We start from the raw sequence: 129,916 nt of genomic DNA, 5'->3' as shown, positions 1-129,916 counted from the left end.
ATATAAAGTCATGACAAGTATAAATACATAGTTGTTTGGTAGAAAATTAAGGAACAATTTGTTAGAAATAGCCTAAATGTTACTCTTAATTAAAATTATAGCAGAATAATTTCAATATTAAAAAAATATAAGCTCTTTCGTGCTATTATTTTTTTAATTATTATATAATTAGGCTTAATTTTCAATATATTGGATCTAAATGGGTCACATGAAGTGGAAGTTAACCGAGACCCTAAAGTATCTTATTTATTTCAGATACTTCACTGCATATTCTTACAAAAATACCTTATCCTATTTTAAAACCACTTTTTTTGTTTGAAGTAGCACTATTGACCAAGATTACATGATATATTAACAGTACAAAACGCAAATGACACTATCTGTCAAGATTACATAATATAAGATAAATCTTAAAGGAGCAAGCATCTCTGCAGTTCCTGAGGCTGGCAGGCTCAAACTCAATGTCGACGCTGCGTGGGAGGAGCGGACAGGACGCGGGGCGATGGGCTGTGTGGTGAGAGACCACCGGGGCGAGGTCGTAGGTGCTTCGGCTACGTTGATCGAAGGAGTAGACTCGGCGTTGACAGCGGAATGCAGAGCCATTCACGCCGGGCTCCAATTTCTCCAGACCAAGGGATGGAGTGTCTCGTCGATGGAGTCCGATTGTCTACGGGCAACTCAACTTGTCAACAGAAAATCCCTTAACAGGGTCCAAGGGCCGATCATCGCAGATATCGGAGCTTTGATGGAGTCGCAGGTGCTGTCGAAGAGATGCCAGTGGGTTCCCAGATCGTGCAACGAGGTGGCTAACTGCTTGGCCAAAGCTCGTCTTGATTTTCTGGTTTCAGATTTTTCTTCCTGTATTTGCCCCGCGTGGCTGAGAACTGCTGTTCAAAGGGATGTTAGTGCCCTGTTTTCTAGTTAATGAAATCTTTGCTTTCCCTAAAAAAAAAAAAGCATCTCTACAGTTTAGAGAGTTCGAACCCAAAACCTATTCGTTGAGTTATGTGTGAGATTACCACTAGATCAAACTAGTTACTACATGTCTTTTTTGTTTTTACAGGTTTATTAGACTTGTCTTTTACTTCTTACATTTTGTTTAAATTTTAATTTTTTTTTTCAGTTTTATGTATGGACAAAATTATCTGAAATCAAACTAATGAAATATTTATGAAATGTTTAAAATTTTAGATTTTCAGGGAATCACCATCTTATGATAAGTTATTTTTGAAATTTTCCCAATATTGTCCATTTACCTCTCGATTTGAAGGGGTATTTATAAATTTTTTTGCTCTTGGAGTGAGTGTGTGTAGGACCCACGTATGTTGGGGCTCATTTGGTGCTAGAATCGGTCTTGCGCCCCGGAATATCCTTGGCAGCGCCAATATGAGCCCTCGGAATGGTCTTTAATTGAGTTTGTGGGACGGTCTTGAATTGAGCTTGCAAAGCGATCTTGAATTTGGCTCACAGGACTGTCTTGAATTAAGCCTGCGGAGCGGTCTCAAATTGAGCCTGGGGAAGGACTTGAATTGCGCCCGTAGGGTGGTATTGAATTGGGCCACCAGAGTGGACATCTGCGTAAAATAAAGGGAAATTTGCGTTAATGTCACAAATTCGTCGGGTTTTTGCATTTATGTCACAAAGTTGTCAAAATTGCATTTGTGTCACGTATTTACATTCGTGTCATATGTGCAAATTTCAAATTATTTTCTCTCATCATTTAATCTTTTTATTAGTTACTCCATGTCTTCTGAATTTTTACAATACCTCATTAAAAATCACTTCATCTTTCGCTAAAACTTTCTAAAATTTTTGCGTGCGACTTATTTGCAATTGGATTGCCAATTTGTGACATAAGATGCAAATACCACTAAAATAAAAGAGTCTCCATCTTATCATGCATGCATAGCTTCTTTTTTTTCTTTTTTCCGTAAATTAAATTGTTGGGATTTTACTTTATTTTCTCTTTGAAACGAAAAAAAAAGACGTATTTCAGATATTGAAGAGTAAAAAATGTCACTCTTTTAAAACAACAACCTCAGTGACAAGAACATCGTGTGATCGTCAAAAAAAACATTTTACTCTTTTTTTTTCCCTAAATCTTTTCATTATATACTATTTGTCAGCGTTTTCATGTCGTAAAAATTTGTATTCTGAAAGATCTCAAGGGGTTTATATATGTGAAACCTGGTTATGGGTGATAGTCCATAACCAATTATTGTCAGATTGTCTGTTAAGAACCGTAGATGCATACTAATTTACTCGAGTATAAACTTTGAGAAATACTAAAATATCTTTATAAGAAAACGCACGTAAAATAAATTTCAAAAAATAACAATCACCTAATTTTAAACTACTTTAATATCTTAGTGTCAACAAAGCATATAAATAAAATTAATCCTCCCTGAATCGTTAATCCTACATTTCCAGGTAATAGTAAAACTAACTAATTATAATTATTAAAGTGAACCAAAAACACTAGTAACAAAGGAAGAAAAAAAAAGGCCTAATAAAGCAATCCGGGAGTGAAAGGTATGTCAGTGAAAGGCAACCAAGAGTTAGCATCAGTGAAATTCTGAAGCGTGAAAGACAAAGCCTCTGACAAAGTCATCTCCTTTTGAACGCCAGTCCACGGAACCCTAGAGGCGGTAGCGGAGCCGGGACCGGTATTCTGAAACTCGCCGTAGTAGAGCTTGCCACGGGCCTCGTTGCCGTGCATGTTTTGCCAGCCTCGGGGTTCAATGGCGGCCCCGATATTGGACTCCATGTACACGGTCCTCGCGTACGGCCTCCACGGCCGGCCGAGAAATCCGCCGGAGTTTATGCCCTCTCTCTCGGAGTCGACGGTGCAGTTGTGGAAGACGAAGCCGCTGTTCTCGTCGGCGAGGTCTCGGTTTTGGGCGGCCACGGTGAAGGACCGGCCTTTGCGGCCGAGGATGAACGAGTTCTGGAACACTGCCGAGGCGTCGCCGAAGATGAAGTCCACGGTGCCCGTGACGTGGCAGTCGCGGTAGAACTGGGTTCTGGAGTGGGCGTAGAGCGTGTCTTGGTACCCCTCGAAGCTGCACCGGAAAAAGGCCGACCGGTCCGCTTGGTTCAGCACCGCCACCGCTTGGTTTCCCGGCGGCCCCGCCGTGTTTCGGAACGCCACGTCGATTGCTATGAAGTTGTCTCCTTCTACGGCTGTACGTACCATGAAAAAATTCGTGGAAAAAGTTAATTTCTATGCATGTCTTCACTGGAGGCTATGCTATGATATAGTTATAAAATAGTTGAATGTAGTAAAATAATTCATAGGTGTAACGATCGAAATAAGTAAAAGTTTGTTGTACGTACCAAAAGTTGCGGAGTGGAAAGTAGACCAACCAGTGGCATTACTGTGATTTCCGGTGATGATTGTGGAGTGAATTCCATCTCCAAGAAGCAGTATGCTTTGCTTGTGAGCGGAGATGCTGATACACTCGTCATAAACCCCAGCTTTGGAGTAAATTACGAAATAGCCATCTTGAGGCCTAAGTCTTTCCGGCGCGAACTTGACGGCTTCTTCGATGGTCGTGAAGTCTCCGGTGCCGTCTTTGCTAACAATCACGCAGTCGCTCACCGCAATTCCGTTCCCTTTCAACCCTGGAAGCATTAATATTCCTGGGTTGGACCCACACATTGACGAGCTACAATCCCGCGACTTCTTTAGACCCTACACATATGCATGGCAATAAACTAAATATGAGGGACTAGCAGGTTACTTGAACTTTTAACATTATTATTTAGGCAACAGTTTCAAATTGAATTTGGCGTGAAAACATTAATTTTTGTTAATTTCTATTATATTTTAGAAATTTGTATATCGGTAATTCGTTTATCTTATTCTGTTAATTGATGACTACTTATCAAAATTTAAGTTTGTACGCCAGCTGGTCAAAAAATTGGACGAAAAAAGCGAGTACCTTAATAATATCAGTCAGCGAATGGGGCCTCTCTGGACCGTCTTCGTTGCCATGTCTGTTGTTGGAACTCGCTGTGGACGGCGGCGGTGGTGCCTGTGATTGTGCCGGGGGTGTCGGTGGCGGTGGTGAAGAAGGCCGTGCCTGTGATTGTGGCGGTTGACGATGATGCCTGTGCTGATGGTGGTGGTGGTGGTGGTGGTGGTGGTGGTGGCCGGAGCTCATCATCTGCTGATCATCAATGTCCGGGGATAGGGCTTGCGTCACCAACCCTAGAGTCACGCCGTATATCTTTCCCGCGCGTGACACCGCCGCAATCTCCGGAGACCCCTCGTCCACGAGGCCGTCCTGGCACGTCCGGTGGTTGGCCGTGACAGCGCTCAGGCGAGTCCGAACGCGGTGGACGAGACTCGTTGCACTGCTCTTCATCTTCGACAGCTCTTCGGCCACGGAGGTCAGCATGTCCGCGTTCTGCTCGAAGAGGCGGCGGCAGTCCTCGAGGGCAGCGCCGGGGCCGGGGAGCCGCCTTTGGACGAGCTTCGTGATTCGGAGCGCGGTTTGGATTGAGTGCAGCTCATCATTACTCTCGCCGGAGACCATGGAACGGCACAGCTTCCGGTGGGGACTGAACTCGCATCTCGCCGGAGACGCGGCGCTGATCGTGGCTGCCCCACAGAAGAATAACAGAATGCTGATGATGATTGACGTGATCAGTACTCGCATATTCATCGCACTACGATTATGCACTTAATTACGTTTTCACAGCTCATCTATGATGATTTCTTCGATTATGTTTTTTAGGTTTTCCACGCTTCAGACTTGAACTAGTATTTATAAAGATTTGTTCGCTAATAGGAATCCTAGCTATTTCGACTTCGACTAGGAATTACCTGAGCGTCTTTTTTAAGTAACAGTAAATTACGCGCTTATGCATGTATACAACAAACGTTAAAACGTGCGAAAAATGGAGCTATAAAATCCGACTACAAATGCAATTCGGCCCGGCCCAATATATTGACCGCCTTAGATACAATTAAAAATGACAAAGTTATTTTCTATTTTCTTGTTTTTGAAACTAAAAAAAATGAGAAAGTTATTTTAAAAGTGCTAACCTTCCAAAATAATTTATTTTTATTCTAAACTTTCAAAAAAAAAAAATTAAATGAAATTGAACTCTAAACAGTTTAAAAAAAAAAAAAAAAGTAAAATAAAGTCCAAAATGGTAAACAACTTTTTTTTTAAAAAATTATGCAAAACATTAAAATGTCCGTTTACAATTTGAAAAAAAAAAAATTGCGATAAAACTATAGACACACTATTCACATGTTCGGTTTCTAAAATCACTACCATATTAATTTGCACATTCAAATTTAAGTATTTTATTTATGTATTAAAAATATTAGGCCTTTAAAAAATGACTTTAAAATTTGAATATTGAGAAAAGGAACAAAAGGAATAAAGAAGGATTCACAATTTCATTCTTGAAAGTTTTATAAGGTGTGTTGTCATAAATACGCATGATATTTAATTTAATTTCATATATAAATTTATATAATTTTGATTATGCTTTTGATTTTTCAGACTCCTATTCAACCCCAGTTTCCGTTGAATGTGGCTATTATGTACTAATATTCATGAAAGAGATTGTTTTAGCCCAATCCTGCTTAGATGTCATCAATACTGGTGTAATTGTCTATACTATTGTTCCAAGGTTCCAAGCATATGGGATGCAATATCATATTAATCTTTATTGTTATATATATTGCAATTTTATGGAAGAAAAGTGTATACATTTCCTGAAATTAATGAAGTGCGAAAAGAGTGAAAAAAATCAGTGTTAGAGAGTTTAAAGCTTTGAATTCTTATAGTTTATGAATAGATCATTTAATAATTAGCCTTTTTAAGGTTTATGTTCGATCATTGTTTTTTTAGCATATGAATCAGAATAGTGGTTTGCTATATTGATTATGTAGAAGTTATGTCGTAAAGCATAATACTTTCTGAGTAATATATATTTGTTCCATTTGCAATGTGAGTTCATGTATGTCAATTTACACTCATCACCAATATCCAAATATTGATGTATTATTTTAATTTTCTAAATTAGATTGAATTAAAATTTGAAATAAAAATGGTTTGGTTTACTATAGTTGTTGCGAGACGTCATAACAACTATTTGACGACCATAAATAACGGTCATAAAATCTATCAATTATAAAAGCTCTTTTATGTATATAAAATACTTGGTTTTACGACTCACTTTAAGAGTCATAATATCTCATAGTCATAAAAAAAGCATTTTACAACTGTTAAAATGTAGATTTTATGACTGTTATCCAAAGTCGTAAAATCTGACAGTCGTAAAAAAAAATTTTATGGTTATCAAATATAAGATTATACGACTCTTGAGCGACAGATTTTATGACTCTTAAAAACTTTTAATGATTGTGACTTCTATGACTGCATAGTAACAGTCGTATTATGTCTTTTACGAATGTTATGAACAGTCATTAATGAAATTTTTAGTAGTAAATTTCACTTTATACTATCATAGTTTGTCAAATTTGATGCCATTAAGTAACAACGTGAAAGTTTGGCTATTGAGATGGAACAAACTGAAAACTTTGTCCATTCTAGTCTTGTTTACGGAGCTAAAAATTCAGCTTGGCATTGTGCTATTCATAATATATATATATATATATATATATATATATATATATATATATATTATTTATATATTTTTAATAACAAAATATATTTTAAGACTATAAAATTTATAATTTCTTATTTCGTGAATAGTGCTGGAACAAACCAAAAGGAAGGTTACAAAAATGTTCATTCCTTTAAGGACTAAAATTTTGTCTTAATTAGAAATGAAATTTTCATTCCGTCCAATACCCCAGATCATGTTTATCCACTATTTAAAACAAACTTGAAAATTTGTTATTTTTTAAGAAGAAAAAAAACTCCATTCAAAATTTTATACATCAAAGAAACTTTTCAATAACAATCTTGCAAAGTAGGCATTTTTCGCTCATTCCGATCCGAACTCTTTCTTTTCTTTAATTCTAATAAATTCCCATGAAAATGACAAAAATGCTAGCATTAAACTCAATTATCAAAAGTAAACAATCACAAGAGAGAGAGCCAAATTTTACTCGGATTCCCCACCTAATTTCAAGTTTATCAATTATCTAATTAGGATCATACGGAAAGTGGAAATATCAAACCCTCCATTAACGACATTGATTCAAAATCATTCCCTGATAATACTAAGACCATCATACTCAGACCATCAAAATCAAAGCTTCCATCTTTAAATCCCCAAAGAGCGCCAAACTCGACGTTGTTATTTACCAAATCGTAGAAAATCTTTAATTTTCAACGTACGCGCCAATGTTTGATTTGTTCGCTAATAGGAATCCTAGCTAGTTCGACTTCGACTAGGAATTACCTGAGCGTCTTTTTTAAGTAACAGTAAATTACGCGCTTATGCATGTATACAACAAACGTTAAAACGTGCGAAAAATGGAGCTATAAAATCCGACTACAAATGCAATTCAGCCCGGCCCAATATATTGACCGCCTTAGATACAATTAAAAATTACAATTTGAAAAAAAATATTTTTGCGATAAAACTATAGACACACTATTCACATGTTTGGTTTCTAAAATCACTACCATATTAATTTGCACATTCAAATTTAAGTATTTTATTTATGTATTAAAAATATAGAACTAAAACATATTAGGCCTTTAAAAAATGGCTTTCAAAGTTGAATTGTTAAGAAAAGGAACAAAAGGAATAAAGACGGATTCACAATTTCATTCTTGGAAGTTTTGTAATGTATGTTGTCATAGATACGCATGATATTTATGAATATAAATTTATATATTTTTTATTATGCTTATGATTTTTCAGACTCCTATCCAACTCCAGGCAGCGACACGTGGCGGCCTTAATATATATATATATATATATATATATATATATATATATATATATATTTCGGCCTTTGTTATTTTATTTTTTTTCTCTCTCGTCAATATATTTTGTATAATTTTTTTATGTATATTATTTTTTTCTCTCTCTTTCATCAATATATTTTGTATAATTTTTTTAAGTATATTATATTCATAATTACTAATACTATATTATACTATATCAATAACATACATTATTTTGAGCATATGTTATTATATATATATATATATATATATATATATATATTTGGAAAAATTATGCGCTATTAATATTACACATAGATTTCATATGTTATTGTTTGATATATCGTACTATTTTGCAATTTTACATAACAATATATATTATTAATGTAAATATAAGAAACTTTTCTTACTTTCTATTTCTCTATATCTTTTTTTTTTTAATTTCTTTTATCAAAATTCAACTTCAACTTTAGTTACCTAAATTTTTTTTGTCCATAATACTTAGAATTATGACAGATAAGAAAATATGCAATATTTTGAAAAACTTTGAATCACAAAAGAGTTTTTTTTTTCTATCTTTTGTTAGTTTTTAAAAATCATTGACAACGATTTTGCTAAATTTAATTTAATAAAATTAAAATTATTCAATTTACTCTATTTTCTTTATTTTTATTTTCCGCTTTTTATTTAAAAACAATAATAATTTTGTTGGCTCACGCGTTGCGCGTTGTTGAAACTAACCTTCCCAAATAATTTTTTTTATTCAAAACTTTCGGAAAAAAATTTAAACTCTAAACAGTAAAATAAAGTCCAAAATAGTAAGCAAATTTTAAAAAATAAATTATGTAGAACATTAAAATGATTGACACACTATTCTCACGTTCAGTTTCTAAAAACACTACCATATGTAATTTGCACATTCAAATTTATGTATTAAAAATATAAAATTAAAAAATATTAGGCCTTTAGAAAATGATTGACAAAACTAAGGTATTTATAACTAAAATTAAACACATTAAAATTTAGAGATTTATTAGTATCTAGCATGTATTAAGAGGGAGATTAAAATAGTAACCAAACTATCAATTTATTTTAAAAGATAACCAACATTGATTAAAGTCCCAAAAATATTCTTCTCTACCACACCCAAACACCACACTCAAATATCCAAACACCACACCACAATCTTCCTCTCCGATCCACCGGATCTTCGTCGAGACTCGCCGTCGCCGGCGACGAAGAAAGAGCTTCGGACTCGATCCCCACCGCCTCATGTTCCTTCCGGAGAAGCTCGCACCAGTGATTCCGAGGTTGATTCTGACGTGGTTGTCACTCGGGTCGCCGAATTCCGGGTTAAATCACGTGTCGAACTCGAAGGCGGCGGAGGCGATTTTAGATTTTAGGGTTTTTCATTCGACAGTTAAAAATTTAATCCGATTAACTGTCTGTCACAGTTAATCTGATTAACTGTGATGAACTTCTTCCGAAAACGATTTCGAACATCCGCGAGTCTTGCGGTTACGCCGATCCGGCCGTTTGATGGTCGCAAGTTCAATTCTGCATATTAACTGTGGTAGTTGATCGGATTAACTGTGATAGTTAACCGGATTAACTGTGAAGGTTAATTCGATTAACTGTGATGATCCTCCCCCGGAAACGATCTCGAACATCAGCGAGTCATGCGGCTGCACAGATCCGACCGTTTAAAGGTAGGGTTGAGATTTTGTCGTTTGAAACTTTGATGAAAACTCGAATTCCGAGGCCGGAGATGGCGTAGATGAAAGTTAATAAGATTTATTGATGTTCTTGTTACAGTTAATAAGATTTGCTGTTGTTTTTGTTACGGGTAATAAGATTTACTATTTTTCTTATTACCGTTAATATTATTTACTCTGACAGTTAATAATAACAACTCTTAAGGTGTTATTGGAATATTGGAATGTTATTATAACAAATTGGCTACTTTTCGAAATATGTTAATATAGTTGGGTTATAATTTTAAAATAGGAGGACTGTTTGAGCTAGATACTTAAACCGCCCTAAAATGTAAGTATTTTTATTTATTTATTTATTTATCTATTAAAAATATAAAACTAAAAAAATATTAGACCTTTAAAAAATAGTTGACGAAGTAAGCATACCGATTCTACTGCTCTCTCTGCTTGAAGAACTCAAAAAACCAGATCCAGATCTACCTAAAAAAACAAGGTTTTCTAGATCTAGATCTAAATCTTCCCCTGGGGCCAGATCCGACGGAGGCTTCGGTCACCAATTGGGTGTCGGCTTCGGGGGAGGAGGTACGACGGATTATGACCGGTAAAAGGAGTCGATTGAAGAGAATGGTGTTGGAGGCGTTGTGTTGTAGTGTGACGTGGCTCCTCGTGGCCATCATCCTCCCATCGTATCGGTGTTGACTCTCGTGTGCCGGACTCTGGTTCCGATTTTAGATTTTCTCTTTAGTTTTAGTTTTAGTTTGTGTGTGAAACTTTTAATTTATTATTGTGATTTGCTTGATTTGGTTTATTATGGAGGATTAGCCGTTGTCCACTTTTCCGTTATAGATTTCATGTTACAGTTTTCTCTATGCAGGCAGAAGAATCATCTTCTTCTTGGTCATCGGATCAAGGTTGATTGGATTTCTCCATCATCCGTTATGGATATTTTGAAAGAGACATGTGTCTACTCCATTTCTCTTGTGCTCGTTGTTCTTCCTTTTGTTGAAAGTATACACAAAGTTGCGCGATTATCTGAACCTAGTGTTAGATTCACTTCGACTTAGGTATGTTGTGCTCCTTGTACTAAGATGTAATTTTCCTGTATTTCTGGGTATATTTTTACCCATTTCTAAATGGAAATCCGTTTATATTAAAAAAAAAAAAGTTGACAAAACTACGATTTTTTATAACTAAATTAAACAACCCAAATTGCAAGACACAAAGTGACGACTTACCTCTCCATATGCTTGAGACGGTTCTGTATATACCTCTTATAATAGGTTTGTAAAACGACAATAATTATCAATTTCAAAGATGTATATTTCAAATACTTTTGCATTGACATAAAATTTGAACAATTTCACCTTAATGGTTTCGTGACCTAGAAACTATTAACAAATTCGACCAAACTCTGTGCGAACTTGTGTGTCACTTGACAAGCCTTAAGAATAAAATCTAACAAAGAAAATTTATAACTGAAGCTTCGACTAAATGTCAATTCACTTTGACTCAACATTCGAAATACCTCTTTTTTCTATATATATATATATATATATATATATATATATATATATATATATATATATATATATGGGCATCCAATCACCGTTGATTCGCGCACGAATACCGGTTTTCGGGCATCAACTCGGAGCTCGCTCACGACGCTCGGATTTGGGAGAAATACTCAAGTTTCAATTTTTCATTTCATCAAAAATCTATCTTTTACAAAACAAGTCACCAAGATTTATAGTGCATCTTGAGACCTTTTACATACCAAAAACCGATGAATGTAATTAGGAATAAATACAATTCAACACACATTAATACCTCGAAAATTAAAAATAAAAACCGAAGAGTTACAAAATCGGGCAGAAACTAAACCGTCCATTTTGAAAGCCTAAACGTCAGAATTCGGCTTAAATCTCGAGACCCCACTTTGTGGGTCTTGTTTACTAGGTCGATTCCACTCAGAAAACACTACTCTTTTGTCCGTTTCGGTGATCTCAACATTCTTGAAACTGTAGCCCAATTTGCCCTGCACATATATATATATATATATATATATATATATATATATATTCTATTATCCCTAAATTTAGAAGCCTTGTTTTGGCGTTTGACCTCGTTTTGACTTTATGTTTTGATATTAAATGTACGCTACTAAAATATATCTCGACAAAAAAAATATAGCTTATATTTCCTATGTACACTTTTTATCGATTAGTTTGACTTAGATGGTCGTGAGTAACTATTAGAGTCCGAATCGGATTTTTATAAGGCATACCTAATATGACCAACGCCAGATCTAAACACAAATTGTAAGAAATCACTACTACAAATATGAGAATACGCGATTAAATAAATGATAACCCATATGATTTTGACAGTCATAAAAAATTATTAAGTTAAATTTTATAATCTGTCGTTGTTTTTATGTGACTTTTAATATACAACCGTCATAATATGTCTCACTTAAAGTTTTAATGACTAGTATTAGTTTAACAGTCGTTAAAGTTCTCAACTAATAAAAATAAGACAGTCGTGATAAATATTTTTACGACCATGACCATAAAGAGAGTCATTAAAAACTTACAATTCACGAGTCCACGAATACAACAGTTGTAGAAACTTTAATATATATATATATATATATATATATATATATATATATATATATATATACACATATAAATATTTCGAAATTCCCTGGTTCGAGCTCTCAAAACAAAGATGCCTCAAACGCAAGAAAACCAGTGATCGTGCTCGTTGACGTAGACTGGGAGAATGGAAGAAGAAAACACGAAGCTTTACTCTGGTTCGGTCACTACACTATCAATGGATTACAACTTACAATTGAGTTTTAAATTTTCAGAAGAGAAAACTCTAGAATTACCCCCAAAATCACGATTATGAGACCAACGTGACTCTCTCTAATTCTCTATTTCTCTCTCTAACTCATGTTGGAATTGATCTAGGGTTTAAGAAAAAGTTTAACGCTTCGTTAAGCGGCGGAATTTTAAAAATTTTCTTTTTCAAGTAAAACAGTTTTTACTAACCTAGACAAAGAGCAAGCACATGTAACTAAAACTAATATGAGCATAATAAATTTACTACCCTCTTTAGAAGCTTGAACGTTGATGAGCCTTCGGAAGGTTGAAAACGTTCGTCTCCCTCGCAGCACGTCTCTCTTTCTTTCCTTGGCAACTCGAGCAACCACGAAAGTTTCTATCACTAAATCACTCGAAATAAATGGAATTAGTGTGTGGGCACTTTTAAACACTACGACTTGAGAACGAGTCTTGAAGTCGCAGAGCTAAACTCTAGGTCAAATGAGGACCTAGGTGCCAAAACAAGAAAACGAAATTGACTAGAGAGATAGAGGAGAGGGGCGGCCACAAGGTCCAGAGAGAGAGGCTCTCAATCTCTAACTTATGTGGAATGAGAAAACAATGAGAATGAGGGCCCTATTTATAGGAGAAGGGTTAGCCTTAGAAATGGGAGTTTCCTCTTTTTTCCAAGCATTCATGAGCAATCTCTTATTGCCCTTTTTCTCCATATGCGCCCAACATCTCATTCCCTTAAGGGATTTGTTTCCTAATTTGTTCCTTCTCTAGGTTGGCCGAAATTTCCCTTTCCATGTAGGGGAAATTTGTTTCCTCTTTTTCTTTTGGCAAGTATCTTGATACATTTATGCACAAAATATTCTCTCTCTCTTTGGGTGGTGGGCGCCTATAATACTCTAGAAAGGCCTTCTAGAAGCTTTTCCATTTGTTCATGACAACATGAAAAAGGCCCATTAAGAATTTTCAATAAAATTCTTATGCAATGAAATTAATCCACAAGGCCCAATAAGACTAATATTGGCCGAGTGAAACATGTCATTAAATGACCTTGTCAAAAAATTTATTGACATTCATTTCATCCTTTGTCTCAAAAGACAAAAAATACCCTTTCGACAATTTTCGTTCTTGTTTTGACTTAGCTTCCAGTTTAACTATTCCTACTCGATGTGATTCGTGACAGTGACCTCATGGATCCAAATGAACAAAGCTTGAGCTAAAATACTTGGACTCAAAAGTTCACAAACCTTTTCTAAGTTTAGCTTAATGTTAACTGACTCCAATAAAGAGTTGACACTGAAAATCTCTCGGTTCAAATGAATTTATTTTCTACTCAAGAATTCAACCTAATTCTAATGAGTGGATCCACAGAATATTATCAGTGTTTACCCTACATGAATATCATCAGCTAGTAGGGATTTACAAAATTACCATTTTACCCTTCTAGCTGTTATTTCCTCAACTCCTTTGTCGCTTGTGAATAAGTTAGAAACAATGTATTGACGAGGAGCTAACAAGTCACATTGTTTCGTCCAAAAGAGTCAAGACTCAATTTGGACACTGGCCAGTTCATTTATTCACACTCCAAGGAACAAAGCATGAGGTGATATATATTGCATTTCAGCAATCTTGTACATGAATTCCATATCTATGAGAACTTCACAAAGTTACTCATGACATTCTCACAACTTAGTACTTCACCAATAGGCCTTGTTCGGAATCACATAGTAAGTCCGAACTCTGACTTTCTCAAATGAGAATACTAAAGTGTGAAATGACATGTTTCATATCAGGATTAAGGTAAGCACGATGCAATTCATACGTAGTGACTTCGAGACATAAGAGGTTAAATGATTTGTTCTTATCTTGTCTCTAGAAGTGCACTGGTCAATTCAGTACCTTTGGAAGATACCTAGAAGAACTATAGAGTCTCCAACTCTCAATTCCTCATAACCAGACATCATAGATTCTTCTAACAATCATACTGAGGTCAACAGTCCTTTGACCCTTAGATTGCGAATATATCGTTTTAAGCAAACTACGAAGAGTTTGTTCATGCAAATCTACATTTGTCTCTTCGTAAGTTGTTTAGTTTGTTTATGGACTAAAGACTAATGTTTTATCATAAAGCTTCAAACATACACGGGAGAATGAATGAACGTTTCAACTTTTTATTAATGAATAAGCAATTTCAAGCAAGAGTCTTCATGAGACTTTATTACATCAAATGTACGATATAAAGATTACAACTCTTCTTGTGGGCACCATTGACAACAAACTCCCACTTGACTCAAAGAAGATGTGTGTAGTCCTTCATGCCTAATCCCTCTCGATGTTGGTCGAAGACCTTGTTCGCTAGGACCTTTGTGAATGGATCTGCTAGGTTGTCCACCGTTGAGATCTTCTTCACTTCCACGTCTCCGCGCTGCACGATCTCTCGAATCAAATGGTATTTCCTCTCAATATGCTTAGAGCGCTTATGGCTTCGAGGTTCCTTTGAGTTAGCGACAACCCCACTATTATCACGATAAAGGGTCATGGGCTCGTCGACGTTTGGAACAACTTCCAAATACTTAAGGAATTTTCTAAGCCATACAGCATCTTTGGATGCTTCACAAGCAGCCACATATTCTGCTTCCATTGTGGAGTCAGCAATGCAAGATTGCTTAATACTTCTCCACACAACAGCTCCACCATTAAGGATGAACACAGATCCCGAAGTGGATTTCCTAGAATCCTTATCCGCTTGAAAATCGGAGTCGGTATATCCCGTCATAGTTAGGTCAGTACCTGAGTATGTAAGCATCAAGTTCCTAGTTCTTCGAAGATACTTAAGAACATGCTTAACAGCAATCCAGTGCTCGAATCCAGGGTTGGATTGGAAACGGCTAACTACGCTAACGGCGAAACAGATGTCAGGTCTAGTGCAAAGCATACCATACATGAGGCTTCCTACGGCAAAGGCGTAAGGAATTTTCCTCATGTCTTCAATCTCTTGTGCAGTCTTGGGAGACTAGTCCTTAGAGAGTGAAACTTCATGCCTAAAGGGTGTTTGGCCCTTCTTGGATCTTGCATCGAGAAGCGATCCATTACCTTATTAATATAAGATGCTTGAGAGAGCGACAGTGTCCGGTTTTTCCTATCTCGGAAGATTTGGATCCCCAGAATGTACGCGGCTTCTCCTAGATCCTTCATATCGAATTGCTTTGCCAGCCAGACCTTAACCTCAGATAACTTACCCACGTCATTACCAATGAGTAGTATATCATCGACATATAGTACCAGAAACACAACTTTGCCTTCGTGTATTAACTTGTAAACACAAGGCTCATCTATTGACTGTTCAAAGCCGAAGCTCTTTACAGTTTCATCGAATCTAATATTCCATGACCTAGATGCTTGCTTTAATCCATAAATGGACTTAAGCAACTCACAAACCTTGGTCTCTTGACCTTCTTCCACGAAACCGTCTGGTTGAGCCATGTAAATGCGCTCGTCAAGATTGCCATTCAGGAAGGCTGTCTTGACATCCATTTGCCAGATCTCATAGTCGAGAGCTGCAGCTATGTATATGAGTATGCGGATGGATTTAAGCATCGCGACTGGCGATAAGGTTTCTTCATAGTCAATCCCTTCTTGTTGGGTATAACCCTTCGCCACAAGTCGTGCTTTGAACGTCTCGACGTTCCCATCAGGACCCCTTTTCTTCTTGTATATCCACTTACACCCTACGGGTTTAATCCCTTCAGGAAGGTCTACAAGTTTCCAGACTTTGTTGACATACATCGAGTGCATCTCAACTTTCATGGCATCAAGCCAAAGGTTTGATTCAGAACAAGCCATCGCTTGGCTATAGGAAACAGGATCATCCATGTCAGAGACGGCTACGAGAGAGTTTCCATAGGACATGTACCTGTCAGGCTTTTGAGTAGCCCTCCCACTACGTCGAAGTATTACTTGACGTGATTCTGAAGAGTTAGGTTGTGTTTCAGTTGGGATAAGAACAGTTCTTACAGATGAGGTAGAAGCTTCCTCACCCAACTTTTCTTCAAGCACAATTTTGCTTCTAGGTTTTGCATCTTTCATAAAGTCCTCCTCAAGGAAAAGAGCATTCGTGCTAACGAAAGTCTTATCGTCCTCGGGACTATAGAAGATGAAACTCTTGCTTTCCTTTGGATATCCCACAAACAAGCACAATTCTGACCTACTAGCCAACTTGCTAGTCTTTTGCCTTAGCACATGTGTAGGGCAACCCCAAATTCGGATGTGACCCAGATTTACTTTACGGTCAGTCCATCGTTCATAAGGAGTACCAAGAACCGTTTTGGACGGAACTTGGTTCAGAATATAAGCGGCTGTTTCGAGGGCATATCCCCAAAAGGAAATAGAGAGTGATGAGTAACTCATCATTGATCTAACCATCTCCATAAGAGTTCGGTTCCTTCTCTTTGACACTCCATTTTGTTGAGGTGTGCCAGGTGCGGTAAGCTGAGAAACGATACCTACTTCTTTAAGAAAGTCATCGAACTCTCCAGACATATACTCGCCACCTCGATCGGATCGAAGTGTTTTGATCACTTTGCCAGTTTACTTTTCCACTAAAGCCCTGAAGACCTTAAATACGTTAAAGGTCTCGGATTTGTGTTTGAGCAAATAGACAAAACCATATCGCGAGTAATCATCGGTGAAGGTAACGAAGTATTCATATCCCCCACGTGCCTGTTGGCTGAGCGGACCACATACATCAGAATGTATTAGTTCCAGCAACTCAGTGGCTCTTCGACCCTTATCGGAGAAAGGTCACTTAGTCATTTTTCCTTCTATGCAGGATTCACAAGTAGGTAGTGAACCTATTGCAGAGGCTTGGAGTGGACCGTCCCTCACAAGTCTCTTAATCCTATCTAGACTTATGTGACCAAGTCTTAAGTGTCATAGGTGTGTTGATTTTATTAGATCGGAGGATTCAGAAAGTTTGATCCTCTTGGGCTCCCTAATTAGATCATTATCTATTTCGGTGTCTAAAAGAGAAGGTTGAGTGGGATAGATGTAGAAAAGAGCATTCTTCATACATGCATCAGTGACAAAAGAATTATCAAGAAACGAAATACGAATTCCATTCTTAATGAACTTTAAACAATAATCTTGCTCAAGAAGACGAGCAACGGATATTAAGTTCTTCCCAAAAGTAGGAACAAAATAAACATTATTCAAGTTTAAAGTGCGGTCTTCAAAAGACAACGTCACGGATCCCACAGCCTTCGCAGACACCAGGCTCCCATCACCCCATTTGAAACAGAACTCACCTTCCTCTAAGCTTTTGGTTTTCTTGAAACCATTCAAGGAACAGCAAATATGGTTAGTAGCAGCGGAGTCAAGAATCCACGTTGATACATTATCAGTTACTAAGCATGCTTCGGTAACTAGTACAATACTATGTTCCTTTGCTTTGAGACAGTTCTTTTTATCGGCCTTGTAAGGTCTCTTTTCAGTTCCAGAGGCGGAGGCTTTTTGCTCAGTAGCATGTGCCTCCCTTTGATTACTCTTTCTCTTAGTGAGACCTATAGCAGTATGAAGCTCCTTTATAAGCTTGGTAACAGTGTACTCTAGCTTGTTTATGGAGTAGTTCATCTTGGAGGTATCAAGAGATGCGGGGAGAGTTTCTAAGATTATATCTATGACATTCTTCCCGTTAATCTCAGATCATAGGATTTCCATTTTATTTAGAAAACTAATGATCAGTATCATAAAGTCTTCAACAGGAGTCCTAGCCTTCATGCGACAGTTCATAAACTGTCGGACTGCTTGTAGCCTTGTTTGACGCCTTTGCCCTTCCAACATCTCAGGGAGATTGTAGGGCATGTTGGCAGCAGTCTCGATGTCACGATGTTATTGTTGCAACACATTGTTCATTGATGCTAAGCACCTCACAATCTCATCGGATCGGAGCCAGGCCGCCAAGGCGTCTTTGTCCTCTTGAGTCGAATCATCATTCGTTTGAGGAAGACACGGGGTGGTGAGTACCCATTTGTGCTTGGTAAGGATTATGTCGAGGTTATGTTTCGAATCTACGCAGTTTTTGTTTTCGAGTTTGTTCGAGGAAAGGATGAACGAGAGAAGGTTGCGAGACATATTGCCTATATAAGTTTAAACAAGTTTATGATTAGTCTTTGGTTTAGGATTAAAGTTTCTTTAAGACTTGATAAAATCCAAAGGTATTATAAACTAAACGATAATTTACTCCTTCGAGGGAAGGCCGCAAAAAATCTCTATTTATAAGTAAATGACACATCATTAATGCTTAGCCAAGATGTCAATACACCAATTTTGACCAGCCACCTTTTAAATTGGTTTGATCACTCACATCCTTTTGCAGGGCCTCGAGGGAGGATTACTAGGGATTGAGTCTAAGTGTGTAACCAACCACTTAGTCCAAAAGATTGACTTTGAAAAACAATCCACCGAGGGGAGGTCTTGTCTCATTGTCTCACTTTCGGATTTAGCTCATTGAGCAATGATCAGTGCAAAGCGCTCTTGAGTACTCTCATTTAAGAGAGGGCCACGAGGGTGACTCTTAGTCTAGCGACAATTGCACTTTTCATTAGTGTTTGGGATCGTGGGTTACAAACAACAAGTATAACCCTCCCACTTAGTTTTTGGAGTTGGTACATCGACTCTTATAAGTTCGGAAACGGTTTTCCTAGTTATAGAGCGATAGAGCGGACAACTAGAAAAGAATCATATATCTTCATGTTCAGAGCAGTGTTAGTGCATAAAGGCACAAGGGACATACTCGGATCTTTTCCTATTTTCTATTTCGGGAAAGTGCATGAGGGAAGTGTGAACTTCAACTCACTCGAACACTTGAAAGTTTGAGATTACACATCTTTTTATTTTTCGGCTTGTCTACAAGGAGACCTCCCACTCAAATTTTCAAGAGCATATAGATTTTGAACATATGTGATATAGATATAGTTTTGAAAACATTTTGAAAACTTATTTGATTTGGATGACAAAATATTTTCAAGTTTGAAAACGAAAACGGTTTTTCAAGATTCAAACTAGTTTTGTAAAAAATTCAGCTTCAATTAAACTTTCAAAAATCAAAACATTTTAATCTTACACATCATGTTTATAATCTTATGAAAAACAATTTTGCTCAAGAAAATTTTCTCATTAGAGTTCTATAACTCATGGTAGTGGGGCTGAAAATCCGGAATTCTAAAAAACTGGACTTTCGGAACAGCCGCGCACCTCGGAGTAAAATCGCCATAACTGGAGGCTCCGATGTCCTTTTGACCTGAAACCAGTGGCATTGGACAGAGGACAGACAGAGCTTTAATGTGATTCAAGAATCATTAAATTTAAAACTCGGAGCAGAGAGTTATGCCACTTTTACTGCAGGTTTTACTCCATCTCGAAGAAAAAGAAATAATTAAAGCTTGGTCCTTTTTAGGTGCGAAAAAGAATCGAGTGTAACGGAACGTTTTAGGAGGTTGTTAAAGCTTTTATTTGTGTTTTATTAGCAAGGTAATAACATGGTATAAAAGAAATAACAACATGCATAAAACGATTCAAGTAAATAAAAGAAACTAGTAAGACAAGAAAACTAGTCACAAAATTTACTCGAAATTTCTCAAACCTTTAAAACACGTTTTTCAATATAAATAATTAAAAACTTTTAGAACTGATTCTAATGTGTTTTAATATCATCCCAAACTCATAGAAAATCAATATGATTTTTAATTTAAAGGCATGAGCAATAAATTAAAAAAAAAATCTAAGAAAACAATTCTAACTTGTCACAAAATTAGTAAACTTTCGAAAACGATTTTCAAGCTCATATTTTTAAATACATGTACATGCATATCTTTGACCATAGCTCTGATACCATTTGTTGGAATTGATCTAGGGTTTAAGAAAAAGTTTAACGCTTCGTTAAGCGGCGGAATTTTAAAAATTTTCTTTTTCAAGTAAAACAATTTTTACTAACCTAGACAAAGAGCAAGCACATGTAAATAAAACTAATATGAGCATAATAAACTTACTACCCTCTTTAGAAGCTTGAACGTTGATGAGCCTTCGGAAGGTTGAAAACGTTCGTCTCCCTCGCAGCACGTCTCTCTTTCTTTCCTCGACAACTCGAGCAACCACGAAAGTTTCTATCACTGAATCACTCGAAATAAAAGGAATTAGTGTGTAGGCACTTTTAAACACTACGACTTGAGAACGAGTCTTGAAGTCGCAGAGCTAAACTCTAGGTCAAATGAGGACCTAGGTGCCAAAACAAGAAAACGAAATTGACTAGAGAGAGAGAGGAGAGGGGCGGCCACAAGGTCCAAAGAGAGAGGTTCTCTATCTCTAACTTATGTGGAATGAGAAAACAACGAGAATGAGGGCCCTATTTATAGGAGAAGGGTTAGCCTTAGAAATAGGAGTTTCCTCTTTTTTCCAAGCATTCATGAGCAATCTCTTATTGCCCTTTTTCTCCATATGCGCCCAACATCTCATTCCCTTAAGGGATTTGTTTCCTAATTTGTTCCTTCTCTAGGTTGGCCGAAATTTCCCTTTCCATGTAGGGGAAATTTGTTTCCTCTTTTTCTTTTGGCAAGTATCTTGATACATTCATGCACAAAATATTCTCTCTCTCTTTGGGTGGTGGGCGCCTATAATACTCTAGAAAGGCCTTCCAGAAGCTTTTTCATTTGTTCATGACAACATGAAAAAGGCCCATTAAGAATTTTCAATAAAATTCTTATGAAATGAAATTAATCCACAAGGCCTAATAAGACTAATATTGGCCGAGTGAAACATGTCATTAAATGACCTTGTCAAAAAATTTATTGACATTCATTTCATCCTATGTCTCAAAAGACAAAAAATACCCTTTCGACAATTTTCGTTCTTGTTTTGACTTAGCTTCCAGTTTAACTATTCCTACTCGATGTGATTCGTGACAGTGACCTCATGGATCCAAATGAACAAAGCTTGAGCTAAAATACTTGGACTCAAAAGTTCACAAACATTTTCTAAGTTTAGCTTTATGTCAACTGACTCCACTAAAGAGTTGACACTGAAAATCTCTCGGTTCAAATGAATTTATTTTCTACTCAAGAATTCAACCTAATTCTAATGAGTGGATCCACAGAATATTATCAGTGTTTACCCTTCATGAATATCATCAGCTAGTCGGGATTTACAAAATTACCATTTTACCCTTCTAGCTGTTATTTCCTCAACTCCTTTGTCGCTTGTGAATAAGTTAGAAACAATGTATTGACGAGGAGCTAACAAGTCACATTGTTTCATCCAAAAGAGTCAAGACTCAATTTGGACACTGGCCAGTTCATTTATTCACACTCCAAGGAACAAAGCATGAGGTGATATATATTGCATTTCAGCAATCTTGTACATGAATTCCATATCTATGAGAACTTCACAAAGTTACTCATGACATTCTCACAACTTAGTACTTCACCAATAGGCCTTGTTCGGAATCACAAAGTAAGTCCGAACTCTGACTTTCTCAAATGAGAATACTAAGGTGTGAAATGACATGTCTCATATCAAGATTAAGGTAAGCACGATGCAATTCATACGTAGTGACTTCGAGACATAAGAGGTTAAATGATTTGTTCTTATCTTGTCTCTAGAAGTGCACTGGTCAATTCAGTACCTTTGGAAGATACCTAGAAGAACTATAGAGTCTCCAACTCTCAATGCCTCATAACCAGACATCATAGATTCTTCTAACAATCATACTGAGGTCAACAGTCCTTTGACCCTTAGATTGCGAATATATCGTTTTAAGCAAACTACGAAGAGTTTGTTCATGCAAATCTACATTTCTCTCTTCGTAAGTTGTTTAGTTTGTTTATGGACTAAAGACTAATGTTTTATCATAAAGCTTCAAACAGACACGGAAGAATGAATGAACGTTTCAACTTTTTATTAATGAATAAGCAATTTCAAGCAAGAGTCTTCATGAGACTTTATTACATCAAATGTACGATATAAAGATTACAACTCTTCTTGTGGGCACCATTGTCAACAACTCAGAGCTTGTGGAATGTGATACAAGTGATCTCTCATCCCAATGCATTGTATTTAAAGCCATTAGACGATATCTTATATAACACGCTACGACAAAAACTGAAAACAATTTCATTTGATACCCTAGCTTCAACGTGATTGATGTTGAGTTCAAATGCAACAATTCTCCACCTTGAACACTGCATCCTCATATCATCTAGTAAAGATCAGATCCATCCCTCTAAGGTTCTACTTCCCTGAACCCCTTGACGTGCAGCAACTTCAAACAATGCTCGAACTTGACTCCGGGCAATGCTTTAATTAGCATGTCTACATGATTCTCTTATGTTGATGCCTTGACACCTTCACCTTCCCTGAGTTGACCACGTCCCCTATGAATTGAAGCTTTACGTCAATGTGATTTGACCACTCATAGAAGACTTGGTGCTTAGCGAAATGTAGAGCACTTTGGCTGTCACTGTGAATGGTGACTTGGTCTTGATCAAACCCCAACTCGCTGACCAATCCCTTGATCCACAGAGCTTCCTTCACTGCTTCCGTGAGTGCTATACTCAGCCTCTGTTGTTGATAATGCCACCATTGACTACAAGTCTGCTTTTTAGCTCACTACTCCACCACACACCTTGAACACATATCCGGTGATGGATTTTATGGTATCAATACTACTAGCATAGTCTGATTCCACAAAGCCTTCAACTTGCACATTGTCAGTTTTACACATGCCATATATAATACCATAGTCAAGAGATCCTTTCAAATATATAAGCATCCATTTTACACATTATAATGTTCTTTGCCAGGATTGGCCATGAATCTTGACACCAAACTGATTGCATAGGCTAAGTCTGATCTTGAGCAAATCATGGAGAACATTAGACTTCCCACTACACTTGCTTATGGCACATTGGACATGTAATTTGTTTCCTTCAAGGCCATAGGCTGCTGAGATGTAGAGAGCTTGAAATGTTGTGGAATAGGAGTGGCAACAGACTTTGAAGATGACATTTCATATTTCTCAAATACTTTAGACAAGTAGCTTTTTAGAAAAAGACACAGTTTCTTGTCACTTATATTTATGATGATCTCCATTCCTAAGATCCTTCTTGCAAGGCCAAGATCTTTCATCTGAAATCTCTTCCTTAATTGTTCTTTGAACCTGTTAACTTCACACTTATCTTTGCACACTATTAGCATATCATCAACATATAAAAGCATATAGATCATAGTGGTTTTATTTAAGCACTTAAAATACACACACCAATCATATTCACTCATATTGAAATTGTGATTAATCATGAATTTATCAAACTTGAGTTACCACAGCCTAGGAGATTGCTTAAGCCCATATAGAGAGATTTAAACTTTTGTTTGATGTCTCATACTTCAAAACCATTTGGTTGTTGCATGTAGATGATCTCATCAAGCTCCCCATACAGAAAGGCTGTTTTAGCATCTATCTGTTCCAATTCAAGATCAAGATTAGCTACTAAAGATAAAATGGTTCGAATAGACTTGTGTTTGACTATAGTAGAATAGATCTCATTGTATTCTATGCCTTCAGTCTGTGAGACCCGTTAACAACTAGTCTTGCTTTGAATATGGGAGCTTCAATTCCTGGAATCCCTTCCTTGACTTTGAAGATCCACCTTGAGCCTATGATATTCTGATTTTGAGGCTAGTCAACAATAGACCATGTCTCATTTTCCTTCAGGGACTTCAATTCTTCTATCATATCAGCTTTCCAGGATTCCTTGCGCTTGCTCATAATAGCTTCTCTGTAGTGTCTTGGCTCTTCTTCGAGAAGTTCATATGCAGTCATGAAAGCATAAGCAGTGAGGTCATATCCAAATCTCCGAGTAGGCCTTGATATCCTTCTTTCTCTATCTCTGAAAAGGTTTTAGTCAGAGACATCTTGAGTCTCATCTTCTGGTTCTTCAATTAGATCTTGTATCTCAGGTACAAGTTGATCATTGGCTTCATGTTCCTCTTGCACTCAAGGTTGTACATCTTCATGAGTGTGTGGCTACTAAAATTAGACTATTTAAATTGCAAGACACAAAGTGACGACTTACCTCGCCATATGATCGAGACAGCTTAATTAGTATGTACCTCTTATAATAAGTGGGTAAAACGACAATAATTATGGATTTCAAAGATAGAAATTTCAAAAATACTTTTTAAATGACTTAAAATTCGAACAATTTCAACTTGATGGTTTCTTGACCCAGAAACTATTAACGAAGTCTACCAAACTCTGTTAACTTGTGTGTCACATGACAAGCCTTAAGAATAAAATCTAACAAAGAAAACTTATAACTGAAGCTTCGACTAAGTGTCAATTCACTTTGACTCAACATTTGGAAAACCTCTTTTTTCTGAAAAAATATATTCTACTGTCCATAAATTTAGAAGTCTTGTTTTGGCTTTTGACCTCGTTTTGACTTTAAATTTTGATATTAAATGTACGCTACTAAAATATATCTCAACATTATTTTCATACTGACACGAAAATATAGCTTATATTCCCTACACTATTTATCGATTAGTTGGACTTAGATGGTCGTGAGTAACTATTATAGTCCGAATCGGATTTCTATTAGGCGGACCTAATATGACCAACGCCAGATCTAAAAACAAATTGTAAGAAATCACTACTACAAATATGAGATTAATACGCGACTAAATAAACGATAACACGTATGATTTTGATAGTCATAAAAAATTATCATGACTGCTAATTTTTTTTAATAACTGTCATAGTTTATATATGAGTTTTAATATCTAACAGTCATAATTTGTCTCATTTAAATTTTTAATGACTACTTTTAGTTTAGGAGTCGAGAAAGTTCTCAACTAATAAAAATAAGACGCGTCGTGCTAAATGATTTTCCCTTCTTCAGCTTCCTTGGTCGTTGAGTCTCCGACCATGGACAAACTCCTCGAGAGTAATATATTTTTTGTCTCGGGCGGTGAGTTCAGTCATTGTCCTTGGCTTTTTTTTTATCATGGAGTCGAGGAAGCCTCCAAGTTGATTCATAGCTTCTTCTTTTTTTTTCCTAAATCTTTTCATTATACAATTCGTCAGAGTTTTCATGTCGTAAAAATTTGTACGAAAGCAAGTTTTTAAAGATCTTAGGGGTTTATATATGTGAAACCTTATCATGGTGATAGTCCATAACTAATTAGGTTAGATAGTCTGTTAAGAACCATAGATGCATACTAAATTACTCGAGTATAAACTTTGAGAAGTACTAAAATATCTCTATAAGAAAACGCACGTAAAATAAACGTCAGAAAATAACAATCACCTAATTTCGAATATCTTAATCTGAATAAAGCATATAAATAAAATGTAGGGTAATTTAGCAAAATAGCCAACTTAAACGTTGAGAATTGCTAAATAGCCAAGGTTTGGTAAATAGTAGGTAAATAGCTATTTTTATATATTTACAAACGTAAATATCAAGTAAATAGCCACTGCCATATTAAGCCACGTCATCATATATGGCTATTTACTTAATATTTACCAAACCTTGGCTATTTAGCAATATCAAACGTTTAAGTTGGCTATTTTTCTAATTTTTTGTAAAATGAACAATTATTTAGCAAAATAGCCAAATCAAACGTTTAAAATTGCTAAATAACCAAGGTTTTGTAAATAATAAGTAAATAGCCAGATATCATTTAAGACACTTCTAAATTTACCAAAACGCCCTGACTTTCCCGCCCATAACACACGGTTGACTTTAAAAAGAAAAACAATAAAATAGGTAACGTGATTCCGAGAATCGAGGAAGTAATAACTGCATTTAAAACCGAATACTCCCCACCGATTTTTACTCTGCCATAAAAAAAAATTGCTCCCAAAATTATTTTCATAAATCAGCTCCTCTCTCCGACGAACTGCAATTATTTTGGCGACTTCCGACGAACTGCAACTATTTTTCAGACCAGCTCCTCTCTCCGGCTGTAACAGGTATGCATGTGTGATTTTTTTTCAATTGGAACTCTTATTTACTAATGTTCAACCTCGATTTACATATTAAAAATTTTCAAAAATTTTTTTTTTGGAATCGATTTTGAAATTAGATGGTATTGAACATTCCTCTCCCTATGTGTAATGAATCCGTAGATTATTGGTCATCAATCCTAAAAATTTACACAAAACCCTTTTCATCACAATGAAATTTGGGGGATCCGACTATTGTGATTTAAATACAAAATCATGTGTTATTCAGTGATTATTATGTTTATTGTAAATCCTTTTGAATGTTTAAATGTTGTTGGAACGAGTTTGATGTATAAATCTTGATGTGTTATATCTATATCTTGATGCGCAGTAAAATGAAATCATGTATTAGTGTGTTAGTTTTCCCGATATACCATTGTGAATGCGTTTAGAAAATTGGGTGTTTCGATGTTAGAAGAAAAAATTGGAGTCGGACATATTTTGCAGTAAATCTGAGTAAATATTGGATAGTCTAAGTTATTTGGACCAAATACTCTTTTACACATATTTACTACTGAGTTTGGATGTTAGAAGAAAATAATAGTAGTCGACATATTTTGCAGTAAATCTGAGTAAATATTGGATAGTCTAAGTTTTTTGGATCAAATATTTTTTTACACATATTTACTGCTGAGTTTAGATGTTAGAATAAAATAATAGTAGTCGACATATTTTGCAGTAAATCTGAGTAAATATCACACAGTCTAAGTTTTTTGACCGTTTCTTTATTTACACATATTTACATCTCAAGAAGAACGGCAAACCAGTTGCAGTGAAGCTTGCCATCAACAGGCACGGATCCACGTAGGGGCCAGTGGGGGCAGTGGCCCCCACTGGAATTTTGGAAAAAAAAAAATTTGTACTTATATAATTATATTTAACAAAAAAAAGTCGGAGTCAGTTATAAATCGGATTTAACCCACACCCAATATAAAAAAACTAACTCTGGCTGCTCATCCCGTGGTCATCCGAGAGTTTTTTTTTCTTTGTTTTGCTGCATACTTCAGTTCACGAATTCCAAGAGGTAATTATTAGGTTTTATTTATTGCTGATATCAGTGATATGTACTCTGTTATAGGGATATAGGGATATGCAGCTTTTTTTTTTTTTGTACTTGATATAGGGATATGCAGCTTTTTTTTTTTTTTTTTTTTTTTTTTTTGAAAAAAGGATTGCTTCGTTCAGTCCCCTTACCTGCAGGACTGCTTTGCTTACCTGTATATGGCCAAATGTCAAAAGCAATTTACAGTACACCATGTTTTTATATTAAAAATATATAAGCACTTTATTTATTATTATTTTGATTATGCAATTCATATGAGTCTATGGTCAATCGTATATATATATAGCTCTCCCTTTATATTTTTTTTTTGCTCTTCTCTTTTGCTTTCTTATGAATTCTTATGTTTTTCCTCCATATTTTATTTTGGGGCTGTCAGCCAAAAATATGGCTTAGCCAGCTTTTATAGAAGAAGCTACTTTCTCTGTTTATTTCTTGAAATCTTTTTTTATTCCTCCCTTTCAGATCAGCTTGATTAATTTATGATGAACAAGCCCCTTGTTTGACGGTCTTTATTATGTAAAAAATATTTTCACTGTTGTTAGATGAAGATTTTGGTCTTATCGTATACAAATTACAAAGTTCTTTGAATTTTTTTTTCTTCTTTAATTTTTTAGTTAAAATATTTTATTGATTTTCTTTCTTTTTGTTAAATAGGTATGGATAAATATTTAAAAAGAGGATTAGACTCTCCGTTTCAAACAGGAAAAAATTATGATATTACAAAATCAAGCAAAGAAGAATTTAATCCAAACACTCTTGAGACCGATCCTGGAAAGAGAATACCAATATCAGATTATCATCCAAATCTACAAGACGACGTTCGAAGAGCTTATATGTTGAAAGGTCCTTGTCAGCCGAAGCTTGTTAAGTTTCCTCCTACAAAGTTTGGTGACAGAGAAAGACGCTTTAATCATGCTTGGTATCAACAATATGCTAACTGGTTGGAGTATAGTGTGGCCAAAGATGCAGCTTATTGTCTTTGTTGTTATTTATTCAAACAAAATAACGGGGATCAAGGAGGTGGAGATTATTTTGTTGGCGACGGATTCAGAAACTGGAAAAAAAAGGAGAGATTGGATATACATGTAGGAGGCCATGACAGTGCTCACAATCAGGCGTGGACTAAGCTTGAAGCTCTACGAAAACAGAAGCAACATATTGAACATGCTTTCATCAAGCAAACTAATCAAATGCAAAGTACTTATGCATCACGGTTGACTGCCACAATTGATTGCGTTCGATTTCTTCTACGACAAGGTCTTGCTTTTTGTGGTGATGATGAAACAGAAAACTCAAAGAATCAAGGTAATTTTCTTGAACTTTTGAAGTTTTTGGCGAATCATAATAGTGATATTGATAAAGTTGTCCTTAAGAATGCTCCGAAGAATGATAAAATGACTGCACCAAGTATTCAGAAGGAAATTGTTAATGCGATTGCCGTGGAAACTCTTAATGCCATCTTGAGAGATATAGGTGGTGGATTTTTTTCCATTCTAGTTGATGAATCTCGCGATGTCTCAATGAAAGAGCAAATGGCTGTTGTTTTACGCTATGTCGATAAAAGTGGTTCTATAATTGAACGCTTCATTGGTCTTGAACATGTTGCTACTACAACAGCTATATCTCTAAAAGAGGCAATCGACGGATTATTTTCTAGACATGGATTGAGCATTTCTAGATTGCGGGGCCAAGGATACGATGGAGCTAGTAATATGCAGGGAGAGTTCAATGGCTTAAAAGCACTTATTTTGAAAGAAAATCCGTGTGCTTTTTACATTCATTGTTTTGCTCACCAACTCCAACTTGCTCTTGTAGCGGTAGCAAAAAAACATATTGAAGTTGCAAGTCTTTTCCTTTCTATTGCTAGTATTGTCAACATTGCTAGCGCTTCGTCTAAACGGTGCGACGTTCTTCATCAATTGCATGCAATCAAGATTTTTGAGGCTATCGATAATGGTGAGATTTGTAGCGGAAAAGGATTAAATCAGGAGACCATGTTGAAACGTACTTCGGATACACGTTGGAGCTCACATTATGATTCTTTAATCAGCTTGATCATCATGTTCTCATCCACGATTGATCTTCTTGAGATTATTGTTGACGAGGGGTCAAGCTCAGAGCAGAAATTTGAAGCAAATAATTTATTAAGTATCATGCAATCCTTTGATTTTGTATTTACGCTACACTTGATGAAGGCAATATTAGGGATTACAGATGAATTGTCAAAAGCTTTGCAGAGGAGGGACCAAGATATTGTAAATGCTATGACTTTGGCAAGAATTTGTAAGCAAAGGTTGCAATCGATGCGAGACAAAGGGTGGAAAGATTTCTCTGATGAAGTTTTTTCTTTTTGTGAAAAGAATAACGTGGGAATGCCTAACATGGATGATGTTTACATACCCCGAGGAAGGTCAAGGCGTAAGGGTCAAAGCGTAACGAATTTGTTTCACTTTCGTGTCGAGCTGTTTTATTCTATTATTGATATGCAACTTTTGGAGTTAAATGATCGTTTCACTGAGGCGAACACGGAGCTTCTTTTGTGTGTAGCATGTTTGTGTCCTACCAACTCTTTTTCTGCTTATGACAAGCAAAAGTTGATCCGTCTTGCCGAGTTTTATCCTGAAGACTTTTCTATTGCGAATCGTTTAAAGCTCGATAACCAACTCGAAACTTATATTTTCGACATGCGTTCAAATGCGGAGTTTGCTAACCTTAGAGGGCTTGGGGATCTTGCAAAAAAGATGGTCGAGACAAAGAAAGATCAGGTATATCCACTAATATATTTACTCATCACACTGGCATTGGTACTTCCAGTTGCTACCGCTTCGGTCGAAAGAGTATTTTCAAGCATGAATATTGTGAAGAATCGTCTACGCAACCGAATGGGAGATCAACTGATGAATGATAATTTAATTGTGTACATCGAAAAAGATATTTTTGATAGGATTGACAATGAGACAATTATACGACGATTTCAAGACATGAAAAGTCGACGTATACAATTGTAGTTTTTGATATTTAATTATTTAATGAAGTTTTTTTTATTGCATTCTTCTTGTTATGTTTATCAACCCATTATAATTTTTTTTTGTGCCCCCGCTCGATTAAAGTTCTAGATCCGTCACTGGCCATCAATGAGAGATCAAAACGCGTTATAAAGAAACCAACAATGCTACATTCACCATATGTAACGAAGAAGAAAGTAACAAAGCAGGTTGATGAGAATCCAAGCAGCCAGCCTAGTTTCTCACTCAACATCGACGATGTCTAAACCGTTTATCTTGCTTTTTAATTCACCACCAGGATTTCAAAATTTATTCTATTACTTAATGATGTGTATTTTGAGATTTATGTACTTTGCTAACTCTTTTGGTAATTTGGATTCTTCGTTAATCCAAAGAAACATATATATGAGTAAACTTTGTCATTAAGAAGACCTATATATTTTGATGTTATTGGTTAAACTGAAACATGACATATGTAAATCTGGGTAAATAACTTATCGACGCAAATGTAAATGAACACTCAACCAACATTATTTACATTAGTTTACTGATCCCTACAGAAATCAAGAATGCAATATAAATCTGGACGAAAAATATAAGAAAGAATATATAAAAAGAAACAAAAAAATTACAACTGCCACGTCCATTTAGTTCCTAAAATAAAGGGATCATTAATAGATTAAATCATGTTCACACTTATATCAGGAAATACAATTCCAAAAATTTCGGGAATAAATTTCATCCGAAAATTCAAATTAGTAATTCAAAATTCAAACGCTCATGGGCAATTTTCGGAAATAAAAAAACCTATTATTGGGCCACATCATCGGAATGGCTATTTACTTAGTATTTACAAAACCTTGACTATTTAGCAATTTTAAAAGTTTGAGTCGGCTATTTTGCTAAATTACCCTAAAATGAATCATCCCTGAATCATTAATCCTACATTTCCAGGTAATAGTAAAACTAACTAATTATAATTAGTGAAGTGAACCAAAAACACTAGAAACAAAGGAAGAAAAAAAAAGGCCTAATAAAGCAATCCGGGAGTGAAAGGTATGTCAGTGAAAGGCAACCAAGAGTTAGCATCAGTGAAATTCTGAAGCGTGAAAGACAAAGCCTCTGACAAAGTCATCTCCTTTTGAACGCCAGTCCACGGAACCCTAGAGGCGGTAGCGGAGCCGGGACCGGTATTCTGAAACTCGCCGTAGTAGAGCTTGCCACGGGCCTCGTTGCCGTGCATGTTTTGCCAGCCTCGGGGTTCAATGGCGGCCCCGATATTGGACTCCATGTACACGGTCCTCGCGTACGGCCTCCACGGCCGGCCGAGAAATCCGCCGGAGTTTATGCCCTCTCTCTCGGAGTCGACGGTGCAGTTGTGGAAGACGAAGCCGCTGTTCTCGTCGGCGAGGTCTCGGTTTTGGGCGGCCACGGTAAAGGACCGGCCTTTGCGGCCGAGGATGAACGAGTTCTGGAACACTGCCGAGGCGTCGCCGAAGATGAAGTCCACGGTGCCCGTGACGTGGCAGTCGCGGTAGAACTGGGTTCTGGAGTGGGCGTAGAGCGTGTCTTGGTACCCCTCGAAGCTGCACCGGAAAAAGGCCGACCGGTCCGCTTGGTTCAGCACTGCCACCGCTTGGTTTCCCGGCGGCCCCGCCGTGTTTCGGAACGCCACGTCGATTGCTATGAAGTTGTCTCCTTCTACGGCTGTACGTACCATGAAAAAATTCGTGGAAAAAGTTAATTTCTATGCATGTCTTCACTGGAGGCTATGCTATGATATAGTTATAAAATAGTTGAATGTAGTAAAATAATTCATAGGTGTAACGATCGAAATAAGTAAAAGTTTGTTGTACGTACCAAAAGTTGCGGAGTGGAAAGTAGACCAACCAGTGGCATTACTGTGATTTCCGGTGATGATTGTGGAGTGAATTCCATCTCCAAGAAGCAGTATGCTTTGCTTGTGAGCGGAGATGCTGATACACTCGTCATAAACCCCAGCTTTGGAGTAAATTACGAAATAGCCATCTTGAGGCCTAAGTCTTTCCGGCGCGAACTTGACGGCTTCTTCGATGGTCGTGAAGTCTCCGGTGCCGTCTTTGCTAACAATCACGCAGTCGCTCACCGCAATTCCGTTCCCTTTCAACCCTGGAAGCATTAATATTCCTGGGTTGGACCCACACATTGACGAGCTACAATCCCGCGACTTCTTTAGACCCTACACATATGCATGGCAATAAACTAAATATGAGGGACTAGCAGGTTACTTGAACTTTTAACATTATTATTTAGGCAACAGTTTCAAATTGAATTTGGCGTGAAAACATTAATTTTTGTTAATTTCTATTATATTTTAGAAATTTGTATATCGGTAATTCGTTTATCTTATTCTGTTAATTGATGACTACTTATCAAAATTTAAGTTTGTACGCCAGCTGGTCAAAAAATTGGACGAAAAAAGCGAGTACCTTAATAATATCAGTCAGCGAATGGGGCCTCTCTGGACCGTCTTCGTTGCCATGTCTGTTGTTGGAACTCGCTGTGGACGGCGGCGGTGGTGCCTGTGATTGTGCCGGGGGTGTCGGTGGCGGTGGTGAAGAAGGCCGTGCCTGTGATTGTGGCGGTTGACGATGATGCCTGTGCTGATGGTGGTGGTGGTGGTGGTGGTGGTGGTGGTGGCCGGAGCTCATCATCTGCTGATCATCAATGTCCGGGGATAGGGCTTGCGTCACCAACCCTAGAGTCACGCCGTATATCTTTCCCGCGCGTGACACCGCCGCAATCTCCGGAGACCCCTCGTCCACGAGGCCGTCCTGGCACGTCCGGTGGTTGGCCGTGACAGCGCTCAGGCGAGTCCGAACGCGGTGGACGAGACTCGTTGCACTGCTCTTCATCTTCGACAGCTCTTCGGCCACGGAGGTCAGCATGTCCGCGTTCTGCTCGAAGAGGCGGCGGCAGTCCTCGAGGGCAGCGCCGGGGCCGGGGAGCCGCCTTTGGACGAGCTTCGTGATTCGGAGCGCGGTTTGGATTGAGTGCAGCTCATCATTACTCTCGCCGGAGACCATGGAACGGCACAGCTTCCGGTGGGGACTGAACTCGCATCTCGCCGGAGACGCGGCGCTGATCGTGGCTGCCCCACAGAAGAATAACAGAATGCTGATGATGATTGACGTGATCAGTACTCGCATATTCATCGCACTACGATTATGCACTTAATTACGTTTTCACAGCTCATCTATGATGATTTCTTCGATTATGTTTTTTAGGTTTTCCACGCTTCAGACTTGAACTAGTATTTATACAGATTTGTTCGCTAATAGGAATACTAGCTAGTTCGACTTCGACTAGGAATTACCTGAGCGTCTTTTTTAGGTAACAGTAAATTACGCGCTTATGCATGTATCCAACAAACGTTAAAACGTGCGAAAAATGAAGCTTATAATCCGACTACGAATGCAATTCGGCCCGGCCCAATATATTGACGGCCTTAGATACAATTAACAATGAGAAAGTTATTTTCTATTTTCTTGTTTTTTAAACTAAGAAAAATGAGAAAGTTATTTTAAAAATGCTAACCTTCCAAAATAAATTTTTTTATTCTTAACTTAAAAAAAAAAAAATGAAAATAAACTCTAAACAGTAAAAAAAAAAAAAGTAAAAACGTAAAATAAAGTCCAAAATAGTAAACAAATTTTTTAAAAAAATTATGTAAAACATTAAAATGTCCGTTTACAATTTGAAAAAAAATATTTTTGCGATAAAACTATAGACACACTATTCACATGTTTGGTTTCTAAAATCACTACCATATTAATTTGCACATTCAAATTTAAGTATTTTATTTATGTATTAAAAATATAGAACTAAAACAAATTAGGCCTTTAAAAAATGGCTTTCAAAGTTGAATTGTTAAGAAAAGGAACAAAAAGAATAAAGACGGATTCACAATTTCATTCTTGGAAGTTTTGTAATGTATGCTGTCATAGATACGCATGATATTTATGAATATAAATTTATATATTTTTTATTATGCTTATGATTTTTCAGACTCCTATCCAACTCCAGGCAGCGACACGTGGCGGCCTTAATATATATATATATATATATATATATATATATATATATATTTTCGGCCTTTGTTATTTTATTTTTTTTTCTCTCTCGTCAATATATTTTGTATAATTTTTTTATGTATATTATTTTTTCTCTCTCTCTCATCAATATATTTTGTATAATTTTTTTAAGTATATTATATTCATAATTACTAATACTATATTATACTATATCAATAACATACATTATTTTGAGTATATGTTATTATATATATATATATATATTTGGAAAAATTATGCGCTATTAATATTACACATAGATTTCATATGTTATTGTTTGATATATCATATTTATACAGATTTGTTCGCTAATAGGAATACTAGCTAGTTCGACTTCGACTAGGAATTACCTGAGCGTCTTTTTTAAGTAACAGTAAATTACGCGCTTATGCATGTATACAACAAACGTTAAAACGTGCGAAAAATGGAGCTATAAAATCCGACTACAAATGCAATTCGGCCCGGCCCAATATATTGACCGCCTTAGATACAATTAAAAATGACAAAGTTATTTTCTATTTTCTTGTTTTTGAAACTAAAAAAAATGAGAAAGTTATTTTAAAAGTGCTAACCTTCCAAAATAATTTATTTTTATTTTAAACTTTCAAAAAAAAAATTAAACATGAAATTGAACTCTAAACACTAAAAAAAAAAAAAGAGTAAAATAAAGCCCAAAATAGTAAACAAATTTTAAAAAAAATTATGTAAAACATTAAAATGACCATTTACAATTTGAAAAAAAAATATTTTGCAGTAAAACTATAGACACACTATTCTCATGTTCGGTTTCTGAAAACACTATAATTTGCACATTCAAATTTAAGTATATTAAAAATATAGAATTAAAAATATTAGGCCTTTAAAAAATGACTTTAAAATTTGAATTGTTGAGAAAAGGAACAAAAGGAATAAAGAAGGATTCACAATTTCATTCTTGAAAGTTTTGTAGGGTATAAATTTATATAATTTTGAGTATGCTTTTGATTTTTCGGACTCCTATTCAACCCCAGTTTCCTTTGAATGTAGCTATTATGTACTAATGTTCATGAAAGAGATTGTTAAAGCCCAATCCTGCTTAGATGTCATCAATACTGGTGTAATTGTCTATATTATTGTTCCAAGGTTCGAAGCATATGGGATGCAATATCATATTAATGTTTATTATTGAATATATTGCAATTTTATGGAAGAAAAGTGTATACACTTCCTGAAATTAATGAAGTGCGAAAAGAGTGAAAAAAAATCATTGTTAGAGAGTTTACAACTTTGAATTCTTATACTTTATGAATAGATCATTTAATAGCTAGCTCATGTTTTCGCGATAAAACTATAGACACTATTATCTTGTTTTCAGTTTTTAAAAACAATACCATATGTAATTTGCACATTCAAATTTAAGTATTTATTTATGAATTAAAAATATAGAACTAAAAAATATTAGGCCTATAAAAAAAATGCGCTCTAACAAAGTAGCCACACTGAAACGTTGTAATTTTGATTTGGCCATATGCTCGAGACGGTTCTGTATATACCTCTTATAATAGGTTTGTAAAACGAAAATAATTATCAATTTCAAAGATGTATATTTCAAATACTTTTGCATTGACTTAAAATTTGAACAATTTCACCTTAATGGTTTCGTGACCTAGAAACTATTAACAAATTCGACCAAACTCTGTGCTAACTTGTGTGTCACTTGACAAGCCTTAAGAATAAAATCTAACAAAGAAAATTTATAACTGAAGCTTCGACTAAATGTCAATTCACTTTGACTCAACATTCGAAAAACCTCTTTTTTTCTATATATATATATATATATATAGCCCTAAATTTAGAAGCCTTGTTTTGGCGTTTGACCTAGTTTTGACTTTATGTTTTGATATTAAATGTACGCTACTAAAATATATCTCGACATTATTTTCATATTGACACAAAAAATATAGCTTATATTTCCTATGTACACTTTTTATCGATTAGTTTGACTTAGATGGTCGTGAGTAACTATTAGAGTCCGAATCGGATTTTTATAAGGCATACCTAATATGACCAACGCCAGATCTAAACGCAAATTGTAAGAAATCACTACTACAAATATAAGAATACGCGACTAAATAAATGATAACGCATATGATTTTGACAGTCATAAAAAATTATCAAGTTAAATTCTTTAATCTGTCGTTGTTTTTATGTGACTTTTAATATATAACCGTCATAATATGTCTCACTTAAAGTTTTAATGACTAGTATTAGTTTAACAATCGTTAAAGTTCTCAACTAATAAAAATAAGACAGTCGTGATAAATATTTTTACGACCACGACCATAAAGAGAGTCATTAAAAACTGACAATTCACAACTCCACGAATACAACAGTTGTAGAAACTTTAATATATATATATATATATATATATATATATATATATATTGCGAAATTCCCTGGTTCGAGCTCTCAAAACAGAGATGCCTCAAACACAAGAAAACCAGTGATCGTGCTCGTCGACGTAGACTGAGAGAATGGAAGAAGAAAACACGAAGCTTTACTCTGGTTCGGTCACTACACTATCAATGGATTACAACTTACAATTGAGTTTTAAATTTTCAGAAGAGAAAACTCTAGAATTACCCCCAAAATCACCATTATGAGATCAACGTGACTCTCTCTAATTCTCTATTTCTCTCTCTAGCTCAGACCTAGTGGAATGTGATACAAGTGATCTCTCAACCCAATGCATTGTATTTAAAGCCATTAGACGATATCTTATATAACATGCTACGATAAAAACTGAAAACGATTTCATTTGATACCCTAGCTTCCACGTGATTGATGTTGAGTTCAAATGCAACAATTCTCCACCTTGAACACTGCATCCTCATATCATCTAGTAAAGATCAGATCCATCCCTATAAGGTTCTACTTCCCTGAACTCCTTGACGTGCAGTAACTTCAAACAATGCTCGAACTTGACTCCGGACAATGCTTTAATTAGCATGTCTACATGATTCTCTTATGTTGATGCCTTGACACCTTCACCTTCCCTGAGTTGACCACGTCCCTTATGAATTGAAGTTTTACGTCAATGTGATTTGACCACTCATGGAAGACTTGGTGCTTAGCCAAATGTAGAGCACTTTGGCTGTCACTGTGAATGGTGACTTGGTCTTGATAAAACCCCAACTCCCTGACCAATCCCTTGATCCACAGAGCTTCCTTCACTGCTTCTGTGAGTGCTATACTCAGCCTCTGTTGTTGATAATGCCACCATTGACTGCAAGTCTGCTTTTTAGCTCACTACTCCACCACACACCTTGAACACATATCCGGTGATGGATTTTATGGTATCAATACTACTAGCATAGTCTGAGTCCACAAAGCCTTCAACCTGCACATTGTCAGTTTTACACATGCCATATATAATACCATAGTCAGGAGATCCTTTCAAATATCTAAGGATCCATTTTACACGTTCTAATGTTCTAGCATAGGCTAAGTCTGATCTTGAGCGAATCATGGAGAACATTAGACTTCCCACTACACTTGCATATGGCACATTGGACATGTAATTTGTATCCTTCAAGGCAATAGGCTGCTGAGATGTAGAGAGCTTGAAATGTTGTGGAATAGGAGTGGCAACAGACTTTGAAGATGACATTTCATATTTCTCAAATACTTTAGACAAGTAGCTTTTCTGAAAAAGACACAGTTTCTTGTCACTTATATTTATGATGATCTCCATTCTTAAGATCATTCTTGCAAGGCCAAGATCTTTCATCTGAAATCTCTTCCTTAATTGTTCTTTGAACCTGTTAACTTCACACTTATCTTTGCACACTATTAGCACATCATCAACATATAAAAGCATATAGATCATAATGGTTTTATTTAAGCACTTAAAATACACACACCAGTCATATTCACTCATATTGAAATTGTGATTAATCATGAATTTATCAAACTTGAGTTACCACAGCCTAGGAGATTGCTTAAGCCCATATAGAGAGATTTAAACTTTTGTTTGATGTCTCCTACTTCAAAACCATTTGGTTGTTGCATGTAGATGATCTCATCAAGCTCCCCATACAGAAAGGCTGTTTTAACATCTATATGTTCCAATTCAAGATCAAGATTAGCTACTAAAGATAAAATGGTTCTAATAGACTTGTGTTTGACTATAGGAGAATAGATCTCATTGTATTCTATGCCTTCAGTCTGTGAGACCCGTTAGCAACTAGTCTTGCTTTGAATATGGGAGCTTCAATTCCTGGAATCCCTTCCTTGACTTTGAAGATCCACCTTGAGCCTATGATATTCTGATTTTGAGGCTACTCAACAATAGACCATGTCTCATTTTCCTTCAGGGACTTCAATTCTTCTATCATATCAGCTTTCCAGGATTCCTTGCGCTTGCTCATAACAACTTCTCTATAGTGTCTTGGCTCTTCTTCGAGAAGTTCATATGCAGTCATGAACGCATAAGCAATGATGTCATATCCAAATCTCCGAGTAGGCCTTGATATCCTTCTTTCTCTATCTCTGAAAAGGTTTTAGTCAGAGACATCTTGAGTCTCATCTTCTGGTTCTTCAATTAGATCTTGTATCTCAGGCAGCGACGGACCCACTAAGGGGCCAGGGTGGGCCAGTGACCCCCCTGAAAAAAAAAAAAAAATTAATGTACTACTTAATTTTTATGGGCTGTGGCCTGTGGGCCAATGATAGTTGGGATTAATTTTATGGGCTTGGTCAGAATTGGGCTTATTATGGACTGGGTATTATTTGGCTGATTGGCAATTTGTGAAGAAGCGGTAAACACCTTTCTGGTCGCTGGTTGTTGGCGAACTGGGTATTATTATGGTCGCTGGTTGTTTGCTTGTGCTACACACCTTTCTGCTTTTGAAAGAAACTGAGGCAACTTCTCAACATCGAGGTCAGAGGTAAATACAAAACATTCGAGTATCGATTTGCATATTTTTTATTTTATTTTCATTACCTTATTGAAAGCTTTTTTGTGTGAATTCAGGGAAGTTTTGTGAAGAATTTTCGACTTTTGTCCGGCTGTTGTGCGCTGGTTCAGGAACAGCGTGAATTGGAGATCCGAAACTTCAGAGGTTCGTTTTTTTCTTTCCCTCAATATGATCTTTGAATTATGACTGTTTTTGTTTTTGTCTTTTTTGTGGCCACTGTAGGTTTTTAGTTTAAAAAAAATTCATCTAGTCTCTTGAACATATTATCTTTGAGTAGGGCACAAGTCACAAGTGTTCATAGTTGAATTATAGATTTTATTCTCTTATCAGCTCATTTATAAAGTTATTTATACAGATTATATTATACTTTGTAAAATAGGCATGTTGAAGTTTTTGAAGCGATCATTAGAGTCACCAATTCCTTCAGGGAAAAATGATGATGAAGCTAAATTGAGGAAAGATGAATTTGATCCAACAAACCTCGAGGCGGATCCCGGAAAAAAGAATTCCTATTTCGGATTACCATCCTAATATTCGAGACGATGTGCGGAGAGCATACATACTAAAAGGTCCTTGCCAACCAAGTCTTGTTTGTTTTCCATTCAAAAATTATGGAGAGAAGCGACGCCGTTTCAATCGCGCATGGTATCTTCAATATTCTAATTGGTTGGAATATAGCGAGACAAAAGATGCCGCTTATTGCCTTTGTTGCTATTTATTCAAATCAAACATGGGTGATCAAGGGGGCGGGGATTGTTTTGTTGGTGAAGGGTTTACAAATTGGAAAAAAAAAGAGAAACTTGACGTTCATGTTGGAGGCCACAATAGTACTCATAACCAAGCTTGGAGTAAGTTCGAGGCACTAAGAAATCAAAAACAACATATCGAGCATGCTTTGATGAAGCAAACTGATCAAACTCTAAGAGCACATAAAGTGCAATTGAATGCATCGATTAATTGTGCTCGGTTTCTATTACGGCAAGGGATTGCCTTTCGTGGTGATGATGAAACGGAAAACTCAAGTAATCAAGGTAATTTTTTCGAGCTTTTAAAGTTTCTAGCTAAGCATAATGATGAAATAGATTCTGTTGCTTTGAAGAATGCTCCTAAAAATCACAAGTTGACGGCTCCAAGCATTCAAAAGGAAATTGTAAAGGCCATTGCCGATGAAACAATTATGATCATCAAGAAAGATATGAGTGATTCATACTTTTCTCTTTTAGTTGACGAATCTCATGATATTTCGATGAAAGAGAAAATGGCTAACGTGTTGCGTTACATGGATAAAAATGGTTGTGTAGTCGAGCGCTTTGTGGGTATTGAACATGTTACTAGTACAAAAGCTCTTTCACTTAAGAGGCAATTGATCACTTCTTTTCTAGACATGGTTTGAGCATTTCAAGATTACGTGGACAAGGTTATGATGGAGCTAGTAATATGCGAGGAGAGTTTAATGGTTTGAAATCACTTATTTTGAAGGACAATCCGTATGCTTTTTATGTTCACTGTTTTGCTCACCAACTTCAACTTGCTCTCATAGCGGTGGCTAGAAAACATATTCAAGTTGCAAGCCTATTCCTTACTATTGCTAGTGTCATCAATGTTGTTGGAGCTTCCGCTAAACGTTGTGATATGCTTCATCAACTACAAGCAACCAAGATAGTCGAGGCTCTTGACAATGGAGAGATTCTTAGTGGACGAGGCTTGAATCAAGAAACTATGGTTAAACGTTCTTCGGATACACGGTGGAGCTCACATTATGATTCATTGATCAGCTTGTTAACTATGTTCTCCGCTACAATTGATCTTCTTGAAATAATTGCAGATGAAGGGCCGAGTTCTGAGCAAAAATTTGAAGCGAATAATTTGTTGGGTACGATACAATCTTTTGAGTTCATTTTTACGCTACATTTGATGAAAGCCATATTGGGAATCACAAGCGACTTCTCGAAGTCTTTACAAAGAAGGGATCAAGATATCGTGAATGCTATGACTTTGGAGAAATTATCCAAGCGAAGATTACAATTGATGCGAGATGAGGGATGGCAAGCATTCTATGATCAAGTTGTTTCTTTTTGTGAAAAACACGGAATTGATGTTCCCGACATAAATGGTGTATTTAAAGCTCGAGGGAGATCAAGACGTGGAGTTCAAAATCCTACGAATATGCATTATTTCCGTGTGGACTTGTTCTACTCAGTTATTGATATGCAACTTCAAGAGTTGAATGATCGTTTCACAGAGGCCAGCACCGAGCTTCTTTTATGTGTAACATGTTTGTGTCCCAATGATTTATTTTGTGGTTATGACAAGCAAAAATTGATTCGTCTTGCTCAAATTTATCAAGAAGACTTCTCTCCTATTGAGCTTTTGAAACTTGGAAGATCAACTCGAAACATATATTCTTGATGTGCGCTCCAATGAGAACTTTGATAGATTGCAAGGGCTTGGAGATCTTGCGAAGAAGATGGTCGAGAAAAAAAAGGATAAGGTATATCCTTTAGTCTTTTTGCTTATTACGCTTGCATTAATTCTTCCCGTCGCTACCGCAACAGTTGAAAGAGCATTCTCTAGTATGAATTTTGTGAAAAATCGCTTACGCAATAGAATGGGAGATCGATTCATGAATGACAACTTGATCGTGTATGTTGAGAAGGAAATATCTGATAGCATCGACAATGAAGTAATTATAGGACGTTTCCAGCTTATGAAAACTCGTCGGATGCAATTATAATATGTACGTTGCTACTTAATATTATGTTGTTTATCATCATATATATGTTAAACTTTTTGTTTGGTGAATTAGAAAAATATTGATTACTTTTTTTTGTTTGTGCCCCCTTCTATGAATTTCTAGATCCGTCACTGATCTCAGGTACAAGTTGATCATTGACTTCATGCTCCTCTTGCACTCGAGGTTGTACATCTTTTATGAGTGTGTGGCTACTAAAATTAGACTATCCTAATTGCAAGACACAAAGTGACGACTTACCTCGCCATATGATCGAGACAGCTTAGTATATACCTCTTATAATAAGTGGGTAAAACGACAATAATTATGGATTTCAAAGATAGAAATTTCAAAAATACTTTTGAAATGACTTAAAATTCGAACAATTTCTCCTTGATGGTTTCTTGACCCAGAAACTATTAACGAAGTCTACCAAACTCTGTTAACTTGCGTGTCACATGACAAGCCTTAAGAATAAAATCTAACAAAGAAAACTTATAACTGAAGCTTCGACTAAGTGTCAATTCACTTTGACTCAACATTTGGAAAACCTCTTTTTTCTGAAAATATATATTCTACTATCCATAAATTTAGAAGTCTCGTTTTGGCTTTTGACCTCGTTTTGACTTTAAATTTTGATATTAAATGTACGCTACTAAAATATATCTCAACATTATTTTCATACTGACACGAAAATATAGCTTATATTCCCTACACTATTAATCGATTAGTTGGACTTAGATGATCGTGAGTAACTATTATAGTCCGAATCGGATTTCTATTAGGCGGACCTAATTAATATGACCAACGCCAGATCTAAAAACAAATTTTAAGAAATCCTCGAGAGTAATATATTTTTTGTCTCGGGCGGTGAGTTCAGTCATTGTCCTTGGCTTTTTTTTTTTTTTTTTTTTTTTTATCATGGAGTTGAGTAAGCCCCCAAGTTGATTCATAGCTTCTTCTTTTTTTTTTTCCTTTTCGTAAATCAAGTTGTGGAGATTTTTCTTTATTTTCCTTTACAAGACGTATTTAAGACATCGAAGAGTAAAAATTGTCATTTTTTTAAACAACAAGCTCAGAGAAAAGAACATCGCGTGATCATTTAAAAAAAAAAAAAAATTACTCTTTTTTTTTTCCTAAATCTTTTCATTATACAATTCGTCAGAGTTTTCATGTCGTAAAAATTTGTACGAAAGCAAGTTTTTAAAGATCTTAGGGGTTTATATATGTGAAACCTTGTCATGGTGATAGTCCATAACTAATTATTGTTTAGATAGTCTGTTAAGAACCATGGATGCATACTAAATTACTCAAGTATAAACTTTGAGAAGAACTAAAATATCTTTATAAGAAAGCGCACGTTAAATAAACGTCAGAAAATAACAATCACCTAATTTTGAATATCTTAATCTGAATAAAGCATATAAATAAAATGAATCATCCCTGAATCGTTAATCCTACATTTCCAGGTAATAGTAAAACTAACTAATTATAATTAGTGAAGTGAACCAAAAACACTAGAAACAAAGGAAGAAAAAAAAAAGGCCTAATAAAGCAATCCGGGAGTGAAAGGTATGTCAGTGAAAGGCAACCAAGAGTTAGCATCAGTGAAATTCTGAAGCGTGAAAGACAAAGCCTCTGACAAAGTCATCTCCTTTTGAACGCCAGTCCACGGAACCCTAGAGGCGGTAGCGGAGCCGGGACCGGTATTCTGAAACTCGCCGTAGTAGAGCTTGCCACGGGCCTCGTTGCCGTGCATGTTTTGCCAGCCTCGGGGTTCAATGGCGGCCCCGATATTGGACTCCATGTACACGGTCCTCGCGTACGGCCTCCACGGCCGGCCGAGAAATCCGCCGGAGTTTATGCCCTCTCTCTCGGAGTCGACGGTGCAGTTGTGGAAGACGAAGCCGCTGTTCTCGTCGGCGAGGTCTCGGTTTTGGGCGGCCACGGTGAAGGACCGGCCTTTGCGGCCGAGGATGAACGAGTTCTGGAACACTGCCGAGGCGTCGCCGAAGATGAAGTCCACGGTGCCCGTGACGTGGCAGTCGCGGTAGAACTGGGTTCTGGAGTGGGCGTAGAGCGTGTCTTGGTACCCCTCGAAGCTGCACCGGAAAAAGGCCGACCGGTCCGCTTGGTTCAGCACCGCCACCGCTTGGTTTCCCGGCGGCCCCGCCGTGTTTCGGAACGCCACGTCGATTGCTATGAAGTTGTCTCCTTCGACGGCTGTACCATGAAAAAATTCGTGGAAAAAGTTAATTTCTATGCATGTCTTCACTGGAGGCCCTATGCTATGATATAGTTATAAAATAGTTGAATGTAGTGAAATAATTCATAGGTGTAACGAAATAATTAAGTAAAAGTTTGTTGTACGTACCAAAAGTTGCGGAGTGGAAAGTAGACCAACCAGTGGCATTACTGTGATTTCCGGTGATGATTGTGGAGTGAATTCCATCTCCAAGAAGCAGTATGCTTTGCTTGTGAGCGGAGATGCTGATACACTCGTCATAAACCCCAGCTTTGGAGTAAATTACGAAATAGCCATCTTGAGGCCTAAGTCTTTCCGGCGCGAACTTGACGGCTTCTTCGATGGTCGTGAAGTCTCCGGTGCCGTCTTTGCTAACAATCACGCTGTCGCTCACCGCAATTCCGTTCCCTTTCAACCCTGGAAGCATTAATATTCCTGGGTTGGACCCACACATTGACGAGCTACAATCCCGCGACTTCTTTAGACCCTACACATATGCATGGCAATAAACTAAATATGAGGGACTAGCAGGTTACTTGAACTTTTAACATTATTATTTAGGCAACAGTTTCAAATTGAATTTGGCGTGAAAATATTAATTTTTGTTAATTTCTATTATATTTTAGAAATTTGTATATCGGTAATTCGTTTATCTTATTCTGTTAATTGATGACTATTTATCAAAATTTAAGTTTGTACGCCAGCTGGTCAAAAAATTGGACGAAAAAAGCGAGTACCTTAATAATATCAGTCAGCGAATGGGGCCTCTCAGGACCGTCTTCGTTGCCATGTCCGTTGTTGGACGGCGGCGGTGGTGCCTGTGATTGTGGCGGGGGTGTCGGTGGTGGTGGTGATTGTGGCGGTGGTGAAGAAGGCCGTGCCTGTGATTGTGGCGGTTGACGATGATGCCTGTGGTGATGATGGTGGTGGTGGTGGTGGTGGTGGTGGCCGGAGCTCATCATCTGCTGATCATCAATGTCCGGGGATAGGGCTTGCGTCACCAACCCTAGAGTCACGCCGTATATCTTTCCCGCGCGTGACACCGCCGCAATCTCCGGAGACCCCTCGTCCACGAGGCCGTCCTGGCACGTCCGGTGGTTGGCCGTGACAGCGCTCAGGCGAGTCCGAACGCGGTGGACGACACTCGTTGCACTGCTCTTCATCTTCGACAGCTCTTCGGCCACGGAGGTCAGCATGTCCGCGTTCTGCTCGAAGAGGCGGCGGCAGTCCTCGAGGGCACCGCCTCTGCCGGGGAGCCGCCTTTGGACGAGCTTCGTGATTCGGAGCGCGGTTTGGATTGAGTGCAGCTCATCATTACTCTCGCCGGAGACCATGGAACGGCACAGCTTCCGGTGGGGACTGAACTCGCATCTCGCCGGAGACGCGGCGCTGATCGTGGCTGCCCCACAGAAGAATAACAGAATGCTGATGATGATTGACGTGATCAGTACTCGCATGTTCATCGCACTACGATTATGCACTTAATTACGTTTTCACAGCTCATCTATGATGATTTCTTCGATTATGTTTTTTAGGTTTTCCACGCTTCAGACTTGAACTAGTATTTATACAGATTTGTTCGCTAATAGGAATCCTAGCTAGTTCGACTTCGACTAGGAATTACCTGAGCGTCCTTTTTAAGTAACAGTAAATTACGCGCTTATGCATGTATCCAACAAACGTTAAAACGTGCGAAAAATGGAGCTATAAAATCCGACTACAAATGCAATTCGGCCCGGCCCAATATATTGACCGCCTTAGATACAATTAAAAATGAGAAAGTTATTTTCTATTTTCTTGTTTTTTAAACTAAAAAAAATGAGAAAGTTATTTTAAAAGTGTTAACCTTCCAAAATAATTTTTTTTATTCTTAACTTTAAAAAAAAAAATTAAACAGGAAATTAAACTCTAAACAGTAAAAAAAAAAAAAGTAAAAAAGTAAAATAAAGTCCAAAATAGTAAACAACTTTTTTTTAAAAAAATTATGCAAAACATTAAAATGTCCGTTTACAATTTGAAAAAAAATATTTTGCGATAAAACTATAGACACACTATTCACATGTTCGGTTTCTAAAATCACTACCATATTAATTTGCACATTCAAATTTAAGGATTTTATTTATGTATTAAAAATATAGAATTAAAAATATTAGGCCCTTAAAAAATGACTTTAAAATTTGAATTGTTGAGAAAAGGAACAAAAGGAATAAAGAAGGATTCACAATTTCATTCTTGAAAGTTTTGTAAGGTATGTTGTCATAAATACGCATGATATTTAAATTAATTTCATATATAAATTTATATAATTTTGAGTATGCTTTTGATTTTTCAGACTCCTATTCAACCCCAGTTTCCTTTGAATGTAGCTATTATGTACTAATGTTCATGAAAGAGATTGTTAAAGCCCAATCCTGCTTAGATGTCATCAATACTGGTGTAATTGTCTATATTATTGTTCCAAGGTTCGAAGCATATGGGATGCAATATCATATTAATGTTTATTATTGAATATATTGCAATTTTATGGAAGAAAAGTGTATACACTTCCTGAAATTAATGAAGTGCGAAAAGAGTGAAAAAAAATCATTGTTAGAGAGTTTACAACTTTGAATTCTTATACTTTATGAATAGATCATTTAATAGCTAGCTCATGTTTTCGCGATAAAACTATAGACACTATTCTCATGTTTTCAGTTTTTAAAAACACTACCATATGTAATTTGCACATTCAAATTTAAGTATTTATTTATGAATTAAAAATATAGAACTAAAAAATATTAGGCCTATAAAAAAAATGCGCTCTAACAAAGTAGCCACACTGAAACGTTGTAATTTTGATTTGGCCATATGCTCGAGACGGTTCCGTATATACCTCTTATAATAGGTTTGTAAAACGAAAATAATTATCAATTTCAAAGATGTATATTTCAAATACTTTTGCATTGACTTAAAATTTGAACAATTTCACCTTAATGGTTTCGTGACCTAGAAACTATTAACAAATTCGACCAAACTATGTGCTAACTTGTGTGTCACTTGACAAGCCTTAAGAATAAAATCTAACAAAGAAAATTTATAACTGGAGCTTCGACTAAATGTCAATTCACTTTGACTCAACATTCGAAAAACCTCTTTTTTTCTATATATATATATATATATATAGCCCTAAATTTAGAAGCCTTGTTTTGGCGTTTGACCTCGTTTTGACTTTATGTTTTGATATTAAATGTACGCTACTAAAATATATCTCGACATTATTTTCATATTGACACAAAAAATATAGCTTATATTTCCTATGTACACTTTTTATCGATTAGTTTGACTTAGATGGTCGTGAGTAACTATTAGAGTCCGAATCGGATTTTTATAAGGCATACCTAATATGACCAACGCCAGATCTAAACGCAAACTGTAAGAAATCACTACTACAAATATGAGAATACGCGACCAAATAAATGATAACGCATATGATTTTGACAGTCATAAAAAATTATCAAGTTAAATTCTTTAATCTGTCGTTGTTTTTATGTGAATTTTAATATATAACCGTCATAATATGTCTCACTTAAAGTTTTAATGACTAGTATTAGTTTAACAGTCGTTAAAGTTCTCAACTAATAAAAATAAGACAGTCGTGATAAATATTTTTACGATAATGACCATAAAGAGAGTCATAAAAAACTGATAATTCACGACTCCACGAATACAACAGTTGTAGAAACTTTAATATATATATTGCGAAATTCCCTGGTTCGAGCTCTCAAAACACAGATGCCTCAAACGCAAGAAAACCAGTGATCGTGCTCGTCGACGTAGACTGAGAGAATGGAAGAAGAAAATACGAAGCTTTACTCTGGTTCGGTCACTACATTATCAATGGATTACAACTTACAATTGAGTTTTATATTTTCAGAAGAGAAAACTCTAGAATTACCCCCAAAATCACGATTATGAGATCAACGTGACTCTCTCTAATTCTCTATTTCTCTCTCTAACTCAGACCTAGTGGAATGTGATACAAGTGATCTCTCAACCCAATGCATTGTATTTAAAGCCATTAGACGATATCTTATATAACACGCTACGACAAAAACTGAAAACGATTTCATTTGATACCCTAGCTTCCACATGATTGATGTTGAGTTCAAATGCAACAATTCTCCACCTTGAACACTGCATCCTCATATCATCTAGTAAAGATCAGATCCATCCCTATAAGGTTCTACTTCCCTGAACCCCTTGACGTGCAGCAACTTCAAACAATGCTCGAACTTGACTCCGGACAATGCTTTAATTAGCATGTCTACATGATTCTCTTATGTTGATGCCTTGACACCTTCACCTTCCCTGAGTTGACCACGTCCCTTATGAATTGAAGTTTTACGTCAATGTGATTTGACCACTCATGGAAGACTTGGTTCTTAGCTAAATGTAGAGCACTTTGGCTGTCACTGTGAATGGTGACTTGGTCTTGAACAAACCCCAACTCGCTGACCAATCCCTTGATCCACAGAGCTTCCTTCACTGCTTCTGTGAGTGCTATACTCAGCCTTTGTTGTTGATAATGCCACCATTGACTGCAAGTCTGCTTTTTAGCTCACTACTCCACCACACACCTTGAACACATATCCGGTGATGGATTTTATGGTATCAATACTACTAGCATAGTCTGAGTCCACAAAGCCTTCAACCTGCACATTGTCAGTTTTACACATGCCATATATAATACCATAGTCAGGAGATCCTTTCAAATATCTAAGGATCCATTTTTACACGTTCTAATGTTCTTTGCCAAGATTGGCCATGAATCTTGACACCAAACTGATTGCATAGGCTAAGTCTGATCTTGAGCGAATCATGGAGAACATTAGACTTCCCACTACACTTGCATATGGCACATTGGACATGTAATTTGTATCCTTCAAGGCAATAGGCTGCTGAGATGTAGAGAGCTTGAAATGTTGTGGAATAGGAGTGGCAACAGACTTTGAAGATGACATTTCATATTTCTCAAATACTTTAGACAAGTAGCTTTTCTGAAAAAGACATAGTTTCTTGTCACTTATATTTATGATGATCTCCATTCCTAAGATCATTCTTGCAAGGCCAAGATCTTTCATCTGAAATCTCTTCCTTAATTGTTCTTTGAACCTGTTAACTTCACACTTATCTTTGCACACTAGTAGCATATCATCAACATATAAAAGCATATAGATCATAATGGTTTTATTTAAGCACTTAAAATACACACACCAGTCATATTCACTCATATTGAAATTGTGATTAATCATGAATTTATCAAACTTGAGTTACCACAGCCTAGGAGATTGCTTAAGCCCATATAGAGAGATTTAAACTTTTGTTTGATGTCTCCTACTTCAAAACCATTTGGTTGTTGCATGTAGATGATCTCATCAAGCTCCCCATACAGAAAGGCTGTTTTAACATCTATATGTTCCAATTCAAGATCAAGATTAGCTACTAAAGATAAAATGGTTGGAATAGACTTGTGTTTGACTATAGGAGAATAGATCTCATTGTATTCTATGCCTTTAGTCTGTGAGACCCGTTAGCAACTAGTCTTGCTTTGAATATGGGAGCTTCAATTCCTGGAATCCCTTCCTTGACTTTGAAGATCCACCTTGAGCCTATGATATTCTGATTTTGAGGCTAGTCAACAATAGACCATGTCTCATTTTCCTTCAGGGACTTCAATTCTTCTATCATATCAGCTTTCCAGGATTCCTTGCGCTTGCTCATAACAACTTCTCTGTAGTGTCTTGGCTCTTCTTCGAGAAGTTCATATGAAGTCATGAAAGCATAAGCAGTGAGGTCATATCCAAATCTCCGAGTAGGCCTTGATATCCTTCTTTCTCTATCTCTGAAAAGGTTTTAGTCAGAGACATCTTGAGTCTCATCTTCTGGTTCTTCAATTAGATCTTGTATCTCAGGCAGCGACGGACCCACTAAGGGGCCAGGGTGGGCCAGTGACCCCCCTGAAAAAAAAAAAAATTAATGTACTTCTTAATTTTTATGGGCTGTGGCCTGTGGGCCAATGATAGTTGGGATTAATTTTATGGGCTTGGTCAGAATTGGGCTTATTATGGATTGGGTATTATTTGGCTGATTGGCAATTTGTGAAGAAGCGGTAAACACCTTTCTGGTCGCTGGTTGTTGGCGAACTGGGTATTATTATGGTCGCTGGTTGTTTGCTTGTGCTACACACCTTTCTGCTTTAGAAAGAAACTGAGGCAACTTCTCAACATCGAGGTCAGAGGTAAATACTAAACATTCTAGTATCGATTTGCATATTTTTTATTTTATTTTCATTACCTTATTGAAAGCTTTTTTTGTGTGAATTCAGGGAAGTTTTGTGACGACTTTTCGACTTTTGTCCGGCTGTTGTGCGCTGGTTCAGGAACAGCGTGAATTGGAGATCCGAAACTTCAGAGGTTCGTTTTTTTTCTTTCCCTCAATATGATCTTTGAATTATGACTGTTTTTGTTTTTGTCTTTTTTGTGGCCACTGTAGGTTTTTAGTTTTAAAAAAATTCATCTAGTCTCTTGAACATATTATCTTTGAGTAGGGCACAAGTCACAAGTGTTCATAGTTGAATTATAGATTTTATTCTCTTATCAGCGCATTTATAAAGTTATTTATATAGATTATATTATACTTTGTAAAATAGGCATGTTGAAGTTTTTGAAGCGATCATTAGACTCACCAATTCCTTCGGGGAAAAATGATGATGAAGCTAAATTGAGGAAAGATGAATTTGATCCAACAAACCTCGAGGCGGATCCCGGAAAAAGAATTCCTATTTCGGATTACCATCCTAATATTCGAGACGATGTGCGGAGAGCATACATACTAAAAGGTCCTTGCCAACCAAGTCTTGTTTATTTTCCATTCAAAAATTATGGAGAGAAGCGACGCCGTTTCAATCGCGCATGGTATCTTCAATATTCTAATTGGTTGGAATATAGCGAGACAAAAGATGCCGCTTATTGCCTTTGTTGCTATTTATTCAAATCAAACATGGGTGATCAAGGGGGCGGGGATTGTTTTGTTGGTGGAGGGTTTACAAATTGGAAAAAAAAAAGAGAAACTTGACGTTCATGTTGGAGGCCACAATAGTACTCATAACCAAGCTTGGAGTAAGTTCGAGGCACTAAGAAATCAAAAATAACATATCGAGCATGCTTTGATGAAGCAAACTGATCAAACTCTAAGAGCACATAAAGTGCAATTGAATGCATCGATTAATTGTGCTCGGTTTCTATTACGGCAAGGGATTGCCTTTCGTGGTGATGATGAAACGGAAAACTCAAGTAATCAAGGTAATTTTCTCGAGCTTTTAAAGTTTCTAGCTAAGCATAATGATGAAATAGATTCTGTTGCTTTGAAGAATGCTCCTAAAAATCACAAGTTGACGGCTCCAAGCATTCAAAAGGAAATTGTAAAGGCCATTGCCGATGAAACAATTATGATCATCAAGAAAGATATGGGTGATTCATACTTTTCTCTTTTAGTTGACGAATCTCGTGATATTTCAATGAAAGAGAAAATGGCTATCGTGTTGCGTTACATGGATAAAAATGGTTGTGTAGTCGAGCGCTTTGTGGGTATTGAACATGTTACTAGTACAAAAGCTCTTTCACTTAAAGAGGCAATTGATCACTTCTTTTCTAGACATGGTTTGAGCATTTCAAGATTACGTGGACAAGGTTATGATGGAGCTAGTAATATGCGAGGAGAGTTTAATGGTTTGAAATCACTTATTTTGAAGGACAATCCGTATGCTTTTTATGTTCACTGTTTTTGCTCACCAACTTCAACTTGCTCTCATAGCGGTGGCTAGAAAACATATTCAAGTTGCAAGCCTATTCCTTACTATTGCTAGTGTCATCAATGTTGTTGGAGCTTCCGCTAAACGTTGTGATATGCTTCATCAACTACAAGCAACCAAGATAGTCGAGGCTCTTGACAATGGAGAGATTCTTAGTGGACGAGGCTTGAATCAAGAAACTATGGTTAAACGTTCTTCGGATACACGGTGGAGCTCACATTATGATTCATTGATCAGCTTGTTAACTATGTTCTCCGCTACAATTGATCTTCTTGAAATAATTGCAGATGAAGGGCCGAGTTCTGAGCAAAAATTTGAAGCGAATAATTTGTTGGGTACGATACAATCTTTTGAGTTCATTTTTACGCTACATTTGATGAAAGCCATATTGGGAATCACAAGCGACTTCTCGAAGTCTTTACAAAGAAGGGATCAAGATATCGTGAATGCTATGACTTTGGAGAAATTATCCAAGCGAAGATTACAATTGATGCGAGATGAGGGATGGCAAGCATTCTATGATCAAGTTGTTTCTTTTTGTGAAAAACACGGAATTGATGTTCCCGACATGAATGGTGTATTTAAAGCTCGAGGGAGATCAAGACGTGGAGTTCAAAATCCTACGAATATGCATTATTTCCGTGTGGACTTGTTCTACTCAGTTATTGATATGCAACTTCAAGAGTTGAATGATCGTTTCACAGAGGCCAACACCGAGCTTCTTTTATGTGTAACATGTTTGTGTCCCAATGATTTATTTTGTGGTTATGACAAGCAAAAATTGATTCGTCTTGCTCAAATTTATCAAGAAGACTTCTCTCCTATTGAGCTTTTGAAACTTGGAAGATCAACTCGAAACATATATTCTTGATGTGCGCTCCAATGAGAACTTTGATAGATTGCAAGGGCTTGGAGATCTTGCGAAGAAGATGGTCGAGACAAAAAAGGATAAGGTATATCCTTTAGTCTTTTTGCTTATTACGCTTGCATTAATTCTTCCCGTGGCTACCGCAACAGTTGAAAGAGCATTCTCTAGTATGAATTTTGTGAAAAATCGCTTACGCAATAGAATGGGAGATCGATTCATGAATGACAACTTGATCGTGTATGTTGAGAAGGAAATATCTGATAGCATCGACAATGAAGTAATTATAGGACGTTTCCAGCTTATGAAAACTCGTCGGATGCAATTATAATATGTACGTTGCTACTTAATATTATGTTGTTTATCATCATATATATGTTAAACTTTTTGTTTGGTGAATTAGAAAAATATTGATTACTTTTTTTTGTTTGTGCCCCCCTTCTATGAATTTCTAGATCCGTCACTGATCTCAGGTACAAGTTGATCATTGGCTTCATGCTCCTCTTGCACTCGAGGTTGTACATCTTCATGAGTGTGTGGCTACTAAAATTAGACTATCCTAATTGCAAGACACAAAGTGACGACTTACCTCGCCATATGATCGAGACAGCTTAGTATATACCTCTTATAATAAGTGGGTAAAACGACAATAATTATGGATTTCAAAGATAGAAATTTCAAAAATACTTTTGAAATGACTTAAAATTCGAACAATTTCTCCTTGATGGTTTCTTGACCCAGAAACTATTAACGAAGTCTACCAAACCCTGTTAACTTGCGTGTCACATGACAAGCCTTAAGAATAAAATCTAACAAAGAAAACTTATAACTGAAGCTTCGACTAAGTGTCAATTCACTTTGACTCAACATTTGGAAAACCTCTTTTTTCTGAAAATATATATTCTACTATCCATAAATTTAGAAGTCTCGTTTTGGCTTTTGACCTCGTTTTGACTTTAAATTTTGATATTAAATGTACGCTACTAAAATATATCTCAACATTATTTTCATACTGACACGAAAATATAGCTTATATTCCCTACACTATTAATCGATTAGTTGGACTTAAATGATCGTGAGTAACTATTATAGTCCGAATCGGATTTCTATTAGGCGGACCTAATTAATATGACCAACGCCAGATCTAAAAACAAATTTTAAGAAATCCTCGAGAGTAATATATTTTTTGTCTCGGGCGGTGAGTTCAGTCATTGTCCTTGGCTTTTTTTTTTTTTTTTTTTTTTTTATCATGGAGTTGAGTAAGCCCCCAAGTTGATTCATAGCTTCTTCTTTTTTTTTTTCCTTTTCGTAAATCAAGTTGTGGAGATTTTTCTTTATTTTCCTTTACAAGACGTATTTAAGACATCGAAGAGTAAAAATTGTCATTTTTTTAAACAACAAGCTCAGAGAAAAGAACATCGCGTGATCATTTAAAAAAAAAAAAAAATTACTCTTTTTTTTTTCCTAAATCTTTTCATTATACAATTCGTCAGAGTTTTCATGTCGTAAAAATTTGTACGAAAGCAAGTTTTTAAAGATCTTAGGGGTTTATATATGTGAAACCTTGTCATGGTGATAGTCCATAACTAATTATTGTTTAGATAGTCTGTTAAGAACCATGGATGCATACTAAATTACTCAAGTATAAACTTTGAGAAGAACTAAAATATCTTTATAAGAAAGCGCACGTTAAATAAACGTCAGAAAATAACAATCACCTAATTTTGAATATCTTAATCTGAATAAAGCATATAAATAAAATGAATCATCCCTGAATCGTTAATCCTACATTTCCAGGTAATAGTAAAACTAACTAATTATAATTAGTGAAGTGAACCAAAAACACTAGAAACAAAGGAAGAAAAAAAAAAGGCCTAATAAAGCAATCCGGGAGTGAAAGGTATGTCAGTGAAAGGCAACCAAGAGTTAGCATCAGTGAAATTCTGAAGCGTGAAAGACAAAGCCTCTGACAAAGTCATCTCCTTTTGAACGCCAGTCCACGGAACCCTAGAGGCGGTAGCGGAGCCGGGACCGGTATTCTGAAACTCGCCGTAGTAGAGCTTGCCACGGGCCTCGTTGCCGTGCATGTTTTGCCAGCCTCGGGGTTCAATGGCGGCCCCGATATTGGACTCCATGTACACGGTCCTCGCGTACGGCCTCCACGGCCGGCCGAGAAATCCGCCGGAGTTTATGCCCTCTCTCTCGGAGTCGACGGTGCAGTTGTGGAAGACGAAGCCGCTGTTCTCGTCGGCGAGGTCTCGGTTTTGGGCGGCCACGGTGAAGGACCGGCCTTTGCGGCCGAGGATGAACGAGTTCTGGAACACTGCCGAGGCGTCGCCGAAGATGAAGTCCACGGTGCCCGTGACGTGGCAGTCGCGGTAGAACTGGGTTCTGGAGTGGGCGTAGAGCGTGTCTTGGTACCCCTCGAAGCTGCACCGGAAAAAGGCCGACCGGTCCGCTTGGTTCAGCACCGCCACCGCTTGGTTTCCCGGCGGCCCCGCCGTGTTTCGGAACGCCACGTCGATTGCTATGAAGTTGTCTCCTTCTACGGCTGTACCATGAAAAAATTCGTGGAAAAAGTTAATTTCTATGCATGTCTTCACTGGAGGCCCTATGCTATGATATAGTTATAAAATAGTTGAATGTAGTGAAATAATTCATAGGTGTAACGAAATAATTAAGTAAAAGTTTGTTGTACGTACCAAAAGTTGCGGAGTGGAAAGTAGACCAACCAGTGGCATTACTGTGATTTCCGGTGATGATTGTGGAGTGAATTCCATCTCCAAGAAGCAGTATGCTTTGCTTGTGAGCGGAGATGCTGATACACTCGTCATAAACCCCAGCTTTGGAGTAAATTACGAAATAGCCATCTTGAGGCCTAAGTCTTTCCGGCGCGAACTTGACGGCTTCTTCGATGGTCGTGAAGTCTCCGGTGCCGTCTTTGCTAACAATCACGCTGTCGCTCACCGCAATTCCGTTCCCTTTCAACCCTGGAAGCATTAATATTCCTGGGTTGGACCCACACATTGACGAGCTACAATCCCGCGACTTCTTTAGACCCTACACATATGCATGGCAATAAACTAAATATGAGGGACTAGCAGGTTACTTGAACTTTTAACATTATTATTTAGGCAACAGTTTCAAATTGAATTTGGCGTGAAAATATTAATTTTTGTTAATTTCTATTATATTTTAGAAATTTGTATATCGGTAATTCGTTTATCTTATTCTGTTAATTGATGACTATTTATCAAAATTTAAGTTTGTACGCCAGCTGGTCAAAAAATTGGACGAAAAAAGCGAGTACCTTAATAATATCAGTCAGCGAATGGGGCCTCTCAGGACCGTCTTCGTTGCCATGTCCGTTGTTGGACGGCGGCGGTGGTGCCTGTGATTGTGGCGGGGGTGTCGGTGGTGGTGGTGATTGTGGCGGTGGTGAAGAAGGCCGTGCCTGTGATTGTGGCGGTTGACGATGATGCCTGTGGTGATGATGGTGGTGGTGGTGGTGGTGGTGGTGGCCGGAGCTCATCATCTGCTGATCATCAATGTCCGGGGATAGGGCTTGCGTCACCAACCCTAGAGTCACGCCGTATATCTTTCCCGCGCGTGACACCGCCGCAATCTCCGGAGACCCCTCGTCCACGAGGCCGTCCTGGCACGTCCGGTGGTTGGCCGTGACAGCGCTCAGGCGAGTCCGAACGCGGTGGACGACACTCGTTGCACTGCTCTTCATCTTCGACAGCTCTTCGGCCACGGAGGTCAGCATGTCCGCGTTCTGCTCGAAGAGGCGGCGGCAGTCCTCGAGGGCACCGCCTCTGCCGGGGAGCCGCCTTTGGACGAGCTTCGTGATTCGGAGCGCGGTTTGGATTGAGTGCAGCTCATCATTACTCTCGCCGGAGACCATGGAACGGCACAGCTTCCGGTGGGGACTGAACTCGCATCTCGCCGGAGACGCGGCGCTGATCGTGGCTGCCCCACAGAAGAATAACAGAATGCTGATGATGATTGACGTGATCAGTACTCGCATGTTCATCGCACTACGATTATGCACTTAATTACGTTTTCACAGCTCATCTATGATGATTTCTTCGATTATGTTTTTTAGGTTTTCCACGCTTCAGACTTGAACTAGTATTTATACAGATTTGTTCGCTAATAGGAATCCTAGCTAGTTCGACTTCGACTAGGAATTACCTGAGCGTCCTTTTTAAGTAACAGTAAATTACGCGCTTATGCATGTATCCAACAAACGTTAAAACGTGCGAAAAATGGAGCTATAAAATCCGACTACAAATGCAATTCGGCCCGGCCCAATATATTGACCGCCTTAGATACAATTAAAAATGACAAAGTTATTTTCTATTTTCTTGTTTTTGAAACTAAAAAAAATGAGAAAGTTATTTTAAAAATGCTAACCTTCCAAAATAATTTTTTTTATTCTTAACTTTAAAAAAAAATTAAACAGGAAATTAAACTCTAAACAGTAAAAAAAAAAGAGTAAAAAAGTAAAATAAAGTCCAAAATAGTAAACAACTTTTTTAAAAAAAAATTATGCAAAACATTAAAATGTCCGTTTACAATTTGAAAAAAAATATTTTTGCGATAAAACTATAGATATTCACATGTTTGGTTTCTAAAAACACTACCATATTAATTTGCACATTCAAATTTAAGTATTTTATTTATGTATTATAAATATAGAACTAAAAATATTAGGCCTTTAAAAAATGACTTTAGAATTTGAATATTGAGAAAAGGAACAAAAGGATTAAAGAAGGATTCACAATTTCATTCTTGAAAGTTTTATAAGGTATGTTGTCATAAATACGGATGATATTTAATTTAATTTCATATATAAATTTTATATAATTTTGATTATGCTTTTGATTTTTCAGACTCCTATTCAACACCAGTTTCCGTTGAATGTGGTTATTATGTACTAATATTCATGAAAGATTGTTAAAGCCCAATCTTGCTTAGATGTCATCAATACTGGTGTAATTGTCTATACTATTGTTCCAAGGTTCCAAGCATATGGGATGCAATATCATATTAATATTTATTGTTATATATATTGCAATTTTATGGAAGAAAAGTGTATACATTTCCTGAAATTAATGAAGTGCGAAAAGAGTGAAAAAAATCAGTGTTAGAGAGTTTAAAGCTTTGAATTCTTATAGTTTATGAATAGATCATTTAATAATTAGCCTTTTTAAGGTTTATGTTCGATCATTGTTTTTTAGCATATGAATCAGAATAGTGGTTTGCTATATTGATTATGTAGAAGTTATGTCGTAAAGCATAATACTTTCTGAGTAATATATATTTGTTCCATTTGCAATGTGAGTTCGTGTATGTCAAAAAGAATTTTTACACTCGTCACCAATATCCAAATATTGATGTATTATTTTAATTTTCTAAATTAGATTGAATTAAAATTTGAAATAAAAATGGTATGGTTTACTATAGTTGTTGCGAGTCATAACAACTATTTGACGACCATAAATAACGGTCATAAAATCTATCAATTATAAAAGCTCTTTTATGTATATAAAATACTTGGTTTTACGACTCATTTTAAGAGTCGTAATATCTCATAGTCATAAAAAAGCATTTTACAAATGTTAAAATGTAGATTTTATGACTGTTATCCAAAGTCGTAAAATCTGACAGTCGTAAAAAAACATTTTATGGCTATCAAATATAAGATTATACGACTCTTGAGCGATAGATTTTATGACTCTTAAAAACTTTTAATGATTGTGACTTCTATGACTGCATAGCAACAGTCGTATTATGTCTTTTACGACTGTTATGAACAGTCATTAATGAACATTTTTTTAGTAGTAAATTTCACTTTATACTATCATAGTTTGTCAAATTTGATGCCATTAAGTAACAACGTGATTAAACTTGGGCTATTGAGATGGAACAAACTGAAAACTTTGTCCATTCTAATCTTGTTTACGGAGCTAAAAATTCAACTTGACATTGTGCTATTCATAATATATATATATATATATATATATATATAATTTATATATTTTTAATAACAAAATATATTTTAAGACTATAAAATTTATAATTTCTTATTTCGTGAATAGTGCTGGAACAAACCAAAAGGAAGGTTACAAAAATGTTCATTTCTTTAAGGACTAAAATTTTGTCTTATTTAGAAATGAAATTTTCATTCCGTCCAATACCCCAGATCATGTTTATCCACTATTCAAAACAAACTTGAAAATTTGTTATTTTTTAAGAAGAAAAAAAACTCCATTCAAAATTTTATACATCAAAGAAACTTTTCAATAACAATCTTGCAAAGTAGGCATTTTTCGCTCATTCCGATCCGAACTCTTTCTTTTCTTTAATTCTAATAAATTCCCATGAAAATGACAAAAATGCTAGCATTAAACTCAATTATCAAAAGTAAACAATCACAAGAGAGAGAGCCAAATTTTACTCGGATTCCCCACCTAATTTCAAGTTTATCAATTATCTAGTAAGGATCATACGGAAAGTGGAAATATCAAACCCTCCATTAACAACATTGATTCAAAATCATTCCCTGATAATACTAAGACCATCATACTCAGACCATATCAAAATCAAAACTTCCATCTTTGAATCCCCAAAGAGCGCCAAACTCGACGTAGTTATTTACCAAATCGTAGACAATCTTTAATTTTCAACGTACGCGTAAATGTTTGATTTTATTATTCTCATTTAACGTTGTTTTCTTTTTTTTCCTTTTTATTGAAGACATGTGATTCATTAGTGTCACGATGCGAAATGTTTTTTTAGAATTTTGTCTATATAGGATTAAAAACAATATTTTCTTGGTCAATTAATATTGGTTACTGAATTTATCCACCAATCACATAGAAAACTGTTGTATTACTGTCACAGCCCTTGGGAAAATGGTATTAGATAGCATTTTTATACCATTTGAGAGCTTGCCAAAAACCGTTGCGGAATTGTTGTTCTTCTTCGTAATAACGCAGTCACAATCACCGCTTCTCATATTGCCCTGACCTCCGTGGTCTCGCCCCTGACATCGCAGAAGCCACCGCGAGTCTGCAAGGTATCACGCTAGCCAGAGATCTGTCATTGACAACATCCACAATCTCCTTGCTTCTTTCTCCTCTTGCTCCTTTTTATTTTTTCATAAAGCAAACAACAACCCAGCACATTTATTGGCTAAATATGCTCTCAATTTTATTTATGCTGCTACTTAGGCTTTTACAGCCCCTCCTATTGCTGTACAGCAGAAGAAAGCCACGCAAGGAAGAATTTAGTACAAGCAAACTTTCAAAAGCTTCTCTTCCAGTCGTAACAAGCGTGTCAGCCAGGTTGTTGCCATCACGAGTGATCAAAACACACATACCATTGATGCTATTCAGAATGTCACTGCCCATCGGAAGGGGTTCGAAAAACCAGCTTATAATTACACCAAATTCCTCTCAGACCGCTCCCCTTACTTCAGCCCTTCCCAAAATCTGGCATACGACGGTGCCGACGTTTAGCTTGATTCACCCCACTTTGGCTTAGTCCAAGGCGCTTTTTGAGATGGTGGACGAGTTGGGTGGTCACTGTGAGCTGCACTAAGGCGCTGTAAATTATTGAGTTTGTTATGAGTATCCTCAACAACCATTTTCGGTCTTTTAGCCAACTACCCGACGATCGTCGAATCTCTCGCTCCACGCCGCCTAGGCCAAAGTATATAAAAATTCAAGGTCCGCCCTTTATTTATACTCCATCATTTGGAGGCACAAGTCACAGAATGATCTTCGGCTTCCCTTCTCAAGAATACTAGCGAAACAAGAAGCTTTCTGGATTTTCTTACTCGCCTTACATCCCCAGATTGCATGCAGTGGGTCTTCCAGAAGAGCATTACAACAAGGGCAATAAGGCAGACAATCGACCCGTCGCTCATGTAGACTCTCATAGGTTGGGAGGTACTCCTGAAATGCTCTCCAAACAAAATGATTCACCTTTGGTCGGATCTTGAGATTCTACAGCTTTGTCCACCACTTTGAGTTCAAGTGTCGGTTGAGGTAGCCACCTCACGCGTTGCGTTCATACCCACGAAGTAACTTGACTTCAGTGAGTAGGGTTCTTTATCATCAACATTCCATTTTCAATGATCATCCCCACCACCATGACTAACGGGGATGGTTTTAATGATCTCCACATCCCCGAGGACGAAATCCTCTCGCAACAAGTCCTCGTTCCATTCCTTAATCCTCGAGAAAATCAGCAATGTGTCCCACTACGTCGGCAATTTTGAATCAGGATGAAAGAAAAGGGTCGTGGGATCCAGCACTTCGGGAAGGCGCATAACAACACATCCCCCACTCTTCGGACATCCCCTTTACGAATTAGCTTACGACCCCACATGATGCTCTAGGACACGTACGAGCATCTCTCCTTCTGTTTGGCTTCAAGGAAAAAGGTAGAGGATAAATAATTAGCTTTAAGGATGCGCGTCATGTCGCTAGATTAGTTTTTCATGAGGTTCCACACTTGTTTTGACACCAAAGCTTGGTTGAAGACTCTTATATTACGGAAACTCAGTTCGCCTTCGAACTTTGGCTTCGTAACATTTTCCCATCTCGCCTAATGAATTTTTTTCATCACCTCCGAACTTCCCCACCAAAAGCGTGCCACCGTGGAAATTAATGAGTTCCGCTGGCAACTTGAAGATACTCATAGTATACGTAGAACAATTTGGACTTCCATTCTTGAAGTTTCTTGATAATCCGATCTTTAACCGATTTCTATGCCTCCGTTTTGATTCTCCCCAAAAACATAGGAATATGGATCCAGAGTGTTAGAGTTCCGAAGACCTAGCCCCCTTCGAATTTCCTCAATCGATTCATCCTCCACATTAGGGGAAAAAAGAACAACCTACTTTTCAAGATTTACCGTTTGACCGGAGGCTTTATTGTACATCTCAAGGACATCTATAATCGTCTTGCTATTACCAATGATAACTTTCCCTAAGAAAATACTATCATCTGCGAAGAATAAATGCAAGACAAACGGGGCACCACGAGTGCATTTGTATCCTTCAAAAGACCCTCGATTCTCTGCGTCGCGAATCAGCACCGAAAATCCTTCAGCACAAAGTCTTATTCATGTCGACCTTCAAAGGCATAGCTTCATTCTCTGCGTCACGAATCAGGCACCCTTGGCAAATATCTCGCTCAAGGGTCACAGACCTTCCTCCTACAGTTCCATTGAGGACAAAACTGAAAGAGAGAGTTGTGACACACCCCATAATAGTGCGAGTTATCCGAGACCCGCATCCAAGCCGCATGAGCATCACTCCACCCGGTCGTAAGTCTTACTCATGTCGAGCTTCAAAGGCATAGGTCCATTCTGAATGTTGCGATTTTGTTGAAAGGAGTGTAATATCTCGAAAGCGGTTATCACGTTATCGGTAATCGCTTTGCCCGAGACAAACGTGCTTTAATTTATGAAATTACCTCGCTAAGAATCTTCTTCACTCGGTTGGAATAGTCTTCGTAATAACCTTGAATATCACATTGCATAAACTGATCGGGCATAAATTTGAGAGCTTCACGTCTTCCCCTTCTTTGGAATGAGCACTATATTTGCGAATTGAGTAAACCCGCAAATATCAACGCCTACAGCTTCCCAGTATCTATAAAAAAAAGGTCACATGAAAACCGTCCGGGCACGAAGCTTTATGAGGGCCCATATCGAATAAGGCCTTCTTCACCTCATCCTCCGAGAAAGAGGGTACATATCTAATAAGACTTATTTATTTAATTATGAAGTATGTTGGTGTGATAGTATAACAGATTTTCATATTTGTCCGACTCCTATATTTATATGTATTTATTCTTGTATCATTGGCTATAATAAATACGGCATCCCTATAAAAATGTGATATTTTTAAATAATCAAGAGATAGATATGATATTTTATTGAAAATTAAGAGATGTTCATGTGATATTTGCTCTTAATTTATAAATAAATTATTTATAAATTTATCTATTACTTGCTGTAATATCGCTAACACAAACTTCCTTATAATCTTTTATCATGTTTGCAAAACTATGAACACTTTCATTTATTTCTAGAGACGAGTCGGATCAACTTAAGATTATGTGGCACATTGTTCTAAGTTCTAATCAACAAGTTTCAAAACCTAATCTATACTTTGTGATTACCTTATTATATTCTAGCGAAAAGTTTTATTCATGTAATTATTCACAATATTAATTTATTCATATCACACTCTTGAGATTATGTGGTTCATTGCTCTAAGTTCTAATTAACAAGTTTCAAAACCTAATCTATACTTTGTGATTACCTTATTATATTCTAGCGAAAAGTTTTATTCATGTAATTATTCACTATATTAATTAATTCATATCAAACTCTTGATCAGCGGACAAGCAAACTGCGATCCCACGAGGACATTTCTCGTACCATTCGCCAGGAGCGGCTTTTTTTTTTTGAAAGTCACGGAATATCCATTAAAATTGGGTAAAAACCCATCAATACAGGAGAAAAACATCTTAGTACATGGAACACCTCAAACCTAAGTCGAAGTGAAACTAACACTAAGTTCCGGTAATCGCACGTTTTGTGCATGCTTCCGACGAGTGGAAGAACGACGAGCACAGAAATTGAGCACACATAGGGCTCTTTCAACAAAACCTAAATTGGTAGATGGAAAGATCCACTCAACCTCGGTTTGATGACCACGAAGAAGATGCATCTTCAACCTGTATAGAACAAAACCTAACAGGAAATCCACAACGGGATAGTGGACAACGGCTAATCCGTGTCCAAGATAAACCAAGACAAACACATCGCGCATAAAAACATAAAGCATAACTAAGTAAAAACACAAAACAAAAAACACAACACAAACAAAACGGCAGATCCGACCACTTCTGCACCCTAAAAACTCTTCAGCCACGTCCCTCCCATCTTTAGCTCGGAGTCTCGCCGTATCACTCCAGTCGGAGAGAAAAACAGAGGAAGCCGCCGAAGCCGCCAAACCGTTCTCAGATCCGAGACCAGGCCCACCGGAGCCACCTGACCCACCGAAGCCACCGAGACCTGATCCACCGAAGCCACCTGCGAACCACAGACCCAGCGAGGGATCCGAGACCAGACCCACCGAGGCCACCTGCGAACCACAGACCCACCGAGGCCACCGAGACCACCTGCGAACCATAGACCCACCGAAGCCGCCAGATCCGAGACCTGAGCACGTTCACCACGGTCGAGCACCCGGAGCCGTCGGCGCGCCAGAGAAACGAAGAGCTGAGCCGATGCAAGGACGAGGGAAGAGCCGCCACCTAGAGCCGCGCACGTTAGTGAGGAGATGCTACCGGGGAGGCCGATGCTCACCTCCCAGGCCGGAGCCCAGGAGGCGGCGGCTGCTGGTGAGGCTAGGGTTTTCTGTACTCTGTTTTTTGAGAGAGAAACTCTGCCGAAGGAGAGAGAAAGTTTTTCCCCAAGTTGCCAGGAGCGGCTTTATAAAATACTAATTATTGTTTCGAAACAGTATATATAAGTTGTACAGTTAATACTATAAAGTTAAAGCAATGTACCTATTAATTCCCTACAGTTGGAATTTTTTGGAACTTGTGGAGATAGCAGCCTAAATAATAATATGTTATCACATATAATAATAACATACAATATATTAAAATTGCTGAAAGACAACATTTTTATATGGAAAAGTGTTTTGCTTAAGAAATCCAATTGAGCTTTTGTGTAATTTGCTGTGTGCATGTCTGGTCGGTGAGAAGCAACCCAAATGCTTCCTCCCTCTCTTTATCATTTTTTTAGCTCAACCTCTAAGCTGTCTCCTTAATAATATTATACTAAACCTTATTTTATCAATCAGATATGTTTTAGGGCAATTTAATTTCATTATCTAGAATTAAATAACTCTCTCAATAATATCAACGTTGATTATAAAAAAAAAAACTCTTTCAATAATGTTGCCAACGACTTATTGAGTGATAATATTATTTAGTTCAGACTCGGTTGAAAAATATGATATCCATGTGGTTACATAAATATAATTTTGGATATATATTCAATTCAAATCTTCGAAGTGATATCGTAAACAGTTTTTTTTTTTTTTTTTTTTTTTTTTTTTTTTTTTTTTTTTTTTTTTTTTTTTAAAGCTTATGATTGCGCTATTTTATTATCTCACCCTTTTTTGTATAGTATATTAGTCTATCATATCGATTTTACTCCTATTTTAGTCTCTAATTTTTTTTTTAGTGTTCTTACGATATTGTTTGTTGGTCCACTCTGACGAGGCCTTCTCAGTAACGGCTGAGTGCTAATGCATTATGGTACACAACGTTATTGTAATGATAAAAGGTTATTCTACTCACGGCTTATCTCATAGTATGAGATCCGCGAGCGTTCAAATTCATCCCTCCCTTAACATTTAAGAAAATTTGTGAAAGAAAGATGGAGTTACTCAAAATTTTATGTAGTATGAGCTTCCGTATGAACATACGCTCTATGCTATTATTCAATTCTAATGTTGAATTTTTTATGTATAATTTTTAATATATTACGACTTGGAGTTTTTACATTTTTTTTTTATTTATAGAAAATGCATTGAGCTTCCATTAATAGTAAAACACCATTTGATACAGGAAAATAACATTTTAAAATGTGTATCAAAGACTCAAGTCGAAATGAAACTAATAGTGAGTACAAGTAATGTCGCATTTTGTGCTTGCTTCCGACCAAGGGAAGAGCGAATAGCACATTCAAAATCAAGCACACATATAGCTCTTTCAAAATACCCAAAATGGTTATTGGATAGATCCAATCAATTGAGGTCCAAAGACCATAAAGAAGATAATTCTCCTGCTTGTATAGACGAACATTTAACAAAAAAAAAAAACTTAAATTAAGACGAGAGATGATGGAGAATCTGTCTCCCATCAGAATCAAACCAGAACAACAAGATCAACAAAATAGAGTACTCAACAAACAAACCTAAAAAAACAACCAAATCAACAGGAGCATCAAGCAAACACGAGACTAAGGAAAAATTCCAATAAAAACTAGCCGACGTAGTCTCAATGAAAGTCGGTCCACACCCCGTCTTCGGTCTCTAATATTCTCCGTTGAGGACAGCGGCTCTTTCCTTGCAAAATAACCGGCCCTTTTCTTCGTTAAAAGATTTATAGTATTTTGTATTTATGAGTATTGTACTTATTATCCATAACATTGTAATAAGAAGTCAAAGCTTCTCAAAGACGAGAGATGATGGAGAATCTGTCTCCCATCAAAATCAAACCAGAACAACAAGATCAACAAAATAGAGTACTCAACAAACAAACCTAAAAAAACAACCAAATCACAGTTTCAAAAAAAAAAAAAAAAAAAGCTTCTCCCACTTTCACATTTTAGTTTTTTTTCTTTTTTTTTTCTTAAGACTTTTTTCCCCCTCTCCACGCGTTTTCTTTTCTCTCTCTCTTTCTTACTTTTTTCTCACGCGCGTACGCGCGTTTTATACAACTAGTCTTATAAAAAGTCTCTCATTAATTGAGTAAATGGGCCGAAGAGGAAGAAAGCGAGAGAGAGAGAGGGTCAAAGACTTTATGGTAGTTCACGGTTACTTAACGATGTTTGTTCGATAAAAAACTTAACGATGTTTGTTTGTCGTTAATTGGCTCTATTTATATTAGTATGAGATATGAAATGAAATGGAGAGAAGTTTTGGCTTTGTTTGACCGTAAATTATGGGTTATTTTGTGGGGACCACCTAATGGATGCATCACTCAGGTCGGTGGTCGGTAACTTTACTCGCCAAGACAATTTTTGGAGTCTGACCTTTTTTACTTTACCCAATTGACCTTTATTACATTCTGGCTTTAAGCATTCATATGATATCACACACAATCCCGATTTACTCAATTCACATTAAAGCAATTTTTTTTCATAAACAATGAAGACCGAGTTGAACTATCATTGTTTAACTTCAATTTAAAGTTAAGCTCAATTTTTTAAATGGTACTTTTGATAAATACATCGCGAGTTGAAGATTCTGGTTCAGATTTCAGAATAAGAAAAAAAAATATTTTTTAATAAGGAAAACCAGATCAATTTTTAACGTTTTCCTTGTTCTTTGTGCATCTTTTGCTAGACTCTTGATCAAAATAAATGGTATACATATTTTATTTTAGAGCACATTACATATATAATCATATTTACAATTTCACATAATGTTTCGTAAATTGTAATTGACGTAAATATTTCACCATTTTATTTCAATGAAATGGCAAACCAGAAATATTACGTCATCTTTATGGTTAATTATCTCAGATTTACGAAACGTTGACTATATAGCAATTCCAAACGTTTTAATTGACTAATTATCTAATTTTTTTTGTTTATTTTAAGTAAAGTTCTTATTTCCAATGACTTATAATTTATATAAATTTGCAATGTATGACAAATTTATTTTTATTTTCTCACTGATAGAAATAAATGCCCCACACCATAAATAAACTAATATTTATTACGTATATGTGTAATTTATATGAGTTTGGAAGCTATATACTCGTGTGAATCTTTCAATATAAACAAAAAAAAATGGACTAGGAAACTAGTCAAATAGCTCATATAGTTTCTGAAATATCCCCAATTTAATTTTAAAAATAGACATAAATGAAAAAAAAAAAAAAAAACAAATTTTCATAAAAGCCCACAAATTACGGTCATGAATTTCCAGTTCAAAATTTTTAAATATGTCTAAATTATAATTTGACCTTAATAAAGCCAAAAAAATCTTTAATTTAAAAAAAATATAATTAAACCTAAGTAGGTGTATATGCCAGAAAATCGACTTTACCCTGGCATATGAGAGGATTGCGATCCACCATGTTTTATCCTCGTAAATATATAATCAAGCTAATCATAAAGTTATGGACAAGTCGGTGTGAAAAAATTCGTGAACACGTTGTTGAAGTGCCTATCGGTGTCTTCCTCTTGTATTCTAGTATAATGAATTGGAGTCGACTAAGGTCCAAATGAAAGTGATATTCCTCCGTATAATAATCTAGTACACGTGGTAGCTAGCTTAGTCTAGTGGTAATACGACACATATCGGTTGAGAGGTCTTGGATTCAAGACTCATGAGCTACAAAAATGGATCCCCCGTAGGATTTAACCTCAAATTATGTAATCATGACCAATAGTACCACATGCCATTGTACTGTTAATATATCTTGTAATTTTGACCAATAGTATTACTACTAAAAAAAAAATTTAATATCGTACACGAATTCAATAACAATGAATCACATATAACCAATGAGATAGAAGCCCACAACTTTTTTTTAAAAAGGAATTCTCATTAACAAAACAGAACTGTCTACCGCCTTACAAATATTTCGGACAGAGAACGATACCTCATTCGGCAATCAAATGTCCAGAAATGAAAATGAGAAGCAGAAGTTATGAAAATAATACAAAAAAGGACAATGGAGGATTCAGCCGAGTATAGACTACTCGCCAATAACATACTCGTCAAAAGCTCCATTATGCCCCCTTCAACAAAGATCTCCTGCAAATCATGAAATGAGGAAATTAGCATTGCCAAAGCACACCAAAGCTTGAATCCTAAGTCAACTTGGCACTAATTAAGGCCGATCAGTCTCTCTAAAAACAACACATTTTTTTTAACTAAAGAGCCAGAAACACAAACTTAAAGTCTCAGATAACTAACTAATCTGATAAGCACCCAAAACCACTCTAAAAGTGGCATTAGCACAACCAAACAAACACAACTCTAGCATAACATAGCTACAAAAAAATATAAAATAAAGCAACTATAACAGTAATAACAACAACGCTTATGTTTGAATGATCCATAGCTCATCTTGATGCTCGGAATCCACGACGAGGCTCACCGGAGCGAAAAGGGTGAGCTCGGAACTGAGAAAACAGAGAAAATCAAAGAGGAAAAAAATTAATTAGTGTCCAAAACCTACAGAAAAGTAATAAAATAAAATAAAAAAGAATAACCTTTTAATGTCGTTTTCAAATGCTATAACCAATCGTGTGTATGCTAATGTCTTGACAAATTCTACGGAAAATCGAAATCGTGCGTGCGTGTATGTGACAAATTTTGAGTGGGATATACTAAGGAAATATTTGGACAAAGATAACATATGATCTATGTACATGACCTATAGTGGGCACTAATTAAGAAAGCATTTTATGAACATAAACAAAAAAGCATAAAATTCACATAGATCTATAGTGGGAATCTTTGAAAAATAGACACACGAAATGGTCTACTAATAAGAAAGAAGAATGAAAAAAAGTATACGCAATTTGATGCGTAAGTGGTATATCTATTGACGGATATACACACTTAAATAACATAAACCCCCATTAATTAAATACCTTTAACAGATTGAACCTGTACTAAATACTAATATCAGTCATACCGTTCTGGATAAGAATCTAGATTTGTTAACTCTACATATTCCCTCATTGTGATAAGCCATCAATTAGTAATTAAAACTTAAGGGACCAAAACATAACATACATTTATAACTTAGGTAACGCGTATAATTTACAGAGCATATACTTGTTTGAATAATTATCAATGGCTGTAAAAAAAAATTATATCGATGCAAACTCAGGAAAATATATGTACTAGTTAATCTGTTTAATAGGGGCTCGTGATTAGCTGAAACTCATTTATTATAGTTATTGTAGTCGTGACTACTGCATAAAAAAAGGTGATTGTAGAGTAGTCTTAAAGTTTGCATTATTCAAGGTTATGCATATATATATATATATATATATATATATATATATATAGTTACATACATATATATATATATATATATATATATATATATATTTGTGTCTGTGACTCTGTGCTCAATTACTTGACATTTAAGAGTTGGTTGGAATAGGAGTTAGGTGTCAAGTTCATGATAAAACTCAACTCTACGTTGGACCAACAACTACAGGATCAAAACCGAAATTAATTATTCAAAGTCGATGAACATTGGAAGTAGCCGGGTGCTTACTAGGCAATTGTCAGCTTGTAAAAAGACTCCTCAGTGAGAAGCGCTCGACAGAGTGAGACTACTTCGTGTAGACAATGGAAGAAGACAATACAGACGTTGAGGAGCTGACGAGACAAACCAACTTGCTCGGTATGGAAGATGACGATGATGACTGGGAGATGCAGCCAGAATCTGCGACATCTCTGGCGGACGAAGGTATCCTTGGGAGGCTGGTTCTGAAGAAGCCTATCCGACGGCAAGCTCTGGGAGCCCTCCTAGAGGGGTTGTGGAGCTTGTCCAGAGGATGGCGTCTAAAAGTTCTAGAGGCCAATGACCATGAGATGTCTTTCCAATTATGGTGCAACAGAAAAGATGAAAGTCAGTACATAATATCAAGAGATCCTTGGTGTTTCGCTCAAGGTATCATTTTGGTTAAGCAGTGGCCGATGTCAGGTGACTGGAAAAAAGAGAAGATGGAAGAGCTCTTCCTTTGGGTGCGTGCGGTCGGCCTTCCACCAGATATGGTTACCCTGAAGAATGCAACGAAAGTGGCTGCCACGGTGGGAAGAGTCACAGAACTCAAGCTCACTAAACCAAAGGAAGCGATTTTCAATAACTACTTCAGATTTAGAGCTGCAATACCACTGGAAGGATCGCTAAGCCCGGGCAGGTTCGTGCCAAGCGGAGGGACGAAACACTGGGTGGAGTTCCAGTACGAGAGACTGCCGCCGATATGCTTCAATTGTGGGGCCATTAAGCATGAGAAACGCATGTGTCAAACCCAACCACTCATGATTAGAAAAGATGATGGCAAGATGGTGCGAGCCTTTGGCACCTGGCTCAAAGCCGATAAGAGGAAACCGGGAGAGTTCTTATCTCCAGCCAGGAGGGAGAATAGGGATGATTCTACGGTGGATAAGGACGATGACGAGGGTCCGATCAGGCCTTCGATGGTGGACTCAGCCGCGAGGAAGACGAAGAGACCCGATGGGGAGCGGGAGGAGTTGCACAGCCAATCACTGATGGGGGAGAGTTCCAAGAGAAGCAATAATGAGGCTGTGGTTCCCAAGGCGCCCACAAGCGTGGAAACGATATCCGAGACCCATGCGCATGTAGGTCAGCACGAGTACCAGCGTAAAGAAGATGGGGTTAAATTAAAAGATCTGGAGAAGGATATAAATGACGTGGCTTTTAATTTCACTAATGGGCCACAGGCCCAGACCGACCCAATACAGCTGAAGATCACCAACAACCCTATGTTTGCTAGTGGGTCAGAAGAATCTGAAATGGGCCCCCAGCACACAAGTCAGCAAGTCTCATCTCTTGCACAGAAGATGAAGTCCACCTTGACCAAACAGAACAAATCGAAAGCCCTGAACCTGAGCGACAGTCTGGGAAGGGTAGCAGTCAACTCCAAAAAAATCGCAACGCAAAAAGCAGGGCGAAAATCATCACTGAAAGAGATCGCTAGGACGGTCAAGAAGCAAAAACAGCGTCCTCCCCTCTGTGGCCCCTCCGATGGCACCTCCGAGAACCAGGCGGTGGGGAAGAGTACAAACAGCTCGGCAATCAACAACCCAGCCATGGATTTTTCAAGTCCTTCTGATGATCCTATGGCTCCTTCGGAACTGGAAGCGGCGAGCCTTGAAGAGCAAGGCCGCCGACAACAATGTTAGGACTCTTGTGGAACGTCCAAGGGATTGGCACCCCTTGGACGAGGAGGGTACTCTCGGACTATATTTCGAGATACTCCCCGAGTTTTATTTTTCTATCTGAGACTAAAGCTACCAGGTCTCAAATAGAAAAATTAAAATTTTCCATAGGATACACTAACGGGTTTGCTGTTGAAAGACGAGGTTTGAGCGGAGGTCTCGCGATTCTGTGGAAAGAGGAATGTGATGTTAGTATTATGGGTTTCTCTACAGGCCATATCGATGCAAAAATGGTTGAAGAAGATGGGAAAACATGGCGTTTCATTGGCTTTTATGGGAACCCAGAAACCCACATGCGTCACCACTCATGGGACCTCCTCAGAAGGTTAAACTCCATCTCTGCAGTACCGTGGATGGTTGGTGGAGACTTTAACGAGCTTGTGCACGCTTATGAGAAGAAAGGAGGGGGTGATCGCCCTCGGAAACAGATGGAGGACTTTCGGCAGGTTATGAATGACTGTGACCTTCAGGATCTTGGATTCTCAGGACCTGAATTCACGTGGCGGAGGCTTTCAGGAAAGGAACGAACTTTGGAGAGGCTGGACCGGTGTTTGGCCAGCCCTGGTTGGGTGGCTGAGTGGCCATTGGCTCAGGTCACTCACTTACCCTTCCGTGGGTCGGACCATAGACCACTCCTCATCGATCCTACTGGAGAAGTTGGGGCTGAGGGCCGGGATAAACACGCCCACAAATGCTTTCGGTATGACGATGCTTGGAGTGATGAACAGGGATTCCGGGAGATGATCCAAGACACCTGGGGGATGGATAGCAGTAGACCGGTCCTTGATCGGATGAACAGGTGTCGCCAACATCTAAGGAAGTGGGGGAAAGGAAAGATCTCTGATCTCCGGAGTCGCATCAGTAGGCAATCAGCGATCCTTGAGAGACTCACAGACAGCGACTCTCGTGCCCCGGCAGAGATTGTGCGAAGGGAGGAGTGCCAACTTGAAGCTCTTATGGGCAAAGAAGAGCGATATTGGAGACAGAGGAGCAGAGCACTGTGGCTTCGCGATGGAGACCGGAACACGAAATATTTTCACCGTAAAGCAACTCAGAGACGGAAGAAGAATAGCATCAAAGGACTACTAAATGAAGAGGGTGGCTGGTCAACGGATATCAAAGGGATGACGAAGATAATCTGCGACTATTTTTCGGACCTGTTCTCGGCATCTGGCGGGTCTGAAAGTAGCCAATCTGAAGTCTTGAACTGTATCCAACCAAAAATCACAGAAAGGGAGAACACAGCTCTCAACCTTCCTTTCACAGCGAGGGAGGTGAAGGATGCTGTCTTTGGGATGGAGCCACTCAAGGCCCCGGGGAGAGATGGGTTCCCGGCAGCTTTCTACCAAAAGTTCTGGGATATTGTAGGGAAGGAGGTCACAGACACCTGTCTCGAAATCCTCAACTCGGATCAGCCGGTGGACGCCTTAAATGAAACGGTAATTGTTCTAATTCCGAAAATAAAAAACCCGAAGATGGTGAAGAATTTCAGGCCAATAAGTTTATGCAACGTCTTGTACAAGATAGTCTCCAAGTGCCTCACGGACAGACTGAAGGATGTGATGCCACTGATCATATCGCCTAGCCAGAATGCCTTTGTGAAAGGTCGCCAAATTGGAGACAACATTGTGGTCGGGTTTGAAGGGTTACACACGATGAAGAGGAATCTGTTTGGGAATGGGGGACACGCGGCCCTAAAGCTGGATATGGCAAAAGCATATGACCGAGTCGAGTGGGGGTTTATCAAAGCCGTGATGGAGAAAATGGGGTTCTCGGATTCGTGGATCTCCAAGGTGATGAAATGCATAACCTCGGTAAGATTCACTTTTTCGCTGAATAACCAATTAGTTGGATCGGTCTCTCCGCAGCGTGGTCTCCGGCAGGGAGATCCACTATCACCATTCCTTTTCCTCCTGTGTTCAGAGGGACTCTCCGGGATTCTAAATAAAAGAGAGGAGGAAGGGGCGATAGAGGGGATCAGGTTTGGGAATCCAGGCCTTCGAGTCTCCCACCTGTTATTCGCGGATGATAGCATGCTCTTCTTCAAAGCCGACGTGGAAAATGTTCGCAACATAGAAAGTTGCCTCTCAGCCTACGAGAGAGCCTCGGGACAGAAGGTTAATTACGATAAATCCAGCATCACGTTCGGCTCTCAGGTGGATGAGGACACTCAGAGGGAGATAGCGGCAAGCCTAAGGGTTCAAGTGACCGAAAACTTGGATCATTACCTTGGCCTTCCTACTTTTTCGAACCGAAGGAAAATAGAATTATTCACGTTCGTCCTTGACAAAGTGTGGAACAAGATTAAGAGTTGGAAGAGTGGCCTTTTTTCCCAAGCCGGGAAGGAGATCCTCCTCAAGGCAATCGTGCAAGCCATTCCGAGCCATGCTATGAGCTGTTTTCGTCTCCCCAAGGGTCTCATTGATAAAATTCATAAACTCATGAACGCCTTTTGGTGGGGAAGTACCAAAGATAAGAAGAAAATCCACTGGGCAACATGGGAGACCCTTTGTCGGCATAAATCCAAAGGTGGGCTAGGCTTTCGGAACCTTGAGGACTTCAACCAGTCCTTCCTTGCGAAAAAAGCTTGGAACATTATCCGCCAACCGGAAAGCTTGGTGAACCGGGTCCTCAAGGTATGCTATTTCCCCGAGTCTGAATTTTTGGAAGCTAATGAAGGAGCGGGTAGCTCCCAAATTTGGAAAGGTATTCTTTGGGGCAGGAAACTCGTGGAGAAAGGCTCGAGATGGCGTATTGGAGACGGCGAACGAGTTGATGTCATACGTGACCGCTGGATCCCGAGGCCGAAGATGTTCAAGCTAATCGAACCTCCTCCGATCCCGTGTACGATGCGCGTTGCCGAGCTGAGAAACTTTAACGGAGGATGGAATGAAGAGCTGGTGAAGGCGATGTTTGTGCCCGAGGACGCGGATCTGATCCTCTCGATTCCTACCAGCAGGGCGCCTGCGCCGGACAAGCTTATGTGGCACTTCTCAGCGAATGGCGAATACACTGTCAAGAGTGGCTACAGGTTGGCTCAAGATTGGAGAGAGGAGGCAAGTGGATCAGACCCCAAAAGCAGCGATTCCTGGTGGAAAGTGCTCTGGTCTACTAATCTCCAGCCGAAGATCAAGATGTTTGTTTGGAAGCTATGTAATTCGTGGCTGCCGACGAACTCTAATCTCCATAGAAGGAAAATAACCCCAACTGATGAATGCCCAAGGTGTGGGACAGGGGCGGAGTCAGTCTATCATGCTATCTGGGGGTGTCGAGAGGCGAGGAAGACCTGGAAAATAGCGGCTTTAAGACATGGACTTAACCCGGAAGACGCCAACGACATAGTTGGTGGGCTGGAGAGAGTGGCGACGAAGATAAAACCTGCAGACTTGGAGTGGCTCCTAATGCTCTCGTGGCAGGTATGGAATTCCCGAAACGACTGGGTCATGCAAGGAAAACGGAGGGCACATGAAGCCTTGGTGGAGTGGACGGCCCAATACTTTCACGAAACCAGGCCCACACTGAAGCACTCATCCCGTGAGGACATTCCGAGAAGTCTTAGATGGCCGCCACCAGAGGAGCATTTGACGGCGGTCACCGTAGACGCAGCCATTGACTCTGATTCTGGGAGGACAGGGGCAGGGTGTGTTATCAGGGACCACAATGGTCACCTCATCGCGGCGGCTATCTCGTCCACGACGCAGCGCCTCAAACCCCCTGAGGCCGAGGCCCGGGCCATCATCCAAGGAATGCGTTCAGCAGCTACTCTGCAAATCCGGAAGCTCTTAATACAATCAGATTGCCAGAGCCTTATAACCCTCATAAGGCAAGACAAACCACCAACGACGGAGGTCGGCTTGCAGATTGAGGAGATGAGATATTTAGAAGAATGTTTTGATGAGGTCCAGTTCTCGTTCATTAACAGGGAGTGTAATAAGCCTGCACACATGCTAGCTAGATATGCCTTAAATTTCAATTCGGATGTAATCTGGGAAGGAGATGCTCCCCCTTGGTTGTATGAGACTGTTATAGCTGATAAGCCAGTTTAATGAAAATCCTGCTGCTTCAAAAAAAAAAAAAAAAAGTCGATGAACATTGAATGTTAATATCCATATTGTTATAGTCTACTACCTGCATACCATTGATACCAATAGTATTCCTTTTATTATATTTTATTGTTAACTATACCGTCGTTTTCATAAGATAAAAATAATACACCGAGAGTTAAAAAAATGACATATCAAACTCATGCACAAAGCTCAAACCCACAAATAAAGTGCTCAAATTAAATCCCGACTCAAACTCTCAGGATGAGGTCCGTAAAACGACTTGAGACTACGTCAACGAGACAATCCAAGAATTATGTCTTGAGACCACGTCGATGAGTCATATCTCGAAACCACGTCAGCAAATCATCTTTCAAGTCTATGAGACGACTCGAGAGTCCATGCAACGACTCGATATCACATCTAAAAAAAAACATCTCTCAAGACCACGAATTATATTCACAAGTTTTTATAATGACTCAAAGTAAAGTTCACAAACTCACTTGTCAAACTTCCGAATTAAGACTCATAAGATGTCCCTTAAACGAACTCTCTAAAGCGATTCTCTAAGCATGTTTTCAAGCTAAGTTTATTGACAAAATTTTCTAGGCAAAGTCATAAAAAAGACCACCCGCTCAATAAAAAAAAAAATCACCCGACTGACCAAAGAAAATGATCATCCGATCAATCGAAAAATAAACTTTTCGGCCGGCCAATAAATAAGAACATCCAGTCTATTTGTGGGTATTATACTTGTTCTTTAATGGAAAAGCCTCTTGTTCCAACTAAGAAAATTGTTTTCAATTGACTATGAAGTTCCATTAAAAAATATATATAGGTTCTTAATTTTATTTTTAAATTTCAATAGGTTAGAATGCATTTTTGATGATTTGCATTGGTAGTATCGAACACTATAAAATTATCGAAAAAATGCTGTACCAAAAAGAGTGACTGCATAATTCAAAAGCAATAAATAAATAAATAAATAAAAAAGAAGAAGTAATTGTCCACAAACTGCTATTGACAAAACAATTCGGGGCATGTATGTCATTTCATCTCATGAAGGTACATAAAAGTAAAAACTGCTTAAAAATTAAAATAACTATATAACTATCAATCAATTAAAAACAAACAAAACTTAAACAAGCCAAACACATTTGTAGGCACTTATTTTATTCAAATTTACTATTTCACCCTTCTTTTATATAAAATAATCACTCAAAAAGCTTAATCCTAAACAAATTCGGTAGTTGTTTTTGTTTTTTGTTTTTTTGTTTTGATGTATTAATATCATGCTTTTTTTTAACTAACGAATTACAAGATTTCCACCTTTAATAGATTTCCTTAATTATAATATTTATTTTTAGTAAGATTATATATAAAATTAACCTTTCTCCTATATGCGGGCGCAGATTATTTATTTTCCCCTATTTTATGAACGCCTTAAGTACAATATTTTTGCTTTGTGAGCAAAAAAAAAAAAAAAAGAGTACAATATATTTGCTCTTCCTTTCTTTAATGTCTTCAATTTATTTATTATTATTTTTTTGTCTATCGAGAAACAAACACGATATGTGAATATGAGTCATGACTCATTTATAAACTAATAAAAAACTGGTCAAAAGAACTAAAAAAACGTATATAATACATATAAAACTATCTCCTTATTTGATATTATGTTTATTTTTTTTTTTATAAACATAGCGCGACTTTATTTAATTTTTTAGATACAAACAAATAGTAAGGATTATTTATAAATAAACAATGAACTACTACAAAAAAAGTGTTTATAAACAAACAACAATGAACTGTATTTCGTTACATATTGTGATACGCTTTCTTATGTTAATTGTCGCTTATTTATGGCCATATTAGTTATGGCCAATTTTCCCTTATTTTTAAGTAAAGTTAATTCTGATTTAATAAGGGTAAATTTGACATCACACATTCACTTTAAATGTTTTTTTTTTTAAAGAACACTTTAAATGTTTGTTGACTATTATTTAAAATATTAACAAACTATGGCTATTTTCTTAGTGACCAAAACTTAATATGGCTATTATGCTTCATTGTCCTTAAAACTATCAAATTTAAAAGTCATTAAGCCTTTGTGAATGACTAAAATCGTTAATTATAAGTAAATAATCATTAAGATATTGTGTCATCACGTAGACAATTAGAGCATTACGTATATATGTTGGGAAATATTATCATTATAATCGTGCAGAATATAAATAATTACGCTACTTGAGCTAATTAAGTAAACGATTATATTAACGATCTAGATTTGATAATTGAATACTAAAAGAGTAGAGAGCAATTCAACCAATCAATAATAGCAGAGAAATAATTTCCCGAAAACTTACGGGTTTGGCATTCTGCTATAGATTCTTTGTTCGAGTTCTTCGTGATCCAACTTTGAGCTCCAAGTACTCGATCTTCCAAGCTTTGTGGATTTGGATCTTCTTTCTTGTTTATGAAACTCTAGCAATGATGATGGGACCTTCGTCTTTTGGATCGGATGATACCGTAATCTTCCAAGTCTTAATCTCCGGATGAACAAGAAGAAAGTGTGGGCACACTCTTTCACAATGATCGCCGAAATAGGGGTTCGGATCGTGGTCGTTTTTTGGGGATTGGAATCACGAGTTCCAAAGATAGTGAGAGAAAGAAATTATGATTCATTCATTTTACATATGGTTAATTATGATCCATTGGATCTTGACCATAACTCATACTTTCTCTTCTAACCATCAGATCAAAATCTAGGTATTTATGTTTCCTTATTTCTTTCCATAATATAAGGAAATAATTTATAAGAGATTAATAAGGACAATATATTATATCCTTATTTAATGGTGGGAGAATATCTCATCCATTATTGTTCTCTCTCTTTATTATTTAGTTACTTTAATTTCTTTTCACAAATCTAGCAACTAATCAAAGAGAGAATATTGAGTAATTATTTCCCAAAGTAGGCGCCTAACACAACTAGTATTGAGCCTAGGAATTTCGAATTTTACAGTGTCCAATCGGCCCGACTTAAAATTTAATTTAATTAATTAATTACTTGACCCAAAAACAATTAATTAATTCCACAATAAATAATAAATCAAAAACAATTTGCCAAATAAATACTGCTAGACAATTTATAGCTGTGAGGTTGTAATCAATAAATTTTATTATTACTAGAGAGTTCTTATTCATCTTTATCAAACCCGACTTGAGGACTATGGACCTAGTAACGTAAGCTCCCACAAATCCGAATAAATAGACGAAAAAGTCATTTCTCATATTTAAACGATTCGTCAATCTCGGAGTCAATCCATAACATGAGCTGAGGCTAGAATTATATTTCACTCAACGTAGGAGTGTCCATTGATATACTCAGTTCATGAACTCAATCATCCAGGTTCTACTCGTATCGAGAAAGGTCAATTATTTCGTTATGCATTTCTAGATACATATAAGCCCTAAGTATCGTTGCTTCACCAATGAAAGATTCTTCCCTAAGTACTAACTACGAAAGTGCATGCATTCAATCGGTTATGGATTCAACCCTTAGGTAAGTGAACATTGACCTTTTTTCAGGAAGGCTGGATTTCGTATTTGTGAATCACTTTCCGCTCAGATCAGGACATGCTCTTGTACTTTCTAATTCAAACTCACGGATCATTCATAGTAAATTAGAGAATAAATACTTATATTTATATTTTGAGAGTTCAAAATATGATCACTGGAATGAAATTTACGGAGAATCTATCTTGTTCTGAAAAAGAGATCATGTTTGCTCACTTAAGCGTTGGTCCGGGAATAGATTGATTGTACGAACTTTCATAATAAAGATTAGCAAAATTATATTTTCTTTGTGGAGTAATATTACTTGGGGCTTATAAGTGTGACTAGAAGGTTATCACGGTAAAATATACTCGTCTCAGCATGAGGAGAACCTCGATTGAATCTCACGCAGTGACTATATCAATAACACTCTTATTTTGAGTAAATAAGTCTAATAATATCAAGCGTGCGATTCGAGATTTTTAGTGGAATAACAATAGAATGTTTATCGTGTGAACTCCTTCTAGCCCTTCTTTGACCCTTTCCATGACTTCTCTTAGGTTTATCTACCTCTTTTAAAATGGGTAATCTAGCAACGTAGCCAATTTCAAACATGGTTTTAAGGATGTAGCCAACGTTTGGTAAATTTTGTAATCTAGCCATTTATAGAAATACACGGTTAGAAAATATCGAAAATACCTTTATGTAACATAAATCATAGAAACCAAATACTAACGAACGTTTCAGCCAGCCGAAGTTTATCGTGCGTAAAATAAACGGAAATTAACTGAAATTAACAAAGCAGCGGAGATTAACAAAAAATTAGAAAGAAATAAACGCTCAATAACTAACTTTGCCAAATATAGAATTTTTTTAAAATTCTAAATATATACACGTGTATTAACTTCGAAAATTCATATTGAAAATTTGATCGGCTTGTAAATAACACCGTATTAAATGCGTATTAAAGGAAAGAAAAAAAATATCAATTAATAACACCATCGACCTGTACTTGCACATATGTAAATTTACCATAATTAACATAAATTAACAAAGTAGTGAAGATTAACAAAAAATTAGAAAGAAATAAGAAAACGCTCAATAACAAACTTTGCCAAATATATAATTTTTTAAAAAATTCTAAATATATACATGTGTATTAACTTCGAAAATTTTGGTTGATCAAACGTGGGCTAAAAGTTTTGTAAGCAAATTCTAGTAGAGGATATTATAGTAATTAATATCTTACATAATTAAGACACGTCATCATTTTTTGCTAGAGTGAAAATTTGGACGAAACGTTGGCTAGATTACAATTTCAAAGTTTCAGGTGGTTTAGTTCGACTAATTTTCCTTTTAAAATTTGCAAGATTTTCTTCCAAATTTATCGGTTCGTCATTATGGGTTTCCTCTTGAGGTTTCTCGTCATATCTCTTATTCATTCCCTCGTTATTAAAACGTGTTGCATTATTTTCAAAATCATATTTTGCGCAATCTTCCTCCATGTCCATGTGATTGATTGCCATCATTTTCATGATGATGCGTAGCACCAACAAGGAAGGTTTTTCCATGCGTTGACATCCTTCCCTCCCCGTTAGAAATTGTCCACCACCACCTTTGTTGGCCAAAGCTTCTAAACTGCCGCTATGAAGCCATTGCACACCGATTAGGTGATGATTGGTCTTTGAGATAGTGCATGGCCATGTTCCAAACAAAATTACAATCTCAGCCATGTCCAATTCCACAAGATGCGAGAAGAATTTATTCCTCAGATAAAGTAGAACGTGGATAGTCTTCCACACCTGAAATTCACCCAAAATTATGTGACCTACATTTTGATTTACATGTACCTCTTTAGAGGTGTGTCCATCTATATTATGTCTCTCACTTGTTGATGTAGTTAACCCCACTAGACACCCACATAATTTTTTGGATCAAATAAGTAAAAGTGCCCATGTAGTTTTCAACATCCTCAACCATTATTCCCGACATTGATCCGAGTTGGACATCAGCAGTTGAATCCATATATCAAGTTTATTATGATTGCCCATCTTTGGATTCTTGTCTTTTCCTAGCTTGTTGATGATCAAATGAGCACGGTTAAACAAGCACTGACTGCGTTCTACGACCTCTTGATGTCAACCTCGTGGTAGAATTGGAAATTATGCAGATTCATGCCCAATTTACCAACGTACATGACCAAACTTGGCTGCCACAGAACTGCGGAGTCAATCACTTTTCAAAGGAAGCGCTAGACGAATCCATACCGGTAGACCTTTATTGACCAACGAAATCTCATAATTACTTTATGAAACGAAAAAAAAACAATCTCTCATTTCATGTCACAGAATCCATATTTTATTTGGTATTTATGTTTATTTGTCTATTTTTTTTAGAATGTATCGGGTTTTTAATTTTGACTATATGAAGCCTAAATTTTACAATGAAAGTCCTAAAATTATATCACTTTTTAGTTTTGAGACCGTATATTTTCTTGATTTTCAGACAACGATGTTTATATTTTGACATAAAATTTAAATAAACCATATTTACTATCCTCTATTTTTGTTTTGATTAGGACATAAACATATAATCTCCACTATACTAAAGTCGAAAAATTAAATATTGTGGAAGGACAAAAAAAGAGAGGTATCAAGTTTAAGTCACAAATCTTGGAGCTAAAATTTTTATAGGTATGATATGTAGTTATTTTTTATAGGGTAATTAAGTTAAATGGTCTCCTGAAAATAAGCAATTTATTTTTAGCCCACATTTAGTTAATTTATGGTAAATAGCCATTTGGATTTATTAACAGTCAAAATTGGACATGATTGCCCTTTGTTATTTCCACCCATTATTTTCAGCGTAATAATTTAAATGAAAAAAAAATCGACCATAACTACCTTGCATAAATCAAGGGAGCATTTAAAACTCCATAAATGCATATCTAACCCCTCTCTCATTATCTCTCCAACGTAAATAAATATCAAATCTTCAGAAATTAGAATTCTTCCCTCCGTGCATGAACACCGACTCCCCCACCACCACCGCCGTCACAGCTCTTCCAGGCCGCGGCGCGTCACGATTGACGAGGCCGAAGGATTGGCGAGCCTTGTGGAGAAAAAGAGGTTGTCTCTGAACGAGATCTTGGCCGCGAGAAACAGCCCGTTATTCCTCCCCGACGTTGGCGCTCAAGGTCACAGCCGTCGATTCCTCCGGCATGAACTCCGGCAAAACCTACTTACAAGTGGAACACCATGATTCGAGGTTGTTACATGACCGGGATTGCAAAAGGCATGCGAGAAGGCTCCGACGCCCAATGAAGATGGGTCGGTGATTGGCTACACGAGGAAGATGAGTTTCAATGGTTATTTGGTTGTACAGAATCGGATGATTCGTTTTTGTTCGGATAGTGTATATTTGTGTAAATACAAAGCATATTTACAGTATATTCGTGTAAAAACAAAGCATATTTACAGTATATTCGTGTAAATAAAAAACATATTTACAGTATATTCATTGTAAATACAAAGTATATTTACAGTATATTCGTGTAAATAAACTGGAAAAAATTCTGGAAATATTTTGGACGTTCTAAAATTATGAATATATGGAAAATAAAATAATATCAATAAATGAAGAATATTTTCCAAATCCACACGTCCAAAAATTAAAAAAAACCAGGTTAACTACTTTCCTAATCGGTTTGATTCAAAATTAAAAAAAAAAACTGCCTAAATGAAACAAATTAGTTAAGTCAACGCTGAAATTTCTCCATATCCACAGGTCCAAAAATTCAAATACTTGCCGAATTCATTTTCAAATTTTAAACAAAAAAACTGCCTAAATAAGAAGTTACTAATCCGAGTATACAAGGGCAAATCTGTAAAAAAAAATCCTTCATAAATGTGCAGCCACGTAAGTAATTAGGCTATTTACGGATTATTAACAAAACGTTGGCCAAAATTAAATTGCTGCACATTCCGTGACTTAAGCAGCCAATTATTTGTTTTTTATATGGTAAGTTTAGAGACAGTTGAAAAATAAAGATGTATACTAAAGCAAAGGTAAGTAAAAATAAATCTTATTTTAAAAGTAAAGTTGGTGAAATTCTATTTTATATGACTATGAGTCTATGAGAAACTAAATTACAAAATTATATATGTAAACTAGGCATTTTCCTATATTGACTTTGGACTTAAGAGAGAGCGCTTTTTGTTAATGCTAGAGAGAGAGGAAATCAAATCAGTGCGGGGAGAGAGAGAGAGAGAGAGAGAGAGAGTAGTAGAGTATTTCAGAAGCTCACTGCTTCGCTGATTTTGAGGCATGAAGTAGAGAGAGAAGTACTGAGCAAGTTTCACTCCCACACCCTCTTCTTCTTCTGAGCCTCTCTCTCCATTGGCAAACCAAAAGAAGAAACGTTTTCATTGTATTTTGTATCTCTAGCGCATTTTGCTCTTTTTTTACGTACTCAAAACGTCATCTCTGTGAGGTTTCCAGAGCTGAGAAAGAGAAGCAATTAAGAAAGAGCCCAGGTGGGTTTTATATGTTTATTAATATATATATATATATATATATATATCATTACTTCATATTAATATCAGCGATTGCCTTTACTTTTTATTTTTCAAATGGATCTAAAGTTTCAAACTTGGAGCGGTTTCTTTTGTGATTTCATCTGGATTTTTGGGGATTAAGCTAAAACTAAAACATGCAAGTACTCACCTTTGGCTTTACTTTGATTTATGGGTATTGATTGTCCATTATTATTGTTCAATCTCCCATCCAATAATCAAGTAATTTTTTCCTTGTTTTGATCTCGATGTAATCTTGTCCGAATCAATTTGGCTTTAAATGATCTTCCGATTTGCAAATCAAGTTTTTGATTCAATACAAGCCCTTTTGTCACCTCCTCTTCATATAATAAGTGTTCATAATTTATTTTTATTTATTTATATATTTAGGTCATGTCTCAGAAGCTATTTGCTTATAGCATTGCATGTTTGATTAGACATTTCCCAGTCATTTCAGGCAACCCATTAATGCCCCTGAGTCTGTCTGAGAGTTATGAAATGAAATCTCACATTTATTTCTGGTTGATCTCTCTCAATGACTCAATGCTTTTGGAGCTTTCTGATTGTAGTAGAAAATACCCTTTTTGATGCATGTATGTATATGGCCATTATTGATGGTAAATAAATACTGGTTATCTTGCTTGTTCATTTTCCATTTCTTCCCTCTTTCTCTTCTCTTCTTCACTAAGCCCAATGCTTCTTCTTGCTTAACACCAATCACTCTCTCACCCATCAAATCCTCATATTGCTACAGAGCCACCTATCTATTTATTCACTAAAAAAGTTTGGGTTTTTTTTTTATTGTTTGTTTTCTTCTCTTGCAGAGAAGAGAAGAAAGTGCTTGTGATTCTGGGTTTTTAGGCGGTGACAAGAAAGAAGTAATAAGGAGAGATGTTGAGGAAGAGGACCAGATCGGTTCAGAAGGATCAAAATCATGAGAGCCAGGTTTGTGATTCTGGGTCTGAGTCCTCACTCCTCTCTGATGGTGGGAACAAGAACCCGAAGAACAGCTCTTTCTACACAACCATCCCCGGCTTGCTCGTGGGTCTGACTCCAAAGGGCTTGGCTTTGGCTGACTGTGACTCGGTCAGAAGCCCAACTTCTCCTCTGGAGCTCAGGTTCTTCTCAGGCCTTGGCAATCCCTTTAAGCCATCGTCATCATCGACGACGACAGCGAGGTCTGTTTCCTCGTCCTCCCACGACAACAACGGGCAGCAGAAGAGCAAATTAGGGCTCGTCAACATTCTCGACGACGACGACAACGCCGTGAAGTTCTCGGGCAAAGCTCTCGGGCCACGACAGCCCTCCGAGAGCGCCAAGAACATCCTTTTCGGACCCAAGTTGAGGCCCCGAGTCAAAAACGAGACCGCCGATCCTTTCGGGTCATCTTCTTCATCGTCGTCGTCGCCCAAGTCTCTCCCCAAAAACTATGCCATCTTCGCTCACCCCTCGAAGCCCAAATCCCCTTTTCAAAAGGGAAGCACCGATGTCCTCTTTGAGATCGCGGACACTGCTCTAGACTCCTTTGGAAAAATCAGGTCTTGCTCTTTGGATTCGTGTAGAGCCATTCCCAACCTGTCTGGTTTTAGAGTCAACAATGGCAGTAAGAGTAATATTTTCTGCAATGATATGGCGGCCCAAGCGAGTACTAGTTTCCCTGGACCCGTCGGAGGCTCTTCTTCTTCTTCAGGGAAAGATTTCGTCGGGTCTCTCTCGGCCAGTGAGATCGAGCTCTCTGAGGACTACACGTGTGTGATCTCGCACGGTTCCAACCCCAAGACCACTCACATCTTCGGCGACTGCATTTTGGAGACTCACTCCAAGGATTTGAGCAATCTCGGCAAGAGTTTCGACACTGTCAACATCAAGGCCAGTCCAATCACCACAAACTCTGTTGATTATCCATCTCGTGATTTTCTGAGCTTCTGTGACTCCTGCAACAAGAAGCTTGAGGATGGAAAGGACATCTACATATACAGGTAAAAGACCCATCTATTAATATCCCCTACCATCTATAGACTTTCCTGTATGTGTCCTTTTTAAACATGTGTTCTTTTTGTGACTGATTGGTTTGTTGGTCTCACTGTGGCAGGGGTGAGAAAGCATTTTGCAGTTTGAATTGCCGTTCTGTGGAGATTCTGAATGATGAGAAGTTGGAGAAAGAGCATGGAAGCAGCCCAGATCATGAGGACAATTGCAAAGAGCTGTTCTTTGAGACCGCCCTGATTGATTCTTCAATGTAAGGGACACCAATTTTTGTGTGTGTGTGACCTTCTTCCACAGCCACCAAGTTCATGAATACATGATTAAGAGAGAAGAGCTATGAAGAAACGCCACTTGATCATCTGTTTTTTAGTAAGGAGAGCTGTTTATGTGCATCTTTTGGCAGCCATGGATGATCGTTTTGTACATTGTTGCGTTTACTATACTAATTGGGGTGTCTTACTTAGGCTAAGAATAATCATGATCTTGGTGGATGATGTGATGTGTTGTTGAATTTTGCTACCTTTTTATTTTCCTCTTTCCCTAAATCGGGCATTTTATATGTCAGATAAGTAGTACTATCTGCCCATATTGTATTTTCATGTAAAAGGGTAAAAAAAAAAAAAAAGAAAGAAAAAAAGCCTGTTTTTTTTGGCTTCCCTACTTTTATATTATCAGTACGCTTTTAATCTTTTGTCATGATTAGAGCAACCTTGTAAGTCAGTCTCTGAACTTTGTACCAGTTCTTGGTTTTTATCTTCCAATGAATAGAGAAAAAAAAATTATATTGTATTATTTATATAATAAACATCTTCTTCACCAATGATCTTTACATGTGAAATTTCCATCCACAAACCTGTGGAAGTTATCTCTGATTACGATCTACCTGTTATAGACCTTAGACATGACTTTCATGGCGGAGTGACAATCCCGACACATTCTCAGATGATTCACAACCCGGATTGGGGTTGTTGTGGCGTTAATCAGACAAAAAGTCACGGCCAATCTCTCGCTGTGATGCTCCGACACCTCTTCGAGCCCGAGCTCCTCGAACCTCCCCTTCATCTCTGTCAACAGGCCTCGTCCTGGCCTGACCGGCCTTCGAGAGAACAACATTGGCCGAATCGCTTCGCAGATCGATCTCGACGATCCGTTGGAGAGCCTTCTCGGCGAGCCCGAAGTCCCCACGGATTTCGGACGATCTCAGGAACGAGCTCCATATCGAAATGTCGGGATCGATAGGCATTTTCTCGATGAGTTCTCGGGAGAGGAGATCGACGACACGGCCGTCGTGGTGTATCTCAGGAGCGATGTTCATGGTGTTTGAAGTATTCGAGCCCTTCGTCGTCATGCCCTCCGTGGCTGCAAGCCGAGAGGAGGGCGATGAAAGTGACGCGGTCCGGTTTTATTCCCGACCTTTCCATCTCCAGAGAACAGATCGATTGCTCTGTGAGCTTGGCCTTCCATGGCACGGTCCACGCAAACACGTTCTTGTTCTTCTCGGCCATCGCGGAGAACACTTCTCGGGCCTTTTCGACGCACCCGCAGCTTCCGTACATGTCGATGAGAGAAGTCCCCAGCTTCTCGCCGATCGCGATTCCGTTCGTCTCGGCATAGGTGGCTCAGAGCCTCGATGCTTGCGCAGCAAGAAAGCAGTGTTTCGAGAGTGAGCTTGTCGGGCTTCACCGGCATCGATCGGAAAGTCCCGAAAGCTTCTCCGAACCACCAATGATTTTGTGAGGGAATTGAGGATCGTGTTCCAAGAAACCACGTCCTTGTTCGGAATCTCGCCGAAGAACGACTTTGCTTTCTCGATGTCTCCACTCCTGCATATAGACCATCCAGCATCGAATTCCACGAGGAGTCTCGGGTAAAGTGTCGAAGATCAGACGAGCCGTTTTCAGCTCTTCAAGCTTCGTGTAAAAGTGAAGCAGAGAGTTCCTGAGAGGCCCTTCGACAACCATGCCACATTTGGCGATCAAGCTGTGGATCGATTGGCCGAATCTAAAATCTCCACCGTTTGTACACGCAGAGTACTGTTATGACAAGAATCTCATCAAAGGTGATATTTCTCAGTCTCGTTTCCGAGAAAATCTCTAGGGTTTCACGGTACTGACCCAATTGAAAATAGCCCGAGATCATCGTTGTCCATGCGATTAGATTCTTTTCCTTGACTCGGTCAAAGACAAGCCTAGCGGCCAGGATATTCTTGGGCCTCACGTGACCTCTGACCAAACTAGTCCACAATACGACGCCACTATTGGTGGTCTCATGTTTCTTCGTAAGCTGGTTGGCTTTTTCCATTTTCCACACTCGGTGTACATGTTCTCAAGGCAGTTCAAAAGATTCCCGGATATTTTCAGGCGTTTTTCCTCGATGAAACGATGTAATTTCTCACCCATTTCTAAATCTCCGAGCTTCGAACAAGGCGAGAGCAAGCTGACCATGGTCACCTCGTCCGCCACGACCCCATTGCCTGGAATTTCCGAGAAAAGGTCCAACGCCTCTCTGTACATACCCATATGAATGTGGCATGAAATCATGGAGTTCCACTTCCAAGTAATCACATCTCTGTGTGACATTTTATCGAATAGCTCGCGTGCTTACCAAGTTTCAAGTAAAAACCCATCAAATTGTTGTTCAAAGACTTATTCTTGGTCATCCCAGACTTGATCACTCTCCCATGGAATTCGGTTCCTCTTCGGAGCTCCAAAATTTTAGAACAAGCGTGAATCAAGAAGTGGAAAGTGGATTTATCTAGTGACACCCCTTGAGCGACCATGTGAGAGTAGGTCAAGAAAACCCCTTCCATATTACTTTCTTTGATATGATTCTTCAAAAGGGTGTTCCAAACCGTGACCTCTGGCTCTGGGTTTTGACTGAAAACTCTCCGGTTAATGTGGGAATTTTATTCTCTGGAAACGAAGAACCAGAGAACATGGCTGGCAAATGGGCGTGAATCGCTGAGAATTCTCTGATAGTTGAGCAGCGTTTCGACGAGGAAATGACATAGTTTGTTGGTTGGATTGGATTAAAGACGAGGTTTTTAGCTTGTTCTTGCGTCGGGAAAGAGAGCGATGGGAGAACAGTGGGAAAAGTTTTTGCCATGATTTGGAAACTAGCCGTTCGTTCCCTCCTAAAAGAGATTTGTTTAAAATTGATGGATAAGAGATAAGACTTGAAAAAGTTTATATACCAGATCAAAGGACCATTTCAATGCCATGATTTTAAATCATAAGATCTTGAGAAAAAAAAAAAATAATAATCAAAGGATCACATAACATCATGTCACCCTTTAGTGAAAATTATTTGTTAAAGTGAAAAATGTTTGTTTTAAAATCTCTTATTCCGTGGCACCGGCCACGTTTTCAAATTTATTTATTTATTTATTTTATTTTATTTTATTTTATTTATTTTTTTTTTTTTTCGGAAACAACTCTTTGGTTAAAGTTAAACCCTTCGCATAAAGCTAGAATACGTGCTTTTTTGTTTTTGTTTGGAACTAATAAACTATATTAAAAGTAGAATGAAAAAGATAATGTATGATTTAGATTTTGAACTATTTATTTTTAAAATGAAAATAAGTACAAGGCATGTCTCTTGTATTATTTTTTTTTAACGCACATTGTAATTTGACCATAAATAGTTAAACATAACCCTATTCAATTGATCGTTGTGAACACTGAACACACTGTAGTAAGAACTATTAGAGCAAGATTAGTCTGTAGTAAGAACTGGTAGAGCAAGATTAGTGTGACTAACCCGTATTATATAAAAATGATAGAAGTGTGTGAGACTAAGACTTCGTGATACAAAATTTAAGAAGTGTGACTAGACCTTATGATCAGTGTATTTTAGTAACTTTTTTTTTTTCAACTATAAAAAAAAAAACAGTAAAAAGAGAACCATAATACATTCAAGCTATTTTATCTATACACCAATCACAAATTCTAAATATTAGACAAATCTTTCTATTTTGGAATAATAAACCCATAACCACAATCAATCTCATTTTCTATCAGACGCACCCACGCACGTGCACACACGTGAATTTTCGAAAACTATGTAAATTGAGAAAAAAGATTTAATGAATTAGATCTTGTAGTGTGTTGGTAGTTTTATCAAAAATCAATTTTTTAGATAACCTTACACTTAAAAGTACAATAGATGGTACTCTTGGAATAAACTGTTTAAAAATGTCTTGTTTATGGGTCATATGTTGCATGGCATCATACACTATTATACCGCATCATACCAAGTCGTATGGTGTCATCCCGATTTCGTACATGGTCGACAACGTCATATAGCGTCTTCTTTGGCTAATTCTTATAGGAAAATATATGATCATGAAAAATGCATATTTTTTTTTCTCAAAAATCACATGACAGTAAAATAGACAATAACAAATATCTATTTTTAGTCTAAATTGTTGAACATGCGATTACATATTGAAACAACTAATACATGTTTATTAGATTGAAATATACATTAAAAGTTCGAATCTAATCCAAATTTTACCCATTGATGTTCATTGTTGCTCTTGTGTATAAGAGGGTCAAAGTCTAGTTTTGATAAAGTTCATATATCAAGACTATTAATGAATTAAGACTACTCAAAAAAGTGAATCATGAAATCAATCTCTCTCTCTCTCTCTCTCTCTCTCTATAACACACCCACACACACACGTATATATATATATATATATATATATCATTTTTCAATTCAAATAAATTTAGTTTTAGATTTTGCTCTACTAATTTGTATTAATGAAATAATACTTAATTTTTAGATAAAATCTTGATTATCAGACATTTGTGATGCTTAGAGAGAGGGGACAACTTCAGGAAACACCGATGTTGAAGCAATTAATTGTTGCTCACACTATAACAACAATCCAATATAGTCTATTACTTCTAATATTTAAGGCCGTGGGTTGCTTCTTCATTGGAAAAGTTGTTTTTAAGGTTTAGTGATACTTTAATCTAAAAATAAAAAGTGTGTATAGTTTTGTAATTAGTGTGCGTAAAATAATTTTAACTTAATATTTTATGGCATATAATAAAAATATAAATTTATATGTATACGGTCAATATTACCAATGGCTAAAAAAGGACCGTAAAAAAACATTGATAAATTGCTATCAAAAGTAAAAGCAAAAGAAAAGCGAAAGTAAAAGCATCCAACAATACCTAGAGGGACCATCAGACTGTGTGATTTGGACTTGAGTTAAGAGGTGTAAAAAAGTAATTCAAGGTACACAATTTGCATATATGTGCACATATATGGTCCACGATATTTGAACGTCATAACTACAATGATAATAATGTGACCCATAATCCACGGACCATGGTCCTACGTCACGTCGCTCGTGTCATTGGAAACTTTACGAGGCACTTCTTAAAAAAGAACATTTGGAAAGGAATCAAGTATACGGTAACAGAACTACCCACTCATCATAAAAAAATACATGTTTTTTTTTTATCCATGGAGGAAGATAATAAATATTAAATACTTTCGAGCTAAAGCTAATATCTTTGGGCCAGAATTTGTTAGAATTAAAATCTATAAAAAAAAATCTAAAAAAAAGCTAAAAAAAAAATAGAAATCTAAAATTTTATAAATGCATATTCTTAGAATATTCTCGTGTAAATTTTGGTTGGAGTAAAATAAAAATTACATCAAATGTTAGTATTGGAAATGCTCTAAGCGATCCCGTTTAGGGCAAGCAATCTAAATTTTTTTGCTTACAAATTAAAAATCGCAAATTTTGCCTAAGTTACAAAAAAAAAAAAAAAAAAAAAAAAAAAAAAAGCCTTGGCTACATGGTCAAAAGAAGACCACTAGATAGTCGACCACTAGATACCTACTTAATTAATAGCTTTTATTTTCTTACCGACAAAAATGGAAAAAAGAAACGAGTAACTCGGTTAGATTCTGAGGTAAGCAATATTTATTAGACTTCTTTTTTCTGTTTATATAATCCAGTTCTAGAGGTGGATCGTAAGCTCTGACTTACTCAATACTCGAATCAAATAAATGAAAAAAAAACTGACACTGTAAAACTCGACGTAACACCTATTTACCTTAGGGACATTGCATAATTCATTGCAAAGGCTTATTCAGCTTTAAATCATTCACTTGGTCGGTGCATTATTCTACTCGTCTACTGATTTACCATATCGATGCATGAGGGTGTGTAAAAAGATTCGTCAATTTTGAAAATTCATTTATTTGATCAATGATAACAAAATGCCCGTGACAAAAAGCAAATGCACATAGCAGGGAAAAGGACAAACCACCGAAAAACAAATACAATCTACTGCGAGGACTCAGAATTCCTCACTTACATACAATTACAATCATGACCAAACAGAGCCTTTTTCTCTATTTCTTAGGACAGAAAAAAGGACCTTTCTCCAGAGTCCAGACCCACTACCATGCTTCATGAATATTCATATTTTTTTAAAACACACATTTTTTTTGGAGCAATAGAAATAGAGGGCAACAATATATATATATATATATATATATATATATATATATATATATTCCCTTGTGACCTTGAGAGTGTTGAACTTGTAACAAGTTGCCAAAGGACACGACGAACCCTGATAAGCTTAAAGACCAACAGACAATAGTAAATAGGAAAATGGGTGGTAATTTGCTAATGGACATTAACCCTCAGGACTGCTAGGATTTCTTCTTTCATTTTGGTGCTTTTACTGGCCCCCCTAAATGCTTGCACTGAAGTCACTTGTCTTTTTGAGTCGTTTTGGCATGAGCAAAAAATGTGCAACCGAAATAGCGCCACGTGGTCAGCTTCTAATTTTGCGAGTGTTGTAGGACTTGCAGTTTAAGCATTTTTGAGCCACAAGATGGAATGGCACTTCTGAGGTTTTGCCACAGTCGTTGCACAGAATCCAAACCTGTTCAACCACCAAATGGTGTACTATTGTCACGCCAATTCTATATTAAAATATAAATCAACGTTTATATCTCACATTTTTTTTAATCTTGTTACAAGGCCAGGAATCTTTTAGAATGAAAAATGTAAAGTATAACATTACCTGTCTGTCATATAAGGAAGGAATTGAAATATTTCATTTGACATGTTTCGCTAGCTTTAGTGATGTGTTTTTATTGGATTAAAAACTCCATAATATTCATTATTATTATTCTTTTCTTTTCTGGTACGGTGTTTGTTCTGCTTGAATGGTATATTCCGATTAATTATTGAGACGTGACTTTCAAATGACCCATTATAGAGGGAAGAGACTAAAAAGAGGCCTAACCAATTTGTTTTGATACAGTTGGGGCATTGGCGTCGATGCTATCTCCACGTCGAATTTCTCCCACACTTTTGACATGTCACAGACCGACTTCGAGCAAATAGGGCAAGCATATCTGCCATAGTTGAAAAATATAGTAAACTAGATAATTCATATAAAAATATTGATAAAAAGTTCTTTCAAGGAAACTCACTGAAAATGTTCTCTCATCTCCTTCAAGCAGTTTGTGTGAATTGTGTGCCCACACGGCATGACTGCGATATCGCTTCTTGATTCAAACAAAAACTGGAAATCGCAATGTCGTTCCATTAGTGGGCAAAATAGTTATAGCAGATAGATACTTGTCTCGGGTTTTGAGAAACGTATTAGTCATACCTCAAAGCAAACTGGGCAATCGTGATGCATAGCTCCTTCCACGCAAGGGTGACTATTCTTCAGTAGAATTGAGTAACAACAACCTTCATTAAATAGGAAATAAATTTAGTTGAATGAACAAGGAAAACAAGAGCAGAATTCAATAGAAACGTCGAAGGAATAAGCATGGCTTACCACACTTATAGCAGTGGAAAAAGTTGTCACGACCTCCGATCCTGCGAAAACAAAGAAACAAACTATGAAGATGAATACTACACAAGCGTGGGTAAAAACACTTGATACGACATAAATATTGAAGTAATTAATGGATACTGAGGAACACAGCCGAGTACACATACCTGCAAATCCCACAGCCATTGCAATGATACTGATCCTTGGATATCTGTAAAAAAGCAAAAATAAAATAAAAATAAATAACATATAGCTTAAAGTATGAAATCTGATAAGGTTCATTGAAAACGTTCACAACTAACATTTCAAAGGAAATCACATATATGCTTATAAAAAGAAAATGAATATTATAGTGGAAGTCTCATCCAGAACAAGGCATATTATGGCCGTCTCAGCGTAAACGAAAGAAATAACCATTACAAAAGCAGAAAACACCAGGCTGAAAAATTGGATCGAGTGCTTACATCATCGTCAAATAGCTTGCAAGTTTCACAAAAGTACTTGCCCATGCATACTCCACAGTTTATACAAACTTGCTGGACCTGGTCATGGCAGTAAAGAAAGAATAAATACCTGTCTGATGCTAATCAGATTCTCAAATACTTCATCAAATCATATGAATAAGAAAAATAAAAAAAATAAATAAATAAACTGACCTTTTGCTCAGTGCCACATAGTGAACATATGACCTGACGAAAATGATCAAATATCAGCAACTTGAACCACAATGAAATACAACGCTAAGGAACAAACACGGAAATGAAAATATGATGCCATACCTGTCTGATTTGGTGACGTGGAAGATCATGTCTGAGCTTCTTATCGATGTTTATACTATTCTGCACAATAATATGACCTGCTTAGTGCCAGAGATGAAACTCTAAACCAAGCAGTAAACTAGCTACATCTAAAGCAACTCAAAATCTACTAGGACATTGAAATTTTGATCAAACCAGCAGAACCTAATTCCCCGCATTCCATCGGAAGCAAGATGCAATAGCTCATACAAAATAACTGAAAAAGTAAGTTATGAATAAAAGAACCTATTGCTACATTTGAATTTATTAAAGGCTATTTGAAGTTATATACACATAGCTATATGCAATAAAGAGAAAAGTTAGCAACATCGTATATGAAATTGGTAATATGAGCAATTTAGTGTGAACAAGGAACCTTGAATTAATCATCAAGTGAAAACTCACCTTTGCCTCATTGTGGCAATGTCTGCAATCAAAAATCTCATTGCAGCATGGAGCTACAAGTCGACACCTCTTACGATAATGTTGGCATCTGTGAAATGAAAACAATATCTATAATTTATCCTCAATAAATTTGTATTAACTTGATCGAAATATATGTAAGAAGTTTACCCATACTGCATCAATCCTTTCTCCAAGGAACCGGCAACCAACGTACCACCTTCCGATACTTCCCTGGCAAGGTCTTGCTCATCAATTGGACAAGTGTATTCAGAATTCGATTGAGCCCCCCATTCAATGTCGTTGCGGTTTAAAAAATCCATATCTTCAAACCCAGTTGTTTAAATTGAGTGCTATTGAATGTGACTCTTGAAATTTGCAATTATGCCACCAGATATAACAAAAAAATGTCTGGAAGCTGGGAATCAAGCATAGAGCGCCTGTTGACAAAAAAAATAAGTGAGTGAAAGCCGGGAAGCTTTAGAAGGCATACTACTTGACCGATCGAGCCAGGATAACACCCCATGGTATTGTGGCTCTCTTCAAGACAGCTGGGAACAACTCAAATCAGCAACAAAATAATCCAAGCATGGTTGAAAAGCTCCAATCAGCACTTCTTGGAGATAAATGATTCACCAAAACAAGATCTATAACAAGACCATTCAATACACACAATGCACTCCCGAATTACTCCAGAGCCTCCGGCTAATAAAAGTACCAATAATATGGCATCATACTCGATTCCTCGAAGAAGCCCCGGAACCGAACCCATTTACCTTGGGCTCGGTGAAAACCAACCTATGGTAAAAGAAAATGCATCGCACCATCAAATGTCTTCTGAAAAGTCGGAAAATTTTGAGAAAAATTGCAGGAATGTTTGTTAATTGCCCATTAAGGACAAGCCTACCTCCAATTTCATATCAGCATCAAACTCCTTCAACAAGTGAACTTACCAAAACGATCCTCTATACTTGTTTTCATTGTTAAGCACGATGCTGCAAATCTTAGTATCAGATAACAGAGCATAGGTCGCCTAAAATAAATTTTATTTCCGGTCACAGCTTGTATTTGTCTTTCATCCAGATGTTTATTAAAATAAAATACACCAGTATCCCTCCCATATGCAGAGCTAACAGATCAACCTAGAAGAGGTTTTTTTTTTTTTTTTTTTTTTTTTTTTTGGGTGGGGGTTCTTCCTGGAAGTCAGCCCGTACGGCGAGGAAACCTGTAGTTAGGAAACCTTTAACTACGCAAACTAACACTTTTTCTTCTTACATACTCTCCCATTCAACTTGTGCACTTCGACCACTCAGGTTCATAAGCCACACAACACACCAGAATGGCAGGTATTGGGAATCGAGAAAGAAAAATGAATTTTCACAGACGATCTTTCGCAGTGAAGGTCACAAATTAGGTAATTCTACGTTTGAACTGCATCTTAAATTTTCGACTGCCGAAGAAAGGTTTTACACTCATACTTCCATATATTCAACATAGATTCCCAAAAATCTATATGTAAAATCAAATCGCAAAAACAAACACATCTGAATTCAGATTCAGAAAAAATGGGCTAAATTCTTATCTAGCACAGCATCGAGAACATATGCGCACCCAATTCATTTCAGAATGCAACTCATTAAACAAGAAACATCTAGTAATGTGGAGAATCGTCGGATTTTAAAATAAGTTGACAACACCAGAGCTTATATGTCCACTCAACGAAAAATCGGTACAATAAAAAGATAACTATGTGCTATTTAATGATAAACCCATTAAATTATCTTAAGAGCAAACAAATAGACATGCCAACGAGAGAAACAATATAACGAAGCACATAAATGACAAATCATTATTAAAAAAAAAATACACGAGCGTTCACACACTACAATACTCGCTAATCAAAGAAAGAAAGAAAGAAATACCACAAGCGTCCAACATTAACCACAAACCAAAACCAAAAACAGAGATCAAACAGAGAATAAGGCTAGAGCGCAATTTGAGTAAAAAATTCAATCAATTCCAAGAAATTTAAAAGTTTAAACTAGAGATAGTACAATGTTGCACAGGAAAACGAACTTTCACAAGCCGATCAAATATTCGATAATCTTCCGAGCTGAATCCGTGACCAGCGATTTTCGATTTCCTTAGGTGAAAAAAGTTTAGAAGAGAGGCAGAGATAAAGAAGTAGAGATAGAATAACGTTACTAGGGTTTGAATTAAATCAAGATCGAAGCTTCTATATTTATAGCGCTTCGTTTCCAGAAGAACAAGTATCGCCAGTTCTTCTTCTTCTGCTTCTAGAGACTTCAAATTATAAGGACATAATTAGCCAATTGAGAGCGAAAGCTTTTTTAAATGTGAAATGACTTGAGTACCCCTATCTACCCGCGAAAATATCTTCCCAGTGTATTCAGATACTGCGTGCTCGCGTACACGGAGAATAACGATGATACTCCACGTGTCACCCTCTGATTGCGTTGCACGTATGGGCGTTGTAAGTGGGCTATGGTTTCGAGACTTTATGCGCGTGTGTAGTGGTATACGCAAAGCTATTGATGGTTTTCCAATCAAAGAAAACTAACGGCTGGGATTTTGAGGTTAACTTGCGGTTTGGACCACGTGAGCGCAGCTATATTTAAGTACAAAGCAACGCGTGTCGTTTCATTTCGCCACGTGTACGATGACGTTTCCGAACATCGTTTTTTCATGACTTTTTCCTAGAAATGCGTGAGGGTTTTGTTTCGGTGTTTCCTGTATATTTAATTTTTAGTTTAAACTAAACCGATTAGGATAATTCCACGTCATTTCCAATAGCAAGATATTTCAGCAGATAGGCTCTGAGGAAAGTCATCCTCAAACTGTCCAATGGCGTCAGTTAATCTAAATTGAAGTTTATCATGTCCAGCAAGAAATTGAATGACGTGGAAGATTGAGACGACAAATCGTATCGATCTGATCAAGTGATCGCGAAAGATAAGTCTAGGACAAACAAACAAATCAAGACAAAGATGATTAGCAAACGCTAAAAATTATTGCTCTCAATCATGGGGACAAAGTCGGGAAAAAGATTCCAAAATTTAGTGATGAAAGATTTGAAAGTTCTGTGTTGTGAACTTCATTCTAGTTGACATTATTAACCTCAATTATTGGGCTCCCAAAGCATCAAAACGTAATTACCATATCACTTTCTTCTCACTTATGTTTGTCATGCTAAATAAATAGTTAATTAATTACAGACGCCAAACCTATCGCATCCTATCGCATATATAACGTCAATGTTGGCAATATGTTAGTTGGCCTATACACATCAGAACATCAACAAATATCCATCTAATACATCAGATAAATACTATGCACGATTAACTTGTATTTTACAGTGCCTGATAAAAACATTGTTTCTCTGTATATTCAATGCAAGTTCCAAATCCAACAGATAGAAAAACCTATGTACTTTGAGTTCAAGGAATACCTTGGATGTCGATTATCGACTTTCCAAAACACCAATTTGCAAATGCTCTATTCAAGTTTTGTTCCGTTACAGATGACCAACCAATGATTTTTTTCATATCTTTTTTTTTTTTTAGCAATTGAACCTTCAAACTACGGTATGATTGCATATAAAAAAATGCTAGAAGTTCCGAGTACTACCTTCTAAATTTATCGCCTTAACCAAAACGCGAAACTTAACAGAGGACCCTTTTGACTCTCTGTTAAGTGCAATGTGAACATGTATATGAAAATCATGGAGATTCAAGACGGATGTTAAAATCTGAGGAATATAGGATTTAAAGCAATTAGCAGATAATTATAGGTTGAATATAGGACAGATATACTGCCTCTTTCTATTTTCTAGTAATAAAAAACGAGTGAGGTTCTTGTCCGGTACCGATACACTAGTCAAATGGTACATAAAGAATTGAGGCTAGTGTTTTATGAGGGAATACTCGATATTATTTCCGATACTCGAATGAGTCTTTTTATACAGGGAAGAGACGAATAAACTAACTTAAATACCATAATAAAAGCCTATTATTCCGATATCTTAACAGCCAAGATATCCGGGACTAAACATGCCTAAAGACTCGGTAACTTAATTACCAGGCTAACTAATAGCAGAAAATAAAGGAACACTTAAAGGATAAAACGAAACACAGCTCGCAGATCGCAGTTCGGAGCTCGCTCAACTCGCAGCAACTCCTCAGCGAGCTCGCAAGTCGTTCCAGCTCGCAGATCGCTCAACTCCTCAGCGAGCTCGCAGGTCGCTCCAGCTTGCTACTCAGCTCGCTCCAGTTCGCTCCTGCTCGCTCCTCAGCTCGCTACTCAGCTCGCTCCAGTTCGCTCCTGCTTGCTCCAGCTCGCTCCAGATCGCTCCAGCTCGCTGACGGAATTCTACACTCCCCCTCAAGCTCGCTTGTGGATGTCAAACAAGGCGAGCTTGGAACAATTGTTGGTGAAGAGTTGACGTGGCAATGGCTTGGTAAATATGTCAGCAGCTTGATCTGTAGAACTCACATATAACAGGGAGATCACCTTTTCTTCAATATTCTCACTCAGAAAATGGCGATCGATTTCGACGTGTTTTGTTTTGTCATGCTGAACAGGGTCTTTAGCCATACTTATTGCTGACTTGTTGTCGCACAATATCTTTACTGGGCCATCTATCTTGATCTTCAAATCCTCGAGCAGCTTCTTTAGCCACATTCCTTCACACACCCCATGAGCTAAAGATCTCAGCTCTGACTCAGCACTACTTCTGGCTACAACTGACTGCTTCTTGCTCCTCCAAGTGACCAGGTTTCCCCAGACAAACGAGCACATGCCTGAGGTTGATATGGAGTCAGTCTTTGAGCCTGCCTAGTCTGCATCGCTGAAGATTTGGATCTCACAGCTTGAATGTTTCTTGAACATCAATCCCATTCCCGGTGTGGACTTGAGGTATCTGAGGATTCTCATTACAACTTCCATGTGAATCTCTGAGGGGTCATTCATGAAACGGCTTACCATGCTTACTGAGAAACTTATATCTGGTCTTGTGTGAGCCAGATAGATAAGCTTCCCAACAAGTCTTTGGTATTGACCCTTATCCACTCTCTTCTCAGTGCTGCTCTTCAGTAGCTTCACAGTTGAATCCATTGGAGTCTCAGCAGGTTTGCACCCCAGCATACCTGTGTCTTTGAGCAGATCCAGAGTATACTTCCTCTGAGACACTGAGATTCCAATCTTGGACCTTGCTACTTCCATGCCGAGGAAATACCTCAACTCTCCAAGATCTTTGACTTCAAACTCAGTAGCCAGAACACGTTTGACCTTCATGATCTCTTCTTCATCATCACCGGTGAGGATTATATCATCCACATAAACACTGAGGATGGTACATTTTCCCTGAGCTGAATGCTTGGTGAACAATGTGTGATCTGCATGGCTTTGGCTGAATTGGCAGCTCTTGAGGACTCTAGTGAAGCGCCCAAACCAGGCTCGTGGACTCTGTTTGAGTCCATAGATGGACTTATGGAGGTGACAAACCTTGCTTCCATGATCACCTTCGAATCCCGGGGGCAAGTCCATGAACACTTCTTCCTCAAGTGTGCCATTAAGGAAGGCATTTTTGACATCTAACTGGTACAATGGCCAATCCAAGTTTGACGCACTGGACATAATGACCCTGATTGTATTCAGTTTAGCCACAGGTGCAAATGTCTCTTGGTAGTCAATTCCATAGGATTGAGTATATCCCTTGGCTACAAGTCGAGCTTTGTACCTTTCAATGGAGCCATCTGACTTGTGTTTGACCGTGAACAGCCATCAGCACCCCACTGTTCTCTTTCCTCTTGGAAGTTCCTCAATGCTCCAGGTCTTGTTTTTCTCTAGGGCTTCTATCTCATCCATTGCAGCTTTTCTCCATTCAGGGGTTGACATTGCTTCCTGAATTGTATCTGGTGTGGTGACTTGATCCAGTTGAGTCAGGAAGGCTTGATACTTGCTGGAGAGATTTCCATAGTAGATGTAGTCTTCGATCTGGTATGGACCACATGCTCGTGATGGCTTTCTCAAGGCAATGGGAAGATCAGGACCTGTTTCACTGTTAATTGTACTATTTGCAGGCATTTCAGGACTAATGTTACCTTGAGTTGACTCATCTGTGATGTTGATTAAGGATTGATCAGGTGATGTCTCATAGGAGTGCTGAAGTGTGTGTGTCTCTTGTGGTATCTGGTCTTGGTGAGATTCATCTGTGAGGTGTGGCTCTTGTTGTGGATCTGGTATGGTGTATATGATGTTTAGGGTAGTAGGCATGGACTGAGTGTGGTGGATTGGTGTGCTTGGGGTTTCTATGAGTCCTTCTGAGGAGTCATAGTATGGTGTGGTCTCATGGAAGGTAACATCATAGGAAATATAGGTTTTCTTGTTTTGAGGTGAGTAGCACTTGTACCCCTTTTGAGTGGAAGAATAACCAATGAAGATACATTTGATGGACCTAGGATCCAATTTGCGGTGATCATATGTGTGTACAAAGACAGAGCATCCAAAGACTCTGGGTGAGATTGTGGATATGAGCCTAGTTGTTGGAAAAGATTCTCTCAGTTTTTCACATGGGGATTTGAATTCTAGGACTCTTGAGGGCATCCTATTGATGAGGCATGTGGCGGTTAGAATGGCTTCTCCCCAGAGGTATTTTGGTACATGTGAGGTAAACATAAGGGATCTAGCTACTTCTAATAGGTGTCTATTTTTTCTTTCAGCAATGCCATTTTGTTGAGGTGTTTGGACACATGAGCTAAGGTGAATGATACCCTGAGATTGAAAGTAAGTGTTGAGTTGTGCATTGAAATAATCTTTGGCATTATCTGAATGTATAATCTGTATGTCTGTGGTGAACTGGTTTTTTATCATCTTGTGAAACTGGATGATGATTGAGCTAGCCTCAGATTTGTCTTTCATAAGGTATACCCAACTTATTCTAGTGTGGTATCAATGAGGGTTAGGAATCATCTAGCACCATTTAGATTTTTTACTCTTGAGGGACCCCAAATGTCACTATGTAAAACAGAAAAAGGTTTTGATGGGACATATTGCTTAGGGTTATAAGAGCTACGAGTATGCTTAGATAGTTGACACACATCACACTGAAACAAATTTATATCTTTATTGATAAATAATTTTGGAAACATTTTCTTGAGGTACATGAAATTTGGGTGTCCTAAGCGATAGTGATGCAACATAATATCTCTATCTGCTTGAGAGAAGGCTGACTTATTTTTGAGGATTGAAGCTGAGGCAATTTTGCTGGTCTCGACGCTTGTCTTGATGAGGTAGAGTCCACCACACATTTCAGCACTGCCAATCGTCATCCCTGATTTCTTTTCCTGAATTTCACAAGACACATCATCAAAGATAGTTAGGCAACATGAGTCCTTATTTACCTTATAAACAGATAGTAAATTGCAGTGTAACTTAGGTACATGTAATACAGAACTCAGTGTGAGTTGATTGGTGATTTTTACTGAACCAATCCCAGCTACCAAGGCCTTTGATCCATCGGCTATTGTGACATACAACTTCTCATTACATGGTGTATAATTGTTGAATAGATGGAAACTGCTTGACATGTGATCTGATGCCCCAAAATCCATGATCCACACAATTGAGAGATTAGTAGTCACATGGTATGCTGTTAAGGCTTGAATAGCCTCATGTATTGTACCTTTTTGAGCAATTAGTCCGGTTGTAGGCGAGTCACCTTGTTGGCTGGCTTTTCTGATGAGGCATGTGAGCATTTCAAGCTGCTCAGGACTGAAGGGGCTGGAGGATGCTGAATTGGCTTGAGTCTCCTGGTCTCTTGGGTGCCTTGAAGGCTTCCAGTTTGCAGGTTTGCCATGAATCTCCCAGCATGTCTCACGTGTGTGTCTTGGCTTCTTGCAGTGCTCACAGTAGGGTCTTCCTTTCTTGGTCTTGTTGTAGGGTGCCTTAGCAGCCAGGGCCTAAGACTCTTCGTGAGCTATCAAGGCAGAGGCATCATGAGGACTTGGAGAGGATTGGGGTGCAGTAATCATGAGCTTTCTACGGCTTTCTTCATGTCTGACCATTGAAAAAGCTTCACGAAGAGTTGGCAGTGGCTTGATGCTCAAGATTCTCCCTCTGACCTCGTCTAGCTCTTTGGTGAGACCTGATAAGAGCTTGAATACACGCTTGGTTTCCAAGATCTTTGCATAGAGCAGCGAGTCTTCAGGGCAGTTCCACCTGTGTTGATCATATACATCGATTCTTTGCCATAATCTTGTCAGTGTGTGCTATAATATTGAGTAACAGAAGCTTCTCCCTGTTTTGAGTCATGAAGGAGGTTTTCTGTCTCAAATAGCTCCGATGTGTTTTATGAATCTGAAAAAGTGATACGAGCAGCTTCCCAAATTTCAGATGCAGTAGAGTAAAGCAAGAAATTTTCACCTATCTGCATCATAGAATTAACAAGCCATGACATGACCATGCTATTCTCTGCCTTCCAAGTCTTGAATTTTGGATCATCTTTCTTCGGGGCTTTGGCTTCTCCGGTGAGGTGATCGTCTTTGCTGCGACCACAGATGAACATTTGGACAGACTGTGACCATTGAAGATAGTTTTGGCCATTGAGCTTGTGACTGGTGATGGTGTGAGGGTTTTGATCGGCCATGGAGGTGTTTAGGGAAGGTGTTTCAGATGATGACGCTAGGGCGTGTGATTGACCATATTTAGTCATTTTCTGGATCGAGGTTAACACTGCTCTGATACCATAAAGAATTGAGGCTAGTGTTTTATGAGGGAATACTCGATATTATTTCCGATACTCGAATGAGTCTTTTTATACAGGGAAGAGACGAATAAACTAACTTAAATACCATAATAAAAGCCTATTATTCCGATATCTTAACAGCCAAGATATCCGGGACTAAACATGCCTAAAGACTCGGTAACTTAATTACCAGGCTAACTAATAGCAGAAAATAAAGGAACACTTAAAGGATAAAACGAAACACAGCTCGCAGATCGCAGTTCGGAGCTTGCTCAACACGCAGCAACTCCTCAGCGAGCTCGCAGGTCGCTCCAGCTCGCAGGTCGCTCAACTCCTCAGCGAGCTCGCAGGTCGCTCCAGCTTGCTACTCAGCTCGCTCCAGTTCGCTCCTGCTCGCTCCTCAGCTCGCTACTCAGCTCGCTCCAGTTCGCTCCTCAGTTCGCTCCTGCTTGCTCCAGCTCGCTCCAGATCGCTGACGGAATTCTACAGTACAAAAATAAATACCGTAGCCGTTATGGTTCTTGGTGAAAACTCATCTCCGCGGACGAAGATAAGACATGTGTGATAAATTCTTCTTTATCCAGAGGTTTGTGTCTCTCAAGGGTCCAATTGAAGGAAGCGAGTGGGAGGGGCATTTTCAGCCGAGTGAGAGCCGATCTCGATCTCGGGAGGTAAAGGTCGGAGCAACCCGTTATTGGAGAGCTCTTCCAAGCCTCTGATGCCATGTCGCAATTAAGCCGCGTGCAAAACGGCGCGATCGAGAACGAGTGGGTCCCCCGGATCGTCTCGAGCTAGGTCAAGCAACGTATGCCGGTAAACTTACGCAGCAAGCAACGGCCCCGCGACCAGACGGCTCCTGCAAAAAATCGCAACCTTGACGACGTGCTTGCAGAGATTCCCAGCCCTCGACGAAGGGCAGTTACATGAAGAAAATTCCGACCCGGTTGGGTTCCATATCGTGTAAGCCTTCGTTCGGTCCGTCTGAGAGACGACCTTCACGAGCCCGAGATCGTTCTCATCGAGAACCACGTCAGCGTCCGCGATGCCAATGTTGCGCACATCGTTCCGCGTCAGGAGATCGTCGCGACTGTGGGGTCTGCCGTGGCCCCGGACCGCCCGGTCGTGGTGCTGGATTATGGCGTCCGAGGAGATTCCGGAGCAGAGCATCGACGCCACTCTGTGTCGTAGCTCCTCGGAGATCCGAGGGGTGTACATGGCTCTGGTCCCCAGGGCGTCGCGGTCCAGCGCCCCGTGGCAGGGCGACCCATATTTATCGATGTGATTCCTCTGGTTGAAGATCACGAGCGCGAGAGACGGGCGAGAGTACAAGCGCTTCACGGTGAAATGGCATAGGCAACCCCTCATCATGTGGCGTCTCCCATGCCGACTTCCTTTTCCCGACGACGATTTTGCATTTGGGCCATCTTTGGAACCGGATTGGCGATCTTGATAGTCTTCCGGGCCGTATGAACACCAGTATCTGACAAGTCATCCTACTTCATTTACGTCACTACGATGAATGTTGATCAACTGATCAATGAAATATGAATTAAGCTTTATTTCTCTCTGTCTCTCTCTATCCATTTCTTTCTCAGGAGTCTACACTCACTCGTGTTCCTCTCCTTGTCGTATCAACAAAATGCTTGACTAAAGAACCTATTATGACTATGAACACCTTACGACGATAATGCCCGGACAACCTTATTTGGGTGAGATTGTAAACCCAACTCCCAATTTGGGTTATTTGTGAAATCTATGGCAGAAAAGTGGACGTGACTCTTGCATTGAGAGTGAACCGCTATAAATCTGTGTGTTATTTTTATTCTTTGCAAGTTGGTTGTTATTTTTACTAGATCGGATTTGGGGTTCAAATCCTAACAGTAAAACCAACACATTATATCCTAAAAAAAAGAGCTCGATGAAAAGACCGAATGAACACGAGTATAGTCAATAATCGCTCCTCCTCATATTTTAAGGGATTATAGGTAAATAATCCAAAAATAAATTGTCGGACTACAGTCACTAACTCATGCGCACGCAGAATTACATACAGGCCCAAGAAGCTCACAACTCACACCCAATATAGGACAATACTGTTAATTTCAGCGATCGCTGACCGCTCGAACTCATGTTTCGCTGTCGGAAAAAAAATTGAATTCTCCAACCACCGCCGAGAAAGTGTTTGATAGTTCTCGGAAGCCAAACACAAACACTAGCTCTGGAATCGCCAAACTGGTTTTCCATTCTCTTGACGCGAAATTTAATTGCTGGAAAAGGAAAAGATGCGAGATTGGTTACAACATTTGAGAAGCCAAACATGCAGCGTGTATATGCAGTATATATTGAGCAACCTCAAGGTTTTCTCCAATGAAACGACATACGATTCTGTTAGTTTCGACAGAAGATTCTAGGCTTAGTTTTCCTATGTATATCATTTTTTTTTCTAAACTTACACTACTTTTCTCATGTGGGACTTTTATTTTGTATAATTAAACTACCATAAGTCGTACACATTGTTGCTACACATATAGTCATACACACTCATAATATTCTATAGACAAGTTTTTTTTTTACAAAAAATTAGAAAAATAGCCAACTTAAACGTTTGATATTGCTAAATAGCCAAGGTTTGATAAATATTAGGTAAATAGCCATAAATGATGACGTGGCTTAATATGACAGTGGTTATTTACTTAATATTTACGTTTGTAAATATATAAATTGGTTATTTACCTAATATTTAGAAAACCTTGGCTATTTAGCAATTCTCAACGTTTATGTTGACTATTTTGCTAAATTACCCTTTTTTATTACTACTTACGTTAGTGTTTGTATTTGTATGTAGTATATAAGTTTTTATTTTATTTTATACTGTATAGTATATAACCACAGAGATGTTTGTGACGAAGTGGCTGGGCTCTGAGGATGAACGTACCTATGCTCGCATGAACGAGGACGAGAGTGGTCACGCACACTCTCGCACAGACGAGACAACGGTATTCCCGACCCCAAGACGAGATCTCGATCGTGGCATCCTGGCGTTGGGGAAGGCATCGACTGACGCCTTATTCGACATCAATAACGAAGCCCCACCGCTTCATAAAAAACATCTCTTTGCCGATCAGGAGCACAGATGAACTGGGCTCGGACCGCGACACATAGTCGCGCAGGGCGCACCGATGCCACAACTAGCAACAGCATAACATGAAAGGGTAATTCAGCGAAATGACGATCGGGAACTTTCCCCTTGCTACATAGGAACTTGAAATAGCACTTCAACGTTCGTGAATCTCAAAAAATCGGCTTCCTCCTGAAAATGAGGTCGTGCAGACTATAGCCAGACTCTGCCCAAACAACGTTGCTCCGCCCCATACGACTCCCATTGATCAGGCCTCAAACGAAAGAAGGCAAGGTGCCCCCACTAGCCCCGACCAGCGCCCCTGCAACGCATGTAGATGTGGCTAGCATACTCTACGACTTCGAAAACGCGAGGTCCGCAATGTCGTGGCCATTGAAATAAAGTATTTTGGTAACATTTTCCTAACACTTATATTAAGATTTTATTCTTAAGCATATATCTTCAGTCTTGGTATATTCATAGTATTTTGAAAACACATATAATTTCCAGTACACATCTATATAGTTTGTGGCATTTCTCTACCACTGAAATATAAGATTTATTCTTAACCATATCTTCTATCTTAGTATAGTCAAAAGTATTTTAAAACATAATTTCCAATATACATCTGTATATTTATTAGCATTTTACTAACACTTAAATATAAGATTTCTTCTTAAGCATGTCATATGTCTTTTTTTTTTTTTTAACAGAAGAAATAATCTTCATTAAAACTCAACACTCTTACTGAATCAAGAGTTTGATTTCCAGAGGAACATCCTCCTCGTGGAACATACAATCTGGGTATAAATTCGATGCCCTCGCAAGAGAGTGAGCAACGCCGTTTGCAGATCGTTTAACGAAATTTAAAGAAACATTAACACAGTCTAATAAGAGGGTTTTACAATCTTGCACAATATTATCAAAAGCAGAGACCATAGGATAACCTGTAAACAATCACCCTCAATTATTATGTCAGTCCATCCACGCTGCTTGGTCCAACTGAGAGCTTCCCTGATTCCGATGGCCTCCGCAACCGCCGACGAGTATGCTCCAGTCCGACAACCGGTCACAGCTTCCATTAAAGCTCCTTGGTGGTTTCGCACGACAATTCCAAACCCGAAGCTGTCTTGTTGTTGAAAAAGTGCCGCGTCCACGTTGATTTTTAGCTTTCCTTCAGGCGGGGGTGCCCATTTCTGATTTTCCACTGGTGCCTCGCTTGGGCTTCTTTGTATTTCTGCGTTAACTTCTTGGGCTGACAGCCATTGATTCAGAGTTGTTAACGCCATCGTGACCACCTCTGCTGTTACCATGTTTTTTCCTTCCCACAGCTTCGTGTTCCTGGCTTTCCATATCACCCAGCATAGCGCAAGAATCTCCGCCTTCTCATTCTCCGTTGCTCCTTGACATAATTGTTCCAGCCATGTAGACGCGCTTCTTTCTCCTATCTCCAAGATATGCCGACCTGTTGCAACCCAACAACTCCTCGCAAAGCGACACTCAAAGAGTATATGAGTTGCAGTTTCTCTTGTCTCCTCACATAAAGCACACTCCGGACTCACGTTGACTCTCCTCGAGATGAGCCGATCCTTCGTCGGGATGCAACCCGATAAAGATCGCCACATGAGGTCCTTACACTTCGGAGGCGCTTTAATTTTCCATAACATTTTCCAGATTTCTAGAGCTTGGTGTTCACTCCAAAAACCTTTCTCCCGTTGAATCAACTTGTATGCACTTCTCACTGAAAACCATCCGGAGGTTTCTTCACGCCAATACCAGCCATCGTCAATGTCTGTTATGCATATCGGTACTTGGACGATCAAATTCCTGTCTCTCTCATTGAACTGGCTCTCCAACATATCTCGATTCCAAGAATTTCTATCAGTCGACATCAATTCGCTGACCATCTTTCCTTCAAGCAGGGGATTTGTAGAGCTGATTGCCGGGTCATCATCACTTGGAAGCCACGGTTCCCCCAAGATTTTTACCTGACTACCCGAGCCAATGCTCATTCTCCCACCTTTTCTGATTAAACTCTGAACCTCCATAATACTACGCCATATAAAGTTCGGATTCGGTCCAAATTCTGCCTCCAAAAAAGAGTTCTTCAGGTAGTATCGTGCCTTGTATATTCTACTGACCAGGGAATCTTCTTTGGTGAGAAATCTCCACGTTTGTTTTTCTAGCATGGCCATGTTAAAATCATGTAGATTCTTGAACCCCATTCCCCCTTGAGATTTGTGCTTACACATTTTGTCCCACGCCGCCCAATGGATCCCTCGTTGTTCCTTGCCGCTTGAATTCCACCAGAACTTGTTGAACATTTTCTCTATTTCCTCACACATACCTTGGGGGAGAAGAAAAACACTCATGGTGTAAGTAGGAAGAGCTTGTGCCACTGTTTTGATCAAAACTTCTTTACCCGCCCTTGACAAAAGTTTCCAATCCCATCTTTGAATTCTCTCCCGGATTCTTTCCTTTAGGTAACCCAAAATCGCATTCTTATTTCTTCCAATGGTGCTAGGCAAACCCAAGTATTTGATGTCCATACTGTTGGAATTGATCTAGGGTTTAAGAAAAAGATTAAACGCTTCGGGAAGCGGCGGAATTTAAAAAATTTCTTTTCAAGTAAAAACAGTTTTTACTAACCTAGACAAAGAAGCAAGTACATGTAATTAAAAATCAATATGAGCTAAGAGTCTACTAACCTTTCTTGAAGCTTGAACTTTGAAGAAGCTTTTGGAAAGTTTGCAACGCTCGTCTCCCCTCGCAGCACGTCTCTCTTCCTTTCCTCGGCACCTCGAGCAACCACGAAAGTTTCTATCACTAAATCACTCGAAATAAAGGAATTAGTGAGTGGGCACTTTTAAACACTACGACTTAAGAACGAGTCTCGAAGTCGCAGAGCTAAACACTAGGTCGAGTGAGGACCTAGGTGCCAAGACAAGAAAAAATCGAAAATAAACTAGAGAGAGAGAGAGAGGATTTTCGGCCAACAATGTCTAGAGAGAGAGTCTCTCAATCTCTAACTTATGTTGAATGAATAGAATGAGAGGAATGAGGGTCCTATTTATAGGAGAATGGTTGGCCTTGGAAAGAAGTAGTTTCCTCTTATTTTCCAAGCCTTTATGAGCAATCTTTTATTACCCATTCCTATCAACATAGGCGCCCACCTCATGCACATCCACAAGGGATTAGTTTCCTCTTTTATTCCATGCCTTTGACTTTCTCTTGGCTTGTTTGGCCGAATTTCCTTATGGCAAGCATAGGAAATTTGTTTCTTCTTTTTCTTTTGGCAAGTATCTTGATACATTTATGCACAAAATATTTTCTCTTTCCTTGGGTATTATGGGCGCCTATTCTCATCTAGAAGGAGCTTCTAGAAGCTTCTTCATTTGTTCATGACAACATGAGAAAAGCCCATTAAGAATTTTCAATAAAATTCTTATGAAATGAAATTAATTCACAAGGCCCAATAATCAAGTTATGGCCGAGTGACATTAAGTCATCAAATGAACTTGTCAAAAAATTTATTGACATTCATTTCATCATATGTCTCAAAAGACAAAAATACCATTTTGACTATTTTCGTTCTTGTTTTGACTTAGCTTCCAGTTTAACTATTCCTATCGATGTGATTCGTGACAGTGACCTCATGGACCCAAATGAACAAAGCTTGAGCTAAACACTTGGACTCAAAAGTTCACAAACCTTTTCCAAGTTTAGCTTAATGCCAACTGACTCCACTAAAGAGCTGACACTGAAAATCTCTCGGTTCAAATGAATTTGTTTTCTACTCAAGAATTCGACCTAATTATAATGAGCGGATCCACTGAATATTATCTATGTTTACCCTTCATGAATGTCATCAGCTAGTCGGGATTTACTAAATTACCATTTTACCCTTCTAGCTGTTATTTCCTCAACTCCTTTGTCGCTTGTGAATAAGTTAGAAACAATGTATTGACGAGGAGCTAACAAGTCACATTGTTTCATCCAAAAGAGTCAGGACTCAATTTGGACACTGGCCAGTTCATTTATTCACACTCCAAGGAACAAAGCATGAGGTGACATACATTGCATTTCAGCAATCTTGTACATGAATTCCATATCTATGAGAACTTCACAAAGTTACTCATGACAGACTCACAACTTAGTACTTCACCAATAGGCCTTGTTCGGAATCACATAGTGAGTCCGAACTTTGACTTTCTCAAATGAGAATACTAAGGTGTGAAATGGCATGTCTCATTTCAGGATTAAGGTAAGCATGATGCAATTCATACATAGTGACTTCGAGACATAAGAGGTTAAATGGTTTGTTCTTATATTGTCTCTAGAAGTGCACTGGTCAATTCAGTACCTTCGGAAGATACCTAGAAGAACTATAGAGTCTCCAACTCTCAATGCCTCATAACCAGACATCATAGATTCTTCTAACAATCGTACTGAGGTCAATAGTCCTTTGACCCTAAGATTGCGAATATATCGTTTTAAGCAAACTACGAAGAGTTTGTTCATGCAAATCTACATTTGTCTCTTCGTAAGTTGTTAAGTTTGTTTATGGACTAAAAGACTAAGGTTTTATCATAAAGCTTCAAACAAAGAAAGAATGAATGAACGTTTCAACTTTATTAATGAATAGATAGGCAATTACAAGCAAGAGTCTTCATGAGACTTTATTACATCAAATGTACAAAATAAAGATTACAACTCTTCTTGTGGGCACCATTGACAACACATACCCGCCTCTTCAATCCCCAAGACTTTAATCACCTCCCTCTTGTCCTCAAGCCGTGTGTTCTTGCTAAAGAAAGATTGGGATTTTGTGTAGTTAACTGCTTGTCCAGATGCCCTTTCAAAAACGTGCAGGAGCTCTTTAACTCTATTAGCCTCACTCGCCACCGCTCGGCAGTAAAGGTAGCTATCATCAGCAAACAATATATGAGATACCGAAGGTGCTCCTCTCGCAACTTGACAACCGTGTATCCATCCTAGGTTTACACAGCGCAATGGGTCTTAGATCTCCCAGGGTCTCAGGATCCTTTTTCTTCGAAATTAGCACAATGTGGGTGTCATTCAAGCCCTGTGGGAGAGCCTCGGACGCAAAGAAATCCCTGACCATTTTAACAATATCGGTTCCTACAATATTCCAGTATTTTTTGGTAAAAACCTGGATTTATGCCATCAGGACCCGGGGATTTGTCTGGGTGCATCTGGAAAACGGCATCTTTTACTTCCTTAGCGCTGACCGGTCGTAGCAACTTCGCGTTTTGCTCATCCGTAACAGAGGGTCTCACTTCTCTCGTTACTTCCTCCCAATTACTCTCGGCTTCCTCAAAAAGCCCATCAAAATAAGCTACCATAGCTTGCAGCCCTGAATTCCAACTCACCCACTCACCTGCATCGTTCTTCAACTTCTCGATGGCGTTGGATTTCTGTCTTGACGAGGCGTAGGCGTGGAAAAACTTTCTGTTTTGGTCTCCGCCTCTTAACCACAATTGTTTAGATCTTTGTCTCCAATAAGTCTCTCTTGTTTGAAGCAATTCAAAAAGTTATGATTGATTCTTTTTGAATTCGTTAACCGATCTCGGGTCTCTCCCTCCCTTGAGTTTCCGAATTCTTGCTTTGCATTTGTTTATCCGAGGTTGTAAATTTCCGGTAATTTTGGTTCCCCACTCGGCTAACTCCTTTCCACATTCCGCCAATTTGTTCGCCAAACTCTGCCCCTGAAGCCGTACCCAGCTCTCATTCACCACCTCATGTGCCTCCGGGTTCCTCAACCATGCCGATTCTATTCTGATCTTCCTCGGTCTTGGGATTCTCAGCTTAGCCTCGGGTTCCAAGAAGATGGGCGTGTGATTCGAAGTTGATTCTTCAATGTTTTGCAGGGACGCCGTCGGGAAGATTCATGTCCATTGGTCATTGATTAGAACCTTGTCTAAGTGCAGCTCGACCCAATCTGGGCTTCCTCTTCCTCGCTCCCACGTGTATGGGTAACCCTTCAATTCGAGTTCTGCAAGTCCGCACTCCTGAATCGTTTCCTCGAAACCTCTCAGCAGCCACGCCGGATGTGGAGGACCACCTCGTTTATCTTCTGGGCGTGTAATATTGTTGGCGTCGCCGATGACGCACCAGGGTAGATGGTTTCTTCCATGAATTGTCTTCAATAAGTTCCAAGTTTCCTTCCTCAGGCTACGATTGGGCTCCCCGTATATGCCCATGATCTTCCAAATGGGCTGACCCTGGAGACTAACTTCAGTTTCTATGTGTTTTTTTAGTAGCTAATCAATTTTACATCTTCTTTAAATCTCCAAAATAACGCTAAACCTCAATTTCTTCCTTCCACATCAACAGAGAAAAAACCTTCAAACCCCAATTTATTCCTCAACCATTCAATTCTTTCCTTCTTACATAAAGTCTCACATAAAAAAATAAAACGAGGCTTCTTTTGACCTACAAGGTCCAAGAGGAACTGAATAGCCCGTGGGTTGCCAAGCCCATGGCAGTTCCAACTTAGAGTACTCATAACGTCTGGAGGGCCTGGAAACCAAGTCCCGCCAAAAACCCGTTTTTTGAACCCTTCTCTCCATTTTGGGCTCCTTCATATCCGCTTGAAACCAGCCCAATAGTATCCTCAGTTCTTCTTCGTTTAGGGTCAGTGATCACCAGGCCCAACTCGTCTTCTTCTGCGTCAGTTGTGGGGTCCACAGTTTGCTTCTCTTTTAATGCCGACATCTCCGGAGTCAAACGAGTTAACTGAGAATCCTTCAATTTCCTGATTTCGCTCCCCCTTATCCCCGATCTATTCGCGCCTCCGTCAATCACGTCCCCGCTCCTCTGATCTGGTTCTCTACAATCGTGGGATCGCTCCTGGATTCCTGCCGTTGATCTCTCTGCAACAAGATTTTCCGGATTGTACGCTCTCTCTCCTTCCCTGTTCTGCTCGTCGGGAAATTCCTTCTCTGTGTTCATCACCGGTCCCGTCCTTAGCCACTTCGATCCATTCTGGTTGAAATGCCGGCGAGGTTGTGCTCTCAGCCAAATCCCATAAGGTCTGACGATCTCCTCCGGTGGGATTTCGAAAAGCTTTTCACAAAACCTGTCAGTGTGTCCAATAAGGCCACAAATAAAGCAAAAGGATGGTGCTCTCTCGTATTTGAGGTTGACCCAGAAGAAATTTCCATCCCTTTTCCTTATCTTCATTCTTCGTTTTAAAGGCTCGGTCAATTTTAACGATACTCGTACTCGAAAATATTCCCTCCAATTCCCTGAGAAATTGTTTGGGTCAGATGCTATGAATCTCCCCACGTAATTGCCCACGTCTTTGACAATCCTTTCCGACATAAAACCCGGTAGTACGTCGTGTAATTGCACCCAGATGTCGAGATCATTCAAGACCATCTATTTCGGAATGTCTCCCTGCTTCAGTCGTGTGAAAACCAAGAGGGCTCTATTGAATGTCCATGGGCTCCCTTCTCTGACTCTCTGAATGTCAACCTCGTGGAAAAACTGGAATATATACCTGCGTGCTCCGATGTCCCTCACGTACATTCCTTTTCCCGGTCTCCACAATTCCGCTAGCGTATGTTGCATGGCCTGAAAATCAATGCTTCTTTCAGCCATGAATCTCCCCACCAGGCACCATCTAGTGTCAATTTCATCAGACGTCTCCTCTTCTCCGTCATACATCAGACCCCCATCTTCCTCCTCCTCCAATTGTATATTCGCATAGAGCTCAGAAATCTCCTCCACGCCTCATTCTCTCGCCATTTTTCTGGGATCTCAGTATTGTTTCTTCTGTTAACACAACCAATACTCTCCCCTTGGGAAAGCGACAAAGGCTAGTATTACAGTCGAAGACAAAAACTAAGATGGCCGTACTCAATGCTTGACGAACTCGACACAGATCTATACTCTCACCAAAGACAACCTACCATGTCACAGAAGGACAAGACGAACCCGTAATTTATACCAGACGGAACTTAATCAGAAGTTTTACTAATGGATAAATGATATAAATACCCCCTTGTACTTTTGCACGTTTAATAATTTGCCTCTTCACTAAATTTTGTTTGCAAATGTTAAGCTTCTATTAAGCAAGTCAATACGTTGGAAAAAAAGCTTCTGTAGTCACATTGCAAAATAATGTTTGCTGAGTATTGGAACAGCATGTCATATGTCTTAGTAGTCAAAGTATTTTAAAAACAATATTTCCAAAAATCGATTTCTTTATTTAGTAGCATTTTTCTAACACTCGGGGTTCCTCGTTGGGACGGTGGTTTATGGCCTCCTCTGAATCAGGACTTTTGGTCTGGTTTTGGATTCGAGAGGCCTCGTTTTGCTGCTTGGCTCCGTGAACTCCGTGATATAAAAATTTGACAAAAATAACGTCGACTTAATTCATTATGCTCATTCCTACTAAAAATTTCTCTTTGTATTATTTATTGTCTAGTTAGTTTTTTTAGTTCTCTCACAAAATAAAATAAAAAATCAGAATACGTTTATTGTGATAAGTTATGTCTATTGGTAACAATGTGTATCCAACTCAAAATATTATTGTCACAATTTCTCTTATTCTGTCTATCTTTTATGATTTTTAAGGCTAATAATAATTTACGTTGTTTTATGTGCCCTTTGTTTGCATTAATTTTGCGGAGATTTGGCCGTCGATGATCAACACCACGCGATGCAATGTTTGGGAGAGATGACATCGGTCATATTATTTTTTTACTTTCTAAATGTAGACATATGACCGATGTCATCTCTCCCAAACATTGCATCGCGCGGTGTTGATCATCGACGGCCAAATCTGCGTCTTCTCTTTCGAACTCGTCGACGGCGCAGTTGATTTCGAGTTCTACAATCCCGATTCCAATGAATGGTCGCCTGTACCACAACCTCCGTTTGATTTTGACTATTTTTGAGTTGAAGCCAATCAGTCATTTGGCGAGGTCCATATACTAGCCCATCAAGCAACATGTAAGCGTGATGTCCTATTAAAGAAGTTGCTTTGTCGCTGTAATTGAACGACATGGTAGTAGCTCTCTATTATGATCTGTTGATCTGTGCTTAATCCAATGACCACTACCAGACCAAGAAAAGCTGTTTCATTAAAAGGGACTCGAATATTGTATTCACTTCAGTCTCTTCATTTGATACATGCTTCTAAGAATTCTCTTCATCTTCTTCTCTCTGAGTGTTTGTATTCTTGGGTGATCTACTTGATCGTATTTCCATGTGAGAAACTGTGATAAAGAATCATTGTATAGATAGATTGAGCGAGTGATTGTAGAGAGAAACAGTTTGGTGAGGTTGAAGGTGTAACCAGAAAAATCCTAGTACAGACCGAGCTTCTCCGAACGGATCTCAACATACACATGGGTCTTTATTGGCCAAAGCATGGGAAAAATCCTGGTTGTTTTCTTTCTTTTCTTTTCAGCTTATTCGTTTGTGTGATTGTGTGTGGTTTGATTAGATTAGGCAATTAGATTTAGGGCAAAATTGCTACAACTACGATCCCGATTGCAATGTTAATTTGATCGAATACTACTTTGAGGATCTCAGACTATTTATTAACATGGGATTCGAATCGTTCTTCATCGATTTCGGAAGCACAGAATCCGACTGGGTCAGGTGTGATTTGTGGACGAAGGGCGTGATTAAGCTACCGTTTAGATTGTTGCATCAAGGACGGTGGGTTATTATTTTCACCTTCTTTGTTTGTCGTTGACGCCGCCGAGGGTGAAGCAGTGATAAGTTATATTGAGGATTTGATTCAACGACGAGAGTGGTCTCACAGGAGCTATGCAGTCGCGGTGGTGCGAAAGAATGAGTGTGAGATATTGAGGCATGTGTGGTCCAATCCAAAAGCTGGACAGATTACTGGCTTCTTGCCGTTGATTTGATTACTTTTGATGCTCAAGCCATCCCTTCAATTCTAAAATTACACCTCTTTTACACGGCCATTCCTGTTGATTCTTATCTGAGCCTTCTAGGTGTTTTTCCAATGTAAGTTTTTTTATATTCTAATGCTAGGCTTTGCTTTTATATGTATGTCTATTATGGTTAGGAATACTGATTTTATTTTCATGTCTAGCATACGACATGAAGAAGGAAAAGAGAAAATGGGGGTTTCGACGACGACAACGAAGAAGAAAACAAAGAACACTCATGCACTATGTTTTTGTGGCTGCCCTAGTCGCAACGCTCTTCTCAATTGGGCTAGCTAGTTGATATTGCTTGTGATAGTAGTCTCTTTGTAATTTTTCTCCTTAGCATTAGTTTCCAATATAAATCTGTATATTATTTACTAGCATTTTTCAAACACTTGAATATAAGATTTATTTGTATTCGTAAACATATATTATGCCTAAATATAGTTAAACTATTTTATTTCGTAAACATATCTTATTCCAACATATCTTATGCCTAAAAGATTTTTCGTCACTCTAATTATTTACTTGAAGGTTTTAATACGCGCGCGCACATATATATACATATATATATATATATATATATATATATATATATATATATGTCCACGCAGAGAGACACAAATGTTCATATTATTATTAGTTCTATAGTTTGCAAATTGGCAGTGTCCTAAGTTTACTTATTTCGGTAATATTGTAGGATCGCCAAAATCGATGAATAAAGTTTAAATCTCTCTATCTCACACAATTATATATATATATATATATATATATATATATATATATATATATATATATATATAATATCAAAATATATTTTAATTGTAAGTTAGGGGCGGAGGCGGATCTACGTTTATGCGGTTGGGGGTAAGGCCGTAAGGGTCACTTGTCCCTTCCGGTTTTCTTCATATTTTTTAAATACTAATTTCAATTTTCATAAAAAGGAAAATGTTAATTTTAAAAATATTGTGTATAACTCTTAAAACATAATTCATAATATACATCTCTATATTTTGTAGCATTTCTCTACCACATAAATATAAGATTTATTCTTAGCTTTATTTTAATAGTCAAAAGTATATTTAAAATATATTTTTCAATATACATCTGTATATTTAATAACATTTTTCTAACACTTAAATATAAGATTTATTCTTGATCATATATTCTGTCCTTGAATAGCTAAATAATATATTTTTTGTCACTCTAAATATTTACTTAATTAAAGGTTTTAATACATACACATATATATGTCCCCGCAGAGAGACACTAATGTTGACATTACACTATTTCTCTAGTTTTCAAATTGGCAGTGTCCTAAGTTTACTTATTTCGTTAACGTGTACGATCGCCAAAATGTTGTTGACTTTTAAAAAAAATCTGTAAAATAAAACTGGTAGCAGATATGACCGGAAACAAGCTGCATGAAAAATGCTGATACTAATAATAATAATAATAATAATAATAATAATAATTTTTGAAATCGAGCTCGTCAGTTCGCCCTCTCGAGTCACTTCGTCAGCTCGTCAGTTCGCCCTCCCGGGTCACTTCATCAGCTCGTCAGTTCGCCCTTCCTCCTGACAAGCGTGCCTTCCTCCTGACAAGCATGCCTCGGAAATCCTCACTCCTTGGAACTCATATCACATGGGAAAATGTGTTACATTTATTTGTCATCTATTTTCCATGTCTTATTTTTCTGTGTAACATTTATTACTTTCTATTTCCTAGATAGGTATTATTACATGTATTTATTACACTCTCTCTTGTATCCACCATATGTATGAATAGGTGATACAAGTTCATATCAAATATAAGGAAATTTTCAAAGTCTCGGAACACTCTCTCTCTCTTCTCCGATTCTCTCTCTTTCTTTATCTTTTCAACATGGTATCAGAGCAGGGAAAATCAATCACCATGAACACTACTCCGACCACCTTTCGCTCTCAATCTGAATCCTTCTCCCAACATATCACGAGCCATAAACTCAATGGTCACAACTTCCTACAGTGGTCACAATCCGTGCTCATGTTCATATCGGGACGAGGTAAAGATGACTACCTCACAAGCGCGGCAAAATCTCCAAAGATCGAAGATCCGGCGTTCAAGAGTTGGAAGACAGATAACAACATGGTGATGTCCTGGCTCATAAACTCTATGCATCCCGAAATCGGGGAAACATTCCTCCTTTACCCAACGGCAGCAGAAATCTGACAAGCAGCTAGAGAAATCTTCTCCAACTCAGAAAATGTGTCCGAGCTGTTTGAAACTGAGAATACTCTCCACGACCTACGTCAAAGAGAGATGTCTGTTACTCAGTTCTTCAGCTCGCTCACGCATCTATGGCAGAAGATCGACCTCTACGAACATCACCAGTGGACCTGCCCCGAAGACTCAAAACTCTACCGCAGGATAGTGGAGACCAAACGTGTGTTTAAACTATTATCCGGACTCAACAAAGACCCCGACGAGGTCAGAGGTCGGATACTTAGTACAAAACTACTACCATCACTCCGTGAAGCCTTCTCCGCGGTCAGACACGAGGAAAGTAGGAGGAAACTCATGCTTGGAGTCATCCAATCGAGCTCAATTCCGAGCTCATCCTCAGACTCGTCTGCCCTCACCACGCATGGAGACGAAGCACTTGCAGCTCGCATCGTAACAGAAAGACCTCGCAAACCTCGCCCCTACTGCGATCATTGCAGACGACCTGGACACCTCCGAGAAACCTGCATGGGAAACCACCGAGCTCGAAGTCAACCCGAGACAGCAAGGATCCAAACTCAGCTGTGGTATCAGTTCGCTCTCCCGAGTCACTTCGTCAGCTCGTCAGTTCGCCCTCCCGGGTCACTTCGTCAGCTCGTCAGTTCGCCCTTCCTCCTGACAAGCGTGCCTTCCTCCTGACAAGCATCCCTCGGAAATCCTCACTCCTTGGAACTCATATCACATGGGAAAATGTGTTACATTTATTTGTCATCTATTTTCCATGTCTTATTTTTCTGTGTAACATTTATTACTTTCTATTTCCTAGATAGTATTATTACATCCACCATATGTATAAATAGGTGATACAAGTTCATATCAAATATAAAGAAATATTCAAAGTCTCGGAACACTCTCTCTCTCTTCTCCGATTCTCTCTCTTTCTTTATCTTTTCAACAATAATAATAATAATAATTATTACAATTATAATTATAAAAGTCAAACATATCCGTGTGCGCCGGATATTTCCACTATTTATATAATTGTCTTTTTTTTTCTTTTTTTTTTTCCCTCTCGCTAAGACTCTTTACACTCGTCCTAGCTTGCTTATCATTATACGTCCAAAAGAAACCCCTCTCTTAATCAACTAAACAAAGCACACAAAACCCGTAGAAAAAAAAGAAAAAAAAAACAGAGGAGCCATGGAGTCACGGCACCAACAAAACGAGGAAGGTGACGATAACGAGACAGCAAAGGTCCCATTTTTCCGGGGCAGAATAATGATTGGCAAAGTGCGGTCAAACCTGGCGTTCCGGTCGAAAAGGGCGGAGGTGAACGGCGCGATGGGCGACCTCGGGACGTACATCCCGATCGTGCTGGCGCTGACTCTCTCCCGCGGCCTCGACCTCGGGACGACCCTCATCTTCACGGGCGCCTACAACCTCCTGACGGGGGCCTTCTACGGCGTCCCAATGCCCGTCCAGCCCATGAAGTCCATCGCGGCGGCCGCCCTCTCCGACCCCAACTTCGGCGTCCCCGAGATCATGGCCGCCGGCATCCTCACCGGCTCCGCCCTCCTCCTCCTGGGCGCCACCGGCCTCATGCACCTCGTCTACCGACTCGTCCCCCTCTCTGTGGTCCGCGGCATCCAGCTCGCCCAGGGCCTCTCCTTCTCCCTCACCGCCGTCAAATACGTCCGCAAACTCCAAGACCTCCCCAAGTCTAAGTCCCTCGCAAACCGCCCCTGGCTCGGCCTCGACGGCCTAATTCTAGCCCTCTCCGCCGCCGCATTCATCCTCCTCGTCTCCGGCGCCGGCCCAGAGCCAGAGCCAGAGCCAGAGCCGGAAACAGACACTCTTCAGCAGGCACCAACCGAGGTGGGTGTGAGGAGGGGCTTAATTTTTGCAGTTTTTATTTATTTATTTTAAATTAGCTTCGTCCCTGCTCGTCAGCCGATAAGGTGGCGGAGAGTTTGTTTTTCGCTCCCCTCGGCGGACGCTGATGGTCTCCGTGCTCGGGACGGCCGTAGGGTTTGCCCGCCGGCCGGGGCTGTCAATATTTATATTTTGCACATTTTGCAAGTTTTTTTTTAATTTTTTACCTTACATTTCTGGCTTTCGTCCTGCTCGTCAGCCGAGAAGGTGGCGGAGAATTCTTTTTTCGCTGCCGTCGGCGCTGATGGTCGCGGTGCTCGGGACGGCGCTGGCGTTCGCCCGGCGGCCGGGGCTGGCAGGGGAGATAAAGGCGGGGCCATCGAGGATGGGTATAGTGAAGATCCCGGCGAAGGCGTGGAGGGACGGGTTCGTGAAGGGGACGGTCCCGCAGCTGCCGCTGTCGGTGCTGAACTCGGTGGTGGCGGTGGTGAAGCTGTCGGCGGACTTGTTCCCCGGGCGGGGGGAGTTCTCGGCAACGTCGCTTTCGGTGACCGTGGGGCTGATGAACCTGACGGGGTGCTGGGTGGGGGCCATGCCGTGCTGCCACGGGGCGGGCGGGCTGGCGGGGCAGTACCGCTTCGGGGGGCGGAGCGGGGCCTGCGTGGCGCTCCTCGGGGCCGCCAAGGCAGTGCTGGGGCTCGTCCTCGGGTCGTCCCTCGTGGCCGTGCTCTCGGGATTCCCCGTCGGCCTTCTCGGGGTGCTCCTGCTCTTCGCGGGGGTCGAGCTCGCCATGACGTGTCGGGATATGGACAAGAAGGAGGACGTGTTCGTGGTGCTTGTGGTCACCGCGGTGTCGCTGGTGGGGTCCAGCGCCGCGCTGGGGTTCTTGGTTGGAATGGTGGTTCATGGGATCCTCCGAATCAGGACTCTTGGGTCTGGGTCGGGATCTGAGAGGCCTCGTTTTTCTGCTTGGATCCGTGGAACTGGAATTCCCTAAACTAACTGTTTGACCGCAAGTCAACAACGTGTACGTAATTGATTGTGTTCATTCATTCCTACTGACATTTTATGATCTTATTGTGGTTTTTGTGTGTTTTGTATTATATTATCTCACCCAAAAAAAAAAGTCAGAAGACGTTTCTTGTATTCAGTTATGTCTTTAATTATGTAATATTATTGTTTTGGAGAAGTGTGACATATTTTTTATTTTTTTTCTTTTCAAAATCTATTTTTTTTAGCCTGACGGATTTATTTAAATTGCATCGGCCGTAGCCCAAATACGACACTCTCACTGGCCTGAAATTAATTTGAGATTAATTTGTGATATTTGAGTCCCTGCATTTGTGTAGGTTTGAACAGGTTAAATTAATTTTGTCCTTTATTAAAAATGTTGATTTCTCTTATTCGCTTTCAGGTTTTGTCATTTAGTTGTAGTACTGTATCTGTCGTTGAGGATGAAATAAGAATTGACGTGTGATAAAGAAGCTGGTAATACCCCTTCGAAGAGAACACAGAATTGAATCCCGTCTGACGTATTGCCCATATTTATTATAATAAATTTTTATATTTATCCAGCTCTCATATTTATATATATCTGCTCTAGTATTCATAATATGCTCTTAAAAAAAAATGAAGTGTGACCATTATATTTAAATTTAAGTAGTCGTGTATTTTAATGGTTGTAAAAAAAGTAAAAAAAGTAAACGTTTGTCCACATTCCATGGTCAGCGTCGTGTGTGCGCTTTTCCCTCCCTCAGATAGCAACTGTGGTAGTCAATAGAGCGCAGTTGTACCCAAATTATTAGCAATTTATAGTTTACTTTTTTAGAAAGTGTATTTTACAAAATGCAATTGTCGTCGCATTAATAAAATAAATCAATTGCAGAATATAAAGTTAGAAAACAAGAATCCATATACGGATGCTAGACATATCGTATTCCTCCTTATTATAAAGACATGACATCTATTATTAGGAATAAGATCAGTTACACAACATGATTTTATTCCAAATCAATCAGTGGCAAACTATTGATCGTCCATTTTAAATGGTATGTCACAACGAGTTTATTCTTTACAACTATCTCGATTCTCTTATATCAGGAAGTTTCAATTAATGATTTATTCTTCTTATTATTGTTAATTAATTTTGAGATAAAACCTAGTGATACTTTGACATCTTATAAAATTAACAAAATTAACGAGTTGTCAAACTTTCTAACATTATACACACGTATGTTAAAAGGTTTTATAAAAGGGAAAAATTATATTAAGATTATATAATGTTGACAGACAAAATTAGTACAATAAATGTCTCATGAAGAGCACTTAGTTCCGAGAACGTAGTCCTGAACACTCCGAATGTCTAGATAAGATTATCTTTAAATACAGACGAATCTAGTAAAATAGAGAAAATAAACGAAGGTGTTGAAGATAGGTGAAGTTTGTGGCGAGTGCTAGTGTGTATGTAAAAGAAGTGTCTCTTTCTCTTCAGCGAATTCCTCCTCTATTTATAAGGGTCTTTGGGTCGAGTACGTAGGGTAATCAGTTTCACGTTCTTGAAGATTTATCGAGTAACCGCTCCCAAGACGTGCATAATGGGTGGTTACTCCTCTTTTGCTCGGCATATAACCGTTGAGGTTTGCATTTTGCTTTAGTTTTAATTTATGTACACGTGTTTTCTTTATTTTGACTAGTCTTTGACCTGCCAGTTTCTCTTTTCTTCGAAGTTTTGTTCGGTATGGTTCGCTCTTGCCTTATAAACTGATCGTTCATTAACCTTCGTGAGCCCTCGGACCTATTTCAAAATAGAACGAAAACGCTCGATCGTTTTTTTTTTTTACAAAACGGTACGTCGTTTCGGCGACTATCAAACGATATTTTAGGCTGAAACAAAAAATACAGTCTTCGTCAGCCACTAGACCACCGGCAGCGACAACGCTAACGAAAGTCACCGATTTTCGTCGACATTTATAACCTTGGTTTACACAACATAAAAAAAAAATTAATACTTGACGCAAACAATTAATGCCCACGTTGGGCGAAAACGTGGGCATTAATACTTGAGTTCCTCTTCTATTTATAGTTGTCTTGTGTTGATAACGTTGGGTGATCAATCTCACGTCTCTGACGGTTACCACTCTGCTGCTCTTCGTTTGTGCGCTTAGTGGGTGGTTATTTTTCGTGCTTTCCTTAGTCGTAACCGTCAAGGTGATCGTTTTGTTTATGTTTATTTACACGTGTTTGATTTGTTTTGACTAGTCTTTGACCTATCAGTTTCTCTTCTCTTCGAAGTTCTGCTCGGTAGGGACCGTTCTTGATTTATGAATGAGTCATTCTCTATCTTTCATGAGTTCTCGGGCCTATTTGACTCGAACTCTTGTCTGGATTTGTTTTGTTCTCGGCACTCCGAGGACTCTTTTGGTCGTTTCGGATTATTTGAGTAACAGCAGCCTTCCAGTTTCTTAGTATTTTAGCAAAAATGGTAAGAAACTATTCAGTCTAATCTTCTATTCAATTAAACTTCACTCATTTTCACTATTTGATCTTCTCGGCACTAGCCGAGGTGGGTTATTATTTTTCCACCATTTCATTTATTTTCAGGGGAATTAGTGGAGTACGGCGTCGCTCTGTTTGACCAAAAGCTTGATTTTTTCCAGTCTTTATGCCTTCAAATATCTTGGGTACGTTGCTTATATGCTCTTTTATGTGATTTTTGTTCACAATGCATGTGTTTTGCCCAGTTTTTGTGAAATTATATTAAAGGTTTGCCTTGTGAGTCTGCTCGAACCTTTACGCTAGGAATTATTTATGTGATATCATAGGAAATGGGTGGTCGTTCGAGGCTGAATTTGAGGATTGATCCTCGAGTAGTCAGGAGGACCGATCCTGATCCTGATCCCGAGGAGGTTACTTTTCCTTCCGGGAATAGTGTCTCGTTCTTTCGAGTCCGTGATTGCCATCGCGCTTTCGCAAGTTTTTCATCGTCCTCCCGTGCATCCTGAGTTCATGAATAAGGAGCTTATGGAATTGGTGTTTGACTCCCCGATATTTTATTGTAGGGATGAGATGTCATCCGAGTCGAGTGCCCTCATGTTCGTGGAAAAAGCCAGTCTTCCTCCGAGCCATTTCTCAGAGCCTGCATCTTCCTCTATGCTTGAAGCTGAGGAAGCGGTTTTAAGGTCTGAATTGCCTGGTCCGAGCGGTCAGACCTTTGGCTTGGACATCCTAGAGGACGATCTTGACGATGACGTTTTTGAACTTCGGGAAGGCTAGTTCTCGGCCATTCAATGGACTTCTCGGGTCTCCCCTTTGTATCTCGCAAGACTACGCAAGGACTTTCGGATACTTGAGAGTATCGTGTTATCGGTCTCGGAGGAGCACGAGCGTGCTTGCAATCCTCCGCCTGGGAAAGTGGTGCTTAACGTCGCCATTTTGAGAGTGATTGGGGGGTTACCTATCCATCTGCTTATTTCTTAGTTTGTGGCCGACTTGGGTTGTACTTCGACTTTACTCGTCCCAAACGTCTATCGAACATTTGTCGGGATGACGGTCCTCTTGGCTAAGTTCTACAATCGGCCTCCGGTATTGGCTGATTTTTCCCCGTTTTATAGTTTAAAGTCGTCCCCGGACTAGCATGGTTTTTACAATGCTTGCGCTCATGATAACTCCGAGAAAGTTGTCACCCGCCTTCCGAGCAGCCAGAAAAAATGGAAGGATTATTTTTCTGGAGGGTGACTTTTCTTATGATATATGTGTGTTCGCGTCGGAGTTCTCGGTGCTTGGTGCGATTTAGTTTCTTAAAAACTTTCTTAGTTTTGTTTCTATTTATTAACTCTGTTTTTCTCTTGCTCTTAGGTCCGTTGCCTCAGTACGACGACGAGGACCTCCCAGATCATTCTCAGATCTTCGATTTAGCGGAGATTGATCGATCAACTTACGTGTTGTCGGATCCAGACATTTTAGAAAACTATTATTTCTACCTGTATTCTAGTAGGCGATTTCTTACCTTAATGCTTCCTTTTAAATTTACAACTTTATTAAGATTTACTTGGTCACTTACAGAGATGGGAAGAACGAGAGCGGATCCAGCGGACGTTTTGGCCAATCCAAAGCGACAGCACGCGGTGTCCAAGATTGCCACTCTGAGGAAGACTACGACTTCGGCTCCGCCCAAGGCGGCTAACACTTCGAGGGCGCCTGCCTCTGACTTTGCCGAGCCTTCTAGTGCTCGGGACCATTTGGCTCCGACTATGATCTTTCTTCAAGGACATCTGTCTGCGGACGATGTTGGGGCCATACGGTCAAAGGCGGCAGTGGATCGCCTGGAGTCGGTGGCCGAGGCCACTGCTTTGATATGTGCCTTACTTCTTTGATAACTATTTTCCTTAACAGTTTTTGTTAATGTTTGCTTTGCTTTTGCGCAGGCTCTTGCCGGAGCCGTGAGTCTGGTGGATACAGTTGGTGCCGAGCTCCACTTGCTCAAGAAGAGGAACGATTATTTCCTCAAAGAGCGCGACGCGGCTAGGGCCGAGCTGGAGAAGGTTATGTCGGAGCTGGAAGAGAAGTATCGTGCCGATCTTGAGACTGCTCGCGCTGCCGCGCGCTTGGAAGGAGTGGAGGCCTACAAGGCATCTGAGGATTACCGCAATATGCGGGATGATCTTTACAACGCCGACCTCGTCGAAGCGGTCAAAATCTTGGGTCCGAGAAATCCTACTTTGGATACCACGGACCTGGATGATGAATCCGAGTCGACTGAGGGTAACCCAGATCAAGTGCCTCCCTCCGGTGCAGTCGCGGATACGCCTGAACAAGACTGGTGAAGAACTTTTTCTTTTTTCTCTCTCTTTTTTTTATTACTTTATCGCTCCAACCCGAAAAGGTTTTGAACTATTGGTCTGTGGTTGGACCTTAATATTGTAATATTATTTTTCGCGCTGACCCGAAAGTTGTTTGAACTACTGGTCCATTGTCAGACCTTAATAGTGTAATATTATATTATCGCTCCAACCCAAAAGGGTTTTGAACTATTGGTATGTGATCGGACCTTAATAAAATCTTCTTAGATTCAGCATATTTGATCTTATTTTGTTTATATCTGTGTTTGTTAGAAGGCTTTTTAGAGTAAAAATATTTCTAAGAGAAAATATTTCTAAGTGTAAAAATGACTAAGTAAAACTTTTTTTCTTTCACTTGAAGCTCTAAAGTGAAAAATAATTCTTAGCAAAGATATGTCTAAGTACTTTTAGTCCTGTTCGGTACCTAAAGGAGTCCTTAGCACTTGAGGTCGAATTTAAGTGGTAAAATGATTAATCGGTAAAATGAACTTTAGTTATCGGGACCGAGTTTATGCTCGGTACCTTTAGAAAATTTCGTTAATATTTTTCTAGTAACAATCGAACAAAAGAGAAAAAAAGGAAAATAATCTATTGATATATTATTTTTTGTGATTACATTTGGTCTACGAATACGGCCAAGCCGTTTTTTGAAGATTAAAATAAAAAAAGGTACGTTAACTTGCGACCAAGCCGCTTTTTGACTTTTTTTTGCAAACTTCTAAACTAAACGAAAAAGTGCGAAGGTGCTCAGCATTCCATAGATTTTTCTCCATGTTTATATTCAGTTGATGTAACAGGTACACCCCGTTTTCGAAGTCTTCCTTGATGACGTATGGTCCTTCTCTATTAGCTCCGAGTGCTCTTTCTTGTTGCACTTTGGTGTGGAGGAAAACTTTTCGAAGGACTTTGTCACTAATCTTGAATTTGCGGGGACGGACTTTCCTGTTAAAATACCGAGCAATTCTTTGTTGGTTAGATAGATTTCTTAATCATGCTTTTTCTCGTCTTTCTTCTAGTAGATCGATATTAAAACAGAGATTTTCGATGTTTACCTATGTCGAGTAGTTTTCTTGTCGCACTGTCGGGATCATAACGTCTGTTGGGATTAGAGCGTCGGAACCGTATACGAGAGAGAAAAGCGTTTCTCCATTTGCGGATTGGCTGGTTGTTCAGTACGACCATATGACTTCGGGTAGTGTTTCTACCCATGCCCCTTTGTGGCTGTCTAGTTTTGTCTTCAGACCATGCTTGATGGTTTTTTTGACAGCTTCGACTAGCCCATTGCTTTGAGGTCGGACTGCACCCTCATTTTCCTGCTGGTAATGCTCTGATGAGATCTATCCTCCCTTCGGCGAATGGTACCGAGAACGTCATTGAGATGAGGGGAGAAGGTGGAAGTCGTGGTATGTTCGAGAATTTTTTACATTTCTGGCATTTTCATACCGTGTCCCGAGCATCCATTTTTATTGTGGGCCAATAAACTCCTTATCGGAGTATCTTTTGTGCTAATGCTTCTGCCCCAATGTGACTTTCGCAAATTCGCTCGTGTATTTTCCTGAGGGCATATTTTGCCTCGTCTTCGTCCATACATCTTAGCAAAGGATAGGAGAATCCTCGCTTGTAGAGCGTGTTTCCTTCCAGCACATATCTTGCAGCTCGGAACTTTAAGTTTCGTGCTTCTGCCTTGATTTCTGGTAGGTTTCCGTCTCTTAGGTACTCCTTGATCAGATCCTACCATCTTGCTTGTTGTCTTACTTGCAAGACTAGATTCCCTTCTTGAATGCTCGGGTACTGGATTTAGATGACATGGACAAGGTCGGAAGCAGATCCGTGAGTGACCAACTTTGCCAAGGCGTATGCTTCTTCGTTCATGGACAGAGGAATCTGAGCGATCTCGCAACTTTCAAACTCTTGTATGAGGTTGCGAGCTTTCTCGGCATATTGCGACATCTTTTCGCCTTTTTCCTGAAATTCGTTCTTTATTTGGTTAATTATTAATTGGGAGTCCGAGTACAATTTTAGCTTTTTGATTTCTAAATCTTTTGCTATTTCTAGTCCATGGATCATGGCTTCGTACTCAGCCCTCATTGTTAGAGGAATTAAATACAAACTTTAAAGCGAATTTTACCTTGTATCCGTCTGGTCCGGTGAGTGCGATTCCCACTCCGGTGCCTTTTTCGTTCGCTTCACCATCTACATGCATTTCTCATGTGGGGTATTCGACTGGCCTGTATGTGAACTCAACAATGAAATCCGCCATAGCCTACCCTTTGATGGCTGGTTGGGGTCTGAAATAGATGTCGTATTGCGTGAGCTCGATCAACCACTTCATCAGCCTTCCCGACACACCTGGCTTTTGCAGAATTTTTCGAAGCGGGAAGTTAGTTAGTACAGTGATGGGGTGAGCTGGGAAGTAGTGCTTTAACTTCCTTGAGGCAGTTATGAGGGCGACTGCCAACTTCTCTAGCTCCGGATATTTTCCTTCTGCCTCGTTGAGACGCCGGGAAGTGTAATATACCGAAAGCTGGTGCTGCTCATCGTTCTTGATTAGTGTGAGCTCACTGCATGTTCCGAGACGGCAAGGCATATCTCCAGGGGCTCTCTTTCTTCCACCTTTCTTAAGGTTGGGAACCAAGCGAAGTGCTCTTTTAAAGATTCGAAATCTTTGTTGCACTGCTCGATCCACTCGAATCTTTCGAGCCTCTATGATCTAGATATGAATCGACTTAATGCCGCAATGCATCGCGTTAGCTTCTGGACTTCTTTGATGTTTCGCGAAGGCTTCATATCCAGCAGAGCTGTAGTAAAAGATAAACTTTTGAATCTCTCGACTTGTAAATTCACGTTTGATAAATGAGCTTCCGTTTGTTACAATTAAATTCTCGAGCGAATT

At 38.4% G+C, this 129,916-nt stretch overlaps 5 protein-coding genes and 9 pseudogenes across 5 annotated transcripts in view; 6 read left to right on the top strand and 8 right to left on the bottom strand.

The window, feature by feature from the left end:
* The window catches only part of LOC149391025 (polyamine-modulated factor 1-binding protein), a 1,133-nt gene extending 1,126 nt beyond the window's left edge, over positions 1-7 (bottom strand). The window contains exon 1 of the mRNA XM_089619615.1: positions 1-7. This exon is cut by the window's left edge and continues 154 nt beyond it. The gene's annotated coding sequence lies outside the window, so the exon portion shown is untranslated.
* Positions 8-2,506: 2,499 nt separating this feature from the next.
* LOC149391024 (pectinesterase pseudogene) lies at positions 2,507-4,541 on the bottom strand (annotated as a pseudogene).
* Positions 4,542-28,065: 23,524 nt separating this feature from the next.
* On the top strand, positions 28,066-30,687 carry LOC149391023 (uncharacterized). Its single transcript, XM_089620905.1, has one exon. The coding sequence runs from the start codon at positions 28,223-28,225 to the stop codon at positions 30,572-30,574; it is 2,352 nt and encodes a 783-aa protein (XP_089477031.1). The 5' UTR covers positions 28,066-28,222; the 3' UTR covers positions 30,575-30,687.
* A 914-nt stretch (positions 30,688-31,601) lies between these two features.
* On the bottom strand, positions 31,602-33,765 carry LOC149391022 (pectinesterase pseudogene; annotated as a pseudogene).
* Positions 33,766-39,528: 5,763 nt separating this feature from the next.
* Positions 39,529-40,899, top strand: LOC149391021 (uncharacterized; annotated as a pseudogene).
* LOC149391020 (uncharacterized) lies at positions 40,900-42,375 on the top strand (annotated as a pseudogene).
* Positions 42,376-43,918: 1,543 nt separating this feature from the next.
* Positions 43,919-46,080, bottom strand: LOC149391019 (pectinesterase pseudogene; annotated as a pseudogene).
* A 6,104-nt stretch (positions 46,081-52,184) lies between these two features.
* LOC149391018 (uncharacterized) lies at positions 52,185-53,662 on the top strand (annotated as a pseudogene).
* A 1,543-nt stretch (positions 53,663-55,205) lies between these two features.
* Positions 55,206-57,367, bottom strand: LOC149391017 (pectinesterase pseudogene; annotated as a pseudogene).
* A 26,507-nt stretch (positions 57,368-83,874) lies between these two features.
* Positions 83,875-86,950, top strand: LOC149391016 (FCS-Like Zinc finger 10-like). Its single transcript, XM_089619549.1, has 3 exons — positions 83,875-84,239; positions 85,103-86,257; positions 86,371-86,950. Exons 2-3 carry the CDS (start codon positions 85,170-85,172, stop codon positions 86,519-86,521), a joined length of 1,239 nt encoding a protein of 412 aa, XP_089475675.1. The 5' UTR covers positions 83,875-84,239; positions 85,103-85,169; the 3' UTR covers positions 86,522-86,950.
* Positions 86,951-87,077: 127 nt separating this feature from the next.
* On the bottom strand, positions 87,078-89,390 carry LOC149391015 (pentatricopeptide repeat-containing protein At3g22690-like; annotated as a pseudogene).
* Positions 89,391-92,456: 3,066 nt separating this feature from the next.
* LOC149391014 (CHY-type/CTCHY-type/RING-type Zinc finger protein) lies at positions 92,457-97,611 on the bottom strand. The gene is made up of 11 exons (XM_089621356.1): positions 95,467-97,611; positions 95,299-95,386; positions 94,876-94,935; positions 94,753-94,785; positions 94,561-94,638; positions 94,264-94,307; positions 94,100-94,140; positions 93,926-94,008; positions 93,744-93,835; positions 93,554-93,665; positions 92,457-93,187 (listed from the first exon to the last, which is right to left on the bottom strand). Exons 1-11 carry the CDS (start codon positions 95,616-95,618, stop codon positions 93,077-93,079), a joined length of 894 nt encoding a protein of 297 aa, XP_089477482.1. The 5' UTR covers positions 95,619-97,611; the 3' UTR covers positions 92,457-93,076.
* A 7,045-nt stretch (positions 97,612-104,656) lies between these two features.
* LOC149391013 (uncharacterized) lies at positions 104,657-106,303 on the bottom strand (annotated as a pseudogene).
* Positions 106,304-120,265: 13,962 nt separating this feature from the next.
* On the top strand, positions 120,266-122,396 carry MOT1 (molybdate transporter 1). The gene is made up of 2 exons (XM_089621468.1): positions 120,266-121,189; positions 121,446-122,396. Exons 1-2 carry the CDS (start codon positions 120,515-120,517, stop codon positions 122,181-122,183), a joined length of 1,413 nt encoding a protein of 470 aa, XP_089477594.1. The 5' UTR covers positions 120,266-120,514; the 3' UTR covers positions 122,184-122,396.
* The last annotated feature ends 7,520 nt before the right edge of the window (positions 122,397-129,916 follow it).

The sequence above is a fragment of the Urtica dioica genome, chromosome 7, assembly GCF_054948205.1.
Source record: "Urtica dioica subsp. dioica isolate 48M chromosome 7, U.dioica_male_clone48M_v1_H2, whole genome shotgun sequence".
In the NCBI taxonomy this organism is placed as follows: Eukaryota; Viridiplantae; Streptophyta; class Magnoliopsida; order Rosales; family Urticaceae; genus Urtica; species Urtica dioica.
This window is presented reverse-complemented; position numbering and strand designations above follow the sequence as displayed.

What these genes read in the sequence shown, in the direction of transcription:
- LOC149391014 (XM_089621356.1), bottom strand. Translation starts at nt 95,618, where the DNA reads ATGGATTTTTTAAACCGCAACGACATTGAATGGGGGGCTCAATCGAAT. An exon ending in CACGTCACCAAATCAGACAG is followed by an intron (nt 94,786 to 94,875) that starts GTATGGCATCAT and finishes CATTTTCGTCAG; the next exon opens with GTCATATGTTCACTATGTGG. An exon ending in AATGGCTGTGGGATTTGCAG is followed by an intron (nt 94,141 to 94,263) that starts GTATGTGTACTC and finishes TTGTTTTCGCAG; the next exon opens with GATCGGAGGTCGTGACAACT.
- MOT1 (XM_089621468.1), top strand. Translation starts at nt 120,515, where the DNA reads ATGGAGTCACGGCACCAACAAAACGAGGAAGGTGACGATAACGAGACA. An exon ending in TTCAGCAGGCACCAACCGAG is followed by an intron (nt 121,190 to 121,445) that starts GTGGGTGTGAGG and finishes CCTGCTCGTCAG; the next exon opens with CCGAGAAGGTGGCGGAGAAT.
- LOC149391016 (XM_089619549.1), top strand. Translation starts at nt 85,170, where the DNA reads ATGTTGAGGAAGAGGACCAGATCGGTTCAGAAGGATCAAAATCATGAG. An exon ending in AAGGACATCTACATATACAG is followed by an intron (nt 86,258 to 86,370) that starts GTAAAAGACCCA and finishes TCACTGTGGCAG; the next exon opens with GGGTGAGAAAGCATTTTGCA.
- LOC149391023 (XM_089620905.1), top strand. Translation starts at nt 28,223, where the DNA reads ATGGATAAATATTTAAAAAGAGGATTAGACTCTCCGTTTCAAACAGGA.